Source organism: Crotalus tigris, unplaced genomic scaffold (assembly GCF_016545835.1).
Source record: "Crotalus tigris isolate CLP2741 ecotype Arizona unplaced genomic scaffold, ASM1654583v1 scf7180000018992.311333, whole genome shotgun sequence".
Classification (NCBI taxonomy): domain Eukaryota; kingdom Metazoa; phylum Chordata; class Lepidosauria; order Squamata; family Viperidae; genus Crotalus; species Crotalus tigris.
Window position 1 is genome coordinate 100,298 of NW_024097314.1, and position 144,179 is coordinate 244,476.

Sequence of the window (144,179 nt, forward strand, 5' to 3'; positions counted from 1 at the left end):
TAGTTCTAGGTTGATTCTCTCCTTGATTAGTTTCCACCCGTTGCTTCTTGTCCTGCCTTCAGGTGCTTTGGAAAATAGCTTAATTCCCTCTTCTTTATGGCAGCCCCTGAGATATTGGAACACTGCTATCATGTCCCCCCTTGTCCTTCTCTTCGTTAAACTAGACATACCCAATTCTAGCAACCATTCCTCATATGTTTTAGCCTCCAGTCCCCTAATCATCTTTGTTGCTCTTCTCTGTACTCTTTCATCGGCCAACTGCCGACATCATCAGGGCTTAAAACCAGTTGATGGGAGTCTCCTTTATAGTGCTAGTCAGTTTATGCACACGGCTCCTGGACCTCGTCATCGGTCCTACTTGATTAGGCTGCGTGTTGGTTATATTCTTGATGTTGATTGATGCTGCCACTCCGTTATTTGCTCTGCTTCCTCCACTCTCCTTCTTCTTTCGTGTGTTGTTATCTATCTCCTCACTACAGGCTCCTGAGTTTAGCATGCTCCTTCCCCCTCCTTTTTTGGCCGTTCTTTTCCTCCGTGTTTTCCCAGTTGCTCCTTCTCGCTCCATTGGGCTGTGCGCTGGGTATTCTCCTCTCATCTTTCCCCCCTGCTATCCTTCCCATATGTTCATGGCCATGTCCTGCGCAGACATCTCCTCCTATGGTCTCCACTCCCTCTTCCTCGTCTCCGATGCTCATTACATTCGCGTCGCCCTTATCATCACATTGCAGTCTCTGTTTCGATCAGTTGCCTTCGTCTAATGTGGCTCGTACGCATTCGCTCTTCATGGGGGTATTGCTGCATTGTGTGTTTGAGCCTGTACCCCTCTTTCTTGTGGCCCTATGCTTGTATATAGGGTTAGTTGGTGGGATGGCCATTCGTTCCTCCCCCCCCCCTTTTTATGTTCGTTATAAATCTATCGTTGCGATCCTCGTATTGTCTATCGTGTTCTGAATTGTCCTCTTCTTTCAATCGCAATCAAGTTTTTATTGTGGGGCTGTTAATATACTGTCCAATTAGTTCCACTCCACTGTTTTTATGTTTTATTGTTACTGCACATGCATGAGTATCTTTGATGTCATTCGTTGGGCAGCCTGGAATCGGTGGTGTGAAGGCTTTTTGCCGGTGTGTTCTGGCCTTTGTTCTTTCATTGGGGGGTGTTGTTATTCCTCTTGGGTGTCCTAAGGGATCTGGGGGACCTCCTGCTGTATTGGATTTTATTCTCCCATTTAACAGCTCTCTTGCTCTTTTGGAACGTGTGCGTACCCCCAGGAAAGGGGCTGCTGTTGGTTCTTTATTGGCAACCACTGTCTGATTGTCCATGGATTGCAATGGCATTTTCACTTCCCCTATGGTCCTGTTTCCTTGGTCTTGTGGCACATAGCTAGATTGTCTTTGTTGGGATGCATGATTTTGTTTGTCCCATGCTCTCAATGCCTGGTGTGCTGGGCAGAGCTCTATGTGCCAGTTGATCGAATTTTTGTCAGAGAGCCAAGCCTCTTTAAGCAGGTGGCCTTCTGGTGTATAAGATCAACTGCAAAGACTGTCCTAGCAACTATGTTGGGGAGACCTCCAAGAGACTGAAAACCCGGATACATGAACACAAGCTGGCCATCAACAGGTGTGAACAGCACTCACAAGTGTGGATGCATATGGCTGATCTTGGCCACCAGTTCGACTTTAATGACGTGCATACCCTATCCAGTGACACCACCAAAGGAAATAATTATACTAGTCTCCTTTTAATTCTTTGTCAGTAAATATTTCAGAAATATCCGCTTCAAAAATATCACTGAGCTTTTGATAGAGATATATTATAACACTTTAAAACTTGTGGACTTCAACACCCAGAACTCTAGTACATGTTTTAGAGTTCCTTTGCTGGAGAATAATTGCATTATAGGCTTCTATCAGCTCCCTGTCAGTAAAAATGAAACAAGACCACGATGGAATAAAAGTCTTTATGTTCATTTTGAGAATCTTATCCAGTGCAAACATGTGTCAAAGTGTCTTGGACAACACTTATTTTTCAGCCATATCTGGTTAAGCCATCTGGAAATTCAGGCTGCACATTCTACCATTAGTGGCCCCAGGGAAGTTTGCTATATGAAAAATTTACTAACATTACTATGACATTAAATGCAAACCCAGCAAATATCTTGTGACTCTAAACCTATGGGCAAAAATCAAAATTTTGAGCACAACCACATTCAGATTTTGTCCAGTGATATATCACAGTGTACTATCGGAGTGGTTACAGCTCACAGTGACTGATGATGTATCAAAAACTCATAGTCTCTTAATGGACAACTAACGAAATGATGCTGTTTTAGTTAAATATACTTCTTCCTCCAAAATAATACACAGTCTTTCCAGAAAATGAAGAATGCCTTGTGACTTCAGTGCAATGAGCAAAAGTCAACATTTTGAGAACAACTACATCCCATTCTTGTTCAGTGATATATCACGGTGTACGGTAGCAGCTGGGGCTCACAATGATGGATGCCATTTCAAAAACTTTCTCAGTTCGAAATGATGTTGTTTTTGCTAAATATTCGTTTTCCTCCAATATAGCATCCAGTCACCATGTTCAAAGAGAGAAAACACCTTTGCTATATGAAGAGGTTACACATATTATTACCTCATGAAAGGCAAAACCAGCAAATATCTTTTGACTCCAATGCAACTTGCAAATGTCAAAGTTTTGAGCAGGACTACATCCAGATTTTGTTCAATGATGTCTCACAGTGTACTACAGTGGGGTGGCTCACAGTGATGGATGCTCTATCAAAAACTTTCTGAGTCTTGCACTGGGCAATGGGACACTGTTTTTGCTGAAGATATGTCTTCCACAAATGTACTACACCAATGGTTCTTGACCTGTGGCCTGTGGATCCCTGGGGAGGGGGCACAATGTCATCACAGTGAGTCCATAAAGTCTTGAAAAAATGTTATGATTTAAATCTTGGGGGTCCAAGGCCATGGTCCATGGCCCCAACAGGTATTTTAAAGGGGTTCTGTTTTGAAGAAAAAGGTTGAGGACCTCTGTAATACAAAGTCATCACATCCAAATACAGAAGAGACCTTTGCAGTAAATGAGGAAAATAGAGTTTTTCCCATTGACAACATAAAACATCTTACAAGTTATGTTTTGTCTTGAATAATGGAAGGAAACATAGCAAACCTATTTTCCAAAACACCAGAAGGCAGGACAAGAAGCAATGAATGGAAACCTAATCAAGGAGAGGAGCAATCTAGAACTAAGGAGAAACTTCCTAATAGTGAGAATAATTAACCAGTGGAATAGCTTTTCCTTCAGAAGTTCTAAGTGCTCCAGCATTGGAGGTTTTTAAGGAAAGATTGGACAACCATTTGTCTGATCTTCTGCTTGAGCAGGAGGTTAAATTAGTAGACCTCCAACTCTATTATTCTGTATTTTTTCCCCAAGCAGACTAGAGAATTCCTTGGTAATTTTAATTTTAATTTCAGTGCATGGAATATTAAAGGAAATTCAGCAAACAGAGTGGTCACCAAGTCACCATTCCTTACAATACATCTCTTCTACAGTTCTACATATAGTTAGGACTTCTGAATCTTAATTTTATCCAACCTTCTTCACTGTGTGAAATGATAGGAGTTGGAGTTATCACCATGAATGCTGCTCCATCAAAAGCCACTCAAATGAAAACAGGGCATCTGATGTTGCTAAATATTAGGATTAAACATTAAAATGATGAATAGGGGGAAGATTATGAATTTCATCTGGAAAAGCCACTGAAGGAGCAATCAAGTTCTATAATCCATGTTTGCTCCTTGCTGGAATTATTTATGTCAAGCCATATATCACAGTGCATCCTGGAGTAGCGGCCACAGTGATATTCACTGTGCCAAAAACCTGGTTAAATAATGGCATATTATTATGTCCAGCCTTCCTGCAATTAGGAAAAGCAATACTTTTTTTATTTCAAAGATTTAAATCTGTTAAATTATAGTCCACAGTTCTAGGAAAGTTACCAGATATCATTGATAATAGTTGTTCCCAGGTTTTGTTTAAGTTTCTACTTTTTTGTTAAGGTTTTGTGATTTTATTCATGTCCCATTATTCTCATTTTAGTCTTATTGTCATATAAGAGAACTGTAGGGCAATTGTAGGAAGATAGATAGATAGATAGATAGATAGATAGATAGATAGATAGATAGATAGATAGATAGATGGATGGATGGATGGATGGATGGATGGATGGATGGATGGATGGATGGATGGATGGATAGATGGATGGATGGATGGATGGATGGATGGATGGATGGATGGATGGATGGATGGATGGATGGATGGATGGATAGATAGATAGATAGATAGATAGATAGATAGATAGATAGATAGATAGATAGATAGATAGATAGATAATCCTTGATAGACCTGCCTCAAATGCTAAATTAGGTTCTTAAGGTTTTTCATAGGGGGGGGAAACTCAGCATATTTGGCCATAAATCCACTGATGAGACATGATGGGAAGCCAGATTTTCAGTCCATTTTTATTACAGAATTCTAATAAATATTACAGGATTATTACAGAAATGTCCACTTCAGAAAAATATCAATTCAGCTTTTGATAGAAATGAATTATAGCACTTTAAGACTTGTGAACTTCGACTCCCAGAATTCCCCAGTGAGCATGCTAAATAGGAAATTCTGGGAGTTGAGGTCTACGTGTTTCAGAGCTCCCAAGTTGGAGAAAACCCTGTGTTATAGCTTTGACCTCCGTCATGGATTCCATCAACTAAGAAAGCGGTTCTAGAACCCTACATCTTTTAATGGAAAATATTTGGATAGAAATCAGGATATTATTATCAATGTATATGTGATGATGAAGCTTTTCTTGTCAGAATCTTATTCCAGTCGGCATCACAGTGGATCTTTTTTTATAGTAGCATTACACTACTACTGCAGCAACTACTAGCATTACTACTATTACCATGTCATTATCCTTATATCTCTTCTTTCTTGCAGAACTCAAGATGACATACAAAACAATTTCTTTCAGTTTTCCCATTATAACCTAATGACTTACCAAGTCACCTGGAGAATTTACCTGGCTGAGGATAGGGTCCTCCTTCCAGCCCAAACTCTTAACCATTACGCCATGTTGTCTGTTCTGATTTTACACCTCTCACACCAAACAATATATTCAAAAATGGTTCTCAACGTTGGAAAGATAAAATTACAGTGCCAGTTCAATGGATGGAAGAACTAATGTTGCTTGTGACTTATGATGGATTGTTTACTGATCTGGTTGAGGTATGGATGATCAGCATGGATGTCTATAAAACAAAACCACTTCAAAAAAAAACTTCTTTTATTCTGATTGCTTCTGTTCGATCCACATTCATTTAGCACTCGTGCCTTCTTAGTCTGCCTGTTCTTGTTCTTGTTTTATCACACACATTTCCAAAGTACCCTATTTCTATGCACTTGCTGATATAATCTCCGCTCCATATTAAAAAGCGTACTCAACTGTCATTTTTCCACTTCCATCAACACAATGTTCCTCAGCACAGACCACATGCTACCTGCTACTTTTTTTAAACCAGCATTTGCATGATGGTTATAAATATTTTGCTTTTTTTTTAATTCAAAGCTTCTCCAGATCTTTCATGGGCAAATAACATATTTGGAGGGGGGGATTGGAATGTGTGGTGAAGGTTTTTGTACATAATTGAATTGCTGTGGATTCTGGGGGCAGCACTGTTGGGCATCTTCATACAAAATCTTCCACCACACAAAAATGAAGCAAAAGAACAACAGAACAAAGAACAACAGAGTTGGAAGGAACCCTAGAGATCTTCTAGTCCAACCCCCTGCTCAAACAGGAAACCCTATACCATTTCAGGCAAATGGTTGTCCAGTTTCTTCTTAAAATCCTCCAGTGATGGAGCAGCCCCAACTTCTGGAAGCAACTCATTCCACTGGTTAATTGTTCTGTCAGGAAATTTCTCCTTAGTTCTAGGCTGGTTCTCTCCTCAGTTAGTTTCTATCCTTTGCTTCTTGTCCTGCCTTCAGGTGCTATGAAAAATAGAGTTACCCCCTCTTCTTTATGGCAGCCCCTCAAATACTGGAACACTGTTAACATTTCACCCCTTTTCATTAAAGTAGACAGGCCCAATTTCTGCATCCGTTCTTTGTATGTTTTAGCCTCCAGTCCCCTAATCGTCTTTGTTGTTCTTTCTAGAGTCTCAACATCTTTTTTATATCGTGGTGACCAAAACTGGATGGTCTTACCAAGGCATTATAAAGTGGTACTAACACTTCACATGATCTTGATTCTATCTTGATGTATCCATCTTAGCATCTTGAAGTGATGCAAAAGAGTTTGTCTAGGATTAAAATGATCCAAGAACATTTTTCAGTCTTTCTTCCTGGATTTTAAATCTGCAGTCCATTTGTTTTTACAACTGTATCACATTTTCTGATTTGATTTCAAAATGGCCTCGGTTTATTCTCTGCAGCTGCCCCCACAATCCCCATAAAAGACATAGCTATTTTAAAAAGTCGGTGCTTATGTTAATCCTTGTCCATTCTGAAGCATCTTTTTGGAACTAAATCTAAAGCAGATGTGATTTTTTTCATGAAGAAAATTCTAAAGGGAAAAGAAAAAGGAAACAGACCAAAAGAATAACAGTTCCCCAAATATCTCAACATAACCTCTGTCTATATCACCACTGTGATATGCAGCACATGTTTAAGGATTATCGCTTTTGAAATAAATAAACAGACATGATTAAATTGGCAACAGAAAGAAACCTTACCTGCATTTTCAGCATGATTTTTTTAGTCATCTTCAAGCTGCAGATCCAGGCTCAGTTGCATTTGGAAGCACAATGGATTTTTCCCCCAAAAATAAAATCAAGTTTCCTCATAAGCATACAATTTTCTCTCCCAAACCCACATGAAAATACATCTGCTTCTTTCTCTAGAGCTCCATAACTTATTAACATCGCATTTCCTATATATCCCCAGATATAAGCCAGCATCAGAACTGTTTGTTCCACACATATATATGTTTCTTAGGATTTTCCATGTCCCAAAAAAAAAAAGCCAATGTACCGGGATAAGCATGTGCAGCTCTACAGTAAATACCTCTTGGTGGAGATATCCTCTGAGTGAAACTGGAGTACACAAAATTGCCATTTTTCTGTCTCCACCTCCTTCTCCCTCCCTTCACACTCTCTCCGCAAAATTAATCTTGAACCAGAAACATCCCTGATTTCTGTTTCCTGCTGCAGTTGAAGCAGGAAGCCAGCAAAGAGGTCAGTTGAGGACACGCAGTGAATGAAATGAAGACTGGAATTATAGCGTGGAAGAAGAAGAAGAAACCGCTACATTTCTGAAGTCTCAACATGACATCAAGCTTTGCGGAAAAATAACTGAGAACCAATCCATACAATGGGCTGAACTAGTCTTAATATATTCATCCTTGTTGTACAGCTGTAGTAGCATTATTATCCTTTTTATCTCCTCTACTACCCCATCTTATTGGCATCATTATTGTCATTATTATGACTCTGTTGCTTTGCATGTACACTGAGAGCTTCTGCACCAGAGACAAATTCCTTGTGTGTCTAATCACATTTGGCCAAATTATTCTATTCTATTCTGTTCTGTTCTGTTCTGGTCTGGTCTGTTCCGTTCTGTTCCGTTCCGTTCCATTCTATTCTAAAAACATTAATCCAGAGGGAGCAAATTTGGAGCTGGTGAAAAAATTGGATTGCCATCTAACAGAATAACAGAGCTAGAAGGGACCCTGAAGGTCATCTAGTCCAACCCCTGCTCAGGCAAGAAGCCCTATCCTATTTCAGACAAATGGCTGTCCTGTCTCTCCTTAAAAAGGAGGAGGAGGAAGAGGAATAGTAGAATAACAGAGTTTTAGCTTTGTTGCACAACACCTCTGAATTGTATGTCTGGTGGAATGGGTAGCTATATAATTTGGACAACTAAATACGTATAACAGAATAACAGAGTTGAAAGGGACCTTGAAGGTCATCTAGTCCAACCTCCTGCTCAGGCAGGAAGCCCTATATCATTTCAGATAAATGGTTGTCCAATCTCTTCTTAAAAACCTCAAGAGTTGGAGCACCCACAACTTCTGGAGGGAAGTCATTCCACTGGTTAATTGTTCTCACTGTCATGAAATTTTTCCATAGTTCTAGTTTGGTTCTCTCTTTAATTAGTTTCCATCCATTGTTTTTTCCTGCCTTCTGATGTCTTGGAGAATAAGTTGATCTCTCCCTCTTTCTCGCTATTTTTCTTGATTTCCACTTTCATTTCAGCTTACATTCAGGCTCATCTATTTTTCCAATCAACATTTATCCAACTTTAATACCTTTAAAGCACTGAAGTCAAGTCATGCCAATGTCCTTGAGCCAAAGATTAGCTGCAAGTGATTCCTTGTGGAAATTCCATGATGACCTCACTCTGTTAAGCCTATTAAGTTTCTTAAAACTTTTCTTCTCTTTAATTGTCTGAGTCTAACATTCTTTGGCTGATTTTTAGATTCTCCAGTGTAGAGAAATCCAGGTTTTTATGCACAAAGAGAAGGACTGGGTTTGGAGTGTGCTTTTCCAAGACTGGACAAAGGTTTTAGAATGAGTGAAAATCATTGTGTTACTAGGGCTCCCACAGTGTTACAATTCAATACAGTAACTGCTGACTGGACTAGCCACAAGGAAAGGAGGCCTTCTGAAAAATGGCAGACCCATTTTTAAAATTATACTTGATGTGGTTGAGAAAGAAATCATCAAGGGTTCAGAGTGGAACCGTTATTTTCATTATGCACCTTGCGACTTTGGTTTGGACAATGAGGAAGTTCGGGTGTAATGGTGGAAAAAATGCTCTCACTCTTACCCTTTGCAGATTTCTTACTCAACCTCATCAAAAAAAATTTTGAAAATGGGTCTATCAATTATGGGAAGCCTCTTATACTGTAGAGTTTTCTGTAATAGATCAGCCAGATGACAAAGGCGGAGAGAAGAGAAATCAATATGAATTGCACAAAAGAGCAATTCACCTTTTTTTTGCTTCTTACAACTCCTCCATGCTTTATTTTATTTTATTTTATTTTATTTTATTTTATTTGGATGGAAGTATAGATTACTGCATATCAGTAATCAATAATAACACTTTGGTTTGTACAGCAAGGCAAAAGCTTGATTGCATGTCCAATAATGCTCCATTCATCATCATAAATCAATGGTCCTCAACCTTTTTTTCATCATGGACCCCCTTTAAATACCTTCTGTGGCCATGAACCATGACCCAAGATTTAACTCAAGATTTAAATCATAATAAACCTTCCTGGATTCCCTGTGATGTCATTGTGGGCCCCCAGGGGTCCACAGACCACAGGTTGAGGACCACTGTCCTAAATCATAAAATTGATCCATCATAAATACATCGTACCTTTTAATTATTGTGGGCCACAGAAATGGCTTAAGTCATAAGCCTATCTCAACTTTAAACCAACCTGACCTCACTTTTGTCATTTCTACCTCCTGGAATCCTTCAGTGGAGACTCACATATGCCTATGGATTTATTCCACCTGATCAATTAAACTCTGTAAAGGACTCAGTCTGAGAATCTAGTTGAAAGTAGAATAATTGTAAAATGTAAAAAAGATGCTGAGACTCTAGAAAGAGTACAGAGAAGAGCAACAAAGATAATTAGGGGACTGGAGGCTAAAACATATAAGGAACGGTTGCTGGAATTGGGTATGTCTAGTTTAATGAAGAGAAGGATGAGGGGTGACATGATAGCAGTCTTCCAGTATCTCAGGGGCTGCCACAAAGAAGAGGGAGTCAAGCTATTATCCAAGGTGCCTGAAGACAGGACAAGAAGCAACAGATGGAAACTGATCAAGGAGAGAAGCAACTTAGAACTAAGGAGAAACTTCCTGACAGTTAGAACAATTAGCCAGTGGAACCACCTGCCTCCAGAAGCAGTGAATGCTCCAACACTGGAAGTTTTTAAGAGACTGGACAGCCATTTGTCCGAAATGGTGTAGGGTTCCTGCCTGAGCAGGGGGTTGGACTCGATGACCTCCAAGGTCCCTTCCAACTTTATTATTATTATTATTATTATTATTATTATTATTCCAAATTACAATATAAACAAAATCTCCAACGCTGAGCTGTGATTTAAGAATAAATAAGTAGCCCTTGTAAAAAAAATGGACCAATAACATCTGGATGAGACAGTTTTGTGCAATAGTCAAAGCCCCAGGCTAGAAACTGGGAGACTATAAGCATTAGTCCTTCCTTAGACACAAAGCCATCTGGGTGACCTTGGGCCAGTCATACCTTCTTAGCCCTAGGAAAGAGGCAACGGCAATCCCTCCCAGAAGTCTTCCTGAAAAACTGCAGAGACTTATCCAAGCAGTTTCCAGGAATCAACAATGACATGAAGGTACACCCCAAAATATGCCTGAAGGTTTTTTGGGGGGAAAATTTGGCCATCTTTTTCTGGAACCCACCAGTGAATCTCTAGAAACCTAGACATGAAAAGATTTAGATGAAAAGAAGTAGGTTTCCTCAAATGGAATCCACCAATGATTCTTCATCACAGCATTACTTATTATTTTACTGTTATAGCAATACAATGATTCTTGCTTGCTACAACTACACAAACCATAAAGCATAGAACATAGAACAATAGAGTTGGAAGGTACTTTAGAGGTCTTCTAGTCCAACCCACCTGCTCAAGTAGGAGATCCTATACCATTTCAGATAAAGGTTGTTCAGTCTCTTTTTAAAAGCCTCCAGTGATGAAATATCCACAACCTCTGAAGGCAAGTTATTCCCTTGGTTAATTGCTCATACCATTCAAACATTTCTCCTTGATTCTGGGTTGCTTCACTCCTTGGTTAGTTTCCAACTATTGTTTCTTGTCTTGCCCTTCGGTGTTTTGGAAACCACCAAATTACTTACCAAATCACATCATTTACCAAATCCCAAACCTCAATCCCCCAGTCAGTTTCATGGATTTCCACAGAATTTGCTATCACCTTCCCCATTTTACTCCATATTCCTTCAGCTTTATAGGGAACATAATGATTGAAGCAAGGGGCTGTTTTTGTTATAGTATATTTCACTGTGCTAACTCATTTCCCTCTGATTTCTGCTCAGCCAAACACGGTGGATGCATTCTGACTATCAACAGGAAAATGCAAAGCAGGGTCAAAGTAATTCCTGTTATTTGTGAAAATTAAGATGAATACTCAGACCCTGGGCTGTCTTTTTTAATGCTATTCACTTTTTGAAAAGCAAAAATGTATAGATCAGTCATATTTATTATCAGTCATAGTTATTTCCTCCAAGCAAGACAGATAATTTCAGAGTTATATCATTTGATCCTCGCATTGATTTCAAGAAGCCTAATCTGTGCTGGGGGCTCTGTGCAATTTCTATGCCAGTTGGCATAGCGGTTACGGTGCCAGTGGAGTCCTAAAAAGTAAAGCAAATGGGGGAAATGGACAATATGTATCTGTATTTTGCTTCAACAGAACAATCCAGGAATAAACTGCACCACTCTCTATGCCAGTGGTTCTCAACCTGTGGGTCAGGACCCCATTTGGGGTCGAACAACCATTTCACGGGGGTCGCCAAACAACGCAGTCCGCCATTTTTTCCCCCTTTTCCTTAGCTGTGCTACTCCATTTTATTCTATTGGCTTTTGAAAGCCAATAGAATTGACTCTCTTGAATAGAGTCTAATTCTATTGGCTTTCAAAAGCCAATAGGAATTGTCCAGGCTGTCTCTGCCCTGCTGAGTCCGCCAAAAGTCCCATTCTGCAAACGGTGCTGCAAGTTGTCTGCAGCGAAGGCGAGCTGTCTGGAAGCTTTCCACCCCTCCCTGCTGAGCAACTACTAAAAATGTAAGTAAAAGAGGGCCAGGGGTGGGAGGTGGGAGGCCGGCGGGCGCAGGGAGGGTTGCTGGCACGCGTGGGGCCCAGCGGGTGCCTTACCTCCCTTGGGCTGGGCAGCTGGTGGCCCAGCCGGTGGTTGGCCTGCGCCGTCTCTGCCGCTTGCCAGCTATGCCTCAGCCGGCACAGGGGGCGGCACCACGCATGTGCGGCACTCCAAGGCAGGGAAAGTCCTCGACCTACGACCTGTTGGGTAGTCCTCGACTTACGACCGGTTGGGGGTCGCGGCATTTAAAAGGTTGAGAACCACTGCTCTATGCGGTTAAATCCCTCTTAGGACAAGCGTTTGCATCAAATTAATCTTCTGGTTGGCTAATTAAGCTATAGCTGCGATAAGATATGGCTCGACCTACCTGCCTGAACACTTTCTGCCATAAACCAAAGACAAGTCACTCTCTTTGGGGACAGAGCAACAAAGGTGGACAGCCACAAAGTTTGGCTTTACCCTCTAGATCACTAATGTCATGGTTCCAACAGATGAATCTCTTCAAAAGAACTTCGAGGCATTGTTTTCCTTAAAGAATCTTTTATTCGAAAAACAAAGTATCGGCACTACATAGTTGAAGCCAAAAACTGAATTCCCCTCCCCTGGGCACAAAGTAGCAAAGTGCAATTCCCTCCTCCAATTAACAGTCATAAATCACATTCCCCAATTAACTTGAAGCGCCGGCTTTCTCCCCATCTCTCCTGCTCACCAAATTTTTATCAACTATGGACCTAATAACCTTGGGTTCCCACGGCTGAGTTATTATTGTTATGACTAGCTGGACTCTCATCCACATTCCCCCTCCCAGCATCAACGAACCCTAAAAGCTATAGAGAAAAGATGGTTACATTTCCATCTGTTGTCAAAGCAAGAACATCCGATATTAGCAGCATTGACCTCTTGTCTATAAACATGTTCCAAAGGTGCTTTTTCAAAAGGCAATTGAACTTCCTTTATTTTTCCTGGAAGACATTTCACTTCTCATCCAAGAAGCTTCTTCGGTTCTGACTCTAAGGGACAAGCATGATCAGGATGATTGAGAATTTCAGTAATGATCGATCTTTTCTGATGCCAGTCTAAAACTTTGAAGGACGATCGGTAACCAAAACTTTGAAGAAAGACCTAACAATGTTACGAAGGGCATGAAAAGGGACTTAGTGACTCCTCCAGCTCAATGATGGGGGACAGTGGACAATTGTGAGAAGCATATTTTGGTCCTGCTGTTGATGTCAGTAGAAATCAATAATAAAGGTGGAGATGAAACTAAGTTTTGTTGTGTTATGCCAACCATTAGTTCATTCCTAGAAAGGAATTTTCTAATAATAATAATAATAATGCAATATAATGCAGGAATTAAGGAATTAAACTGGGATTTAAAAAGACTCACATTCAAGTCTGCAACCAGTTATGGAACTCATTTTAAAATTTTGGGCCAGCCTGTCTTTGAATTCAAGCTCTCTGGGAAAAAAAGATATAAATGCAACACATAAAATAATAATAAAAAATGGAATTCATCACTGGCATAAGGATGAAGGAAGGGTCCAAATCAACAAGATAGGGAAGAAAAGAGGGAAAAAGTATATCACCTGCTAATGGAATTTTTGTCTTTCAAGAAGTAGATATTGTTTTAATAATAATAATAATAATAATAATAATAATAATAATAATAATAATAATAAAGTTGGAAGGGACCTTGGAGGTCATCTAGTCCAACACCCTGCTCAGGCAGGAAACCTTATACAATTTCAGACAAATGGCTGTCCAGTCTCTTCTTAAAAACTTCCAGTATTGGAGCATTCACCACTTCTGGAGGCAGGTGGTTCCACCGGTTAATTATTCTGTCAGGAAGTTTCTCCTTAGTTCTAGGTTGCTTCTCTCCTTGGTTAGTTTCCATCCGTTGCTTCTTGTTTCTTCCTACAAAGCAAACTAGATTCTTAGTACAAATAATTCATGATTTTTTAAGAATCAGATCCAAACTGAGCTGCCATCTTGAAAAAAAATAGGTTGAAATGTACAAAATTACATGTTCTTTCCACCTTGATTACGAGAATATTAAAACATATATGCCCATACCCACCATCCACTTTAAGTTCTACTACGTCATTTTATCTAGATATATATTTATATGGAGGGGCTAGGTCATTCAGCAGCAATCATCTACTTTCTCACCCTACAGCCTAGAATTGTTCATTTCAAACAATGCTACTTTGCCTTGATTTTTTTTTATGCCTAGCTGTATAAACTGTAACCCATCTGATACCTTTCGGAAAAGACTCAAGGGAATGCAATGCCATCGCTTCTTCCCCACTCAACCCCCATTCTTTGAAGATATCGAAAATTAATCCTTGGATAGGAAGTCTGGTTCTATTTCTGTTTCCTCTGAACGTTGAAGCAGGAAGCTAATTGTGAAGTTTACTAAAGAGTTGAAATGAAAGAAATAACCAAGGAAGTGAATGATGGAGGATGGGCAACAGGAAAGAAGGATGACCTTTCTTTGGCTTCTTGAGAATCAGCTACATGGATACTGACCCTGGGAAAAAAACACGTAGAATAGTAGAATTGGGAGGAACCTTAAAGGTCTTCTAGTCAAACCCCCTAGCTCAAGCAGGAGACCCCATACCATTTCAGATAAATGGTTGTGCAGTCTGTTTTTGAAAGCCTCCAGTGATGGAGCACTTCTGAAGGCAAGCTGTTCCATTTGTTAATTACTCTCACCATTAGGAAATTTCTCCTTAGTTGCTTCTCTCCTTGGTTAGTTGCAGTAGTGGGATTCAGCCAGTTCGTACCACATTGGCAGAACTGGTAGCTAATTTTTTTGTTGCCCAGGCCCAGAATGGACTTCCGAAAGTGGCATCCACACAGAGAACCAGTTGTTCACATATTTGAATCCCGCCACTGGTTGGTTGCCATTCACTGTTTCTCCATCCAAAGTCTTTTGGTGCTTTCGATAATAGTTTGACCTCCCTCATCTTTGTAGGACCTCCTCAAATATCGCAACACTGCTATCATGTCTCCCCTAGTCCTTTTTTCATTAGACTAGACATATGCAATGTTCTTTGAATGTTTTAGCCTCCAGCCCCCTAATAATTCTTGCTGTTCTCTGCACTCTTTCCAGAGTCTCAACTTCTTTTTTATATTGTGATGTATCCAGTATTCCTTGGCCTTACCAAGGCATTATAAAGGGGCATTAACACTTCATGGGATCTTGATTCTATCCCTCTATTGATGCAGCCTAGTATCACATTGATTTTTTTGGCTGCTGCCACACACTGTTGGCTCATATTTAAGTGATATTCACTAGGACTCCAAGATCTTTCTCACAGTTACTGACATTAAGGCACTTTACAATGCCTTGGTAAGGCCACACTTGGAATACTGCATCCAGTTTTGGTCATCACGATGTAAAAAAGATGTTGAGACTCTAGAAAAAGTACAGAGAAGAGCAACAAAGATGATTAGGGGACTTGAGGCTAAAACATATAAGGAACGGTTGCTGGAATAGAATATGTCTAGTTTAATGAAGAGAAGGACGAGGGGGGACATGATAGCAGTATTCCAATATCTCAGGGTCTGCCACAAAGAAGAGGGAATCAAGCTAGTTTCCAAAGCACCTGAAGGCAGGACAAGAAGCATTGGATGGAAACTAATCAAGGAGAGAAGCAACCTAGAACTAAGGAGAAACTTCCTGACAGTGAGAACAATTAATCAGTGGAACAACCTGCCTCCAGAAGTGGTGAATGCTCCACCACTGGAAGTTTTTAAGAAGAGACTGGACAGCCATTTGTCTGAAATGGTATAGGGTTTCCTGCCTGAGCAGGGGGTTGGACTAGATGACCTCCAAGGTCCCTTCCAACTTTATTATTATTATTATTATTATTATTATTATTATTATTATTATTATTATTATTAACTGCACAATGGAAAATTCATCCAACCTTGTTAAAAATGAAAACTTGCTCACCAAGTAATATTTTCTTAAATATTAATTTATTGAAGAATTGAATGCCAATAGATTTTTCTGGCCATTACAATAAATTATTTATCTCGTTTTTCTCTCTTTTTGGTGCTTTAGATAATAGTTTGACCTCCCCTCATCTTTTTAGGACCCCCTCAAATATCACAACTGTTATCATGTCTCCCCTAGTCCTTCTTTTCATTAAACTAGACATACCCAATTCCATCAACCCCTGATCAGTATTTCAAGACCAATTAAAAACAGGCATCTAAAGCTATTGCTATTTCATCGTGGTGTTCAAGCCTGAACCACATCTAAATATACATAGAAAAGATGAAAAAAAAAACAGACTAAATCAGGCTATTAAATATTCTGCAAGGGATTAAATCTAGATCCTATAAAATCCTATTGTACATAGATTCTAAATTGAAACCAAATTATGTTTTTGTTGTTTTTTATTTTATTTTATTTTTGTTTTTTTGCTGTTCAGCAAATTCCACTGATAACTATGTCACACAAGGGTTGAAAGTGCAAAATAAAGATTATTGCTGATTTGGGAAAATACTTTGATGATGAAGAATTGTTTCAAGCCATTGTAGACTAGCTTTACAAAGAAAATTATTAAGAATGGGAACCTGCTATATCTGTGTAGTTTTATCAGGGCCCAGAACTTGTGTGTATTACCTGAATTATCCTCTTTGTATCATTTACATTAAGAAATTCTCAGAAACTGGAAGGAAATAGTTTTTGATCAGGCTTTTCTTGCTGTGGAACCTGGGTGGGACACGGTGACACATCCCAACTCAAAAACTCTTTTGTGGACTAGGAATTCTTCCTATTCAATCTGCTACCAGCCAAAAATGCAGAGACCCATCAACATCCATTTATTTCCTCTTTCTGCTTCTAACTTTAACTTGTTGAATGAATACGTACCCAAACTTTTACATTAAGAAGAGCGTCTTCTTCCCCCACCCCACCCCACCCCTTGTCTTTATCTCTAGTTCTCAGAGATAAAGTCTTTTTGGACAATGGATGACAAATCTATTCTTCATCATTGGATGGATTAAACCAAGTTCCCTCTCTTCTCATATTATACTTTCAGAGACGACAAACACAACATTCATCCACAAAAGTCATATCTCTCTTGGTCATCATGCAGCAAACAAGAGGAGAATTAGATTTAAGTTTCAACAGCCATTGTTATTGATCACCAGCAAAAAAAAATTGGAAGCTTACCATGTCCTGTCCCAATTTCCTCTTTTTGTTTTCATCAGCCAATATCAAAACAAAATAAATTCAGAAAATATCCACAAAACTATGATCATTAGTCCACAAGAGTCCAGCCACAGACATCTCTAAAATTTGACTTCAATATCGAATTAGGAGGCATATAATCAACATAACAGCATACTAGATAGATAAGTGAGAACCTATTCTGAAAGAAGATGGTCTTCATATCCCAAAACTGTATGTTTTCAAAGATCCAGTAAATTGTTGTTGTTGTTAATTGCGAAGTCATGTCCGACCCATCGCGACCCCATGGACAACGTTCCTCCAGGTCTTCCTGTCCTCTACCATCTTCTGGAGTCCATTTAAGTTCACACCTACTGCTTCAGTGACTCCATCCAGCCATCTCATTCTCTGTCGTCCCCTTCTTCTATTGCCCTCAATCTTTCCCAGCATTAGGCCCTTCTCCAGTGAGTCCTTCCTTCTCATTAAGTGGCCAAAGTATTTGAGTTTCAACTTCAGGATCTGGCCTTCTAAAGAGCAGTCGGGGTTGATCTCTATCCAGTAAATTAAGAGCTACTAAATAATTTCACTAGATTTAGACTCTTTTTTCATAATTCAAATGAAGTCATTCCTCTCTAGGTCCTCGTGCAGCAAACAACGAGAGGAGAATTATGTCTACGGATATTCTCAGGACATAGTTATCCCAAAGGTGCTTTTTCATGAGACAATCAGACTTTCTTGTTTTTCTTTGAAGACATTTTGCTTCTCATCCAAGAGAACTGAATAAGCTTCAGTTGCCTCATTGAAAAGGCATCTTTGGGATCCCTTAACATTACTTTTTGATAATGTTCTAAGAGAAACAATTAGTAATTGTCAACCAAGAAGCTTCTTCAGAAAAACAAGAAAGTCCAGTTGCCTCATAAAAAAGCATCTTTGGGAGATGAGAATTAGATTTAAATTTCAACAGCCATTGTTACGCTCCATTGATCAACAGCAAAAAAAAAATGGGAACCTTACCACTTCCTGTCCCAATTTCCTCTTTTTGTTTTCATCAGCCAATATCAAAACAAAATAAATTCAGAAAATATCCACAAAGTTATGATCAGGAATAGTGCTACATTTAAAAAAAAGCTTTGGGAGATTGATGAACATTTCTCAGTTGTAACAGTAAAGATTTAAAAGGAAATTTATACTTATTATCTGGACCAAGGAAACACTGTGAATATAACATACTTAGATTTCAGTGAGGCGTTTCATATAGTAGACCACAGCCTACTTCTTGGTAAGATAAAACAATGTGGGATAGACATTATGACCACCAGATGGATTTGCAGTTGGCTGACCAATCATATTCAGCATATGGTCCTCAATGGAATTATATTCACATGAGAGAAGCGTGCAGTAGAATACCTCAAGGTTCTATCTTGGGCTCTTCAACATCTTCATACATGATCTAGATCAGGGGTGTCAAACCTGCGATGTCACGTGACATTGCACAACGTATCGGGCCGGTTTTGCCATTGCCGGCAATGGGGTGGGCGTGGCTTCAGTATGATGAAACCAGCCCGTAGGCCGGCAGTTTGACCCCCCCCCCCCGGATCTAGATGAAGCTATTGAAGGTGCACTCATCAAATTTGTCGGTTGTATAAAACTGAGGGGCAATTGTTAACACTTTGGAAGATAGCCTCATGATACAGAAGGATCTTGACAGACTTCGGCATTGGATTCCATCCAACAAAATGCAATTTATTAGTGAGAAAAGTAAGATTGTATACCTAGATAAGAAAAACCAAATGCACTGTTATAGAATAGGTGGTACCTGGCTCAATAGTACTACCTCTGAGAGGGATCTACATATTGTTATGGTTCTGACCAGTGAAACCAAATAAAGCAGAACTCCAAGGCTTGAGGTTTCCTCAAAGCACATGTTTATTGGATACATAATATTGGCATGGTCAAAAGTGAAACCAACTCTAAACTTTCCCCCAGGGACTCAATGTAGCTATATGCTATTCCCCTCAACCCTACTATGCTATTGATCATGCTATCCAATGAAACCAATTGGTGGGCTCTGTGATACTTCTTCTTTCTTCCTTCCAACACCTGTGGGAATAACCTTGGTTCCCATGAGACTGCTCTGTGTTTTGTCTAGCAATACTTTCATTTTCCTTTCCGCCTTCCCCCCAAACCATGTGGCAACCTAGAACAACAAAGATGGCTTCATTTCATAAGTTGACACATATCCTAATGAACCAGCATGAATCAGCAATGTGGTCCTAGGCTACATCAACAGAAGGATTGCATCAAGACAAGAGAAGGGATAATACTACTCTATACTGCACTAGTAAGACCATACTTGGAATACTGCATCCATTCTGGTCACCATAATATAACAAAGATGCTGAGACTCTAGAAAGAGTGCAGAGAAGAATAATAAAGATGATCAGGAGCGTGCAGGCTAAATTGTATGATAAACAGCTAAAGGAACTAGGTATGTTTAGCCTAATGAAGAGAAGGCTTAGGAGTAACATGATAGCAGTCATCCAATCCTTGAATCCTCTTCCCAGGGCAACCATTTATTCTAAAAAAAAGTATTTTTAAAATTGCAGCTGCTAAAATTAACCCACATGCTAGTGTCATATGGCTTTCATGCCAACCAGCATAAAACCCATATTTCATATGTCACAAAGTGATAACCAAGAATTCTGGAGGGGGAGGGGAATGCTAACCACTTTCTTACGGCCACAGGTGGGACTATGCAAGAGCTTGAACAAGAAATAATTAAACATCTGGCCACCATATTCAAATAAGCATTTTGTTGACCTTTAAAGAAAGAAATGTTTTACACAGCTGGGCAATTTTTGTTTACCAAGGAAAAGACGTCCTGGTTATCATCACGTTAAGTCAATATTCTATTTTTAATCATTTCCTTCTCTGTGTCCTGAATCCATATTGCAGTGTGTTGAACATTTAAAATATGTTCAATATATTTTGATGAGAAACAAATGGAGGGAAACTAACCAAGGAGAGAAGCGTGAAGTATTAATACCACTTTACAATGCCTTGGTAAGGTCACACTTGGAATACTGCATCCAGTTTTGGTCACCACAATGTAAAAAAGATGCTGAGACTCTAAAAAGAGTACAAAGAAGAGCAACAAAGATGATTAGGGGACTGGAGGCTAAAACATATAAGGAATGGTTGCTGGAATTGGGTATATGCAGTTTAATGAAGAGAAGGATGAGGGGGGACATGATAGCAGTGTTCCAATATCTCAGGGGCTGCCACAAAGAAGAGGGAGTCAAGCTATTCTCCAAAGCACCTGAAGGCAGGACAAGAAGCAATGGATGGAAACTAATCAAGGAGAGAAACAACCTAGAACTAAGGAGAGACTTCCTGACAGTTAGAACAATTAACCAATGGAACAACCTGCCTCCAGAAGCGGTGAATGCTCCAATACTGAAAGTTTTTAAGAAGAAACTGGACAGCCATTTGTCCGAAATGGTATAGGGTTTCCTGCCTGAGCAGGGGGTTGGACTAGATCAGACATGTCGAACACAAGGCCCGGGGGCCGGATGCAGCCTGCGAAGTGGTTTCATGTGGCCCATAAAGCCATCCTGGAAACAGTGAGGGAATGGCCCCCTCTGCCTTGGCCCTGGCCCAGGCCAGCCAGGAGCCAATGTACAATTTTGTGGTGGCCATCTATGTTGAAACGCATTCAATCTTAGCTCCACAAGGCCGTCTGGAAACAGCGAGGAACCACCCCCTGCCGTGTTGGCCCCTGGGTGCATGCTGGGGAGGTGTCACCCTTTGTGAGGAATGAAGAAATGCATCATCACCTGGAAGTGGCCAGCAAATGGCCCTCGCCTACTTCACCTATCCGGCTTGATGGCTCTGGGGGAGGAGTTTCGGCAGACAGTGGGGCACTTTCCTCACAGTGCCAAGAGGCTGAGCTGGACGATGCGAATCCAAAAAGAAGTGCAAGACCGCCCAGCTCCCAGCCTGCCCAGTTTCAGCAGGCAGTGGAGTGCTCTCTTTACAGCGCCAAGAGCTGAGCCAGGTGGCGCAAATCTGATGAGAAGTGCAATGCTGCCTAGTCTCCAGTCTGCCCAGTTTCAGCAGGCAGCAAGGTGCAAAGCTGATGAGCTTCGCACTGCCCGGCTCAACCTCTCAGCGCTGTGAGGAGAGCGCTGCCTGCCGAAACCAGGCAGGCTGGGGGCTGGGCGGCATTGCACAGGTAATGTTGACTCTCATGCTGCTCATGGCATCCCCTCTCCCAGAGCCCACCAAACCAGATATGTGAAGTAGGTGAGGGCCGTGTGCTGGCTACTTCCAGGTGATGGTGCATTTCTTCATTCCTCACAAAGGGTGACACCTCTCCAGCTGCATTTCTTGCCTGCTTTTCTCCCTCCTTCATCTCAGATATTTTTCCACCACTCTGTACTTAGGAAGGAAGGAAGGAAAGAAGGAAAGAAGGAGAGGGAGGGTCTGAGGGAACTCTTGCCTTAGTCCTGCCCTGCTGCCCTTTCACCATCCCCTTGCCCCCTCCTCCTGGCCTATCCTGGGGGTCTCCCATCCTATTGCTAAGGAAGCTTTGGATACAAAGCCAGGTCTACTCCCATGGAGAGGGAATGGGCCTCCCTCTGACTTTACCCTTGTACCCATCATGAGCAACCTGGCTAAGGAGAGCAAGCACAGCAGCAGCAGCCTTGAGGAGGAGATAAGTGGGGCTGGGCTTGGTACCGTGGGTGCTCGAGGGCCAGACTGGGTGTTTGACCTCTGCTGCCCAGGGCTCCAGGCAGCCTGCAACACCATCCAGCCCCCCCCCCCCACATGGCCTGAGAGGAACAGTGAGGCTCCTCCAGTGGACCATGCCTTGGCACTTGCCCTGGTCCCACCCCCGTCTGCCAGAGACCCTCAGATCTGTCCCAGGAAGCAACGGGTGGAAACTAATCAAGGAGAGAAGCAACCTAGAACTAAGGAGGAACTTCCTGACAGTTAGAACAATTAACCAGTGGAACAATCTGCCTCCAGAAGCGGTGAATGCTCCAACACTGGAAGTTTTTAAGAAGAGACTGGACAGCCATTTGTCTGAAATGGTATAGGGTTTCCTGCCTGAGCAGGGGGTTGGACTAGAAGACCTCCAAGATCCCTCCCTACTACTACTACTAATTATTATTATTATTATTATTATTATTATTATTATTATTATTATTATTATTATTATTATTATTATTATTATTATTATGGATCATCGCAGTCAGCCAGATGTTCAGACTGGATTTGGCATTTTGTTTACCTATCGAGTCCTTACCCAAGACCTGGGATAGACAGATGTGGATGTTTGATGGTATTACAGATATCATCGCAGAATGGAAGCAGTTCCTAGTAAGGCTGCCTTTTGCAATTGACTTAATAGCGAATTTGTCAATGCCAATGGTGTTCAAGTGGTGCTCCAGTTGTTTTGGGATTGCACCCAAGGAGCCTATTACTATTGGTACTACCCTTGCTTGCTTTTGCCACAGTCTTTCTATTTCTATTTGTAGGTCTTTGTATTTTGTTATCTTCTCCAGTTCTTTCTCTTCTATTCTGCTATCTCCAGGCACTGCCACGTCCACTATCCAGACTTTTTTGTCTTTCTTATCGACAATTGTTAAGTCTGGGGTGTTATGTTGCAGGTGCTTGTCTGTTTGAATTCTGAAGTCCCAGAGCAGTTTAATTTTATCATTTTCTATGACTTTCTCTATTTTATGATCCCACCAGTTTTTGCTTACAGGCAAATGATATTTTTTGCAGATCTTCCAATGCACCATTGTTGCTACTTTGTCATGCCGCTGCTTGTAATCAGTCTGTGCAATCTTCTTGCAACAGCTTACCAAGTGGTCCACTGTTTCTTCAGCTTCTTTGCATAGGCGGCACTTACTGTCTGTTGCTGTCTTCTCAATTTTGACTTTGTATGCATTTGTCCTTAAGGCTTGGTCTTGTGCAGCCAGAATTAGTCCCTCGGTCTCTTTCTTCAATTTTCCTGCTCTTAGCCATTGCCAGGTTTTATTATTATCTGCTTTCCCAGCTATTTTTTCATGTATTGGCCATGTAGTGCTTTGTCTTCCCATGCCTCTATTCTGTTCTTCATTTGATCTTTCTTGTAGGCCAGTTTGGTCTCTCCAGTAGTTAGTAAACCTTCCTGATATACTAATTTCAGTGCATCTTCATCATTGTTCTTCAGATATTCTTCCAAAGCCATTTTTTCTTCTTCAACCATCTGATGTACTTGTAGCATTCCACGCCCACCTATTTGCCTTGGTAGATAAAGTCTATCAATGTCACTGCGTGGATGAAGGGCATGATTCATTGTCATTATTTTTCTGGTCTGCCTATCCATTGCTTTTAGTTCTGCTTGAGTCCAGTCCACTATTCCAGCTGTGTACCTAATGACTGGGATTGCCCAGGTGTTGATTGCCTTTATGGTATTTCCTCCATTGAGTTTGGACTTTAAGATCTTCTTCACTCTCTTGATGTATTCACCTCTAATCTTTTTCTTGACTTCAGTGTGCTTGATGTTGTCAGCTTGAAGGATACCCAAGTATTTGTAGTACTCTTCCTCATCCAGACTCTTAATGTTATTTTCGTGGGGCATCTTGATTCCTTCAGTTTTCATTATTTTTCCTTGTTTGATAGTAAGTGTGGCACATTTGTCCAAGCCAAACTCCATTACAATATCTTGGCTATATATACGGACAGTGTTGAGCAGCGATTCTATTTCAGATGATGTTTTTCCATACAGCTTCAGATCATCCATGTAGAGGAGGTGGGATAGTCTAGCAGATGTTTTTGATGTTTGATAGCCATGTCCTGAGTTATTCAGTATTGTTGACAGAGGAAACAGTGCAATAACAAATAGTAATGGTGATAATGAATCTCCTTGAAATATTCCTCTCTTGATATTAACCTCTCCCAGCTTCTCACCATTGATCTGCAACTGTGTCTTCCATTGTGCCATCGATCTTTGCACAAATTTTCTGATGTTTCTACTGACTCCTGTTATTTCTAGGCACTTTATTATCCAATCATGTGGCAGAGAGTCAAATGCCTTTTTGTAGTCAATCCATGCCACATTCAGGTTGGTCTTCCTTCTCTTGCAGTTTTCCAAGATCATTTTGTCTATTAGGAGTTGATCTTTTGTTCCTCTGCTATTGGGGCGGTTTCCTTTCTGCTCAGGTGGAAAGAGATTGTTTTCAACTAGATGCTGTTGTACTGCATCAGCTACCACACCAGTTAGTAATTTGAAAGTTGTTGGTAAGCAGGTAATTGGCCTGTAGTTACCTGGTGTTGCCCCTTTTGCTGGATTTTTCATTATTAGGTAGGTTTTCCCAGTTGTTAGCCACTTTTCAATTTCTCCTCCTTGTAGTATATTGTTGAACTGCTTGGCAATGAGTGGGTGTATAACAGTTAGATGTTTCAACCAAAACCCATGCAGTTCATCTTCACCTGGTGCTGACCAATTTTTGATTTTCTTTGCTCTTTTTTCTACCATTTTTGTTGTTATTACTAGTTCTTTCATTTCAACTTCTGTTTTATTTGCATCCACCTCTTTTAACCAAGCCGCATCCTTGTTGTATTTCTTTGGGTTATCCCATATCTGCTTCCAGAACTGCACTGTTTCTTCCTTGTCAGGTACTGACTGATTCCTTGCAGTTTCTCCATTGATGGATTGGTAGAAACGTTTCTGATTGGATTGAAATTGGAGGTTTTGCCTATAGTTTGCAATTCGAGCTTCATATCTACTGATTTTCCTGGCTATAGCTGTTATTTGTTGTTTTATTATTTCCAGTGCTTCCTTGATCTTCCTTGTTTCTAAGTGGTATTTCTTGATTAGGTATTCTTTGGTCTTCTTGTTCTTCAGCTTCTTTTCTTTCATCTGTTCTAGCTTGCTTGCATGTGATCTTAACTTGCTGATCTTATTTTCTAGTCTAACCTTCCATTTTTGTGGTGCACTGTTTGTTTGTTTTTCTTTTTTGTTGATTTTACATCCCAGGTATTCTGTTATAACTGCAGCTGTGCTGTACATTAGTTGGTTTGTTTCTTGCAGTGAATTGGTGCTTATACTTGCTATTGCAGTATTTGCATCTTTTAATGCTTGTGCTAGCTGTTTCTTTGAAACAAGCTTCAATGCAGGCAGCCTTATTCTGTTGTTTTTGTGCTGTTCTAGATGCTCAGTTATTCTTTGTTTCAATTCTTTTATTTCTTTAGTTAGAGGGTTTTGTTCTTCCTGAGGAAGAGGTGCCTGGTTTCCAAATGAGAACAGTTGTATATCTCTACTGGATTCTTTCACGGCCAACTCCCCCTGGTTTGCCTCTACATTCTGAATTACTTCTTGTAAGGCTTTGATTTCTTTGCCCTGGGTAAACCTTTGCAGTTCGTCCAATTCTGTTTCTGTGAATACTTTATTTCGTGTTATAAATCGGCGTTGATCTGCTAGTCTCTGTTCTGTTATTTCTGATTCTGGATGTTGTTCTTTCCAGAACTGGTGCATTCGTTTTAGATATCCTCTTCTTGTTGGACTTGATCTGTAGTAACAGATCATTATTTCTTTGTTTTCCATCACTGTGTATCTGCGACGGGTAAACACCTTTTCTTCCAGTAGTTCTGCAGCTGCTGGCCCTGGTTGCTCAGCCAACAGTCCTGAGTCCTGTAACCCATTTTTCACCAGATATCCAGGAACTCCAATATCTAGCGCGGACCTTGTTAACCCGGGCGACATCCGAGCCGGTATGGCATTCTGAAATTTACGTCTCACCATATTTTTTATGGGAGAGACACTCTTTGTCTGACTCCTCTGATGAGACCTGTCCAGTATGGTTGAACCTCTGGCATAGCTCTCATCTTCCTCAGAGTACACAAGCCCCACAACCACGTCAAGGTAGTGCCTCACTGGGGGTCAAGGTAGTGCCTCACTGGGGGTTATTATTATTATTATTATTATTATTATTATTATTATTATTATTATTATTATTACCTAGAACTAAGGAGTAATTTCCTGACAGTGAGTACAATTAACAAATGGAACAGCTTGCTTCCAGAAGTTGTGAGTGCTGCATCATTGGAAGCTTTCAAAAAGTGACTGGACAACCCTTTGTCTAAAAATGGTATAGGCTCTCCTGCTCAAGCAGGACTAGAAGACCTCCAAGGTCCCTTCCAACTCTTATTCTGTGTTCTAATATGCTCTCCATGTCATGGGTATTTGAATGAAGTAGTTTAGGGAATAGATTACTGTGAGCTGGGATGCTTTCGATGTGTGGGGAAAAGGCACTCTGGTTACCGTCACTTCAGGTAAGCACTGATATTCCAATTTCAACCTGACTTAACAGAAATGTAAATTAGATTATGAAACCATGGAGATCTTTTTAGTGATGGGAGAGGTAGAATAGATTTCTTGAAGGGTATGTTTGTACAAGTTGCTAATCAGACCTTCTGTGGAAATTAAGATCCATCGTAATTAACTTAAATTAAGTTCCTTCCTGATAAATGTGAATGCCAGCTAGTTTTCACTACCACCGCTCTTAAAAACTACATTAGAAGTATTAGGCTTCATGTCACTTTTATATCAGTATCGTGAAAACTTCCCATAAGGAAATATATCTATCTGCTTTCATCAAGAATAACAGAATAACAGAGATGGAAGCAGATCTGTTTTAATTTTTTTTCTTAACTGAACACAGTTTTTGAATTTAAATGTAGCTTTTGCTTTTTGTTATCCATTATAGAATAATATTAGAACGCAATTTTCCACATGGAGATCCCATTAACTTCATGAAGGAATGACACAAGTTAGTTCAGGATTTAATTCATTGAAAGAGTTCCTGGTTGGCTAGAGTAGCATAAAATCCTGCATTTAGGCATTTGCAGAAGTTTTTTTTTTATTGACCTTGAGGATAAATTGGAGAATGTACTTAATTGCACCTTCTCTTTTTTTCCATCCTGTGGTGCATGTATGTGTGTGTGTGTTTAAAAATTCTCCTCAGAACATATGTGGCGTTCATAATGTCAGATAAAACCCTTTAATTTATTCTGCTTAAAAAGTTCTCAAGAAATCTGTACCATTTGAATAGCAACTTTGGATTTGTTTGAGGGAAGATGACTATTAAAAGAGGCCACCAGTGTCCTTCAATATGGAACCTCAACAAAATCCTGGTAGCATTGGACAGTGGGTGGGACTCAATGATCTCCACGTTTCTTTCCAATTGTTTAATGATTCTATCCTCAAAGTTGACTTGGAAATCACATGGAAAATACATCTAGTCTAGTTCTTTGATAAGACTCATTGTTCTCTACTGAGAATTATGCCCCATGCTTCCGTTTGAAAATATGACTGTGTAACTGGTACCTGGACTACTGGGGAAAAGGAACAACATTGATCGTCACAACAGGTATTACCTTTTATTACAATTTTTGAATTACTACTTAAAGCGTTTGAATCCCAATTCCTACTTATTTGTCTTGAAGTCAAGATTGCTAGATTTGGAGCAGTTGGGCTTCTGTTTTTACTATTTGAAGTTTAGAATTAGGAACTAAAGAATGTGTTTGATTCATACTCTTTAACAAAAATAAATTGAATCTCTGAGAAGGGTATCTGAAGGGATGTTTCAATTACAAACTTTGATTCATGCCAGTAGCGCTATTTCAAAGTAACTGGGTTAGGGATTGTTATCTAAGTTGACCTGAATCTGAAAATTTCCTCTTAGTTATTCGAGTGGGGTTGAATGAAATCGGTTAATATATTTATACTTGATAGTTGTCTGAGAAAAGAGGGGAAAACAATTTCAGCCTGTCCTCCCCTCGGTCTAAGCCATATTACTTTAGAAGAGGTTCTTCAAAAGCCATGTAGACTTCTTCACAACATGGTCCTCACTTCCACATTGATGCAAAAATTAAAAAAAATAAAATAAACCCCACTGTGCTACTGGGGGAAAGGGTTTTTTGTCACTCTTCAAATAAAATCTAGTTATCTATATGTCCTTAATTTTACCTTTCTTGGACTTTGTAGCCTTAGAATTTTGGCCTATCCCATTCCTCAGTTCAGGAATGGCATAGCCCATTCCTTAGTTTCTAGGTGTATATTTTTATATACTCTGAAAACAGTCTGCTATTTCTGTTTTTTTAAAAAAAAAACATTTCCTGATGCTTGAATAGACTTCTTGTTGGGCCAATGAGCAAGCATTTCAGTAGAATTCTCCTAAACCAAAAGCAAAAGATTACACCTTATGTCTAAGTGGTTTTTGTAGAGAAATTAATTAAAAATTGAACAAGGTGTAGCTATCCTTACTTTGATTATTGGGGCTCAGGAACCCTGGTGACTGTCACTTCAGGTAAATATATATATATATTCCTACTTTATTTTTTTCCTAATGTTCAAAGGTTTACTTGATATTTTTAATTCTTTAAACATTGGACTAGTCATAAATATTAAGAAAATAGCTTATTGGGAGCTAACTATACAGAAATATTGGTTTAATTGCAATTTCACTGAAATGGGAAATAGAGGTAGTGGGAAATGTAGGATGAGGTGAATCTATCTATCTATCTATCTATCTATCTATCTATCTATCTATCTAACTAACTAACTAACTAACTAACTATTCACTTGTCCCAAAGTTGCTTTTTCAAGAGGCAACTGGACTTTCTTTATTTTTCTTGGATGAGAAATGTTCAAAGAAAACCAAGAAAGTCCAGTTGCATCTTGAAAAAGCAACTTTGGGACAACCATGACCTGGATGACAAAGAATCCCCATAGACATTTATCTATTCACTCCAATTGAATAAATAAGCCATTCTCTATGTATGGTCTTCTTCTCAATGGGAGGCATTTAATAGACTTTTATTCCTGTGCAATAGACAGATTAATTTATGGGATCGCTACAGTTCAACTAGATTACTGAGGCTAAAGAATTCCAGGAGCTGTAACTTCAGGTGAAGGTTTTCTATTATATGTTTCACATGGATGTCATGATTTAAAGAGGGCTTTTCTGCTGTGGATCAGCCTATCCAAATACAAAGCAAGAGAAGCAAAGATAAATATTTTTTAATTAAAAAGAAAGAGAGTAGAAGTATGAATATGAATATGAATATGAATATAAGGCAGAAAAGAGGCATAATTAAAATGGGGAATGGAAAGACAGCAGGGCAGATATAACATCAGAAGCCTTGAGAGTTTGGAGCGAGATATATTTTTTTGTCAAGCATGAATGGAATTAAAATCACTGTGACTATGCTTTTGATGTATGGGGACAAGGAACTCCTGTGACAGTAACTAACGGTAAGTTAAATTAGTTTTTTTTGTTCTTCACACTGTTTTTCTTTAAGGATTTTGTGGTATTTTTCTCAATTTTCTGTTGCTTTCAAAATAAGTGAAGATAAGTGAACTAAACCTGCTATCTATTCAAAGGCATTCAAAATGTCTTTGGATGCCCATTCGCATTGGTGCTATTGAAAAATTATCCATTTTCTATGTTAAATTAAATGTCATATTTACACATCCATCCAGAACATGCTTCTAATAAGATTTCAGATTATACAAGGCAATTTTTTTTTAAAAAAATGTATTTCTAGATTTAGATATTAAGGCATCAAATGTTTGGGTTTGTTCATTGCAATCAAAAGTATAATAAGCAGTAGTCATTGAGTATCCAGAGATTTTATACATCTCCAAAACTAAATAACAAAATCTAGAATTGTTTTGCCACAATGTATATTTGATTCGTCCTGAGGAATTTATGTGTAATTTCTGTCTTCTTAAGATATTCAAAGTGCTTTTTTTGTTTGTTTGTTTGTCGCTACCGTAAAGTTGGGCTAAGCCACTTTTTCATGATCTGGAATGGACAAAATAATTCTTCATTAGGTTTTTGTACATGGTTTGTATTTGATTGTCTTGATGTGACTACTTTTATTATTGGGGCAAAGGAACAACGGTAACAGTCACCTCAGGTATGATTTTTCATTCCTCCTATCTCTTCCATCTGTTATTAACTTGGATTCTTTTTTTCCTTTTGGCTTTAATTCTCTAAATGTTATTAAAATGTTGTTTGTGGCACAATTAGAGTTCTTGAACATAAACAATCTTATTTCCCATTCTGGAAAAAGAGAGGGTGACTTTTTCAATTCATGTCTTTGTGTGACCGTTCTCATTTTTGCTATTCCCACCAAAAAAAGTCAATGATTCTCTAGTCTGCGTTAAATATGGTATTTATGAATCCATGCAGAACATGGCTTCTAATAGGACTTCAGATTATTCAAAGGCTTTTTTAAAAAATTATACCTCTAAATTTAAACATTACGGCATCAAACAGTCGAGTTTGTCCATTGCAACCAAAAGAGTAATAAGCCCCTTAAAGGATATTTTTCTTTGGTCTGTAAAGGACAATGTGATTCCTTATTAAGTTTTTGTACATGGTTTATATTTGGTTGACTTGATGTGATGGCTTGGATTACTGGGGCAAAGGAACAAGTGTCACAGTCAGCTCAGGTATGTTTTTATCATTCTTTTTACCTCTTTCATCTGTTATTAATTTGGAATTTTTTTTCCCCTTTTGGCTTTAATTCTCTAAATGGCATTCAAAATTTTGTCTGTGGCACAAAATTCTGACATATAAACAGTCTTATTGAGGTTCTGATATATAAACAGTCTTATTGGGGAGATCATTGTGGAACCAGAGAGGGTCACCTCTTAATTAATGTCTTTACATGACTCTTTTGCAATTTCTGAAAAAAATCATTTAAAGCCATTTAAAGGGTATTTTGTCTGGCGCGTCTATAAAAAATAGGGCTAAGCCACTTTTTCATGGTCTGTAAAGGACAACATAACTCCTCATTAAGTTCTTGTACATGACTTGAACTTGGTTGACTTGATGTGACGACTTTGGGTACTGGGGTAAAGGAACAAGTGTCACAGTCAGCTCAGGTATGTTTTTATCACTCTTTCTACCTCTTTCATCTGTTATTAATTTGGAATTTTTTTCCCCTTTTGGCTTTAATTCTCTAAATGGCATTCAAAATTTTGTCTGTGGCACTGTTAGAGTTCTGACATATCAACAGTCTTATAGGGGAGATCATTGTGGGAAAGGAGAGGGTCACCTTTTAATTAATGTCTTTACATGACTCTTTTGCAATTTCTGAAAAAAAAAATCATTGAAAGCCATTTAAAGGGTATTTTGTGTGGCGCGTCTATAAAAAATAGGGCTAAGCCACTTTTTCATGGTCTGTAAAGGACAACATAATTCCTCATTAAGTTTTTGTATATGGCTTGAATTTGGTTGACTTGATGTGACTACTTCGAGTACTGGGGTAAAGGAACAAGTGTCACAGTCAGCCCAGGTATGTTTTTATCATTCTTTCTACCTCTTGTGTTATTCATTTGGATTTTTTTTTCTTTTTCCTACAATTTTCAAAATAACTTTAAACATTTTCTCTATGCCACTGTCAATGTTCTGAGATATAAGCAACGCTATTGGAAATCACATTCTGGAAACAGATGGTGATCTCTTAATTAATAACTTTGTGTGACCATGCATTTTTTTGTTATTCCTAAAAAAATATAATGGCTTCGCTGGCCTCAGTTAAATTTCTTCTTTATAAATCCATTCAGAACATGCTTCGAATAGGACTTTAAAAATGAATTGTTCTTCTGAATTTAGACATTAAGGGATCAAAAAATGGAGTTTATCTGTTGTAATCTAAAGTATAATAAGCAATAGCAATATCCAACAATTTTATAAATCTCCAGATCTAACAGTCTAGAATATTTCTGGCACAATCTGTATTTTTGTCTCAAAGTATCAGGAACTTCAGGGATTTTTCCTTCCGTAATCTAATTAGTCCTGAGCAATTTATATATAGATTTTATCTTTTTAAGTCATTCAAAGGATCTTTTTTTGGAACTTCTTTAAATTATGTTTAAGTCATTTTTGCAAGGTCTAGAAAGGATAAAATAATTCCTCATTAAGTTTTTGCACATGGTTTGTACTTGGTTGACTTGATGTGACTACTTTGATATCTGGGGTAAAGGAACAACTGTCGTAGTCTCCACAGGTAAGTTTTATAATTCTTTCTACCTCTAATATCGGTTACTAATTTTGATTTTTTTTCCTTTTTGTGCTTTGATTTTCTAAGTGATGTTAAAATTTTGTCTGTGGCACTATTAAAGTTCTGGGGCACAAGCAATCCCAGAAGGTGACTCAGAAGATAGGGTGACTTCTTAATTTCAGGAAAATCAAACGTTAATTAAAGTAACCAAACTGTCCATTGTTACAGAAATCTGTATTTCATCCAAATGGATAGAAAGTTGGTCAAGAAGTTGCAAAGATGCAATATGAGTTCCCGCTAGGAAAAAAAAAATCTGAATTGTTATGCTTCTTAATCATTTTTAGGCTGAAGTTTTAAATAGGTTTGAAAAGAAACCGCAGAATAAATGTTTTTTAGAGAATTGTTTGATACTTGATGACTTCAAAGTAATTGCCATCAGAGCCTATTTACTACCAACTAATTGTGCACAAAAGTTAATCCTTTGGGTTCTTTTTCTATTTGTTTTTTTTTTTCCTTTCCTTCAGCTTGATTGTTTTTTCCTTTTTCTTTCTTTCTTGTTCTCTTTGCTGTGTATCAATTTGTATGTTCTCTTTTATATGTATATATATATGAAAGAGAACATACAAATATATATATATTCGTCAATTATCCTGACAGAATTAAAAATATTTTTATATTTATATTTTAATATATTTATATTTTAATATATATATGAATTCATTAATTATATATATATTAGATATATTAAAATATAAATTATATATATATATATTAAATATATTAAAATTCTGTCAGGATAATTGACAAATTAAAGTTAAGATATGGCTCCCAATAGTCAAACTTCTTGTATGATTACCTCATGACTATTGTTCAGTGTGACAACTGGTTTGACTATTGGGGAAAAGGCACCTCGGTCACCGTCTCCACAGGTAAAAACTTTCTTCTTTTCTAAGATATTTTCTGAGTTTTTCTTTGTGATTTTAATGCAATTTTCTTGGATTCACTAGAATCCATTCCAGGCAGAACTGAATCTGTACAGCAAAGATCAAAATGACCCTTTTTCTCCTTTTGTTTTTCTACTCTGTTCTCTCTCTTTTTTCTTCTAAAATGCCATTTTGTCGTTTCCTGTCTATTTGGAAGAATTTAGGGAGATTGTTGCAAAATTGGGCTCTTAATGTTCTTTGCAAGAAAACATAAGTTTCCATCATCTGGAAATAGAGAAGAAGGATATGATCCTATTGAAATTTGATTAGGTTTGTTCTAAAAGATGAGAGGAAACAATGCAATTTTATATGCCATGAAAAGGGACTTACTTAAAATTATTCCAGTCCAGTTCTCAGTGACTGAAGAGCTAAGAATATATTTCACAAAGAATTATGTAAGTGTGAGTTTCAGTACTGGGGACTTGGAAACTTAGTCATCGTTACCACAGGTAAACCTAATTTTTTTTCTGAATCCTATGTGTGTCTTATATGTATGAAGAGTTTTACTATTTTGGAAGGATTTTGCCTCTGTTGAAAATACCAGTTCTTCCATTCTCTCAACGTTTTTAATTTCTGAAATATTTTAACCAAAGGATGAAAAATGTCATATATCCAGGGGCAGAAATGAAATAGTTTGTTCCTTCCTCTTTTATTTTACTGTTTGCCTCAATTATTTCAACGCAGAAATAATCACACCTTAGATATATGATTTACAAAGTGTAAATCTATCCCTGTGTCTCTCTGTTGCCTGTTTTTCTATTGGTAGCCATTTCTATTCCTTTTATCCTCCATTCTTTTAATTCTTCAATTCTTTAATTATTATTATTACTAGTTGCTATGGAAGAGGGGAATAAAGTCTTATTGTCCTTTAAAGACTTAATAATTCTGAAATGGCCTTTTGTAAGAATCTGGGTCAGGCAACATATTCAGATGGTTAAAGGTTTCTGCTGTGAATTAGACAATTTTTAATATATCAAAGGATTCTCTCTCTTTCAGTGAACTTTGATTATTTTTTTATTATATACATGTATTATTTTATCTCCTGATCTTTATAGAATTTAATTGAGTGTCTTATTTATTATGGGACTGATTTCTGATTTCTGAATAAAGTTTAGGGGAAATCCAGCACAGATTTTCATTTTAGTTAAGTGGAAGAAAAATTGTGAAATAATTGCCTTTAAACAGACTGAAGTTAGAAAGTAGAATAAAATGCTGGTTAGATAAAATTTTAAAAATAGAAAATAAGTATGTTTTTTTTTTTTTTAAAAAAAAAAAAGAATTAATGTGTTTATTTGCAGTTGGGATGCTGGGGGGGGGGGAGGGTTGAAATTAAAATAGCCAGGCAGAAAACAAAATATTCTGGGATGTTCAGCGAGCAGGTGGTGATAGATTCGTTTCTCAGTTTTAGTATATTTTAAGACTCAAGTTTCATCTGAAAGGGTTTGGGGCTTCTAAAATGGTTCTGCATGGCTGAAAATAGCCTTAAGTGTTTCGAAAACAACATCTGTTTTTTTCAGGTCTTCTTCTTCCTCCCTTTTCCCAAAATAAATGTTATTTATCATGTTTTAATTTTAAAAAGGAAAAAAAAGCTAGTCTTTCCTTAGGCATTTGTTTTTGCTGGCACCCTACAGTTTCTGAGCGTTTTTCTTCTAGAAACCACACACTAAAATGGTAAGGAAAAACAGAAATATTTATATTGCCTCGGCGTCAATTTATATTGCCAATAATCATACATTTTCTACTTGTTCCTATGACAAGCTCTTTTAATTAATTATTATGCCTTAATATTAATATTTTCTTGATTTCTATAGCAATATATTTTAATTATGTTTCTGTTTCGTACAAGTGGAATATTTCTTAATAATTTTGCGCTAAGCTATATAGAGCATGTTTTAGTGATTTTATTGGTTGGTGGTTTTATTTTTATTTTTTTAATGAATTACCCATGAGGGAAATGACTGATTTTCTTGGGGTAAGTTTTAGAAAAGAATGAATTTGTGGCTTGAATATGGGTTGTTGTTATTTTTTTGTTTGTTTTGTTTTGTTTTAAGGACAGGTGTTTCTTCCAAGTAACTAGGAAAGTTGTTTTTGAATTTTCTTAACTCGAAAAAACACTTTATTTTTTGTTTTTTAAATTGGGATTGTTCTGTTCTTATCCTCTGTGGCAGAGTTTCAATTTATTTCATCTTAGTGGAGTATAATAATTACTGTTGTTTGTAATTTCCCGCTTTCTTGTTCTGAGTAATTGATTTTAAGAAAGGATTGGTCATTTTGGAATTTTGTTTGAGAAAAGGTATTATTTTACTTAGTTCAGCTGACAAGCTACGGGGAGCTTAGTACATGGCAAATGAATAGTCCTATTTAGTTAAGATGTATTGCTTATAAGGTAGGAGTTGTGATTTATTGAAATGCTTCTAAGGGTGATAGTTATTTGGAAGATTGGTTGGTTGACTGTTGGATTGATTGATAGACAGAGATTGCTTTCACTGCAAAATTAGCAGCCCTGTTCAATATCTTAACTCCCAGTGTTCTGTGATGCTCTGAATATCCCAGAATTTTCTCATCCAATGTCTTTCCCCTTTGAATAAAACTTTTGGAGTTTTGGGATAGTGAGCTAGACCCTTCTAATATCTCTAAAGCTTATCCAGAAAGAAGCGCTACCAGTTCTGTCCTTCCCGTCTTAGTCTTCCCAACCCCTGTAGCTTTAGCTATATCTGAGGCAATAATAGCTCGGGCAGGCAGAATCTCTCTCAGCATCCCTGAAACATGTTTTCACCTTTTGAAAAGACGTTTAGCTTCCTACTTAGCTATGCCTTTGAGCGTAACTAGAAAAACCCTTGATTTCAGCAAGGGAGAAGCTTCACATTTTCTAGGGTAGCTGTAGCTATCATCAGCTAGGAAACAGCCGGAGAATCTTGTACTCAAGCTGTAGCTTTGGAAAGGTAGAAGAAGCTCCCTTTTTTTGGCTTAGCTTCTTGGAACCCATCTCCTTCGCTTCTCGGATGGTCAGCTAGAGCTGAGATGAAAGGAGTCTCCAAAGCTAGGGGCTCGCGTAGAGAAAACGAAAGATTCAGCTAGGGATATTTGGAGAGCTTTCTCTAAAACTAGCTGCGTAGGTAGAGACCGATCAGTGGTGACTATCATCAAGTGCTCAGTGACGGAAGCCCAAGCTTTTCAAGGGAAGAAGCTCCTAGCGTTTGCCCAGCTTATAAAATAGTGGCCAAGGATGCTAGCTTTCCTAGCTATAATAATTTTTACAGCAAGAGCTAGGGCAGGGGTCATCAGCCACAATGCCTTTCTACAACCCCACCCCTTACTCTTGGCTGAAAAACAGCAATGAAAACCAGTTAAAAGTATCAGCAACCCTCTAGCTTCCCTAAATCCCATCGTATGGCTAGGGGCTAATTCACCTTTTAGGTGCAAAAGGCAGGGAGATATGTACAACCAAGCCTAGCGCTTACCTAGGGAACCAGATGAATGCTTTTCTTTCTTAGCTCTGAGCTTAGGAATCCTCAGAAACCAACCCCTGAGCTATGAGTGTATGGTTACTAAGCTTTCAAAAACTACAGAGACGGCATCTTTTTAAAGCTAAGGGCTTGGCCAGGTCAAAGCTGCTTTGTTCCTTTATTAAGATTTGGCTTGAGCAACCACAGGCAATTTCTCTGTAGTTTCTCTGAAAGCTCGCGTTGGGTTTGGGGGCATGCAGTTGAAATTTACTGCCGGGGTTAGCTGGGATAGGGCTGCTAGGAAAGCCCTAAATCTTTTGTACCGATTACAGGAGGCAAAAGCAAGCTGAGTTTCTCCAAAGATTACTCTATAGCTGGGAGAATCCTTGAGAGGAATTTGGGGAAACTGCTAGCTTTCTGTGAAACCCACCACTCAATGGGGAGACCTGTCAATCTTTCAACGGTGGAGGTAGCAAGGATGGTAGAAATTGCTAGCTCCAAAAGAAATCTGCAAGCGTTTCCAGTTGAGCGGTGGGTTTAATCATGATGGGGAATGCTCTAGCCGCTCTGTAGAATTTCTAAAGTTCACCAGTCAGCTTGGAAAGCTGCCAGCTTTCTAAAGCTGCAATTTCTGGAGAAATTGAACTGGGATTGCTAGCGAGCTTGCAGTTTTCTCCCCAAATGTTTCTTGGTAAGCATAGCATGATGGGGGAAAGCTTCTAGCATCTCACTAGCTCATTAGAACCCCGTGCTGGTTGAGCTGATGCATGGTTATTTTTTTTGATCCCACTGTAGGGTAGCTGCAGTTGAGCTGAAGCTTTCCAAAGACCCCAGTGCTTGGCTAGAGAAAAGTTCTTTTGTTCTCTGATATTTTGTTCTCTGGGTGGTCAGGTTTCTGACAGGAGCTTTTGCTAAAATGTTGAAGCATTTCAGTCCTGGAATTGTTTGGAGTTATTAAAAGTTAAAGCTTGGACAGGGAAGCCAACCAAAGTATTCCTTATGGTCTCTGAAGCCAGAGCTCAGCTGGTATCTTGGCACTCAGCTGGTTCTCGAATGATTTAGAGCTCTGCAAATTATAGGAATTATTCCAAGCAAATCCCTTAGCTAAAAAGTAGACGATTTTCTCAAATTTCTAATAAGAGGAGAGAGAGGGGGGAAGCAGAAGCTGATTTACCAAAGTTTAACGGTCAAGTAAAAGCCTAGAAGCACAAGATCAGTTTGACTTGTTTATTGTTAACTTGGGTTAGGGTGCTTTTTTTTTTTTTTGCAAGCTTAGCCTATTGTACAGATTCAGTCTGGTTGTTTTATGATTCAGTGTGCTGTGCAAAACCACAAATCCACAACCTGCCTGTTTTGTGATAGCGGCCAGAGGGTCAGCTGAGGGACACCATGCCAACTTGTGGCATATAGAAAGCTGAGAGAGATGCCGTTTCTCTGAACGACATGGCCAGGCTAGTCGGAAAGTCCTTGCTTTCAGAAGTTGGAAAGCTTTCAAAAAAGCTCTGAAGCTTTTTTTTCCCTAGCCTAAAACTTGTAGCTGTTCCAGGAGATAACTCTATGGCTTTGGGGGGAAAAGAGAGCTAACTACTCCCAAAATCTACCTGAAGCCATAGACTTTGCAAGGGTCATGTGAGCTTCTTAGCCTAGACATCCCAGCATTGGGGGAGGGGGGGTTAACAGTGAGCATTTTTTAAATCTCCCCTTCCTTTATTGAGAAGTAATGTCCCACTTGAATCTGTGCAACCCTTCGTGTTAACTTTGAGGTGCATTTGAGATTTTCTCATGCTCCTCCCAGACTCTGGTTGGAGAAACGGTTTGTGAGGGCTGGGTAAGATGCAGTAAGCTTCCCAGCTTTCTAAAAATCAGAACCCAGATAGGAGAACGAGAAAGTGGCTAGCTGTGGTTAGATTCAGCAACAGACTAGAGTTTGCATTAGTTTTGTGGGGGGACTATTGGGGGACTAGCTGCCTTTCCCCAGCCAGATAAATGATTTGACTTGTTCAATTACACATGGGCTTTAGAAGAGGCCAGGAGAAAGCAGCTAGGTTCTCCCCACGTGGTCTCCTGGAACAATGTTACTCAACCTCATCAAGTTTCCTCATGTCAGCTAAGGAATACTGGAAATTGAAGTCCACACATCTTAAAGCTGATGAGGTTCAGAAACATTGTTCTAGGACAGTGGTTCTCAAGCTTTTTAATGCCGCGACCCCCAACCGGTCGTAGGTCGAGGACTACTCAACCGGTTGTAAGTCGAGCACTACTCAACTGGTGCAGCACCATTTGCAGAATGGGACTTTTGGCAGGCTCAGCAGGGCAGAGACAGCCTGGACAATTCTTATTGGCTTTTGAAAGCCAATAGAATTAGACTCTATTCAAGAGAGTCTATTCTATTGGCTTTCAAAAGCCAATAGAATAAAAGGGAGTAGCACAGCTAAGGAAAAGGGGGAAAAAATGGCGGACTGCATTGTTTGGGGACCCCTGTGAAATGGTCGTTTGACCCCAAATGGGGTCCCGACCCACAGGTTGAGAACCACTGTTCTAGGAAGTCACTACTTGTCAGCTTGATCTTTGGAGGATTCCGCTGGCTAGAATATTATGGATTCTCCAGTGTCTAGCATTCAGTTGGTAAATTGTGTAGTTTTCTTCTGAACTACAGCTCCAGAGATGCAGACAGAGAGCAGTTGGGCTTTCCTTCTCAAATGCGACAGAGTTAGGAGGCAAGAAGTAGTAGCAGTAGATCAGCTGCAGAAAGGGCAGAATAACAAAAGTTGGAAGGGACCTTGGAGGTCTTCTAGTCCAATCCCAATAAGCCGAGCTCTCAATAAATTAGAAAACCAGCTGCTGGGCTCCATGTCAGTTTACGGGTGCCCTGAACAACTGTCTCAACCAGCTTCCTTCTAATGCTATAAAAAAAAGCTGAAAGAAGATTCTGGCATTTCTCAACAACCTTCCTAAAGTTGAATTGGCCCTGTTTTTCTCCACAGTCAAAGGAGAAGCAGAACTGGGTTCCTCTGACTGTGCTTTGATTCTGTAAAAACACAGAAGCAATGCGCAGAAGCTTTTAGTAGATACCAGACAGCTGAATTGTTTTACTATCTCAAAAAGAGCTTTGCTAAAGGCTAATGAGCTTTCTCCTCCATTCTTGCACATTATTTCCAGAAAATAATGTGCTTGTATCAATAGAGCAAGGGGGAGAAAGGGACCCAGATCTTACACCATAAGAATCCAAAGCATTTCTCCAGAAGTGCTTCAGATCCGCAACGTAATTCGGAAGGTCTGTGGTGGATTCTGTAAGCAGGCCTGGTTATTATGACAGAATACAATGGGTAAATATCTGAGACAGTTTGGTGTCTTGGTGAAGATGCTGGTCTAGAAACCAGGAGATTGTGAGTTTTAGGCCATTCTTGGTGATAAAAAGCTGACAGGGTAGACTTTGGGCAGTCATTCACAGGGTTGCTGTTAGGGCAAAATAGGAGGCAGGAGAATAAGGTTTGTTTGCTGTGTGTGTGTGTGTGTGTGTGTGTGTGTGTGTGTGTGTGTGTGTGTGTTTTCTAAGCAAGAAATCACTTTAAGATTGGAACTTAAAAGTGCAGCCTTTAAGAACCAATAGAGAGATATCCCTTTAGACAGGAGAATTTGAAACTTTTCTGAAGTTCTATAAGGGTCTATTGGAATATCCTTGAGAGACAGAAGGAAAAAGGGGAGAGGGAGGAGAAATGAGGAAAGCATTCAAATATGTGAATAACCAGTTCTCTGTGTGGATGCCACTTCCGGAAGTCCATTCTGGGCCTGGGCAACAAAAAATTAGCTACCAGTTCTGCCGAAGTGGTGCAAACTGCCTGAATCCCACCACTGCTTACAATAAATATAGTGTTAGAACTCATGACACCGGCTTCTCATCTGGGCTTCTTCAAACAGTTTACACCCAAAATGGAGGGGTGTGTGTGTGTGTGTGTGTGTGTGTGTGTGTGTGTGTGTTAAACAAGAAAACAGAGTTGACTGTTTTAGTAGCCACTCAAAAAGGGAACATGCAACTGAAAAAAAAATGGAGTCAAGTAGAATGTCCAGTTTGAGCAAACTGTTGGATTTCATTTACATGGCTGGCCAAGATAGGCTTGGCAACTAGGTCTCAGAGAAAAGTTTTAGATCTGCTTCATCTTTCTGAGAAGAAATGCTTGATTGCTTTTAAATCTCGGCACGTGGCCTGAGGAGAGAAATGTGGCTTCTAGTATTCTTCCCCAGACCCAGAAACATTTTGTCAGTTCATCTGTCACCTCTGGGTAAATGATATTTTACAAAACTATCTTAAGGATTCCTTCTTTCTGGCCCTATGGGTAGACATGCTGGGGAGGTTTTGACCATTGTTATTTTCATGAATCTGAAAATGTGTTGCCTTTGAAAGAAATTTGCTAAGATTAAGGCCTGCTGGAATTCTTCCAGTTTGCGACAATAAGAATTCAAAATGTTTCCTCCATGAAGGAGATGGGCAGTTTCTAAATATGAGATATAAATATATAAACCTTCACAGGGTTGATCTCAGTGATTCTTATAACAATCCTGGAAAGGAGTCCCATTGATTGAAATCTCCTATGACAGAGCCTGACAAACCACGAATCTCAGCCCATGGGCAGCTAACGGCCAAATGTTTGCACCTCAATTCATACTTTCTAACCTTCCTATTTTAGCTCACACACAGGAAGATTATATGAAGGAGGAATCCATATGAACTGTTAGAACTGGTCAGGAACCAAGTGAGGCAAACTGGTAGCCTACAACTTGATGCATTCCTATAAGGTATCAATGAACCATGACACACACTCCACAAAAGTCTGGTTAACTCAGGGAAAGTCTACACAAATATTTGTTCACCTTCTCTTCCTTTCTCAGCCAAGCAAGACTCACCTCCTTTCATGCACCTCAATCCCAGCTGAACATGTAACATCTTCAAAATCCGCCATCCTTCTCTTTTTCTTCTCCCTCAGAATCCCCAAGGGCCCCTTCTCTTTTTCCACTCATCCCATCTGGGGACAGCACAGGGGATACAGAGATCGCCGTTGGATGCCTCGCCAAGAATTTTCTGCCAGATGCAGTTACTTTCTCCTGGGATAATCCAGACAACAGCAGTATCAGCGACCAGAAGTTTATGAAATTTCCTTCTATCATGTCCGGTGGGACATACACAGCAGCTTCCCAGGCTAAAGTCTCCCGGAGCACCTGGGAGGCTCTAGAACCGTTCTACTGCAAAGCCAAGCACGCCCAAGGAGACAAAGTGGTTTCAGTGGCTAAACCATGTAAGTGAAATTCATTTATTCCATCAGCCAATGTCACCCATGCGCACCTAGGTTACTTTCATAAGGGAGTCGGTCAAAGGGCATTAGAAGCTACATGCAACATGTGTTTGTAGAAAAGTTAGCCTGCCTCCTAAATCACTACACCTAATTTCCTTTGCTTAACCCACCAGATAATTAACAGCGACCCGACATTTTGAATTCTTCTGAATATCAGGCGCACTGAGATACTTTCACTTCCCTTGAAAACCAACCTTCCGACTATGGATGAGGTTGAACATGGCTTCTTCCTGGCCATGGGAAAGGAGTTCTCTGCATATGCTCACCAGTGCCCTGTTTTATGCTCTGGGGATGAGCCTGAGGTGTGGGGCTAAACCCCGCTCATCTTTGTTTCCAGGAGATCCCTGTTTCCCAGACATTTAGGTAGATACAGATGTGTTTCCCAGTTACGGGCTATAACCAAATGCCAGCAGACCACTTAGTTTATCTAAGGGTTTTCTAGATAGAACTGAACACACAAGTCTCTCGACATTACTGCACCTTCTGAATCTTCATTTCCATTATGCTTTTAAGGTGTTGAATTTCCTTGTCTTAATCATCTTTTTTTTTTCTTGCAACTTTCCAGATGTTCCAGTGCAATTAGTCCCTGAGGTGCTCATTCGGGCACCAGTGCTGAGTGCATTTTCAAGTAGCTACCTAAATTCCACTGTCACCTGTGAAGTTAGTAACCTCTGCTCTGGAAACGTTGTCATCAGTTGGCTTAAGGAGCAAAAAGAAATCACCAGTGGCATCACTACCAGCAAACCTGTCCCAAATGGTCGTGGTGGATACACCATTTGGAGCAAACTTGTTGTCACCAAGGAAGACTGGATTTCTGAAAAGAAGTTTGCTTGTGCAGTAAAAAGCAAGGAATTCACTCATTCAGAGACGTTCAGCTTGCCATCTTTCTGCAAAAGTAAGTGGAATTTTCTTCAAGAATCAGAGTAATGTGGCCAGTTGTGGGATAACTCTTTGCTCAAATGCTCCTCTAGGTTGAACACTGAGTGATTTAATTTACTTAATTTAATACACACATCCACATCCACTTTCTGTACATATTTTTGTTCACCAGGGACCCACGCCTCCAATTAGTTCAGTAACCGATCTGGGATTAAACTACTCACCTGTAAAAGAGAATATTTGTACTCGGGGTTGACGTGAGGGATCCTTGGTGCTCTTTGAGCTTGCTTGTTTTCTTGCAGATGTTTCGTTACCCAAACTAGGTAACATCTTCCGTGCTAGAAGGGAGTAGGGTTTGCACTGATGATGTTACTTCCTTCTCCTCTGAGCAAGCTCAGAGAGCACCAAGAAAACCCCACATTCACTTGTATTTTGATATCAATGCAGAGAATTCTTATTTCTCTGAAGAGCTATGCTTAGACTTTGAACAGAGAAAACACATTCTCCTAATTCATAAACACCCAGGAAAAACAGAACAAAATATGGTATGTACCTACCTAACATCAACATTCCTATTTCGTCACTGAGATTTAGAGTTTATTTAAAAAAACAAGACAAAAGCAAAAACATATTTCATGATTCCATACAAATCTACCATGACAGATTCTGAAAATCCAATCAGAGCTCTCAGAGATAAATGTTCCAAAGGGAACATTTGTATATTTCTCAAAGATGCATAGAAACAGTTTCCTGGTGCATTTTTTTCCCCACCTGAATGTAGGTCATGAATGGACCACACACTGCATTACATTAAACAATGTAATGTTTAAGCTCTGTTTAAGAGCTTTTAATAATCACAAGAAAGCAGACATACATAAGCAGCTGCATCATACATTTGTTATTAAATATCTGAAAGGTAGAAATGTTTGTACAATTTATTGAATGATTGAACACTGTTTTTGTTTTGCCTTTAGAACCCATAGATGGAGGGTGTTCATCTGTTAGCGTGGAAACCATCCCCCCAACTTTCGCCGATATGTTCCTGACCAACTCAGCCAACCTGACTTGCAAAATCTCCAACATACCTACTGAAGCAGACTATTCAAAGCTGAATGTCACCTGGACACGAGAATCTGACCACAAGCAACTCCACACTGTGATGACCAACTTCCTAGAACAGGAAAATGATTTTTACTACGTCAATGCTGTGGCCACAGTGTGTGCAACAGAATGGAAGGAGGATGAAACCTTTCACTGCAAAGTGACATTTGAAGATGTCCTTGTCAAGCCAATAGAAAAACCCCTGAGGAAGGAGAATGGTAAGTTTCTAGTTGATCCATGAAAAGCATTTGGGGGGGGATCACTTGTTCCAGAAGGTTTCCAGATAAAAGAGATTAATACCTCATGTATTAAAGGCATTCACTCCGGAGTAGGATCAGAATCGCTCAGGACACCCCAAATTGTCCTTCTACAGTTGCCTTGATTGACATCCCCATGAACCCTATTCTTGATCTGATATTTGTGGCTCCTTTGTTCCTTAACTCCCATCGAGTACAAATAGTGAGAATCCAGCTTCCACATCCATAGTGGTCTACCAACATTTTTTTTTCAACTCCCCTCTTCTTTTATGAAGAGAAAGCGCCTTCTCACTTTCCCCTAGGAAAAGTTTGCATACAACTTGAGATCCCTAAGATAGACAGACAGCATAAATGTAATTCTCAGGCTGCGTTGATCTTGATAGGCCCCATTATACAGATAGGCAGCATGAGCAAATGGATTCCCTGGCATCTAATTCTGGCCTAATGATTCCATATGATCATTTTTTCTTTCTCTTGCCTACCTTAAGTAGAAAACGTGCACCTTCCGCCTCAAAGCTAATGAACTAATCTTTGTTCAGTGACAAAGAGACATGTCTTCAACATTTAAGTGCGGTCTCACCAAGAGGTAGCTACAGTTAAACATGATAAAGAATGTGTACTAAATATTCTCCTCACCTTTTTCTTTTCTCTTTTCTCTTTTCCCATTGTTCAGATGGCAAACTGAAAGCTCCCTCTGTCTACATCCTTTCACCTTCAGTAGAACAGGTGAATTTGCGGGAGAAAGCTACCCTCTCATGCCTCATTCAAGGTTTCAATCCCAACAGCATCTTTGTGCGATGGCTCCATAATGAGGAGCCAATCAGTGAATCAGAATACTTCACCAGCCAACCCATAGTAGAGTCCAATGTACTGTCCAAACAGTATTTTGCCTATAGCATATTGACCGTCAGCGAACAGGAATGGAGTGCAGGAGATTCTTATACTTGCATGGTGGGACATGAAGCCTTGGCCTACAACACAGTTCAGAAGACTGTAAACAAGAACACGGGTAAACCATCCATAGTCAACCTCTCCGTAGTCCTCTCTGACGCCTCCACCGCTTGCTACTAATTGTCAACCTAATTTCTTTTGAGAAACCTTCATTTGCTCTGTTTCCCCACCACCACCACCAACAACCTCTGTTTCTTCTTCTGCCTCATTATGGAAAATTTTCAGTGATGAAGGCAGATCTCTAAGGAAGGATGTGTCAGTGTTAAAACAGTAGCTGGCCACATCTTTCTGAAGGAATTAAATATTTTGCAATAAAGTGTTTTTCTCAAAACAAAGACAAAAAACAAATCTGGCTTTTTGTGAGAAATAGTGATGGTGCACGAGCTAATACCAGAAAATCTGAGTTATCCCATAGGTTCCTTAATCATTTCACATGTATTTCTCCTGACAATAACTCCTGTACTTCATCTTCTATGGCATAATGGTTCTTGTTCTGAGTGGTGCTATCGGTACATCAAGCTGGAGAAGAGCTGTTTTAGAAAGCTGGTGGATAGCTTCTCTTTTCCGTACTGTCATAGATTATCTCCAAAATCAATGCCCAATTTGAGATTATTCGTGTTTTCAGATTATGCCATTCTGTACAGGTACATCTTCAAACTATTCATTTCTCTTTAATTTCTTTCCTAAACAAAGAGATGTCTCATCCATTGGATGTTCATCTGGAATTATTTGGGGGAACATTACATCCTTTGTACAAGGCAAAGAAGTTCTTAAAAAAGTGTTTCATGAAAGTCTAAAACACACTAAAATAGCACCCCAGTAGATCTTTAAACAGAGCATAGGAACTTGATAGCCGAGGTGGCGCAGCAGTTAGAGTGCAGTACTGCAGGCCACTTTAGCTGACTGTGTTCAGCAGGTCAGCGGTTCAAATCTCACCGGCTCAAGGTTGACTCAGCCTTCCATCCTTCTGGGGTAGGTAAAATGAGGATCCAGATTGTTGGGGGCAATGTAAATATATATACACATTGCTTACTGGTGTACACCGCTTAGAGAGTGCTTGCACTTAAAGCGGTATATAAGTCTCATAAATAAATAAATAGGAACACAACTAAATAAATATTGGAAACTATATCATGCATATCAGCTAACACAGCTCTAGTTTCAAACAATCCCTATATTATTTTTTAGTTCTAAGTCAGGGGTGTTAAACTGCGGGCCCACAGGCCACACGCGTCATCTGGAAGCCATGCCCACCCCATTGCCGGCAATGGCAAAACCAGCCTGATACATTGCGCAACGTCATGTGACGTTGCATGTTTGACATGTCTGTTCTAAGTGAAGTAAAAACTGTAGACACCAACACAACAAACCATAACAGCTTGGCTAAACAACATAAAAAATGTGCTTCTATGGAGACTCATCATACACGCGATTGTCAAATAGCAAATGCACAAAATAAGAGTAATGCTGTTGTTTTGAATGTCGGGGAATTTGAAGTTCGCCGCCAAATAATCTAGTCCATCTCAACAATTCTCAGCACACAGATGTTCTATAAAAAAAGAGATAACTTTTTTTAAAAAAAGAAAAAACAAAGAAAAAGCCACTGTGAATGTTTATAATCATGAAAGTATTAGAAGATCAAATACATAGAACTTCAGGACCATAAATGTTTATCCCATGCATTAAAACAAGATCAAAAATTGAAGATTCAAAATTCATGCAATTTAATTAAATTATCTACTGACACACAACTAATTAACAAATCATAAACATCTATGAACACCCCTTCATTGTGTTAACCAAACTGAACATCGTACTGTACACAAACTGTACACCGCTTAGAGAGTGCTTGCACTTAAAGCGGTATATAAGTCTCATAAATAAATAAACAAATAAACATTCCGGCATCCTTAAGAAAAATATCACTGATTACTTTGTTCGGATAACAGAGGAGAAGAAATGTACCCAACTGACTTGTTCTTTTAAAAAAGAAAAAAACATTAAATAGTTTATACATTAAACAGACCTACAATAAGCGGCTTAAATTTTCCATACACCCTGACAATTACCCACTTGATCTTTTATAAAAAAAAAAACCAAAAAAAAACCCCATAATACCGACATTCTTAATAAAAATTATAATTTCCCTTTTGGCTTTTTGAGCAAATGAACTTTGTTAGAGCAGAGACCTTTGTGGTGGGCAACTATGATCTTTACTCTTCCAAGCAGTTAAATTCTTCAAAATGTTTGATGGCTCCAATCAAACAGTTGCTCCTAGCCTAAACCTCAGATTGATATTCTTCTGACATTTTGTTCTTATGCTTGACTCAAAAATATTCCAGACAAATTCTCCTCCGTGAGTTTTAAGAGTCATAAAATGGCCGCCATGCCAGAAAAAGCCAAAGAACTCTTGCTTCTCCTCAAAGAAGAACCAGAAGAAAGAGAAGGAGTTCTTGCCCAGGGCCAAAATGCTCATTGGAGACATGGTCATCCATGCCCTGAATTCTCTTTCTTCTCTCCCAACATATGAGAAAGACATAACCGAGAAAAGCCCTCAGCTGTTTCCTTTGTATTCCATGAGGATGTACTCAAGGGAAGGTCCATAAATCTTAAGTGCTGCCATCGCCTTTTCCATCTGTCCTATTCACCGTGGCTTCTCAGTAAAGTTAAGCTATGGATCATCAACCACAACACTTGGAAAGTCAAAATTCACCTTCGCCCTCATCTTATGGCCAAATACTGGGCATCTTAAACTCAAAGTTCACATTAGGAAGACCCACCAATCTGAACTCCCAATTGCTTTGTATAGATGATAGTCCCCTTAGTGTGCTTGTGGATCTGACTTAGTTACCTAGTTGGCCCATTTGTAGCTCATTTTACAGAATAACAGAGTTGGAAAGGACCTTGGAGATCTTCTAAGTCCAGCTCCCAGGACACTCTATGACATTTCAGACAAATGTTGTCCAATCTTTTCTTTAAAACCTCCCATGTTGGACCACCCACAATTTCTGGAGGCAAGACGTTCCAATAATTAATTGTTTTAACCAAGACTGTTTTCAGATAGCATACAAATAGTCTGTCAACATCCAGCTGGAGAATCTAAATAAAACTCCAGGTTCATTCCATTTCCAAAAATCTTACTGTTTATTGAATACACGGCATGATAATGCTGAAGCAAAACTAACTCAGAGGTTCCCAGACACCAGTTCATAGAATTTAACAATAATTTCTCCAGACAAATCCCCACCCTCTCATGTAGTCCATGTAAACAATTTCACTTTGTTATGGGAACCATCTGCTTCAAATCCACACCTGTTATGGTGTCCTTGGAAAGGTTTCAGGCTTTCATAGTCTTCAAAAGAATCATAGAGGTTTCATTTCTCTCTCTAACCCATTCTAAAGCAATACCTCCTCCCCTTACTCTAATGGCAAGTGGAAACGAAGAGGCACGTAACTACCAAAGTTTCATTCTTGACATAGTCTCTCTTTGTATTCAAGGAAACTTCAACTACCTCAGTTAATATAGAATAGAATAACAGAAGGGATCTTGCAGATCTTTTAGCCCAACCCCCTGCTCAGGCAGGAAACCATATACCATTTCAGACAAATGGTTGTCCAATCACTTCTCAAAAACTTCCAGTGTTGGAGCATTCACAACTTCTGGAGGCAAGTTGTTCCAGGTTGCTTCTCTCCTTGATTAGTTTCCATCCATTGCTTCTTGTCCTGCCTTCAGGTGTTTTGGAGAATAGCTTGACTCCCTCTTCTTTGTGGCAATGCCTGAGATATTGGAACACTGCAATTATGTCATCCCAGTCCTTCTTTTCGTTAAACTAGACATACCCAATTCCAGCAACCATTCCTTATATGTTTTAGCCTCCAGTCCCCTAATCATCTTTGTTGCTCTTCTCTGTACTTTTTCTAGAGTCTCAACATCTTTTTTACATCATGGTGACCAAAACTAGATGCCATATTCCAAGTGTGGCCTTACCCAGGCGTTGTAAAATGGTATCAACACTTCACATGATCTTGATTCTTGTTGTTGTTGTTAATTGTGAAGTCATGTCTGACCCATCGCGACCCCAAGGACAACATTCCTCCAGATCTTCCTGTCCTCTACTATCTTCTGGAGTCCATTTAATTTCACACCTACTGCTTCAGTGACTCCATCCAGCCATCTCATTCTCTGTCGTCCCTTACTTCTATTGCCCTCAATCTTTCCCAGCATTAGGCCCTTCTCCAGTGAGTCCTTCCTTCTCATTAGGTGGCCAAAGTATTTGAGTTTCAACTTCAGGATCTGGCCTCCTAAAGAACAGTCAGGGTTGATCTCTTCTAGGACTGACCAGTTTGAATGCCTTGCAGTCCAAGGGACTCGCAGGAGTCTTCTCCAGCACCATAGTTCGAAGGCCTCAATTCTTTGGCGCTCAGCCTTTCTTATGGTCCAACTTTCACAGCCATACATTGCAACTGGGAAAACCATGGCATGGACTATACGCACTTTTGTTGGCAGGGTGATGTCTCTGCTTTTTAGTATGCTGTCTAGATTTGCCATAGCTTTCCTCCCCAGCCGCAAGCGTCTTTTAATTTCTTGGCTGCAGTCCCTATCTGAGGTGATCTTGGAGCCCAGAAAAATAAAATCTGTCACTACCTCCATTTCTTCCCCATCTATTTGCCAGGAATTGAGAGGGCCGGATGCCATGATTTTGGTTTTCTTAATGTTGATCTTGATTCTATCCCTCTGTTAATTGTGAATATTGTGAAAAAGGAATTCATAATGTCCCAGTTTGCTCATACATTGGCATTCACCCATGCAGGTGAATGAAATAAAACATGGCAATCTGATGGAAAGGGTAGAGGGCTGACTTTAAATATTGTAAACCAAAAATTAAATGCTAACAAGCCTTCCGACAAACTTACTAGTGACTTTGATCAAACCACTTTCATTTTGTTTATGGTTAGACTTCATATACTGACTGCAGGTTCTTTATTATACTCAGATTCATTCAAAATTAATGGGGCATATTAAAAAAAAAAGCTCCCTTCCCAGGACATCCAATGAATGAGACATCCCTTTGCCCCAAATCAGTGTTTTCCACAACTGATATATTCTCAATCCTTCCAGAAATTGTAGCTGACCATCATTCACAATCTATGATTGCAAGTTGAAAGGAACTTATTGTATATTCCAGAAAGAGAAAACGGTTGTCATGTCCTGGAAGATATCAAGGAGTGCACCTCTATCACATAGCTTCAGAAAGCAAGCTTTACTACACTGAATTCATCAAAAAATCGTGAATTCATCCATAAGTGTTCAGTTCTTCAAGTTAATTACACATGGTGATATGTCAACATGTCATCACCTTGCCAACCAAAGGTGAAGAATTTCGATCAGCTTAAACATCCTATCCCAACCTGCTCTTCCATGTAAACCTTCTTCCCACAAATCTGCAGGATCTTTTGATTTGTGCAGGAGTGGTGGGCTGAGTAATTCTTCAGCCAAGCAATAGTAATCACTCGTTTGAAAGCAGTCTTTCAACGTCTGTAATGAGTCACCCCAAATATCTTTTTTCAGAAGGCAACTGGACTCTCTTTGTTTTCTCCTTGAAGACCTTTCACTTCCCATCCAAGAGGTTTCTTCAGTTCTGACTGAATGAGAAGTGAAATGTCTTCAAGGAGAAAACAAAGGAAGTCCAGTTGCCATTGGAGAAGCAACCATGACCTGGGTGACTGAGAATCTCCATGGACATCTGTAGACGGTAGACCGCCCCCTTCCCTTTTTATTCCTTCTTTGGGATAGTCTTAAGAAATGCCATCTCCCACCACTCCAAGGCTTTACTAAAACAGCTCACCTCTTAATTCCCTCTTAGCTCCCCTCAGCTTTTCTCCGCTATTACTTCGGCATCTTCAAACATTGTTTGTCTTTTCCCATACCTTGCGCTATAACATTTTCATGGCTCTTGCATGCTATCTTTATCGTATGCCCCATTTAGCTTCAATGCACCCTCACTTCTTTCTGAACTCTAGAAGCTGACCTTCATCTATTGTCCAAAGGTTACATAGAGGGAATTGTGGACACGGAGGATGAAGAAGAATTCCAAAACCTCTCATCAATCCTTTCCACCTTCATCATTCTTTTCCTAGTGAGCCTCTTCTACAGTGCCACTGTGACAGTCATCAAGGTAAGACAAGTGAGATAGAAACAGTAGAGTATATGCACATGAAATGTCCTTGATCATGCTTTCTACATAGGGAATGGGTAGACCAGTGGTTCTCAACCTGTGGGTCGGGACCCCATTTGGGGTCGAGCGACCATTTCACAGGGGTCGCTAAACAATGCAGTCTGCCATTTTTTTCCGCCTTTTCCTTAGCTGTGCTACTCCCTTTTATTCTGTTGGCTTTTGAAAGCCAATAGAATAGACTCTCTTGAATAGAGTCTAATTCTATTGGCTTTCAAAAGCCAATAGGAAATGTCCAGGCTGTCTCTGCCCTGCTGAGCCCGCCAAAAGTCCCATTCTGCAAACGGTGCTGCACCAGTTGAGTAGTCCTCGACTTACGACCAGTGGGGGGTCGCGGCATTAAAAAGGTTGAGAACCACTGGGGTAGACTTTAACCTCCAGTTGTGTAGTCACCAATGTCCACTTTTGGAGTGGATATCTATCATTTATTAATAATAATATGCAGCAATATGATATGATATTTGGAAACATTTTCGTATGCATTTTCCCTTGCCTGCGTAATTTTGGCCATTTGCCCTTTCACGAGAAAGCAGTTTTGAAGGAAATAGTTTCCACTGCTACTCAAAATATGTCTGCTTATACTTTTCCACTGCGTGATTTTTTTTATGCTTATCAATCTGCACTGCAGAAAAGACAAAAGTAAATACATATTGTCAATTTAATGAATGTATGTATATTAAAATTATGGAATAACCAATAACATATATACATACATTCATACACATATTTATGTTTCAAAATATATTTAGACTGAATCTTCACCAGTAATTTTCTCTCATCTTCTAAAGTCATTGGGCTAAAATAATAGTAATGAGAACAGGTTTGATGGTGTTTGAATAACAGTTGAGTGAGGCTAGAAAAACTATATGTTCTGATGGAATCCCACTATAATTGAATATGAGGACTCTCCATATATATATTTCATTATCTCCCCTTCATATTTAGAGTAGAGTAGAGTAGAGTAGAGTAGAGTAGAGTAGAGTAGAGTAGAGTAGAATAGAATAGAATAGAATAGAATAGAATAGAATAGAATAGAATAGAATAGAATAGAATAGAATAGAATAGAATAGGAATAGGAATAGGAATAGGAATAAGAACTAGAATGGAATATAGAATAGAATAGAATAGAATAGAATAGAATAGAATAGAATAGAATAGAATAGAATAGAATAGAATACTTTATTGGCCCAGTGTGATTGGACGCACAAGGAATTTGTCTCCAGTATATAAACTCTCAGTGTACATGCAAACAACAAAGTGATGTAATCGTAAGATATCAATAGGAGATGATAATAAGAAAGATGAGAAGAAGAATAGCGATACAGCCCTACTACATGGGTAAATATCCTTAGGCATAAGACAAATTTGTGGGAAATAGGTGTTAGTAATGGCACAGGGGGAAAAACTGTCTTTGTTTCCAATTGTTTTGGCATGCAATGCCCTTTAGTGGCATCCCAAGGAGAGGAGATGAAACAGTTTATATCCAGGATGTGAGGATGTGAAATTATCTGTAGATAATTTCTCAGCCCTCTTTCTGATCCTCTGATTATACAGATCCTCAATGGAATGCAGGCTGATTGCAATTGGTTTTCTGCCATCCGAACTATCGGTTGAACTCTATACCTGTCTTGTTTGGTTGCTGTGCCAAACCAGACAGTTATAGAAGTACAAATGACAGCCTCAATAATTCTTCTGTGTCAACTGTATTAAAAATTGTGACTCACTTCCTGGAAAAAAATAAAGTTTCAACAGTAACATTCTTTTATCTTCTTTCTGATTCCAGGTGAAATAAAAACAGAGGCTGATCTTCTACATCTGCTTTTGTGAAAGGAGAAAGATTTGAGTAGATTGGAGGGGGCTGGCATTTTTATCTTGCTTTGTATCATAGTATGAGCTGAAGCAGCCCAGTTGTTTACAGTTCAGTTCCATGGTGAAATTTTGCTTTACTTTGTTGTGTCATTTTCTGTGTGACGCATATCTTTGTGGATACTTCTCTGTGTCTCAATTGTAGTCATTGTTTAATCATTGTTATGATTTTTTTTTTGTCAGAATGATCTGCCTGATCTGATATCCTAAAGGGGATTTATAGCACTTTCATACAAAACAGACAGGAGATCACTGCACAATCTGTATTTTTATATTGAGATTGTCATACAATGCTGTAATAAATATCTATTTTTGATGAATGAAGTGCCTCCCTTGTGAATTTTTACTGGTACTGAAGATGTCCACTGTTCTTATCATTCAACCAAAACTCCCCATTTGGTTCTCAGACAAACTTGGTTAAGCCTAGCAACTGGGTTTCTGAATCTTAAAGTAATTCACACTGCAAGACAGCGAACACTGGAGGAACATAACTTCTCAAATTCTCTCCAATATCTTTGCAAACATTGGCCATATCTTTGAGAATGTATATGCATTGAGAAACATGGGATAGGATACCTAGTCTATTATGGTTAATTGAACTGGGAGGAGAAGGGAAGGGAATTAAAATGAAATAGTGAGTAATACTTTCTCTGTATTGCTCAATTTTTTCATCCGTAGGGATGTAAAAGTGGTTTATGGATCAGGGCCATTTTAAAGCACAGTCTTCTCTTTGACAGCATCTCTCTTTCACACCTACACACAAACTCCAAAGATGATCCTTTCTGTCCTATTTGCAGGGTGTTGTCCTGCTTAGGAACAGACAGACAGAATTCCAGATCTTTCACATAATCTCTAGTCAACCTTTCACACTGGAGTGGAAAGAAATGCAGAGATGGCTAGATTCTATAATGGCAAGGCTGTTCCCTCCAGCTGGTGTCGCAAGGTTATTTGTCTTGCATATTCAGGACATAATCAGGAGCGAAATTCCCCAGACACCCTAAAGACTGTTTGGAGTGGAAGGCCATAAAGGTTAAGCAAACTCAGTTTCTCTTCCATGCCTCAAAGTATGTCAGGTATCAAAGCTGCATTGAATAGGTCAAGGAGATGGGACAAAGAATAATGGAGTTGGAAGGGACCTTGGAGATCTTCAAATCCAACCCCCTGCTCAAGCAGGAGACCATATACTATTTCAGACAAATATACTATTTCAGACTCTTTTTGAAAGTCTCCAGTGCTGGAGCACCCACAACTTCTAAAAGCAAGCTATTCCATTAATGCAGTGGTTCTCAACCTATGGGTCGGGACCTCATTTGGGGTCGAACAACCATTTCACGGGGGTCGCCAAACAACGCAGTCCGCCATTTTTTCCCCCTTTTCCTTAGCTGTGCTACTCCCTTTTATTCTGTTGGCTTTTGAAAGCCAATGGAATAGACTCTTTTGAATAGAGTCTAATTCTATTGGCTTTCAAAAGCCAATAGGAATTGTCCAGGCTGTCTCTGCCCTGCTGAGCCCGCCAAAAGTCCCATTCTGCAAACGGTGCTGCACCAGTTGAGTAGTCCTCGACTTATGACAGGTTGGGGGTCGCGGCATTAAAAAGGTTGAGAATCACTGCATTAATGGATTCCTCTCACCGTTAGGAATTTTTTCCTTAGTTCTGATTGCTTCTCTTCTTGGTTAGTTTCCATTCATTGTTTCTTGATATACACACTCTTCCTGTATACATACTTTCTTGGTGTACACACTGTTCTGCACAGAGCAAACTGATACACACTCTTTTGCACAGGCCAAGAATTCTCTGAACTCTCACTTATTTCAGTCACAGTCAATTGATCACCAGAAGAAGTAACTGTGAACAAACCTTTGTCATCCAAAAACCAATGTAAGATAATACATGAAGATACATTTATGCAAAACCATGTTTAAGTTGTCCCAAACATGTCCCAAGTTGTTTAAACATGTCCCAAACATGCTTTTTAAAAGGACTTTGTTTGTTTGTTTTTTCTTTGAAAATGTTTATCCTCTCATCCAAGAAGCTTCTTCAGTTCTGGATGAATGGTGGCGAATGGAAAGATTTATATTCCTTAGCACTGATCTGTCATTATGATCATTCTGATCTGCTGAGTCGAGGTGGCGCAGCAGTTAGGGTGCAGTACTGCAGGCCACTTTAGCTGACTGTGTTCAGCAGGTCAGCGGTTCAAATCTCACCGGCTCAAGGTTGACTCAGCCTTCCATCCTTCCAGGGTAGGTAAAATGAGGACCCAGATTGTTGTTGTTGTTAATTGCGAAGTCATGTCCGACCCATCGCGACCCCATGGACAACGTTCCTCCAGGTCTTCCAGATTGTTGAGGGCAATGTAAATATATATATACATTGCTTACTGGTGTACACCGCTTAGGGAGTGCTTGCACTTAAAGCGGTATATAAGTCTCATAAATAAATAAGTAAATAAATAAATTAGCACTCTGTAGGTCTGTTGTTAGCTCAACAAATATTTCAGAGTGCTAATAACCAGAAGACTGCTAAGAAACATAAATCTTTCTATTCCCCACCATTCAGCCAGAACTGAAGAAGCTTCTTGTTTGAGAAGTGAAATGTTTTCAAAGAAAAAAAAAGAACAAGAAAGTCCAGTTGCCTTTGGAAAAGCACTTTTGGGACAATCGTGACCTGGATGATTGAAAATCTTCATAGACACGTTTAAGATGTCTCTTGAATTCTGAAAAAAAAAATTATTTCTCTGAATTGTAGGGGACCATTCTTCTGTTCCTTTGGCCATGTCTGAAGTCTTATTTAAAATTCAGTACATATACTCATATCCTTTTCTTTAACTTGGATTCTGGTCCCTGTGGGTCATTACCTAGTTCCTCTGGGCAATTTTCTGTCATGAAGCATGTGCTGCTGGAGGTTCCAGCCAACAAAGTACTGAAGAGAATGTTATGGATGTTGTACTCAGAGACTAAAATTTCTGGTTTATCCTTTTTAAAAAAGACTCCGGTGAATTGACTGTGGGAGAAAGGAAATTTATATGTACCTCAATCCTTGACTACATCTAGACCAGTGGTTCTCAACCTGTGGGTTGAGACCCCATTTGGGGTCGAACGACCATTTCACGGGGGTCGCCAAACAATGCAGTCCGCCATTTCCCCCCCCCCCCTTTTCCTTAGCTGTGCCACTCCCTTTTATTCTATTGGCTTTTGAAAGCCAACAGAATAGACTCTCTTGAATAGAGTCTAATTCTATTGGCTTTCAAAAGCCAATAGGAATTGTCCAGGCTGTCTCTGCCCTGCTGAGCCCACCCAAAGTCCCATTCTGCAAACGGTGCTGCACCAGTTGAGTAGTCCTCGACTTACAACCGGTTGAGTAGTCCTCGACTTACGACCAGTTGGGGGTCGTGGCATTAAAAAGGTTGAGAACCACGGATCTAGACTGTAGTTTTTCTGTAGGTTGAGATCTTCAAGCAATAGTTCCCACAAGACTTCTAAAACATTAACTCCCCACCCCCCCCCCAGTTATTTATCAGAAGCTTAGCAAACTTCTCAACCTCAAGAATGTAAACTTCCCTAGAAACAACATCCAAGCCTTATAGAGTCACAGGCAAAAAAAGAAATTCATTGGGGCTTACTCTCAACTGATTTGTCCAATGGATGCAGTTTGATCCATCTATATATGTCTGACAGCTCTATATCACATACAATCCTTTATTTATTATTTATAGTTCATGTTTTTAAACTGCCCATCTCCTTCAAAGAGGGATTCTTCAGCAACCAAGTACAGGATGGCTTTGCCAGAAAAATGAACGGACATGTAATTTCTTAATGTGGAGTCCTTGGTGCTCCTGAACTGGTTTCTTGGCTTGAAGTTGTTTCATTACCCAATGAGGTAATGTCACCATAACTAGTGAGTGTGGGGTTTGTTTCCTGTTTATAAATATATGGTAGCTTGCTCTGCCAATGTTTTTTCCTTGGTAATTTCCTGATTAGGGTGTGGTTCTCTGCTTGATTGTTTGTCTAGTGTTAATCCCTGCTTATCTGGGTCGTAGTTGCTTGAGAGGATATGTTCTGGTCTTTTTGTTTCCTTCTTAGCTTTTTTTTTTATTGTCTCTTTTGAATGGTGTGCAAATGTAGCTTATCTCTCTTTGTCTGTTGATGGCTGGTTTGTCTGAATGTCAAGCTTCCCTGGAAGATATCATGGAATGCATCGGTGACCTTGAGGAAAAAAAGTAATAGTAATAGTAGTAAAGTTGGAAGGGACCTTGGAGGTTATCTAGTCCAACCCCCTGCTCAGGCAGGAAACCCTACACCAGTTCGGACAAATGGCTGTCCAGTCTCTTCTTAAAAACTTCCAGTGTTGGAGCATTTACCGCTTCTGGAGGCAGGCTGTTCCACTGATTAATTGTTCTCACTGTCACGAAGTTTCTCCTTAGTTCAAGGTTGCTTCTCTACTTGGTTAGTTTCCATCCGTTGCTTCTTGTCCTGCCTTCAGGCGCTTTGGAAAATAGCTTAATTCCCTCATCTTTATGGCAGCCCCTGAGATATTGGAATACTGCTCTCATATCCCCCCTTGTCCTTCTCTTCGTTAAACTAGACATTTAAACTAAACTAAACTAAAGTAGAAGAGATGATGCAGACAAGAAGGAGAGAATCCCACAGTTGCTTATCAGAGAAAGAAACTAAGGAAAGATCCACCCTAATGGAGCAAGCAGTTAAAAGTAGAGAGCAGGAAGGTTTTACCTTTAGATTTGCAAGATTATTTTAATGTAGGCTTGCAGTAAAGTAGATTTAGTGCATCTAGTCATGTTTCCTTTCTAGTTTACCTGGGAAAACCAATATCTGGAAGTTTTCTCTGGCCATTAAGAAACTGCAGGGTGCTGCCCTCTTGTCTGATTTTTTTTTTCTTTTTTGCGCCAGAGACAAATTCCTTGTGTGTCTAATCACACTTGGCCAAATAAAGCATTCGATTTAATTCAATTAATTTCTCTTTCTCAAGATCACCCATGCACTCTGTTACAAAAGATTAGCAAAGCCCATCCGTGAACACCAGTTAGCAGTCAGGGGGCACAATAAAAATTCCCTAATCTCACAACACAGGGACAGACTCAACCATAGTTTCAGCTTGGAAACTGTGAGCATCCTAGACCAAGCAAAATCTCAAAACACTAGAACGGGGGTCTTCAAACTTGGCCCTTTTATGACTTGTGGACTCCAACTCCCAGAATGTCTCAGTCAGGCATGCTGGCTGAGGAATTCTGGGAGTTGAAGTCCACAAGTCATAAAAGGGCCAAATTTGAAGACCCCTGCACTAGCTAATTCCTAGGAGTTTGGCTGATGATTGGTGCTGATAGTTGATGGGACCTTCCTGCAATTACCAAGATAGTTTCTTTGTAATTTTTTTGTATATTTGGTCCTTCACATCTTACATTAATTTAGTTAATTGAGAATATCACTCCCAGACATGAAAGACCAGATCCACACATAAAGGTCTAATTAAATCAATTTAATTTAATTTAACCAATCATGTCTATGCACAGGAATCTTCTCAATTAATGATTAGCACCTGTTTGGAGTTAGATAAGGGTAAACAAAATTCTCTGTGCGTGTTTGTGTGTGTGTGTGTGAGAGAGAGAGAGAGTGTACTTAGTTCATTTATGGCTATGTAGGGTTCTAGGCTAATCCCTCTTTTAACTCCACCCCCAATTTCTGCCAGTCCTTCTTCTACAGGTATCTTCATCATAATAAAATCCAAGTGGGTGTAATTCTATTTACTGACATTCAGCCAAAAATACAATATTTCAGGAAAAAAACAGTTTTATAAAACCTCTTAAAGACTTTAAGCCAAGTGTGTTCAATCCACAGCCCGTAGGTAACATGTGGCCCCGGACAGCTGCTAATGTGCTGCTATAAGATCATAATAAAAAAATATAAAAATAAAGGAAGTTGTTATTTATATGCATTAAAAAATCTCCCTTTTTATGACCATGTAACCCCTTAATTCAGGGTAGAGTTGAGGTGACTGGAGAGAGTTGAGCATTTACTAGCTGGATGCCCTTCCTGATGTCTATGTGGAGTTCACAGCACATATTATTTTTCTTTATGCCCTAGGAGAGAAATATCTGCTACCTAGGATTGAACTGTCAACATTCTGAGTGGGAGGCAAGCATCTTCACCACTAGGCCACCATACCACTCATTATTTATATACACTAACTATATTATTATATTTTATATACCATCCAAGACAATTCCTCTTCACTTGATGTGGCCTAGGCAAGCCAAAAGGTTGAACACCCCTGCTTTAAGCTATAGCACGTTTGACTGATTGATGATGATTGATTGATTGACTGATTGACTTTTCTCTTTCTTCAATAATCAAGGCTTAATATTTTAAAACATAAAAATTTCACACTATATGTATAACATAAACCAAGGCTTTTCAACCAGTGGTACAGGTACCACCACTGGTACATTAGCACCTGGCAGGTGGTACACGACCATCCTAGAAAAGTGGTAGCGGGGGAGGGGAATAAGCTGAACCAGTGGCAGCACCGCACAAGCCTGAGAGAGAGATGGCTGGAGTTGCAGGGCTGTCAGGGCTCAGCAGAAGCGCCAGCATCAGCGCCAGGCTCCAGCTGGAGCTCAGCACTGATCCTGGTGTTTCTGCTGAGCCCTGAAGAAGCACCAATCAGCTGGAAAGCAGCACTGATCCTGGTGCTTCTGCTGAGCCCAGAACAAGTGCCGATCAGCTGGAATGTTGCAGCATCTTGGCAACTGATTCATATTTATGACCGTCACAGTGTCCCAGGGTTATGTAATGTGAGCAAAACCTGCTGCAACCACCCAGCAGACGGGGGGGACACCCCCACCCCACCTCCACTGCCAATCCTCAAGAGAAATGCTCACAATGAAAACCTCGGATAGGAGGAAGAGCGCGGCCGGGTGGGCAGGCAGGCGTCTTGCTCAGCTGTGCCTTGGGGGGCACTTTTTTCAGTGCCATTGTAACTTCAAACAGTCACTAAGCAAACTGTTGTTAGTCGAGGACTACCTGTACTTTATCACTTTTTTCTTTTTTTTCTTTGTTTTTGGGGGGTCATCAAGTTTTTGACACCTTGCTAGGCGACTGGTGGTACTCGGATGTTGCCATATCCTAAAAGTGGTACAATGGGTGAAAAGGTTGAAAAGCCGTGTCATAAACACTATAACCAAAACTGGAATTAAAATTGAATTTAATTAAATTGATTAAACTCGGTAGAAGTTATTCATTTCATAAATGAAGGCAAACATATGGGACCCGGGACAATGTTGCAGGATCCAGTTTGGATCAGTCACCGGCACTAGAGGTTTTTTCTTTCAAGCTTTCAGATTCATGCCAGAACCCATCCTCAAGAAACTTCTGTCTAAGTGAGTGCGTGCTTTGCGCTATTCTGTGTGTGGTATTTATATGGTACCAGTTGTATGTGGCTTTTTAGTTGTTGTTGTTGTTTTTGTAAAAAAAAAATTATTTTCAATTTTACATGAAATCATAAAAAATACTTCAGATAGAGAGTAAAATAAATTTATACACACAACTTTCGGTATTGCTCACCCATTTCCCCCCAAACCACATCCACCCTCTAACCTTTCTTGTCTCACTTCCCTCTTTCCCTCTTCTTCTTCACTCTCCCCCGCTCCTCCTTCTCCTCAACCTTCCTACTTATTTCTCCCCTTCCTATCTTCTCATTCCGGATGCAGTCCAGGAGAAATGCCCGAGCAACTCCTCTTTCCAAAATAAAACATAATATTATATACAATGAAACTATTTCTACTTATCTGAGCTATTTAACCTTCAACCCATCCTCCCCCCACTCCCCTCCCCCACCCCGACTTGCCAGAGCCAAGTACAGGGTTATACAAACACATTAAACATAATCTATTTAAGTTTACTAATTATACAATAACCAAAATCATATTAACCCTTAACTCACTTCAAACTTTAACATCATAATTTTATAAACAAATCCATTACTCATAAAATAAATGAAACTTTGTAGTTCCATATTTCTTCTGAAGTGGCTTTTTAGTTGTTGATTGGGGTGTTGATGGCTGGCTAGTAAGTCATTGGGTGTTGTTTCCTTGTGCTACCAAGTCCTCACCTCCTAAGTACTTGATAGGCTGGTGGTAAATCAGCACTTCTGTTGACTGATTTATTTAAGGAAACAACAACCAATGACTTACTAGCCAGCCATCAACACCCCAATCAACAACTCATGCTGGAACCCATCTTCAGGGAACTTCTCTCTAGCAGAGTGTGTGCTTTAGGCTAGTCTGTGTGTGATATTTATATGGTGCCTGTTAGTGTGTGGCTTCACTAACACACTAGTGTGTGCTTTGCACTATTCTGTGTGTGGTATTTATATGGTGCCAGTTGTATGTGGCTTTTTAGTTGTTGATTGGGGTGTTGATGGCTGGCTAGTAAGTCATTGGATGTTGTTTCCTTGTGCTGCCAGGCCCTCATCCCCTAAGTACTTGATAGGCTGGTGGTAAATCAGCACTTCTGTTGACTGATTTACTTAAGGAAACAATAGCCAACGATTTAATAGCCAGCCATCAGCACCCCAATGAACAACTAAAAAGCCACACACTAACAGGCACCATATAAATATCACACACAGACTAGCCTAAAGCACACACTCTGCTAGAAAGAAGTTCCCCGAAGATGGGTTCCAGCATGAGTTGTTGATTGGGGTGTTGATGGCTGGCTAGTAAGTCATTGGATGTTGTTTCCTTAAATAAATCAGTCAACAGAAGTGCTGATTTACCACCAGTCTATCAAGTACTTAGGAGGTGAGGGCTTGGCGGCACAAGAAAACAAGATCCAATGACTTACTAGCCAGCCATCAACACCCCAATCAACAACTCATGCTGGAACCCATCTTCGGGGAACTTCTCTCTAGCAGAGTGTGTGCTTTAGGCTAGTCTGTGTGTGATATTTATATGGTGCCTGTTAGTGTGTGGCTTTTTAGTTGTTCATTGGGGTGCTGATGGCTGGCTATTAAATCGTTGGCTGTTGTTTCCTTAAATAAATCAGTCAACAGAAGTGCTGATTTACCACCAGCCTATCAAGTACTTAGGGGATGAGGGCCCGGCAGCACAAGGAAACAACATCCAGTGACTTACTAGCCAGCCATCAACACCCCAATCAACAACTAAAAAGCCACACACAACTGGCACCATATAAATACCACACACAGAATAGCGCAAAGCATACACTCTGCTAGAGAGAAGTTTATTTATTTATTTATTTATTTATTTATTTATTTTATTTTATTTATATGCCGCCCAATCCCAAAGGACTCAGGGTGGCGTACAAAATTAAAACAATCATCGAGAATAAGACAATAAAATAATTCAATCATACCGCAAGTCCGATCATGTCCCGCCCCCCCCCCGGGGACATCAGCCCCAGGCCTGCCGGAACAGGAGAGTTTTAACGGCTTTCTTAAAGGCCGGCAGGGTGGGAGTTGTTCGAACCTCGGGGGGAAGTTGATTCCACCAGGTCGGAGCCACCACAGAAAAGGCCCTTCCCCAAGGGCCCGCCAGCCGACATTGTCTGGCCGACGGGACCTGAAGGAGGCCCAATCTGTGGGACCTCACCGGTCTATGGGAACTGTGCGGCAGTATGCAGTCCTATAAGTAACCTGACCCTATGCCAAGAAGTTTCTTGAGGATGAGTGCCAGCACGAATCTGAAAGCTCAGAAGACTAAACCCCTCATCCCCGTGACTGATCCAGATTGGATCCTGCTATTAATTATATTAAATTTAACTTAGCATAACTGAATTCATTTTAAGATTGGTTTCCAACCTGTAATCGTTGCTGTCACTTCTCATCACTTTCCTCTTCTTTTTTTTTCTCTCTCATATAGTACAACAACAAAATCCTACCATCTTTCCACTTTGGCCCTGCTGTAGCTCCAGCAAGGAAGATTCTAGTGTGGTAACCTTTGCTTGCCTGCTCATTGAACATGGTTCAAAGTCTTTGGAAATCACGTGGGAACCTAAGCCTCCAGAACAGAAAAAATTCTCATCGCAGCTAATGACTGGAGAGGTCCTGTACACAACAAGTCAACTCACCATCTCTTCCTCCAGTTCCTCAGAATTCAATTACAAATGCTTTGTAAAAGACAAGATTGAACTTCCCCCAGCTATCTTCACAAACAAATGTAAGTTTCTTCAAGAGGGTAAACAGTGTGAGGTTAGGGCCACCATAGGCCTGATGAGTAAATATGGAGCTGGGACTCTGCCAGATGTGTAGGTCCAGCTTGGAGGAATAGTGTTCTGCATAGAAACAGAGAAGGTGACCATAGAAGGACGCATCTATGCTGTTTTCTTAGCAATGGGACAGAAGTAGCTTTCCTGTTTCCTTCTTATGGGGTTTTTTTTTACTTGCCAGTTCAGCCTACAGTACTGGGATTCCCTAAACTAGTGATGGCGAACCTTTTAGAGACTGAGTGCCCAAAAACTGGCCCCGCCCCACTCCACCCTCCCCGCCCCACCCCTGCTCTGCCCCCCATCCCCCACCCTGCCTGCCCACAGGACCACTCATCGCCTCCAGGGCCCGCCGCAGATCACCCAGTCAGCCCAGCAGCGCTATGGCAGTCACACCCTCTGCCTGCGCCCTGCAGCATTAACTGCATGATGGGGTGTGAGGGCAGAGTCTTGTCTACGCTGCCTGGCTGCCATGTCCTTGGCTGTGCTGCTCCGTGTGGGCCACGCTTGAGGGCGACTCCTTCAGGGGGCCTTCTGGAGAGGAGGAGGTCACGGGGGGAGGCAAGACTGGGGCAACGGCATGTGTGCCCACAGAGAGGGCTCTGAGTGCCACCTCTGGCACCCGTGCCATAGGTTCGCCACCACTGCCCTAAACTCTCCAATTCAAATACTATCCAGACCTGATGTTGCTTAACCTTCTGAGTCCAAATGAAATTAGGTGGGCACCACACTTGTTGAGGGCATGCTATAATCACCTTCAGGTTCTCCTGATGTCAGGAGACAGGGTTGCCCATCAGGACAATCTGGAGATGATCCAACATCTAGATTCCGAAGATAACATCCTGTGCAGACTCTTGAACAGGTTATCAACTTGCTTCTAAAGTCCGTTAAGCTTAGCATCTTTGACCTTCAAAAACAGAACTTGTTTGGGACTAGGATAGAACAAAATAACAGGGTTGGAAGAGACCTTGGAGGTCTTCCCCTGATCAAGCAGGAATCCCTCTACCACAGTGTTTCTCAACCTTGACAATTTTAAGGCATGTGGATTCAACTCCCAGAATTCCACAGCCAGCAATGCTGGCTGTGGAATTCTGGGAGTTGAAGTCCACATGCCTTAAAATTGTCAAGGTTGAGAAACACTGCTCTACCATTTCAGACAAGTGGTTGTCCAGTCTCTTCTTAAACACTTCCAGTGATGGAGCATCCACAAATATCATAGGAAGCTTATCCTACCCCTTCCAAAGTACATCTAACCTCAAAAAGAAAATCATTGGAATCTAAGTTTGGCTTGTTTCCTATAAATGTTTAAGTTGAGGAGAAACAGGGGATGTTCTCCTTGTTTGCTAGTGGGCAGAATGCCAGGAACATAGGTTAATAGAGAGGAGAGAGGAGAGTGGAGTAGAGTAGAGTAGAGTAGATTAGAATAGAGTAGAGTAGAGTGGAGTGGAGTGGAGTGGAGTACAGTGGAGTGGAGTGGAGTGGAGTAGAGTGGAGTGGAGTGGAGTGGAGTGGAGTGGAGTGGAGTGGAGTGGAGTGGAGTGGAGTGGAGTAGAGTAGAGTAGAGTACAGTGGAGTGGAGTAGAGTAGAGTAGAGTAGAGTAGAGTAGAGTGGAGTGGAGTGGAGTGGAGTGGAGTGGAGTGGAGTGGAGTGGAGTGGAGTGGAGTAGAGTGGAGTAGAGTACAGTGGAGTGGAGTGGAGTGGAGTGGAGTGGAGTGGAGTGGAGTAGAGTAGAGTAGAGTGGAGTGGAGTGGAGTAGAGTAGAGTAGAGTAGAGTACAGTGGAGTGGAGTGGAGTGGAGTAGAGTAGAATGGAGTGGAGTGGAGTGGAGTGGAGTGGAGTGGATGGAGTGGAGTGGAGTAGAGTAGAGTAGAGTAGAGTAGAGTAGAGTAGAGTAGAGTAGAGTAATTAGCCAAGTGTGATGGGACACACAAGGAATTTGTCTCCGGTAAAGAAAATAGTCTTCTCTAACTACAAGCATTTCTTAAGAATGGCTCTTCCAACAAACAATAACATTTTTCTACTTTCTATTCTCAGATTGCATCTGGCAACCTCAGAAGCCAGTTGATGTTCAGATCTTAACCCCCGGCTGTGGCAAACAGAGCTCAGTGGTCAGTGTGGAGCTGGTATGCTTCATGAGAAGCCTTAGTAGTGGGAAAGCAGAGGTGGAATGGCTGAAGAATGGAGTGAAGATGCAAGAGAAACAAGAGGTGGCCTTGAGAGCCGTTGAAGGAAAGGGTAGTGGTTACTCCAGTTTCGCCCACCTGAACATCAGCAAAGAGAGCTGGGACAAAGGGGACCTCTACACCTGCAAAGTGACTCGCCCGCCAGGCAGTCAAAATATCACAATGCACAATGCCAGCAAATGTCAAGGTGAGGATTGCCACCCTAAAGTGGCAAGAGTTTATGGGATACAGGATGATGGATGGGTAAGAAGCAATCTAGCCAGATCATCAATTAATGGAGTGGTTCCCAAGCTTTCCAGCTTTGTGAACCAGTGGAGGTGGCATGGGGGAAGAGGAGACAGTTCTGCATGAGCAGGGGGTGCATGAGCCGTGGTGGCACAGTGGTTAGAATACAGTACTGCGGGCTACTTCTGTTGAGAGACAGCTGCTAACAGTTTGGCAGTTCGATTCCCACCGGCTCAAGGTTGACTCAGCCTTCCATCCTTCTGAGCGCGATAAAATGAGGACCCAGATTGTTGGGGGCAATATGCTGACTCTGTAAACCACTTAGAGAGGGCTGTAAAGCATTGTGAAGTGGTATGTAAGTCTACCATTGCTATTGCTACGTGCAAATGGAGCTTTGTGTGTGAGCACACACACCCGCCACTTGCACAAGTGGAGCTGCACATGTGAGCACACTCACCCGCTGCTTCTGTGGACTGGTTCCAAATGGGCCACAGCCTGGTTCCAGGCCTTGGCCTGGGGGTTGGGGACCCCTGACCTAATGCATGCTTCTGAAGATATGCTAGAAGTGTGAGAAGTCCATCTGGAAGACACTGTATTGATTGTAGTCTAGTACTGCAGCCTGGAATTATCATTCCTTATCCATATAAATTAAGGGCATTATATGCAGAATTGTGGCCATTAATAGAAGACTTTGCAGACAGTTTAAAATAATAATAATAATAATAATAATAATAATAATAATAATAATAATAATAATAATAGTAATAATAATAATAATAATAATAATAATAAACGAGAAAGAACTGGAGAAGATAACAAAATACAAAGACCTACAAATAGAAATAGAAAGACTGTGGCAAAAGCAAGCAAGGGTAGTACCAATAGTCATAGGCTCCTTGAATGCAATCCCAAAACAACTGGAGCACCACCTGAACACCATTGGCATTGACAAATTCGCTATTAGTCAATTGCAAAAGGCAGCCTTATTAGGAACTGCTTCCATCCTGCGACGATATCTGTAATACCATCAAACATCCACATCTGCCTATCCCAGGTCCTGGGTAAGGACTCCATAGGTAGACAAAATGCCAAATCCAGTCTGAACATCTGGCTGACTGTGCGATGATCCATAATAAATAATAATAATAATAATAATAATAATAATAATAATAATAATAATAATAATAATAATAATAATGGAAGGGAGCTTGGAGATCATCTAGTCAAAGAATAACTGAGCATCTAGAACAGCACAAAAACAACAGAATAAGGCTGCCTGCATTGAAGCTTGTTTCAAAGAAACAGCTATCACAAGCATTAAAAGATGCAAATACTGCAATAGCAAGTATAAGCACCAATTCACTGCAAGAAACAAACCAACTAATGTACAGCACAGCTGCAGTTATAACTGAATACCTGGGATGCAAAATCAACAAAGAAGAAAAACACACAAACAATGCACCACAAAAATGGAAGGTTAGACTAGAAAATAAGATCAGCAAGTTAAGATCACATGCAAGCAAGCTAGAACAGATGAAAGAAAAGAAACTGAAGAACAAGAAGACCAAAGAATACCTAATCAAGAAATACCACTTAGAAACAAGGAAGATCAAGGAAGCACTTGAAATAATAAAGCAACAACTAACAGCTATAGCCAGGAAAATCAGTAGATATGAAGCTCGAATTGCAAACTATAGGCAGAACCTCCAATTTCAATCCAATCAGAAACGTTTCTACCAATCCATCAATGGAGAAACTGCAAGGAATCAGTCAGTACCTGACAAGGAAGAAACAGTGCAGTTCTGGAAGCAGATATGGGATAACCCAAAGAAATACAACAAGGATGCGGCTTGGTTAAAAGAGGTGGATGCAAATAAAACAGAAGTTGAAATGAAAGAACTAGTAATAACAACAAAAATGGTAGAAAAAAGAGCAAAGAAAATCAAAAATTGGTCAGCACCAGGTGAAGATGAACTGCATGGGTTTTGGTTGAAACATCTAACTGTTATACACCCACTCATTGCCAAGCAGTTCAACAATATACTACAAGGAGGAGAAATTGAAAAGTGGCTAACAACTGGGAAAACCTACCTAATAATGAAAAATCCAGCAAAAGGGGCAACACCAGGTAACTACAGGCCAATTACCTGCTTACCAACAACTTTCAAATTACTAACTGGTGTAGTAGCTGATGCAGTGCAACAGCATCTAGTTGAAAACAATCTCTTTCCACCTGAGCAGAAAGGAAACCGCCCCAATAGCAGAGGAACAAAAGATCAACTCCTAATAGACAAAATGATCTTGGAAAACTGCAAGAGAAGGAAGACCAACCTGAATGTGGCATGGATTGACTACAAAAAGGCATTTGACTCTCTGCCACATGATTGGATAATAAAGTGCCTAGAAATAACAGGAGTCAGTAGAAACATCAGAAAATTTGTGCAAAGATCGATGGCACAATGGAAGACACAGTTGCAGATCAATGGTGAGAAGCTGGGAGAGGTTAATATCAAGAGAGGAATATTTCAAGGAGATTCATTATCACCATTACTATTTGTTATTGCACTGTTTCCTCTGTCAACAATACTGAATAACTCAGGACATGGCTATCAAACATCAAAAACATCTGCTAGACTATCCCACCTCCTCTACATGGATGATCTGAAGCTGTATGGAAAAACATCATCTGAAATAGAATCGCTGCTCAACACTGTCCGTATATATAGCCAAGATATTGTAATGGAGTTTGGCTTGGACAAATGTGCCACACTTACTATCAAACAAGGAAAAATAGTGAAAACTGAAGGAATCAAGATGCCCCACGAAAATAACATTAAGAGTCTGGATGAGGAAGAGTACTACAAATACTTGGGTATCCTTCAAGCTGACAACATCAAGCACACTGAAGTCAAGAAAAAGATTAGAGGTGAATACATCAAGAGAGTGAAGAAGATCTTAAAGTCCAAACTCAATGGAGGAAATACCATAAAGGCAATCAACACCTGGGCAATCCCAGTCATTAGGTACACAGCTGGAATAGTGGACTGGACTCAAGCAGAACTAAAAGCAATGGATAGGCAGACCAGAAAAATAATGACAATGAATCATGCCCTTCATCCACGCAGTGACATTGATAGACTTTATCTACCAAGGCAAATAGGTGGGCGTGGAATGCTACAAGTACATCAGATGGTTGAAGAAGAAAAAATGGCTTTGGAAGAATATCTGAAGAACAATGATGAAGATGCACTGAAATTAGTATATCAGGAAGGTTTACTAACTACTGGAGAGACCAAACTGGCCTACAAGAAAGACCAAATGAAGAACAGAATAGAGGCATGGGAAGACAAAGCACTACATGGCCAATACATGAAAAAAATAGCTGGGAAAGCAGATAATAATAAAACCTGGCAATGGCTAAGAGCAGGAAAATTGAAGAAAGAGACCGAGGGACTAATTCTGGCTGCACAAGACCAAGCCTTAAGGACAAATGCATACAAAGTCAAAATTGAGAAGACAGCAACAGACAGTAAGTGCCGCCTATGCAAAGAAGCTGAAGAAACAGTGGACCACTTGGTAAGCTGTTGCAAGAAGATTGCACAGACTGATTACAAGCAGCGGCATGACAAAGTAGCAACAATGGTGCATTGGAAGATCTGCAAAAAATATCATTTGCCTGTAAGCAAAAACTGGTGGGATCATAAAATAGAGAAAGTCATAGAAAATGATAAAATTAAACTGCTCTGGGACTTCAGAATTCAAACAGACAAGCACCTGCAACATAACACCCCAGACTTAACAATTGTCGATAAGAAAGACAAAAAAGTCTGGATAGTGGACGTGGCAGTGCCTGGAGATAGCAGAATAGAAGAGAAAGAACTGGAGAAGATAACAAAATACAAAGACCTACAAATAGAAATAGAAAGACTGTGGCAAAAGCAAGCAAGGGTAGTACCAATAGTCATAGGCTCCTTGGGTGCAATCCCAAAACAACTGGAGCACCACTTGAACACCATTGGCATTGACAAATTTGCTATTAGTCAATTGCAAAAGGCGGCCTTACTAGGAACTGCTTCCATCCTGCGACGATATCTGTAATACCATCAAACATCCACATCTGCCTATCCCAGGTCCTGGGTAAGGACTCGATAGGTAGACAAAATGCCAAATCCAGTCTGAACATCTGGCTGACTGTGCGATGATCCATAATACCTCATCATGTTACAGCTGAATTCTTGCAGTATGTTCTACCTAGGGCTGCATTTGAAAACTATCCAAAAGCATCAGCTGGTCCAACATGCAATGGCTGAAACAGTTATGAAAGTACCTTGGTTCACCCCAATAAAACTACTACTCCAGAAGTTGCATGAATCCACATTTAATTTCTGGAAAAATTAAATTAAATTAAATTAAATTAAATTATTAAAGCCTCATATGATTTAGGGCTTGGATATCCCTAAAACAACCTTTTTCAAAATGAATCTGCACATCCATTGGAACCTAATAGAGAAGGCCAGCTGAGGATCCTAGACACAGAATAACAGAGTTGAAAGGGACGTTGTAGGTCATCTAGTCCAACCCCCTGCTCGAGCAGGACATCCTATACCATTTCTGACTTAAGATTTAAGGGCAAGCCATCTCCATGGAACCCATGCTCAAACTGAAGACACAGCCTACTTACAGATTTCAAGGCCACCACCTCCCTATCATAGTTTTGTAGATCTATGAAAATGCATCTCTTTAAAGAACTCCGTGGAGACCTATGAAGGTTCTGCTAACAAGATCTTCGCAATGTAATCTAGCTGGGGTCTAGCTTAATGATGTGATATTAGGGGGGGTGGGCTCCTTGGTGCTCTCTGAGTTTGGTTGTTTTCTTGCAGACATTATCTAAACTAGGTAACACCATCAGTACTAGTCATCTGCTAACAGTGATTAACATCAGACCAACAATCAAGTAAATAATAGCCCAATCAAGGAAGTGCCCAAAAAAGTCAATAGTAAACAACCCAACCCCAAAAAAAAACCCATCAAGACCATTCTGGCAAACACTGAATATAAACTGAGGGCAAATCCCACTCCTTACTACCGGTAGCACTGATCAGGTTACCTAGTTGAGTAATGAAACATCTGCAAGAAAATAACCAAGCTCAGAGAGCACCAAGGACCCCTCATTTCAACCCTGAGCTACAAATATTCTCCTTTATTGATGTAGCAGGCTTCAATTTTATTTTGTTCCTTGAAATCCAGGCAGAGAATATAGGCCAAAGTAGAAATAATCTACATGCCAACTTTTAAGAAGGTTCTTAACTGCTCGTTCTTCCTTTAGCTACTGGGCCAGCCTGCTAGATGGGTCAAGGATAGTGACATGAGGTCTGCAAGGGTAGATTCTGTCCAGGGTAGTACAATTCATGATTTTATTGTTGTACTTTCTTATGGTTTTTAATATTTGTTGGGTTATTTAGTGAGTGGTTGGTCAAACAACTAGGTAGATATAGATGTAAATATTTCTAAAATTTGGATTGCTAGCAAAGAATTAAGGGAGAACTGGAATAGCTATTTCAAACTCTTTAGTTCTTTTCAACCAGACATACCCTTCTGAGATTCGAACCTGGGCTGTCTGCATGTCAGGCAGCTGTATTAAACCTCTAAGCCAACCTCTCACTTTGTGAGAAAGAGCCTGTGGCCTAGAGGTTTAATACAGCTGCCTAACATGCAGACAGCCCAGGTTCAAATCTCAGAAGGGTATGTCTGGTTGAAAAGAACAAAAGAGTTTGAAATAGCTATTCCAGTTCTCCCTTAACTCTTTGCTAGCAATCCAAATTTTAGAAATGTATATGATGTCACAGTTGTGACTGCTGCCTGTGGATGGCTCTAGTTTGAGCTGATACAAGGCAAAAGATTTCTGTCTCCCATATTTGGGTCAACAGGGTGTAACATACAGCATTCTAGATGTAAATATATAAACATCAACCCTGATATTAGAGCTTTTCATGGGCAGCTTTTCAACAAGCATCTTACTCGGTTTTCTTGAATTTTTTTTTAATCTTTAATGAAGCTACTAAGGCTTGCAACTTCTTAGCAATTATGTCACTGTTAATGAATTATTAAAGATTTCTCCTCATGCAAAAAGCTCTATCTTCAAACAGTATTATAATCCTTGTGTCATCTCTCTCTCCTGGCCTTCTCCACAGTGTGCTACGGTTGCATGATTCAGCCCACCATGTTTATTACCAAGCCATCTTATAGAAGCCTACTTGATAGGTCAGCCGTCCTAGTCTGCACCGTGATTTCTCCTAACCTTGAAAGTGCTCAGATCACCTGGCTTGTGGATGACAAGCCCAGCAATGAGGGTGTGACTGAGATGGTGACAACGGACGCTAATGGAAGTCAGAAGTTGAGAAGTAACCATTCGGTGTCTTTGGAACAATGGACGAAGGGCACCATCTTCGCCTGCAAAGTAATCGGAGGCTGCTTTGAAGAGCGCACAGAAGCCATCACCATCAAGAAGGCTACTCGTGAGTAGATCGCCAAGCCCCTTAGGGCACTGCTCCATCAAGGAAGCAAGAACCACGTATCTTCAAAATAAAAAGTTTTAATACACAAAACAAGAATAAAAAATCTTGGCGGTTATGATAGGAATTTGTCTTCACAAATTCACCTTTTCCTTCCTTGCCATTCTGTCTCCTTCCACATTTTTGAAGGCCAGAAGGGAGGGTGAGAGGGTGATGTGTGCAGCCTACTAACAATATGAGTGACTTCATTAAAGTAGAGTTTCTCCAAAGATTCTGAATTTGCTTTTCTTAGGTTTTTTTGCATCTTAGGCTAACGTGTATGTGATAAAGCTACCAGCGCATTCTTCTCATATCTATAGAGATCTAGAATTTCTTCAAGTTCTTTTTCAACTTGCTCAAAATCTTTTACATGGCCCATCTTCACAAATTCACCTATTCCTTCCTTGCTGTTTTGTCTCCTTCCACGTTTTTGAAGGTCACAAAACCATGGCTGGGAGGGTAATGTGTATGTCACAGGTTCCGACTAATGAAGCACTTCAAAGAACTTTCAGGCATGTTTCCTAAAGTCTTTATTGCAGAGCTACAGTTTTGCCGGTCACCATGATGGACGGGTTGATGCCAGAATCTGATTTCCTTTCGCTGGCATCAAGCTTTTCTTGCTAAACCCCTCCCTTCTCATGCAGTCACAGGTCACATTATCCAATTAGTGTGAAGGTCAAAAGTTTACTTCCTCTTTCTTTCCCGGGCTTTCCCCCCCCCACTCTAAGCTAAGTATTAACCCAATAAATACCAGACAGTTTTGCATATTGTCAAAGCAAGAATATACAGTATTTGCAGCATTGACAGTGTACAGCCTACTCACAATATTTTAAATGTATCTACAGATGGAAAATTTTATCTAAGAGAATAACAGAATAACAGAGTTGGAAGAGACCTTGGAGGTCTTCTAGTCCATCCCACTGCTCAAGCAGGAAACCCTATACCATTTCAGACAAATGGCTGTCCAATCTCATCTTTAAAATCTCCACCCACAACTTCTGAAGGCCAGCCATCCCACCGATTAAATTTTCTAACTGTCAGAAATTTCTTCTTAGTTCTAGGTTGGTTCTCTCTTTGGTTAGTTTCTATCCATTGTTCCTTGTCCCATAACTCCTCCTTCAGACTCAGCCTGATCATCTGCTACAGTAGAACAGAGCAGAACAGAACAGAACACAATAGAATATTCTTGGAAGGGACCTTGGAGGTCTTCTAAACCAGTGGTTCTCAACCTTTTTAATGCTGCGACCCCCAACCGGTCGTAAGTCGAGAACTACTCAACTGGTCGTAAGTCGAGGACTACTCAACTGGTGCAGCACCGTTTGCAGAATGGGACTTTTGACGGGCTCAGCAGGGGAGAGACAGCCTGGACAATTCCTATTGGCTTTTGAAAGCCAATAGAATTAGACTCTATTCAAGAGAGTCTATTCTATTGGCTTTCAAAAGCCAATAGAATAAAAGGGAGTAGCACAGCTAAGGAAAAGGTAGGGGGAAAATGGCGAACTGCGTTGTTTGGCGACCCCCGTGAAATGGTCGTTCGACCCCAAATGGGGTCCCAACCCACAGGTTGAGAACCACTGTTCTAAACCAACTCCCTGCTCAGGAAGGAAACCCTACACCATTTCAGATAAATGGTTGTCCAATCTCTTCTTAAAAACTTCCATTGTTGGAGCACCCACAACTTCTGGAGGAGAGCCGTCCCACTGATTAAATTTTCTAACTGTCAGAAATTTCTTCTTAGTTCTAGGTTGGGTCTCTCTTTGATTAGTTTCTATCCCTTGCTTCTTGTCTTGCCTTCAAGTGCTTTGCAGAGTAGGTTGACCTCCCCCTTCTTTGTGGAAGCCTCAAATATTGAAACACTGCTATCAGGTCACCCCTACATCTACCCAAACAGACGTTTTCTGATGCAACTATCTCAAAAGAACAATTAGAGCTAAAGAATTGACTGAGGGAGACTTCTTCAGATCCAATCTTCTACCAAATAGAGAAGTTTCACACATGAGATATGCAGAAACACATCTTGAGAGGCACTGTGAAAGGTTTAGACAATGATTGGGAAAAGTCAAGGTCACCCCCAGCCTTAAAGCTCATATGGTAACTCTGGACCAGCCTACCTCGATGTGTTGTTTGTTTCTTTAGCGCAGTAGTGGTGGCACAATGGTTAGAATGCAATATTGCAGGCTAACTCTGCTAACTGCCAGCAGTTCGATTCACACCAGCTCGAGGTTGACTCAGCCGTCCATCCTTCCGAGGTTGGTAAAATGAGGACCCAGATTGTTGGGGGTAAGATGCTGACTCTGTAAACTGCTTAGAGAGAGCTGTAAAGCATTATGAAGCAGTATATAAATATTAATGCTATTGCTATATGGGTAGCTATATGCTACCCATCTCACCAAGAGATGACTACGTAGCTTACAACCAATAAAAGCAATACAATAACATATTAAATAAATATTAGCACTAACATTGACTTAAAAAATAACAAAGGGAGCAAAATGCACACAATGAGGAGGTGGGATCTTCTCTCAGTCCATTAACCACTTTCAATCTGATATGTCCCCTTGGAGCCTCATGAAGAGCCAGTTTTTCAGGCCCTTTCAGAAGTTGAAGAGCATGGGGGCAGATCTCACCTTTGGGGGTACAGTGTTCCAGGGATGGAACCACAACAGAAAAGGCTCCCTTCCTGGACCCCTCAGCCAGAATTCCTTGACTGACGGGATCCATAGACTGTTATTTTTATAGATATAAGAATTCCCATGTAAGTGACGATGTTTCCCCACAAATAAGACCAGGTCTTATATTCATTTTTGCTCCAAAAGATGCATTAGGGCTTATTTTCCAGTTAGGGCTTATATTTGGGAAAATACGGTACTAAATGCATCTGTCTGGCTGAGAATCTTAACTGGGGCTTATTTTTGGGGTGGGGCCTATATTAAGAGTGTCCTGAAAAATCATGCTAGGTCTTATTTTCCTGTCCGGCCTTATTTTGGGGGAAACACAGTACCTAGGGTTCCTGAAGGAAAGATGGGATACGTGTTTGGGGAAAACACGGTACCTAGGGTTCCTGAAGGAAAGATGGGATACAAGATAGAAATACATTTTAAAAAAAAACAACTACATCCTTCTAAAATAATTTCTATTCTTCCCCTAGCTTAGAGCAGGATGTAACATCTTCCCTGTTCTTAAATTTCCCTTAAAAAAAATGAAATAAATATCCTGCCTTGTTGCTTTACCAGGAGAAAAAGGCAGACTCTTTTATATAATTAAAAGGCAAAAAAAAAAAGTTTGTGCAATCACAGTGGTGCCTCAAGCATTATTGTCTATAATATTTGGCTGTCTGTGATAGGATACAGCCAGATTGGAATGGCAGTTCAGTACTAGAAGATCATCATATTTCCCATGCACAGGGGTGTCCACTGAACCTTGGTCAGCAGGACCCAGGAGTTGTGATGTCACCACCCAAGCCCCACCCCCTTTATGTGCATGCTTGGACATCGCAACACATGTGCAAAAGTGGCAGAGTTCAAATGATGACCTTGCACACGGGTGTCCACTGAACCTTGGTCAGCAGGACCCAGGAGTTGTGATGTCATCACCCAAGCCCCACCACCTTTATGTGCATGCTTGGACATTGCAACACATGTGCAAAAGTGGCAGAGTTCAAATGATGGCCTTGCACACGACATGTTTTTTGCTTGTCTCTCTGTATGCACTTGACTGTGAAATTACTGATTGGTTAGATTTGGGGAAAGAGAAGAATGGGACAGAAACCAGGACTTAAATTAGCAATGATAACCAGTTAAAAAGACTGGACTTAGACAGGGGACACTCTAGTTGTTAATCAAGAAAGCCAGTTGTGTGCCTGTGGGCCAGTCACTCACTCTTTGTGGTAGGAAAAAGATTTTGGAAAATCACTTCCATGATGTTAATGGTAAAGCTGCATGCCACCCAACTTTCAATAATTTGGGGCAGCTCCCAACAATCATTCAAAGAAACTGCTCTAAAGCCAGTAAAAGATTAAGATAAAAAATGAAAAGTACAATCAATCAAAGGATATCAATCTTCCCTGCCAAAGGCCTGAGAGACGACCCAGGTCTTCACATCTCTTCTAAACAGTAGTACAGTGGGACGGAAACTAATCGAGCAGAAAACCAACCTACAACTAAGAATAAATTTCCTGACAGTTAGCACAATTAATCAGTGGAATGACTTGCCTTCAGAAGTTGTATGTGCTCCATCCCTGGAGGTTTTTAAGAAGAGATTGGACAAATGTTTGTCTGAAATAGTATAGGGCACAGGTCGGCAACCTGCGGCTCCGGAGCTGAATGCGAATCTTTGAGCCTTCCCCTGTGGCTCTCAGCCTCCTCTGCCATTTGCAGAGGGGGGGGACAGGGAGAGGCACTTGCACTTTCCTGCTTCTCTCTCTGTCTCTTTGTGTTTGTGTGTCTCTGTGTGTGTGTGTGTGTGTGTGTGGTGTGTGTATAAAAGAGAGTGGACTCACGGTGTTCTCCGAGGAGCTGAAAAGCTTATTGGGCACGGCTCCTCCCTTTGCTGCATCTCTGCATGAAACAGGAAGCAGGAAGGGCAGGAGAGAGCTAGGTAGCCCAGCTATGCTGACTCAGGAATTCTGGGAGTTGAAGTCCATGAGTCATAAAAGAGCCAAGGTTGCCTATCCCTGAGCTTGTTGGAGAACAGCTTGAAACCAGCTTGCCAGGTGAGCAGAAGATCGGAGAGAGGGAGGGAGGGGGGAGAGAAAGAGAGAGAGAGAGAGGAAAGAGAGAGAGAGAGAGAAAGAAAAAGAGTGGGGGAACTGGCAGATCAAGGGCAGAAAGAGAGAGAGGGAGACAGAGACAGAGAGACCCTTTTGACATCTAAAATAAAGATAACACTGCATATATCCCTTTTTACCTTTATATATATATAAATAAAAGGTAAAAAAGGATATATGCAGTGTTATCTTCATTTTAGATATCAAAAGGGTTTTGCGGCTCCCAGTGTTTTGTTTTCGGTGGGTCCAAGTGGCTCTTTGAGTGTTTTGGGTTGCCTACCCCTGGTATAGGGCAAGGGTAGGCAACCTTGGCTCTTTTATGATTCGTGGACTTCAACTCCCAGAATTCCTGAGTCAGCATGGCTCAACCTCTCCCTTTCCTTCAGCATGGCTGGCTCAGGAATTCTGGGAGTTGAAGTGCACGAGTCATAAAAGAGCTAAGGTTGCCTACCCCTGGTATAGGGTTTCCTGTCTGAGCAGGAGGTTGGACTGGAAGACCTCCAAGGTCCCTTCCAACTTTGTTATTCTGTTATGCAACCAGATTTGGTGACAGGTGGTGCTGTAGAGGACTCATTCTTCCAGGGCCCTGTGAGATGTTTAATCAAAGGAACTCAAAATATGCCAACCTTATATGTTTGAATTAGCCAGGTGGATGCTAAGGGAGAAAGGTGGTCCCTCAAGTAATCCATGAGAGTTTTATAGATAATCACCAGCACATTGAATTTGCAACTGGAAGCAATTTGTCAATCCTTGCTGCTCAGAAAGCTGAGATTACATGGGCATGCTGAGCCACGCCCATTATTGTTTGAGCCACTGCATTCTAGACCACTTGAAGCTTCCCAGTGGTCTTCAAGGATTGCCCCAGTTGCAGTAGTCAAGCCAGAAGGTGATTAGGGTATGAAAGGGACTCCTCAATCTGGGGGGGGGTTAAAGCATGGACCTCTTCCTCTTGTCACCAGGAGTCCAGACTAACTCAAAAGGTCACCTCAATGCCGAATTACACCAAAACAGACAAATTAGTGCAGGGGTTCTCAACCTTGGCAACTTGAAGACTTATGGATTTCAATTCCCAGAATTCCTCAGCCAGGAATTCTGGGAGTTGAAGTCCACAAGTCTTCAAGTTGCCAAGGTTGAAAACCCCTGAATTAGAGGAACACTACGATTATGAGTATCGTATATGCTGGCGTATTAGGCGACCCGGCGTATAAGATGACCCCCGTCTTTATCGCCGAGCCGCGTTCCTAGAACGTCGTCTTATACGCCGGAAACTACCAGTATAAGACGACTTGGCGTATAAGACGACCCCCGCCTTTGGCGCCGAGTTTAGCGCTTCCGGAAGTCGTCTTATACGCCAGCATATACGGTATTGTCAAAAATATATGCACCATACTGTTTTCTGTTTTTAAAAAGCCTGCACATTTTTCTTTTCTTTTTCAATTTAGAAATGCAAGCGCCCTCCGTCATCATTTCCCGTGCCCCGCTAGAGATTTCCCTCAAGAGCACCACTGCCCTCATTCTCATCTGTGACGTGAGTGGATTTTCCCCAGAGGAGATTAGCATCTCGTGGGAAAGAAATAACGTATCCCTGGATGAAAAACTGTACGATAATGGGATCGCCACGGAGACAGCAAACGGGTACTCCATTTATAGCATCTTAAAAATCAGCAGAGATGAACCCGGAGGAAAAGGAGGGAGCTACAGCTGTATAGTCCACCATCCTGCTTCTCAAACTCCGTACACGGCCTATGAAAAAGTACCCATTGGTAAGTGGACCTTCTAAGGATGTCGCTGGAGGCATCACTATGAGTTACATGGCGAGCGTGGATCTTCTGCAAGAGATTCTTCGCTGTAAAGGGTTAAAAAGCTCATAGATCACAAACATCCTTTAGTTGAGCACAGCTCAGAGGCAAGTCCATTAACGGAAAGAAGGACCCCGTTACTGAAAAATATTATTATTTACGGTGCTACATGGTTATTATTCTGAGGAGCCCAGGTGAAAATGTATATTATGGAGCAGCAGAAAATGCATATTGGTCCTGATAGCAGTGGTTCTCAACCTTTTTAATGCCGCGACCCCCAACTGGTCATAAGTCGAGGACTACTCAACTGGTGCAGCACCGTTTGCAGAATGGGACTTTTGGCGGGCTCAGCAGGGCAGAGACAGCCTGGACAATTCCTATTGGCTTTTGAAAGCCAATAGAATTAGACTCTATTCAATAGAATAAAAGGGAGTAGCACAGCTAAGGAAAAGGGGGGGAAAATGGCGGACTGCGTTGTTTGGCGACCCCGTGAAATGGTCGTTCGACCCCAAATGGGGTCCCGACCCACAGGTTGAGAACCACTGTCCTGATAGAGTCCTTTCCCCTCAAAATTATCCAAATCTTCATCAAAATTTTGTACCAAATTGCAAGAGCATCTTACGAGATCTTGCAAGAATTTAGTCCTTCCTTTTCCAGCAAAGCCATTACATCCAGTTGTGTAATGCTATCCAGAGTCCAGAAACAGCTGCTGAACTTGCTGTTGCACATTTTTCTCTACTGTGATTAGTGGAACACCAACTTTGAATGTAATCTGCCTCTCTGAGTGCAGCTATATAACAGAATAATAGAGTTGGAAGGGACCTTGGAGGTCTTCTAGTCCAACCTCCTGCTCACGTAGGAAGCACTATAACATTTCAGACAAATGCTTGTCCAACCTCTTCTTTAAAACCTCCAGTGTTGGAGCACCCACAACCTCTGGAGGCAAGTCTTTCTACTGAGTAATTGTTCTCACTGTCAGGAAATTTCTCCTTAGTTCCAGGTTGCTTCTCTCCTTGATTAATTTCCATCTGTTACTTCTTGTCCTGCCTTGAGGTGTTTTGGAAAAGAGGTTGACCCCTCTTCTTTATATCAACCCCTTAGATATTGGAAGACTGCTATCATATCAGCCTTAGTCCTTCTTTTCATTAAACAAATGTACCCAATTCCTGCAACCATTGGCACCAAGGTTAAGAGCAATAATCATCTGGAGTTAAGCAAATATGTATAAATATATCAATCAATTCTAATATTTTTAAGCATACCCAGGGTACTTCCACAAGGGTAAGACATGGAAATCAGAGTTGGTTCAGTAAAATGCTTGGTAAAATAAATTTCATCGTATCTAAAACTTTAACCCTCAATTCCATCAGCAGTGCAAATAGTATTAAGAAGGGACATGGGCTAGTTCATGCTTGTGTATTCATTGTGCAAATGATCCTAATAATGTGAAACAGCCATCTGAATCCAACACCACTGATGGAACATTCACACAACCATGCCTCATTTCTGTCCGTTCTGAAGAAACGGTTCATATTTTTGGCCTGAAGAATTATCGGAGGAAGGGGTGGGGGGAAAATAACCAAAAGAGGGGAGGGGTTTTTTGTTTGGTCGGTTGGTTGGTTTTTGTTTCACTTTTCTTCTATTGGAAAATGTTGACATTTTGGGGGACTCACCTGAGATAATAAAGTAAAAGGACGCTTTCTTCAAGTCAACACTTAGCTTCTGCTGATTTCAAGAACCAAGTCCATGATGTCTTCTTGGCAGCAGTCCAGAAGTGGTTGGGTGCCACTTCTTCCTGGGAAGTTTTCAGCTCCCCAATTTTGCTCTCAGTTCTGGAATTCTCCAACTTTGGAAACGTGATACTCTCTGAGCTTGATGGCTTTTTTGCAGATGTTTCATTACCATCATCAGCATCACCAGCACTGATGATGTTACCTAATTTGGTAATTAAATGTCTGAAAGAAAACAACCAAGCTCAGAGAGCACCAAGGACCTCACAATCATCCTCCTCCTCCTCATCATCATCATCATCATCATCCTTCTCCTTCTCCTCCACTCCACAAACCCTTACCTTCCACCACTGATGTTCTCTGGTTGGATCATGAAACATCTGCAAGGAAACAACTCACAGGAGAGAGCATCAATGACCCCACAGTCCTCCTCCTCCTCCTCCTCCACTACCACCACCACCACCACCACCACCGCCACCACCCACTTCACTTTCCCCCATTCCATAAACCCCTCTCCCTTTACCACCAATGAGATAAAATGTCTGCAAGAAAACCACCAGCTCAGAGAGCATCAAGGACTCTGCAATTCAAACTTGAGCCACAAATATCCTCTTCCATTAGGAATTCTTCACATGTGTCCCCTTCCAAATATTAACCAGGCCTGATCCTGCTTAGCTTCCTATCCCAAGCAAAACATTAGGTGGTACTATTTTATTTTGTTAATGTCTCAAATGCTTTGGAAAATGCTGTATTCACTCCCTTGTTACCATATAAACATCTAGTGCAGGGGTGTCAAATTGCCGGCCCATGGGCTGGATGCGAAACCGTGTCCACCCCATTGCCGGCAATGGAAAAAAAGTCACGATATGTCGCGACATGTCATGTGACATTGCGAGTTTGACACCCCAGATCTAGTGCATCAGATTACCATGTCTATACATTAACATGTTTATACATATAGCACTTAAGCCTAACATATATTTAAGGAGAAGAACAACCACTTCCATAGTTGATTAATATCTGTTTGGATCAGCGGTTCTCAACCTATGGGTCGCGACCCCATTTGGGGTCGATCGACCATTTCACGGGGGTCGCCAAGCAAGGCTGTCTGCCATTTTTTTTACCCTTTTCCAGTGGTCGGCCTGCTCCATCTCTGTCCCTTGCCAGCTACACCTCGGCCTGCACAGGGGGCGGCACCATGCATGCGTGGCGCTCCCGGGCAGGGAAAGTCCTCGACTTACGACCGGTTGGATAGTCCTTGACTTACGACCGGTCTAGTCCTCGACTTATGACCAGTTTAGTCCTCGACTTAAGACCGGTTGGGGGTCGCGGCATCAAAAAGGTTGAGAACCACTGGTTTGGATGCTTCTGGTGAACTCTGTCCTAGACTAAGATATTTGAAGTTATATCATACATTTACCGTTCTTTCTTTTTTACCCACTGAGGTGATTAGACTTTTCTCTCCTCTGGTTATGCAAACAAGTATCCTGCTATGACTTTAAGAGACATATACTGTGGGTGTTTACATTAGGCAATCTAATATGTGCGTAAAAACTGGGCAAGCAAGCCCTGGCTAAGCTAAAAACATCATCTAGAAAGTAAAAGAAAGAAATCAGATAAATAATTGTAGATTTTAAATATGGGTTCAGGAGGAAATCATTGCATGCATTTCAACTTTGCATGATTTTTGTCCCTGGAAAAAAGGATTGTTTTTTTATTTTTAATTATATGATTTCAATGTTTCCAGTAGTTTTTACATTTCAGGCACACAAGTCTAATTTCATTGGCAAACTTTAAAAAAAATTAGTTCTAGTTGAGGTACTGCTGGTTGCTTCTTCTAGCACTTGGTGCCCAATTATTCTAGACATGCTCAGACACAATCTCCATCAGCATCACATTCCCATCGTACAGCAAAGAGCCTACATCGGGAAGATTCATACAGCCCTCATTTGCTTCTTGAAGAATATCTCCAATTCTTTTATTTACACTCCAGGGAGATCCATTTGCTTATTACAGGTAACTTATTTTTTGATGTCACCCTAATGCACCTTACGATATGTCCCTTCCTCTACTTTGATTATGGCTCCTGATGATCACAGTCTCTTTACAGATTTCCTGGAGCCTCAAGCACCTACGGTGGAACTCCTGCAGTCTGTAGATCAGGTGAAGGACACCGTGATGTTGAAATGCATCGCATCTAATTACAGACCCCCAAGTGTCACCATCAAGTGGATGGGTGGGCCACAAAATAAGAAGGAAGACACTGTGGTCAGGAAGATGGCAGATGGAACCTACTGGGCCAGCAGCCAACTTACCATCCCCATCTCCCAATGGCAAAAAATGGACAACAATAGTTGTGAGGTGGTACACCAACCAACGAATACAAAACAGGTCCAGAAGATCTCCAGAAAAGGTGAGATGGAGCAGCAAAGCTAGAATGTCTGAGGTCCATCTTTTAATTGGATGTTTCATGCTCCAATCTTTTCCTTCTCACTTACTGGATGTAAACTGGGGCTTTCTTCTGAATACTGTGTGCCTGGATTGCACTCCTCCTCGTCATCATTATCCCCTTCCTCCTATTCTTCCTCTTCCTTCTCATCTTTCTCTTCCTCTTTCTCTTCCTCTTCTTCCTCCTCCTCCTCTTCCTCTTCTTTCTCCTCCTCCTCTTCCTCCTCCTCTTCTTCTTCTTCCTCATTCTCATCTTCCTATTTCTCTTCTTCTTCTTTCTCCTCCTCCTCCTCCTCCTCTTTGACTGCTTTGGGTATTAAGGGAGATACAAAGTTTTGGTTCCTGCTCTTCTGATGGCCTTAACCATTGTTAGTTGAGATTCTGGGTCACCCTGAAATAGCCTGGCTAAGGGAGCTCTGGTGAAGTTGTGACAGGCCCAACAAGCCGACAATGGATAATTTATTTATTGCTATACAAATTATAATAAGATTATTATGATTGTACTGCACTCTTAAAAAAAATAGAGAAGTTAGTAGGACAGGACAATTAATTCTGAAAGAACCACAATACTACTGTATATGGACCATGAAGGGCTAAGGGGGAAATTTATAGCAATAGCACTTAGACCTATATATCACTTCATAGTGCTTTACAGCCCTCTGTAAGTGGTTTACAGAGTCAGACTATGGCCCCCAACAATCTGGGTCCACATTTTACCGATGTTGGAAGGCTGAGTCAACCTTGAGCCAATCAGAATCGAACTGCAGGCAGCTGACAGTCAGCAGAAGTAGCCTGAAGTACTGCATTATAATCACTGCGCCGCCACGGCTCATTTAAAGCCACCAATGCTCTTTCTAAATTCTCTGCCACTTTTCTGGCCAAACAGATTCAGTAGAAGACTTTTCCAAGGGATGGAGAAATTCTCCAGCAGGTTTTTCATGAACAAGGCTCCTCTTATTAATGATAACTGTGCCCCCTGGAAAAATATCCAAAGACAGCTCTTCCATGCAAGCACAGAAATCCAAGGAAGATTATTTGTACAAGGAAAGTTGCAACATTCAGACACAGTTCTCAGCCCATTCTGCAATTAAATACATGTAAGACCACCATATCACACCCAGGAGATTCTCCAAAATTCTTGTTTCTCTCAAGCAAATACTCTTTCATCTAATGAAATGAGACTTGGCCAAGGCAAAAGACAGGAGAATCCATCTTCCTGTATGGTTAAGAAGCAAAGAGTTAGGCTTATAATGTTGGAGATGATGGATAAAAAGTGGGTTACAAACAATAGCAAAACACCGAGATACAAGGGAAGGCTAAATAAGAGTTCTACAACTTCATTACTCCATTAACATTTTAAGAGAGAGAACTGGTTCATTCTCTCCTTGACTCTATTTTTGTAGACCTCATATTCTTCATTTTCCTACAAAATAAACCTGAATAAAATTGACGCTTCTCTTTCTGTTTCTTTAGGCTGGGTTAGGCCCATGTCTCTCATGGTGACTCTGAATGTCCATCCACTCTGTCCAAGTTTAGGAGCCATCAGTAGTGTGACCTTAGTCTGTTCCATCTATAGCAACTCCTTAGAGAACATCCAAGTCACCTGGGAACCAGATGGGAAATTTCAAACGTTACCAAAGGATCGGTCAAATAGTGTCCAATTCTACACTAGCAGCAACTTCACAGTATCCCTACAAGAATGGAACAAGCTCAAAGAATATACCTGCAAAGTAACTCAAGCTGGAAGAAACCACACAGAGACAAGAAGTATCAGCAAATGCAAAGGTGATTCTCTCTTACTCACTCTTTTTTTTTCTCTTTCTCTTTCTTTCTCTCTTTTTTCTTTTTTCTTTCTCTCTCTCTTTCTCTCTTTTTCTTTCTCTCTCTTTCTTTCTTTTTCTTTCTCTCTCTCTTTCTCTTTCTTTTTCTTTTTTCGTTCTTCTCTCTCTCCCTCTGTCTCTTTCTTTTCTTCTCTTTTTCTCTTTCTCTTTCTCTCTCTCTATTTCTCTCTCTTTTTTTCTTTCTCTCTCTTCTTTTTCTCTCCCTCTCTTTTTCTTTTCTTTTTCTGTCCCTCTCCTTTTTGACTTATTCTGTCTGTCCATTCATTCTCTGTCTCTTAACATATTTCTGTCTGGAACATAACTTCATGTTCTCTTATTTTGTTTTCCTTCTTCCTTTGAGTCTTGGTAGCACCTTTAAAAAAAGATGATCATAACGCCAGAAAATTACATTGAATTGATCCCAGAATGTAATAATGACTCAATTGGAAAGAAAAGTGTTTGACTATAGCTAGTCCTTGATTTACAGCCAATCGCTTAGCAACTCTTCAGAGCTACAATGGTCCTCCCCCAAAAGCTACTTAACAACCCATTTTCAGAATTTTGACAGCCACAGAACATTTTGGGCACTTGGCAACTGACTCACCTTTACTGCCATTTTCCTGGGGGGGCACATGACCCCAGTCAATAGATAGGAGAATCCATCTTCCCGTATAGTTAAGAAGCAAAGAGTTAGGCTTATAACATTGGCGATAATGGATAAACAGTGAGTAAAAACAACAGCAAAACACTGAGATACCTGGGGTTATGTGACTGCAATTTGGGACTTTTTTTGCCAGTTTCTGGCACTGACTTCCAGTTTTCTATTTAAAAAACTCCCACTGGGGAAAATATACTTGTTTAATGACTATGACACTTACTCAACAAGCTTTGCAGAAAACAGCCAGAAAATCAAGTTGGCCACACAATGCTTTGCCTTTTGACTGCAAAGATTTATGACCACAGTTCTGGGTTCAATTAAATTATAAGTCAAGGACTTCCTGTATAGAGTGAAATGTTCCAATTTGTTGCTGATTGGGCTGATTCTTCTTGCTTTCCTCAACGCTTGTTCAATACTTCCTACAGGGAGTCCTCATGACCACAGCTGAGCCCAAAACTTCTGATGCTAAGCAACATAGATGTTAAGTGAGTTTTGCCCTGTTTTATGACCTTTCTTGCCACAGTTGTTAAGCGAATCATTGCCGTTGTTAAGTTAGCAACAGCGTTGTTAAGTGAATCTGGCTTCCCCATTGACTTTGCTTCTTAGAAGTTCCCCAAAGGGGATCACGTGACCCTAGGAGGCTGCAACTGTCATAAATATGAAGCAGTTGCCAAGTGTCCAAATTTTCATCGTTTGATGATAGGGATGCTGCAATGGTCACAACTATGAAAAATGGCCGTACGTCACTTTTTTGAGTGCTGTTGTAACTTCAAATGGTCACTAAATGAACAGCTGTAAGTCAAGGACTGCCTGTATAGTGTTTTGCTCCTCCATATGATCTTTTTTTACTATTTTATTCTGCCCATCGTAAAATGTTTGTCATTTGCCCTCTTGTAGCTTGTAAGAACAGTATACCACCTCCCACAATTTTTCTACTCAAACCCCCCCTGGAGAGGCTTTTCACCCAAAAGAGAGCTTCCTTGACTTGCCTTGTGGTGGGCTATGAACTGGAGAACGTGATGCTCACCTGGATGATGAACGGACTTAACCTCACCACAAATGCCACCACAGAAAAAATCAAGAGACACCCAAATCGGACCCAAAGTTTCCAAAGCCAGCTTAAACTCACCAGTCAGATCTGGGATTCTGGAAAGAAAATTGAATGCAGCATTTCTCATCGCTGCTCACTTTTCCCTGAGGTGAAGCGGAGCATCCAAAAAAACACAGGTGAGAGAAGATTCAACAAGGAAGGCCTCAAAGAGATCAGGGGGAAATATTTGGCTTGCCCGAATGTCTACAGAGATTCTCAATCATCCAGGTTGCCTCAAATGTGCCTTTTTTCCCCCGAAAGGCAACTGTACTTTCTTTGTTTTGCAATGGAATGGAATGGAATAGAGAAGAGAAGAGAAGAGAAGAGAAGAGAAGAGAAGAGAAGAGAAGAGAAGAGAAGAGAAGAGAAGAGAAGAGAATTAGAGTAGATGGAGTGGAGTGGAGTGGAGTAGAGTGGAGTGGAGTGGAAGGGAAGGGAAGAGAAGAGGAGAGGAGAGGAGAGGAGAGGAGAGGAGAGGAGAGGAGAGGAGAGGAGAGGAGAGGAGAGGAGAGGAGAGGAGAGGAGAGGAGAAGAGAATTAGAGTAGCTAGAGTAGAGTAGAGTAGAGTAGAGTGGAGTGGAGTGAAGTGGAAGGGAAGGGAAGAGAAGAGAAGAGAAGAGAAGAGAAGAGAAGAGAAGAGAAGAGAAGAGAAGAGAAGAGAAGAGAAGAGAAGAGAAGAGAAGAGAAGAGAAGAGAATTAGAGTAGATAGAGTGGAGTGGAGTGGAGTGGAAGGGAAGAGAAGAGAAGAGAAGAGAAGAGAAGAGAAGAGAAGAGAAGAGAAGAGAATTAGAGTACATAGCGTAGAGTAGAGTGGAGTGGAGTGGAGTGGAAGAGAAGAGAAGAGAAGAGAAGAGAAGAGAAGAGAAGAGAAGAGAAGAGAATTAGAGTAGATAGAGTGGAGTGGAGTGGAGTGGAGTGGAGTGGAGTGGAGTGGAGTGGAGTGGAGTGGAGTGGAAGAGAAGAGAAGAGAAGAGAAGAGAAGAGAAGAGAAGAGAAGAGAAGAGAAGAGAAGAGAAGAGAAGAGAAGAGAAGAGAATTAGAGTAGATAGAGTAGAGTGGAGTGGAGTGGAGTGGAGTGGAGTGGAGTAGAAGAGAAGAGAAGAGAAGAGAAGAGAAGAGAAGAGAAGAGAAGAGAAGAGAAGAGAAGAGAAGAGAAGAGAATTAGAGTACATAGAGTAGAGTGGAGTGGAGTGGAATGGAGTGGAATAGAATAGAATAGAATAGAATAGAATAGAATAGAATAGAATAGAATAGAATAGAATAGAATAGAATAGAATAGAATAGAATAGAATAGAATAGAATAGTTGGAAGGGACCTTGGAGGTCTTCTAGTCCAACCTGCTGCTCAGCTAGGAAACCCTATACCATTTCACACAAATAGTTGTCCAATCTCTTCTTTAAAACTTCCAGTGTTGGAGTTTTTCCTCGAAGACATTTAGCTTCTCATCCAAGAAGCTTCTTCAGTTTTGAGGATGGAAGGATTCCTTGCAAATGGGAAAATATTCTTATTCCCATTTGCACTATTCAGGGCACAGATAAACCTCCAAGTGGCCTCAACGACTCTCAGAAAGAGTGCTAATGACCAGATGACTGCAAGGAATATTCTCCACATTCCGTCAGAACTGAAGAAGCTTCTTGGATGAAAAGTGAGACATCTTCAAGGAAAAACAAAGCAAGTACAGCTGCCTTTTGAAAAAAGCACCATTGGGATTTGCTTTGCCCCTGAAAATTGTGGAGAAATGGAGAATAATTCTCTGGACCAATTATCAGAGAATGATTTCCACATCTTTGGTTTCATATGCTTCAGAAAATGGGTGGCCCCCAATTAAAAACATTCAAAAGTTCAAAATCATGAAGATTAAATATCATGAATGCACCATCCTTACGGTATCATCAATGAGATTTATTTATTCCAACCTTTCTTTTTCTTTCACTTTAAAAAAAAAATACCCTTATCCATATTTCCATCTCTATCTTCATTTTGCATAGATTTCAGCCACATTAAAGTACCATCTCTCTCCTTGGTTCTTCCACCACTATCACAATTGACACAACCTACCTCCCAAGCTGTTGCCTGGTTGACTTGTGTGATCAGCGGATTCTTCCCATCTGAGATACTCGTCAAATGGAAGAAGAACAACAGCAGTATAGATGCCTCTGAGTATATCATAGGCCCATCCATGCTTGAAACTGGAAAGTCCACTTTTTCTACTCAAAGTGTCCTGAAAGTCCCAGCATCTGAATGGGAAAACAGAGCTGTGTATACATGCCTAGTGGGACATGAATCCCTAACTATCATGAAGAGCATCAGTAAATATTTGTATGGTAAGTCTTGGTGCTGGAAAATTCTTGGTCAGCCAGGAATGGAACCAAAGTTTTTAATTCTGCTCAGTGAAAATTACTATGTCAATCACATACGGTAGTGAAGAAACTTGCAGAATCAAGTTTCTCAGCTGCACTTCTTAACCACAGATAAAATGTGTGAAAACTCAATATTTACAACTCATAAGGAGCTACTGAATGTCCTCTATTGAAAAGTCTCACATTTCAAAGTAACACTGTTGGTCAGATAGCTCCATCAGTGGTGTTTGGGCAGAGATGGCTGTTCACATATTGCAATCTTCTCTTGATGACCATCCACAAATGGGTTTCCAATTGGAAAGAAGTCTCCATAATTTGAAATCACTAAAGGTCATGGCCCCTCCTATCAAATAAAAGCTGGGTATCAAACGTTGCTGATCTATCTAGATTATCGCTATTTAACCATATGTATTAAACTCACCCGGTCCTGATTATATTGCACAACCCCAAAATCAACCGTTTCTTTTCAGATTTCCTGAAACCCACTTCTCCACGAGTGATGGCATTCCACACTGTTGAGGACAAGGGCTATCCAAAACTTGTTTGCTTTGCTACCGGCTTCTACCCCAAAACCATAGATATTCAGTGGAGCATCAAAGGAGAGAAACTCAATTCCATCCCAAACTGTTCGTCTCTAGTGCCTCTCCCTGATGGGACATTCCAGAAGGACTGTAGTTTGACCATCAGTGGAGAAGATTGGCACAATCCACAAACATATACATGCACTGTGAATCACCATGCAACCAACTTTTTGTTTAAGAAAGACGTGCATTCTTCTGGTAAGTTGTACTTTGCCCAATTTAAATTATAAACAAAAGAAACAGTGGGCCTGATAAGTTTGCAAAGTACCTTTATGATGAGCGGACAGCCACATTTCTTGAGCCTCGGTATGCTCCACTTCATATTTCAAATCAGTGGCCTTGACTTTTAGTCGGCCAACTCCTGCCTGCTTTGTTATTAATATGGTTCCCAACAGAAGTGTTATGCTTTTAGTAATTTGCACAGCCAAAATATATTAAAGATACTATAGAACAACTCACCACAGTCAACTGAGGGACCTTTCAATGCTGTATTAATCATTTCATTTTATTATTGGTGACCACGTTTTCATTGAAATTATTGTAACTCCTGTAGTTTTGAACTGACTGTCTTTATTTTATTATTATTGGTCACGGTTCCATTGAAATTGATTTAACTTTTGTAGTTGTTGAATTGCCCTGCGGCTAGTTGGCCATGGCAGGTAGGCTGTGCCAAGTTGGCCATGATGAGTTGGCTGTGCCAAATTGTCCCATTCCATAAGTGTACCATGGTGCTGATGGCTGCGGCTATTGAGTTGATATTGACTGACATCAAAGAGAGAGAAAAGCAGCTGATTGGTTGAGAGAGATGAATAGCTTTTAGAATATCATGTCTGTTCTGCATTTGAAGCTCGTAGTAAATAATTACTTCTATTAGATGGAGGGTTAATCTACTAGCTTTGAGGAAGAAAGGGTTGAATGTGGGTCAAACCACATTGATTCCATACATCCTTCATCTTGCCTATCTCCAAGTAGAAGGATCTGCATTTTTGGGGGGAACAGAACGAAGTTGTTTGTTCCTCCTTCTTTTTCAGCCATAACGTCCAAATGTTAGATTAATTTTATTTAGATTTCCCAGGCTAATCACAAGAAGGAGCAGCTGTATTTGAAACAGTCGTTCCAATATATCCCCTTTAGGCAAGGAGGTGAGACAGGAACAGGAAAGTACCCATCAAATTAATTCATGCCGCATTGCTTTTGAAGGAATGGTGACATCTCCAAGCAACATGGAAGTGATCAAGATGCAATTGCCTTCCTTTGAAGAGCTCTTCACAAATAGAAGTGCAGTTCTAACCTGCATGGTGCCCCTCATGAATGCCACTGCCAATGCAACCTTCAGCTGGACCATGGATGGCAAACCGGCCAACAATAATTCAGTGACAAATGAAGTCTTCCAAGAAAGCAACCACACTTCTTTGATGTATGGCCAATTGCAGGTGAATCTGAGTGAGTGGACTAGCACCGCCCAATTCACTTGTAGCATCCAGAACGGCCAAGGAGAAACAGAGACGAAGCATTTTGACCGAAGGAATGGTAAGGACTCATATAAAGAGCTGGCAAAGCAAATGAGAGAGTATAGAGAGATTGGGAAGTAGTTCAATTCAACCTTACTCTGAATTGATCCTAGCAGTGGTCAAAACCAGATAACACTTAGCAGAGTCTGGTTTCTGAAGAGTAGAATCATGGCAACATCTTAATGGTATGTTCACAACAGAGCCAGTTTGGCCAAATGCTTAAGGTGCTGGTTTAAACACCAGGAGAGTGTGAGTTGTAGTCCTGTCTTAAACATGAACGCCAGCTGAATGACTTCGGACCAATCACCAGGAGGCTGTGAGTTCTAGTTCCATTTTAGGCATGAAAAACAGCCTGGTGACTTTGGGCCAATCACCAGGAGACCCGTGAGTTCTAGTCCCACCTTAGGCATGAAAACCAGCCTAGTGACTTTGGGCCAATCACCAGGAGACTGTGAGTTCTAGTCCCAGCTTAGGCATGAAAACCGGCCTAGTGATTTTGCCGCCAATCACCAGGAGACTGTGAGTTCTAGTCCCACCTTAGGCATGGAAACCAGCCTGGTGACTTTGAGCCAATCACTTAGGCATGAAAGTTGGCTGGGTGACGTAGGGCCAGTCCCTCTCTCTTAGCCCAACCCACTTCCCAGGACTGTTATTGTAGGGAAAAGAGGAGAAAGAAGGAATATATGTATGTTCGCCACCTTAAATTACTTATAAAGTAATAAAGGCAGGATAAAAAAAAATCTCATAAATAAATAAATAATATTGATGGCCTTTAACTTAGGAATTCCACCAGAATTCCAGAAGTCATAGCTTGACAAGGATGGCAGGAACATTGAAGATTTCTAACCCATCATCCTTATCTGAAAAGTGAGTGGCATGGTGGCCTAGTGGTGAAGACACTTGCTTCCTGCTTGGAAAGTTGAAAGTTCAATCCTAGGTAGCGGCAGATATTTTTCTCCCAGGGCCCAAAGGGAAAAAAAAAAATTGCTGTGAACTCCTTGTAGGAGTCAGGAAGGGTAGCCGGGCAGTAAACGCTCAGCTCCATCCAGTCACCCTGATTCTACCCTGAAGGGGAGTTTAAAACTTACATGAAAAAAAAATTAAATATTAGTTCTGAGGAAAGGGAGTTCTGAGAGGGAAAAAAACCCTTCTCGATACACCTCAGGGTACAAAGATGATAGAGTCCAGTACATTTTGTTTCCCAAACATGTTGTCTTGTCTTTGCTAATCCAGGGACTGTGAGACCTCCCAAAGTGAATCTCCAGCGTCAGTCATCCAGTGAAGACCTCAATGTAACCCTACTGTGCATAGCGAAAGATTTCTATCCAGATGAAATATTTCTGAAGTGGGAAGAAGAAAACCAAGAGTTGTCCTTTAAAGGCCACGATGCCCACGGCATGAAATGTGATCACGAGAAACAAACATGTTCCTTGCTAAGCATGCTCGAAATCCCCACCAGCAAATGGATGATGGGAGCCTCCTACAGATGCCTTGTAGCTCACATCTCTTCTGAAAACATAATCGCTAGAACAACTAATTTCTTAACTGGTAAAAACAACAACAACGCCAACAGCCACACCAATTGTGGTGCTCTTGTTATAAGGCACTTTTTATGTATCTTTCCATTTTACATTAAAATAATGTCTACCAGTTGGATGTTTCTTTCTTTCTTCTTTGATTGGCACCTTGGTTTACACCAACAAGAGCCATAATTTAGGTTAATGCAATGCCCCGAAGATGCTATATGGGCCGTGGAGTTTTATAGATTCCCACATATATTCATTTGACATGCATTCGGTGTTTTTTTCCCCACCCCACCCCCCCAAAAAATTGTTTGTAGTCTTTTTCCTTACGTTTGAACATGACTTTTGACGCTAATTATTTCTCCTTGCTGCTTTTAAAACTGGCTCAGTATTGAATTATATGATTTGGGGAATGAGGATTCTATAGTTCATTCTCTAGGCATGACACAGATTGCATTGACTTGCTTTAAATCTGTTTTGATTATTTTATACTTCTGGGTCTCGTATTTATAACTCCCCCTGAACATTTGGTTCTTGGTCATATGAAATCTCATAATTACAGGTTTTCCTTCACTTTTGACCGGTCATTTAAAACTATTTGAAGTTATGATGGACCCCATAAAACAGCGGTTCTCAACCTATGGGTCACGACCCCATTTGGGGTCGAACGACCATTTTACGGGGGTCGCCAAACAACGCGATCCGCCATTTTCCCCCCTCAGGGGGCGGCGCCACGCATGCGCGCCGCATCCATGTGACCGGGGGTCGCTGTATAAAAAGGTTGAGAACCGCTGCCATAAAAAATACTTATGACTCAATTCTGAAATTTCAATGGCTGCCCTCATGTGATCGCTTTCTGGGTGCTCCGCAACCAGCCCACATTTACAGATGTTTGCAGCATCCTGAAGTCACGTGGTCACCATTTATGGCATTTTTTGCCAGAAATCACCATTTACCTCTGGTTTCTGGGGAAAAAAACAAGCCCATAGTGAACAATGGATTCCCTTAACAACTGTCGCATTTTTTTAATGACCACGGTGTTCGCTTAACAATGGCCAAACAAAAAAAAATAGTTTGAAAATCAGCTTGGACACGTAGTTACCCATTTTACAACCAGCATAATGTACCACAGTAATTGCCAGGCTCAGTTATGGATGTAAGTCGAAGACTACCCGTACACATATTAAATCAATGATGAAATAGAAATTCATAATGCCTTCTCCCTCTGTCTAGTCCATCCAATGCTTTCTGTTGGCTTTTGTTGGCTTTTCAGAAACGTCTTTCTAATTTGATTGTTTTTTTTCCACTCCATTCTTCAGATTCCTGGGATTGTAGCCTCATGGGAGCTGCCTTCTGTGACATCCGCAACGAAAGCGAAGCTGAATACAGTGAGCTGGAAGAAGCCAATGGTGTCTGGAATAAAGTTTTCACCTTCATTGTTCTCTTCATTGTGGCCATATTTTATGGCGGCCTAGTCACTTTCATCAAGGTAAAAGAGGAAATCAATTCAAACCATAGAAATAGATTATGCCAAATGCACAAGTACAGCATAGGTGGCACCATGCTCAATAGTAGTAACTGTGAGAGGGACCTCAGAGTCCTAGTAGACAATCACTTAAATATGAGCCAGCAGTGTGCTGCAGCTGCCAAAAAGGCCAACACAGTGCTAGGCTGCATTAACAGAGGGATAGAATCAAGATCACGTGAAGTATTAATACCATTCTTTAATGCCTTGGTAAGGCCACACTTGGAATACTGCATCCAGTTTTGGTCACCACGATGTAAAAAAGATGTTGAGACTCTAGAAAGAGTACAGAGAAGAGCAACAAAGATGATTAGGGGACTGAGGCTAAAACATATAAGGAACGGTTGCTAGAATTGGGTATGTCTAGTTTAACGAAGAGAAGGACAAAGGGGGACATGATAGCAGTATTCCAATATCTCAGGGGCTGCCATAAAGAAGAGGGAATTAAGCTATTTTCCAAAGCACCTGAAGGCAGGACAAGAAGCAACGGGTGGAAACTAATCAAGGAGAGAAGCAACATAGAACTAAGGAGAAACTTCCTGACAGTGAGAACAATTAATCAGTGGAACAGCTTGCCTCCAGAAGCAGTAAATGCTCCAACACTGGAAGTTTTTAAGAAGAGACTGGACAGCCACTTGTCCGAAATGGTGTAGGGTTTCCTGCCCGAGCAGGGGGTTGGACTAGATAACCTCCAAGGTCCCTTCCAACTTTACTATTATTACTTATTACTTATTATCGCCATCTCTTTCTTCCTCAGTTGCCCCTGTGGTAAATGAGTAATCTACCCATCACGGCACAGAAACATGGATTTGCATATTAACCACAGTAGGAATAGTATTTGCCCAATATTGGAAAAATGAAAACTTACCAACAGAAGAACTAATTAAGAAAATTTTAGATTGTGCAGAAATGGACAGATTGACATTCAAGATAAAAGAGAAAGAAAACTCAGTGTACTTTAGAACATGGGACAATTTTTATCAATGGCTAGAAAAGTGAGATAGAAAGAAATGTAATATGTACTATGTAACATTGAATATATACCAGTAAGAAGACTATTGAGTGATTAACTAACATATTGATTATGATAATATAGAAATTAATTATTACTTATTATTTTTTAAATATGTGAACCCAGACAACATGCTGTTTGCTAAATATTAAGAATGTTATTTTATAAAAACTCTAACCATAACCCTGTAAAAGGGCTGGAGGCTAGAACTTAGGCAGGAATTGAGTATATCTAGTCTAGTGAAAAGAAGGACTAGGGATGAGATGATAGCAGCGTACTAATATTTGAGGGGCTGCCACAAAGAAGAGAGGGTTCACCTATTTTCCAACGCACCAGAAGGCAATGGATGGAAACTAACCAAGAAGAGAAACAACCTAGAACTAAGGAGAAATTTCCTGACAGTGAGAACAATCAAGCAGTGGAAACATTTGCCTTCAGAAGTTGTGGGTGCTCCATCAGTGGAGTCTTTGAAGAAGAGACTGGACAACCATTGGTCTGAAATAATATAGAGTCTCCTGCTTGGGCAGGGGTGTGGACTAGAAGACCTCTAAGATCCCTTCCAACTCTGATGATGTTCTATATTCTGTTCTAACCATCCCAGGTTGAGAAACCTGGGTCCTCTTAAATGTTCCTCAGCTTCAATTTCTAGCAGCCTCTATCAGCCGAGCTAAGGGTGAAGGATATTGAGAGTTATAGTTCAACAATAACTGGAGGGTTCACTCACCCTTGCACCGAGTGGGCCAACTCAGTAGCTAAGTCCAAAAATCCCTCAGCCTTTTGGACTACAATGTGGATATTCAGAATTTTGAGAAAGCATTGCAGATACCCCAACATAGCACAAAACAGGGGCCTTCAAACTTGGCCCTTTGATGACTTGTGGACTTCCACTCCCAGAATTCCTCAGCCAGGCATGCTGGCTGAGGAATTCTGGGAGTGGAAGTCCACAAGTCATCAAAGGGCCAAGTTTGAAGGCCCCTGGCACAAAGTATGCTTCTGTATACTTACTGGTTTGCCTATTAACTAATTAATCTCTGTTATCAAGAGTTACAGGTAGTCTTTGACTTATGAACACAGTTGGGATCCAGAATTTCCTCTGCTAAGTAAAGCAGGTGTTAAGAGAGTCTCAACAGATTTTATGATCTTTTCAGCCCCAGTTATTAAGCAAAACACTGTAGTTATTAAGAGAATCATGCAGTTGTTAAGCAAATTCAGCTTCTCCCATTGACTCCCATTGCTGGAATTGGGTATGTCTAGTTTAATGAAAAGAAGGACCAGGGGTGACATGATAGCAGACTTCCAATATCTCAGGGGCTGCCACAAAGAAGAGGGAGTCAAGCTATTCTCCAAAGCACCTGAAGGCAGGACAAGAAGCAACGGATGGAAACTAATCAAGGAGAGAAATAACCTAGAACAGGCATGTCAAACTGCCAGCCCACAGGCCAGGTGTGTCATGCCGAAACCACACCCACCCCATTGCCGGCAATGGGGAAAAAGTCGTGATATATCGCGCAACATCATGTGATGTCATGAGTTTGACATGCCTGACCTATAACTAAAGAGAAATTTCCTGACAGAACAATTAACCAGTGGAACTACAAGTGAATGCTCCAACACTGGAAGTTTTTAAGAAGAGACTGGACAATCTAACGTATAGGGTTTCCTGCCTAAGCAGGGGGTTGGACTAGAAGACCTCCAAGATCCCTTCCAACTCTGTTATTCTAACTTTGCTTGTTGGAAGCCAGCTGAGAAAGTCACAAATGGTGATCACATGACCCCAGGATGCTGCAGCCATCATGCTGGTTGCCAAGTGCACAAATTTTGATCACATGACCATGAGCATGCTGTAATGGTTGTAAATGCAAAAACCAGCTGTCAGTTTTTTTTCAGGGCTGTTGTAACTTTGAATGGTCATTAAACAAATAGTTGTAAGTCGAGAACTACCTGTATAACACTTGTTCTAAGATAATGCAGCTAGTTAAGACATTAATCAATGGTAATAAGCTAGATATCCTAGAGACCCACACTAGGTCAATTATTTAATATTGAGTACCTGGTTTAATCTTTTTTTCTCTCTCTCTCTTCCTTCTTCCTCTTTTTCTTTCTCTTTTCACAGGTGAAATAGCCATTTGCTATCAATGAAGCATACATGAAATGAGATCCCACCTTTTCCCCTCCATCATCCATTTCTTTCCCCCATCCTTCATGCACCACTGTTCTGAGCTACATGTTTCATGGAAAGTCACAGCAAAGCATTAAACGTCACAAAAATATCCATTTCCATGTGACAGTCTCTGCTTCATCAGCCTTAACAATAAAAGGAAGAAACAAGTTTGTTTTCTACTTTAAAAAAAAGTTTCTGTGAAAGAAAGGACGTTTAATATCTTCACCCCAAAGTTCACCAATGCTAAGAAATGCACTATGGATACACAAATACCTAATTGTTGTCCTGTCCCCTTAAAGTATGTCTAAAAGGGAAAATGTCAACGAGCTAAAAAAACTTACTGTGCACTTTTCAAACCAATCCACCTATTTTCCAAAGCACCTGAAGGCCAGACAAGGAATGATGGATGGAAACTGAACAAGGAGAGATTCAACCTGGAAATAAGGAGAGATTTTGTGACAGTGAGAACAATCAACCACTGGAACAGCTGGCCACCAGAAGTTGTGGGAGCTTCATCACCGGAAGCTTTCTTTTTTTTAAAATATTTTTTTATTTTTCCAAACTCTCCCCCATACATATACCGTGATATTTATCAGATGTTAACATACATTCTTTTTACATTCATATATAAGATACTTTTAATAAAATGAAATAAATACATACACATGACTTTTGGTGTTGCTCGCCCATTTCCCCTTTCACTGTATCCACATTCCTTCTTCTCTACCTTCTTTCTCCCTTTCTTCTCTTCCCTACTTCCCTCTTCTTCCTCTCCTCTTCTCTTTCCTTCACCACTCTCCTACCCTTTCTCCCCACTTCTCCTCTTCTACTCCAACCTTCCTACTATCACTGGAAGCTTTCAAGAAGAGACTGGACTGCCATCTATCAGAAATGGTGTTGGGTCTCCTGCATGAATAGGGGGCTGGACTAGATGACCTACAAGGTCCCTTCCAACTCTGTTATTCTATTTCTATTATATTTCTATTTCTAATTCTATTCTATTCTATTCTATTCTATTCTATTCTTAATTTACTGCCATGACATATTGCAATACTTGATGGCTTCTCTGATGTGCTAAAATCACTTTTCAAGAGTGACCCTGTTTTTATTTTTTTAAGAAAATGAGGCAAATGAAAACCTGTTTCCCCTACCTCCAATACTTAACTCACCAGCTTTTGTTCAATTTTGTTCTTCTGCTCTCTAATGCTAAACAGCTGGTTCACTTGATCAGCCTTGTAGTGCTAAACAGCTGGTCACCAGTTTCTCTGAAGTCAATTTCATTAACTACTTCATTTACTTTGAATTAGACATTTAGGCCCAGAAAGTTTCTTAGTTTGCTGTTTTCACTATCTAGTGAGCCAAGAATCAATGGTTGTTTTGCTGAAAGCAGAGGTATCTATAAATGTGCATTGTATGTTCATGGATTAAGGTTATGTATGGATTTTATCAAGATGTAGCACATATAAGCATTAACCTTTTTTATTTTATGAAACTGAATAACACTGCCCTGGCAATTGCATTTATTTTATACTATTAGCTTTAAAGTTTTCCCTCTTATGCTATATAAACTGCATTAAAACGGGTTTTCATTGCATTTCATTATATTGTGCTATGTTTTATGCTGTATACTGCACTATTCTTACGATCATTGCTTATTTTTTCTGGATTTTTTTTAACTTCTATAGTTGCACTGATTCTGATAATATTATTTTTCTGTGTTCCCCATGGTATAATTTTCTTGTTAATCAGAAGTATTCTATAAAACTTTTGCTGCTACATAAAGTTTCTTTTTCTACATATATGTTATTCTCTATCTTTTTTTAAAAGGGGGGGATTGGAGGGACTGCAGTAAGCATTGATTTTACATCCAGAGGGAATTGATTCAAGTCATCAAAATCAAATTGATGGCATTTATTAATAAGAGCCCGTTGGGTGTAGCGATTAAGGCATCAGAGAAGGACCCAGACTGGGAGTTCTAGTGCCACTTCAGGCACAAAACTGGATGACCCTGACCCAGTTACTTTCCCTCATCCTTAGGAAAGTGGCAATGACAAACCATTACTGAAAAACGTTGCCAATAAAATTGCAGGGACTTGTCCAAACAGTTTCCAAGAATCAGATGTGATTAAACAAAAGGGAGGGGAAAAAAGCTTTATGCATAAAAAGTCACAAGTTCACAGCCTAAGTACCAATGGTGGAAATGTTTACAAGAAAAAAGGAAAAACAAGCTTTACAAACAGGATGGAAATCAGTAGCAAATGTTCCCAGGTATAGATGTTTTCATGTTTGACTCTAGAGTGTTCAGATATTAGAGATGTTGTAAATTTCAACATAGTTCTGTCCTAAATAGCACTTAGACTTGTATATCTCTTCATTGTGCTTTACAGCCCTCTCTAAGTAGTTGACAGAGAATCAGAATCAGGATAGACCTGGAAGAAACCTTCTTAAAAACATCCAATGATGAAGCACCCACAACTTCCCAGTGGCAAGCTGTTCCACTGGTTAATTGTCCTCACTGTTAGGAAGTTTCTCCTTCATTTCAGGTTGCTTCTCCCCTTGATTAGTTTCCATCCATTGTTTCTTGTCCTGCCCTCATATGGCTGCCAACAATCTAGGTCCTCCTTTTACCAACCTCAGAATAGTTTATTCAATTGTGTGTCATTGATTCGGCATATCTTTAATAGGTTTTATTGTGACCAAAAAAACCCACAAGATTAAGGGAAACCCATATCCCATCTTTCCTGAGAAATTAAGAGATTTCTGAACAAGTATGGCTAAAATTGCACTCTAACATTGCAATCCTGAGAGCAAAGCAAATAAAATTACTACAGTCATAAATCCAGTGCAATCAATAACATGTAAGCCAATCAAACATTTAATAGTGTTCACATATAAGCTACGTTATCTCTGCAGACAGTCATTCTGTCCTGTAACAGTAACCTTCTCATTGCATGGACATTATAAGACTTATCAGGAAGTCTTAAACTGTAGTCTAAGCTGGGGAACTAAGACATTGCAGAAGGCAGCAATGGCCAATCATTCCTAAGAAACCGTATAGATCAGGCATGTCAAACTCGTGATGTCACGTGACATCGCATGACGTATCGTGACTGGGGTGGGCATGATTTTGTTGTGATGCATCTGGCCCATGGGCCGGCAGTTTGACATGCCTAGTATAGATAGTATTCACTGAAAGAGGATCTTGACTTGAAGATGTGTTCACCTTTATCACGGGTTCAAGTTGGGCAAAGTCAAAGTTGCAAATCTGGATCCTTATGTATAGTCTCCGATCCACTTTATTTTTCAAACTACAATATGCGCCATAAATTGAGAACAATTCTGTTGCTGAAAGATCATCACTCTTGGGTATCTGAGGTTGAGCAGAACACTTGTTTATTATCTCCATTGTCTGTATTTCCTGTCTGCTTGCTTTGGAGATCCACCGTGGATTACAAAGATGAGATCTTTGTGTTTATCAAGTGCCTAATCTGTAGCAAGTGAGGATTATGGATGGACATAATCTGGGCTCCATTTCCTTCTAGGAGAGAGGGAAGGGAAGGATTGGATTTTATCAGGGAATGGATGTGGAGAGAAGTGAAGAGAAAGCTCTGCAGTCTATACATCAGACTATGATGCAGTTAAAGAAGCTTCTTGGATGAGAAGCAAATTGTTTTCAAAGGAAAAAAATAAGAAAGTCCGGTTGCCTTTTGAAAAAGCATATTTGGGACAACCATGACCTCGATTATTGAGAATCTTCATGGTCATATGATGCAGTAGGCACTCTGAGGCCCAGATTGCTAAGAAATTTAATTCACTTTCTCCAGAAGTTGTGGGCACTTGAACACTGGAGTTTTTTAAGAAGATATTGGACAACCATTTGTTCAGAATGAAATAGGGTCTCCTCGCTGAACAGGGGGTTGGACTAGAAGACCTTCAAGGTCCCTTCCAACTCTGTTACTCTGTATTTGTCTCCATTATTATTTTACAATCTCAATAACAGAGAGAAAAAGGGAGGAAGTCACTATCATAATAGGGACCTATCATTGTGGACCTGGTATGTTTGACCTAGAGCAGTGGTTCTCAACCTGTGGGTCGGGACCCCATTTGGGGTCGAACGACCATTTCACGGGGGTCGCCAAACAACGCAGTCCGCCATTTTTCCCCTCCCTTTTCCTTAGCTGTGCTACTCCCTTTTATTCTATTGGCTTTTGAAAGCCAATAGAATAGACTCTCTTGAATAGAGTCTAATTCTATTGGCTTTCAAAAGCCAATAGGAATTGTCCAGGCTGTCTCTGCCCTGCTGAGCCCACCAAAAGTCCCATTCTGCAAATGGTGCTGCACCAGTTGAGTAGTCCTCGACTTACGACCGGTTGAGTAGTCCTCGACTTATGACCGGTTGGGGGTCGCGGCATTAAAAAGGTTGAGAACCACTGCCCTAGAGGTTCTTCTATGGGAAATCCTGTTGATCCCTACAAGGCGCTACATAAAAACCTTTCACCCTTTTGAGTCAGGCAGGGAATATCCTACATCAATGTTTCTCAGTGTTGGTGGTTTTAAGATATGTGGACTTCAACTCCCTCCATGAGATTAAAAAAAAAAAGTTAATGCATTATAGTTTGGTTTTCCCCACCAAACTCGGTGTTTTCACCTCTAGCTGAGTCAAAACACAAACGGAAGTTAAGTTTCTATTCAAAGCTCATCATGAGTCTAACACTGTAAAGCTTTGGCTCAAATTGGAAGCTTCAGCTGCAGCTCTTGGTGTAAACAGGATGCATCTGTTCTCAGGGTGACTTACCGAAAAAGAGTTAGGAGACCATCAACCGATGGCGTCGGCCATTTTGTCATGAACGGCAAACTTCAGGAAGAAATGGAAGCAATCAGAGTTTTCACTGCGGCCACAATAAATTATGTCCTGAAAAATAGCATGCCATAGATTAAATGTGCCAGAAGTTGTTAGCTTTGAGGTTCTCAACAGTTAGATGTTTCTTCTGCTTTCTGAAAAAAGTAACAATAATTCATTTGTCTTCAACAGAATGTCCCACATGGATTCTTTTCTTTTCTTTTCTTTTTTGAATTTTTTTTATTGATTTTCTAATTTTAGGGTCCCACATGGCTTATTTTCTTGCCTCAATTTTTTTTTTTTTTTTGCAGGGGTGGGTGCTGATATAGGACCTACACAACCATGAATTTAACAGCAGCATGAGTCAGGAAAATTTAGCAGGGGGTACTTTTTTCTTGACATTTTGGCCCATGAGAGAGAAAACACTTTATCCACTATTTTTTTTTTAATCCTGCAACTTGAGGGGTATTAGAGGTATTAACCCTACAGGGCCAGGCTTGTTCATTTCTTATGTTTGGAAACGCTATGTGCACATGTTTGTTATGTGAGATTCCATAACAATATAGACATTTAGGTTTTGAACCTCTGCTTGTTTCTACTGATCCTTCTCTCTTTCCCATTCAATGCAAAAGGGTAACTATTAATCCTTTATTTTAAAACAGGACCTCAAAACCTAGAAAAAAGTTCAAGTTTGACTCGAACGCTAGGCCCTAACTAATAAAATGCAAGGAAGCTAAGGTTTTATGCCTTAGCAAGACAAAAACAAATGTACAGGTATAGAATAGGCAATGCCTGACTAAGTAGTAACTGTCAGAAGGATCTAGGGGTCCTAATAAACAACCACTTGAATATGTGCAACTGCCAAAAAAGCTAAGGTTGCATTAACAGAGGGGTAGAATAAAGATCATGTGAAGTGTTGGTACCACTTTATAATGCCTTGGTAAAACCACACTTGGGATACTGTATCCAGTTCTGGTCATCATGATACAAAAAAGATGTTGAGGCTCTAGAAAGGGTGTAGAGAAGAGCAACAAAGATGACAAGGAGTCTGGGGACTAAAACATACAATGAATTTCTTTAGGAACTGGGTATGTTTAGCCCATTGAAGAGAAGGACCGGGAGTAGCACAGTCTTCCAATATTTGAAGGGCTGTTACAAAGAAGAAGGAGTCAACCTATATTCCAAAGCACCCGAAGGCAGGAGAAGTAACAGATAGAAACTTATCAAAGACAGATCCAACTTAGAACTAAGGAGATATTTCTACTAAGGAGATATTTTCTTGACAGTAAATACAATTGATCAGTGGAATGCCTGGCCTCCAGAAGTTGTAGGTGCTCCATCACTGGAGATTTTTAAGAAGAGATGGGACAGCCATTTGTCTGGAATAGTGTAGGGTCTCCTGCTTGCATAGGAGGTTGGACTAGAAGACCCCCAAGGTCCCTTCCAATTTTGGTGTTCTGTATTCTATTCTCTGTAGTCCAGATCAGAAGGTCCAACACTAAGTACAAATACTATTGTAAAGTTATAGGGGCAGAATCTTGCAAGTCTGGTCTTCCTTACTTTTACTCTACCAAAACTAGGGGGGGGGTTCCTTCTGAGACATTTTCTGATGATGTTACCTAGTTAGGGTCATGAAACTTCTTCAAGAAAGCAAGCACACTCAGAGAGCACCAAGGACCCCTCATTTCAACCCTGAGCTATAAATATTCTCCTTCATTGAGACATTTTTATACCCCTCCCCTTCTTTCAGACTCAGCATATATCAGTCTGGTCTTCCTTCTATTTCCCAAGATATTCCTACATAGCATTACATGTCAGCAGCTGGATAATAAATGGGATTGTTGATGTTTTGCAAATCAGCAGTTTGTGATCTGGGTGTTATGCTGAAATGATAGACTTATGGTTTATTGTCTGTAATCCAATGACAGGACACGGACTCCTTTTACCCTGAATCACTTTTCAATTACAAGGTTTACATGTTTCTGTTGAATAATGACGTCAGCATATATTAATGTGTTAAGTCATACCACTCACATGAGGCATTCAGAGAAAAGATTAAACGAGCAAAGTGACATCACATCTGTCTTAACACATTATAAACAATGCCATGATGTACATCACAATGTGAGGAGAATTAACCAGTGGAACAGCTTGCCTCCAGAAATTGTGGGCATTCCATCACTGGAGATTTTCAAGAAGAGGCTAGACAGTCACTTGTCTGAGATTGTATAGGTTCTCCTGCTTGAGCAGGGGGCTGGACTAGAAGACCTCCAAGGTACCTATCAACTTCTACTCTACTCTACTCTACTCTACTCTACTCTACTCTACTCTACTCTACTCTACTCTACTCTACTCTATTTGCTATTGGATGTCCATGACACTATATCAGTGTTTCTCAACCTTGACAATTTTAAGGCATGTGGACTTCAGCTCCCAGAATTCCACAGCCAGCATTGCTGGCTGTGGAATTCTGGGAGTTGAAGTCCACATGCCTTAAAATTGTCAAGGTTGAGAAACACTGCACTATATGAAGATATTGAATCTGAGGAGGTAAATGGCTTACATGAATAACAGAATAACAAAATTGGAAGAGATTGTGGAGGTCTTCTAGTCCAACCCCCTGTTCAGTCAGGAAACCCTATACCATTTCAGGCAAGTGGTTGTCCAATCTCTTAAAAACTTAAAAACTTCCATTGTGGGAACATTCCACTGATTAATTGTTCTCACTGTCAATTTCTCCTTAGTTCTAGGTTTGTTCTCTTCATTGATTAGTTTCCATTCTTTACTTCTTTTCCTGCCTTCAAGTGCTTTGGAGAATAGGTTGATCTCCTCTTCTTTGTGGCAGCCCCTCAAATATTGGAATATAGCTATCATGTCATCCCTCATCCTTCTTTTCATTAAACTAGACTGACACACCCAATTCCAGCAACCATTCTTCATATGTTTTAGCCTCCAGCCCCCTAATCATCTTTGTTGCTCTTCTCTTCACTCTTTTTTACATCATGGCAACCAAAAACGGATGCAGTATTCCAAGTGTGGCCTTAATGAAGAAATTGTCGAACTCACCAAACCAAAAAAGACACACTGTGATTCTTCAAAACAGATTTCTTTATTGTTCATCACCTATAGACAGAACCTTGCCTAACTAAGGCATTCCACCACTACCATAATGCATGTACTCTGGGAACTGTTAAGGAGGTGCCCTCTTCACCACCTTTTTCTCACACAAATTATCCGAACCGAGTTGTCTCTTGCTTCTCTGGAATCCACCCACTCCCTCCTGGGAATCCAGACTACATTCCATTACAGCAATTGCCACTCTTCTCACAAAGCTTGCCCCGTCTGATATTTCATGATGGGTTGGATTTCAGTTCCTGGATTCCAGTACATACTATCTGAACTACTATTCAGTTACACTTATATTCCTTATTTAACTAAAGGAATTTTCAGTCATTGCTACAAAACTCTGGAAGGCTGATCGGACGAGATGACAAAAAGAACACCTGGCAAAAGGATGCTCAAAGAATTTTGAAATCAAGAGCTAAATTGTAACTGAGAGAAGCATCCAAACCATGCTTACATAGTTGGTGTGTCTAAGGAAGAGGGAAAGAAGAAACAAGAAGTCGAGCTAAACAATCCAAGAACATTTTCAATTTAATTCCAAAATGGTGTTTCAGAGCACCAGAAAATCTGGGACTCTTAAATATAGTCACATCTTCTTTCAAAATTACATGGCAGCTCCAGAAGGCAACAACTCAATTCCAGGAAAACATAGTTGATTTTAAAAATATGGATGGAGGTTGCATACATGTTCCTACAACAGTTGTTATAATTGTGGGGCACCTTTTGCAATCAAATCGCAAGTCTAGCACAGTCGGTTCTTGATGTTGAAAATAATGTATCTAGCCATAACCTCATGATCTTCTCAAAATGACTGTCTTTCACCAGATAGCATGTCACCTCATGGTGAAATGGGTGGCAAACAAATTTAATAAAATAAATAAATGAATACATAAATACATGTAACAGGTACAACTAGTGTGAGCATGTCATTGCAACTGGAACAGAAGAACAAAGACATAATACAAAAGAATGCTAAGATCATTAGTGTCCATCCATCCTACTCTTCCATAATTTTCATAACTGTTTAATTTCTGGCCTGTACTTCTAAGTAGACTCTGTGTCTGTTCAGACCTTTGAGAACATCTTGAGGATGCTTTAGTTAGTTAGTTAGTTAGTTAGTTAGTTAGTTAGTTAGTTAGTTAGTTAGTTATGGAACTAAACTTCTGCTGGCCTGGAGAAGTTAAGCTCCAAAAGCTATGCTTGATGTAGCTTGCTACCACATTTAGAGTTCATGAGTCTACACTATGTGCATTCAAAACAGGAAGTATGGCTGAAGAGAGCCAAGCTTCAGCTTTACTTCCTCATTTTTTCTTGCTTTAAGCAATTGTCTTCCAACTTGACATCTCTTTTCATCAGCCAATTTTAATATCAGAAGAAGCACAGACAAGGCATGGGTATGTTCACAATAAACAAACAGGTCTAACAGGGATCCTCACAAAAACACATAGTATAAATAAGCATTCATTTCTTTTATCAAAACATAAACAATCACAAGCTTGATCCAGTTAAAAAGAGGAAGAACTAATGACACAAAACATGTTTGTTTGTGTGTGTGTGTGTGTGTGTGTGTGTGTGTGTGTGTGTTGGTGCATGTGTTGTGAGTAGTAAAATGCTATTCCTCTTTTGATTAAGCAATATTACACATTGTCCCAAAAGACATAGGGGAAAATAGGAAAACCTGTTTCTGCTTGTGTGAATGTCATAGCCACACACTTTTTGCAGCACAATCCCCAGCCACTAAAACCATTGTCTACCCATCAAAACACTGAATGCAGTTTCAGTTGATGGAAGTTTTCTGTCCCAGGTTGGATAGTTATATAAATCAATTCCTTTATCTGTTTTCTAGAATGGGATATCAGATGTTTCACTAGGTGAGTAGACCATCTGGTGACAATCTGCACAAACTCTTTGTTGACATGGGAAACTCAGTTAACATGTTCCCAGAGATCAGAAAGTCCCAACAGGAGTCAGAACACAGGTATTTAAGGCGAAGTGTGATTTCCAATTCCAGATCTCTATATAAATTGAGTTTTAAGTAGGACTTGTGATGTCCTTGTTATGATCAGAGGAGCAGAAAAAGGTTCAGTGTTAGGTCCTTAGAACGAAGATGAAGAATAGGACATATCTCTTGTATAACAACTCTCTTTATTGTACTTCCTTCAAAACTCCAACAACTACAGAGGTACGCAGGCCTCCTTTTATATGCCCAGATCCCCGGACAACATAGTTACTTTTCGCGCCTTGCGCACGGGCGCAAAGCCAGCGCCACTCAGTCTGGTCCTGGGCAGCTTTTGCAAAGCATTGGACCCTTGCAATGTCCCGAGCCTGCATTTGCAGGCTCAGGACACAACAGTCAGCCTTTGTAATTTGGGAAAGTTCTAACTTCCAAGTCCCAACTGAAATACAATTTTGCCCAATAAATAGTCAACTAGTCATTTACGTTGGTCTATAGATGGCAAAATTTTTCTCATTGTTATTTCTTTCCCTCACTTAATAGATTTTCTTTCTGTCGCTTAATAGATATCAATCTCCTTGATATCATAAATTGAGATTTGTCCTTTAAGCAGATTTTTTTTATAGCATCTGAGATTCCATCTGAGATTTCAAGTGCGGGCTTGGTAAGACTACACTTCGACTATTGCATCCAGTTTTGGTTGACTTGATGCAAAAAAATATTGAGACTCCAGAAAGACTCCATTGTTCGTATGTTTTAGCCTCCAGCCCCCTGATCATCTTTGTTGCTGTTCTCTGCTCTCTTTCTAGAGTGTCAACATCTTTTTTAATATTGTGGCAAGCAGAAATGGATGCCGTATTCCAAGTGTAATCTTACTAAGGCTTTTTAAAGCAGTACTAATACTTCATGTGATCTTGATTATATTCCTCTTTTTTGATTGCTGCCACACATTGTTAGCTATTTGTTGTGTCAAGTTCTGCCAACATTTGCGCTGTAATTTGCTGTTGGGAAAATGTCAGCAAACCACTACAAAGGATTTGGAGATTAATTTTCCAAGGTGTTGTAAGAGTTTTAATATTTTAAAGGCGAAAAAAGGAGGAGGAACTAAAGATTAGGCCCAGCTCTACTACAGGCCTGAGTTAACTTGTTTGGACAGGGCATGGAAGTTATCACTCAATTTCCATGGTTTTGTACCCAAACAGGAAGAGTGCTTCATTTTTTTTAATACTCTGAAATACCAGAGGGCAAGACAAGAAACAATGGATGAAAATCAATCAAGGAGAGAAACAACCTAGAACTAAGGAAAAATTTCTTACAGTGAGAACAATCTACCAGTGGAATGGCTTGCCTTCAGAAGTCGTGGATGCCCCATCACAGGAGACTTTTGAGAAAAGACTGGACAGCCATTTGTCTGAAATGGTATAAGGTCTTCTGCTCAAGCAGGGGGTTGGACTAAATGACCTCCAAGTTCCCCTTCAAACTCTGTTATTCTATTCCTATTCTGTTCTATTCCTATTCTATTCTATTCCTATTCCTATTCTATTCCCATTCCTTATTCTATTTTATTTTATTCTATATTCTATTCTATTCTATGTTCTATGTTCTATGTTCTATGTTCTATGTTATGTTATGTTATGTTATGTTATGTTATGTTATGTTATGTTATGTTATGCTATATTCATCCTCTTGGACAACATTGCAGAATTGACTAGTAATGATTTTGTTAGAGCAACAAATATTTACAGGTGCTTAATTAATTAAGTTTAATTAAGATCTGATACCCCTGTTTTTCTCAGTAAAAGAGTGTTTGGACCTCTAAAAGACATAAAAGAGGAAGAAGGGAAGTTCTCCATGGTTGAAAGCATTTCACATGGCAATTTTGGGAACTCAGATCACAACAATGAGGGGTTTTTCACACCTTCAATTCACACTTTTACGCCAGCCCTAAGAATGTTACTAATTGCTAATTTTTGTTTGTTTGTAAATGACACTTCCTAAAAACATGAGCAAAACCCTGAAGGCCCTGTTAATCAAGGACATCATTCTCAAGGAGAAACAGAATCCAGTCTAACAACAGAAGCCGATGGTGTCCCCAGCATTTGATTTGGTGAGTAAAAAGAGCTACTGTTATTTGACTTTCCATCTCCTGAGAAGATAGAAATAAATGAGAATACTAGGCGAATGGGAATCAGATGCCGCCTCTGGGAGAAGAGGGCAAGGTAAGATGTCTTGGAAAAAGAATTTGTAACTGTCATTTTATTAGATTTCTTGTCACTGTGTTTAGTTTTCCTAGCTGTTGAGGAATGGTAAGGCTTGTTGTGCTCTTTGTGTGATCAAATATCCACCAAAGGGACTGAAGTTCTTGGTAGCAACTTTGTACTGTAGGACTGTGTCATTGATTCTACCTCAGGCCCTGAACATCAGTAATGGAGCAATTCTGTCCATAGCTAAGAGTGGGCTCCTCACATCCTTGTAGGTGATCGCATTTTAGTAAGGAGTTAGCAGGAAGGAAGTGTTATACACACAACTATCTTGCTGAGCTGGGAAACTGCCTGCCACTCAGTTAGAGAAAAGTTCAAAAATGAATGATGGAGAGAGTTCTAGCATATTCTTTCACAAAAAAGCTAGAAAGTCCTGCATGTTCCATCTGGCCTACCTGCCACCTTTGTCCTTCATCTTCTTGTTTAGTCTAATGCTAAGAAAACCTAGATGGGCTTAAGGGAACTGGGCATTCATCTGGAAGACTTCTCATTTCTAACAAAGGAAATAGCAGTGGGGCTACTGGGACCATTCCTGGTTCCAAGCTTGATGCTTAAAATTATTTCTGACCACTCAGATCAGCAACGGACAAACTGAGCATTTAGCAGTGTATCTATAGTCTATAGAATAGTCTAGCTATCCTGATACTTAATTGTAAGCTTCTGGTTTTCAAGATTACAATAGCTAATGATAATCAAAGTAGCTCCTTAAATGTCCACCTACAACCTCATGCATTCTAGAGCTTCAATCAGTTATTATTCCTGATTCCTGAATGATAGCCATAAGATAAGCTACCTGTTGATATGAAAAATGGGGTCCCCCAGCTATCAGCTCAAAGCCAAGAAAGAACAAGTTAGGTTCAGGAACATCTGGATTAGTTTTTAATTAAGAGCTTGATAGTATTTTTAAAAGCAGCTTAGCCTTTAGGTCTACTGGAAATTTCTTGAGCATCTACCTGAGTGATGCTGTTCAAATAAGCTAGTGGGAACCAAGGACCCTAAGAACTGAGTACCAGGGATAACAAAAGCTAGTAGAAAGTAGCAATGCTTATCCCTAGCCTCCAACACAGCTGGGATTCATATAAGCTAGTAGGGAGCATAGGAGTTGCCACTAGCTTTAGGATTAACTGAAAGGTTTTCCATCTTGTAGCTTAACTCCTAAGCATGGAGGAAACAGCTTAACAGGGCATCTACTGCTATTACATAGCTCAGTGCATGGATTCATCTAAATTCTCAGGTGAAATTTCCTAGTCCAGCTGGCTATTACATTTCAAGGAAGCAAGAAGAGAGCTACAAGGCTTAGGCTAAACTTCATGCTTAAGGAAAGTAATGCAGTAACAGTTCTAAGTCTGATTCTCAGCTAGGATATTTTCAGAAGCTGAATGCTATGATTCAGTTAAATTAGTGAATAGCCAGTTAACAAAAGCTAGTGGAAAGCAGCAATGCTTACCCCAAGCCTTAAGCCCAGCTGGGGTCTAACTTAGGATTCATATAAACTAGTAGGGATCACAGGAGCTTGCCACAAAGTTTAGGGTCCATCTCATAGCTTAGCTCCTAAGCTTGGAGGAAACAGCTTAATAGGGCGTCTACTGTTATCACATAGCACAAAGCATGGGTTCATCTAAGCTAGCTGGATCAGGCTGTCATATTTAAGCCTGATTCTCAGTTGAAACTTCCTAGTGAAGCTGGCTATTACATTTCAAGGAAGCAAAAAGGGAGCTACAAAGCTTAGACTAAACTTCATGCTTAACTAGGATCTATTTTTTTTTTTTACTTCCTACCTCAGTGTTATGATTCAGCTAGGACTGAAGGTCAACTATTTATTTGTTTAGCTCGGTGTTTCTCCTACTTGGTAACTTTGAGATGTGTGACCTTCAGCTCCCATTTTAGGAGTTCAAGAAATCCACACATCTTAAAAGCTTGCAAGGTTTAGAAACCCTGGTGTAGTTTGAGCTGCAATCTTGGGGCTTGTGTATCTAGTGAGGATTAAGGAAGGTACCTAGTCTCCTCCAAGCCTGTAGCTCAACTGAGATGTTTGCTGTGCTTTAGACAAGATATTGAAGAGCTAAGGGAACTAGCAATTAATCTCGTGTTCAACATGGAGCTTCTTTATATCCATGGACTCTGTGAGCTTAGGTCAGCTAATGGGCTGAATTACTCCAAGATGGATGTGGAGCTTTTACATTTTTCAATGCCCAGCTAAATGCTAGGATTTAGGAAAGCTAGTGGGGGAGGAAGGTGGTTATTCCAAACCATGCTAAAGTGGAAGGCTTCTAGCTGGGTTTTAGTGTTTAGCTAAGCCAGTAGTAAGAAGGAGATTTGCTAACAATCAGTTGCTGGATCTCCAGCTGAGTCCTAGAGAACAAATAAGCTGTCAATGAACAGGGAAGCTGCTTGCTCCAAGCTGATGCTTGGCCAAGACATCCTCAACCATCCAACTGAATGTTACAGTTCAGGGCAGTTGATCCAGAAAAAGTAGTCTTATTCCAAGCTTCATGGCCAACTAGGAGGGGGTTTTTTTAACCTCCTAGCTAACTATGATTCATTAAGCTGGGGAAAAAGGACTTTCTTGCCCCAAGCTTCCAAATCTCCTGCTTAGCTAAAAGCTTTGTGATGACTATGTTTTGAGCAGTTGGGCTCATAACAAGCTTTTGGAGAGCAACGGGGATGCCAGAGTGTCTGCTCCAACCTTGATGCTGATCTTTCACATTTTTAATCATCAGCTAGCTCTAGAATGCAGGGAGACTAGTTTGAAGCTAGTGGGGTTATTCCACACTTCATGCTACAAGAATCTTCCCAGCCTAGCTGAGTGTGTCGAGTTTTGCCAAGCTAATCAGGAAAAAGGGAGCTAATGGGGTGTCTGCTCCAGGCCTTACACATAACAATGAGCTCTCATTCTCCAAGAGATGAGAAGAGTTCCTAAAAGGGTGAGGAACAAGATAAAAAACATGGTGTCCTTCTTATAGAGAGTGTGAGGGTTCCAGTAAGCTAGCAGAGAAGGAAAGTAATGCAGTAACAGTTCTAAGTCTGATTCTCAGCTAGGATATCATCAGAAGCTGAATGCTACGATTCAGTTAAATTAGTGAACAGCCAGTTAACAAAAGCTAGTGGAAAACAGCAATGCTTACCCCAAGCCTTAAGCCCAGCTGGGGTCTAACTGTAGGATTCATATAAGCTAGTAGGGATCACAGGAGCTTGCCACAAAGTTTAGGGTCCATCTCATAGCTTAGCTCCTAAGCTTGGAGGAAACAGCTTAATAGGGCATCTACTGTTATCACATAGCTCAAAGCATGGATTCATCTAAGCTAGCTGGGTCAGGCTGTCATATTTAAGCCTGATTCTCAGTTGAAACTTCCTAGTGAAGCTGGCTATTACATTTCAAGGAAGCAAAAAGGGAGCTACAAAGCTTAGGCTAAACTTCATGCTTAACTAGGATCTTTTTTTTTTACTTCCTACCTCAGTGTTATGATTCAGCTAGGACTGAAGGTCCACTATTTATTTGTTTAGCTCGGTGTTTCTCCTACTTGGTAACTTTGAGATGTGTGAACTTCAACTCCCATTTCAGGAGTTCAAGAAATCCACACATCTTAAAAGCTTGCAAGGTTTAGAAACCCTGGTGTAGTTTGAGCTGCAATCTTGGGGCTTGTGTATCTAGTGAGGATTAAAGAAGCTACCTAGTCTTTTCCAACCTGGAGACTTAGGGCAGACATTCTTACTCTCCAGCTGTTTGCTGGGCTTGAGGAAAGCTATTGAAGAGCAAGGGAACTAGCAATTAATCTCATGTTCAACACAGGGCTTTTTTATATCCATGGACTCTATGAGCTTAGGTCAGCTAATGAGCTGAATTACTCCAAACTGGATGCTGAGCTTTTTCCAATGCCGAGCTAACTGCTAGGATTTTTAACTCCCAGCTAAATGCTAAGATTCAGATAAGCTAGTGAACAGCCAGGAAGCTCCACCAAGTCTCATATGTAGTGTGGAGCTCCTTGATCTCCTTGTTGAAGTCTAGATTTCAAATAAAGTAGTGAAGAACAAGGAGGTTACTTGCCACAACGCATGTGCTCAACTGAGATATCTTCAATCATCCAGCTGAATTCTAGGAATCAGTCAAGCTAGTGGGGAATAAGGGATGATGATGATTGTCTATGGAGATTCTCAATCATCCAAGTCATGGTTGTCCCAAATATGCTTTTCAAGAGGCAACTGGCCTTTGTTTTTCCTTGAAGACATTTTGCTTCTCATCCAAGAAGCTTCTTCATCTTTGACTGGATGGTGGGGAATGGAAGGATCTAGTCAGAGCTGAAGAAGCTTCTTGGATGAAAAGCGAAACATCTTCAAAGAAAAACAAGAAAGCCCAGTTGCCTCCTGAAAAAGCACCTTTAGGACAGATGACGATGATGTTATTCATCCAGTCTTGGTAATTCTATGGGCCAGGTCTCTCCACATCTTCCAACCTTGCGCTACTTCTTTGAGTTGTTCTACGCTCTAGCTGGTGTCAGGTTGGATGGTGTCCAGCTTTCGTGTTCTTTGGAGCTTATCCCAAATGTCAGGTTCAACCAAGAGATAAGCTAGTTCAGGGGCTTAATTAGACATCTCCAGTGAGAATGTCTTGCTCACTCAGCTGAGAGCTTGGGTTCACATAAGCTAGCATTGATCAAGAGGTTATTGGAAGGTCTGCAAAAGGGTGACGTACAGCCGAGACACCAGCTGAATGCTTTGATTTAATTGTTAATTGGTAACAAGAGAACATCCTACAGATCTCACACACATTAGGATGCTTTCTAATTCCCTACCTTAGTTCTAGGATTTAAAACAGAGAGGTGGGGGGAGCCAGTAGGCTACCTCCTCCAAGCCAGAGTTGGTTCTAGGCATTTATGTGAATGATATGCTTCAGACAACCTAAGGCAGAGCTAAAGTCTCATGCTCAGCACTAAGCTTTATGATCTCCTAGCTAAGGGCAAGGTAGAGGAGAATGAGAAGGCTGTTGGATGCTCTACTGCAGGGGTCTTCAAACTTGACCCTTTGATGACTTGTGGACTTCAACTCCCAGAATTCCTCAGCCAGAGTGCCTGGCTGAGGAATTCTGGGAGTTGAAGTCCACAAGTCATCAAAGGGCCAGGTCTGAAGACCCCTGCTCTGCTGAGACATCTATTTGTCTAAAATGGTACAGCATTTCCTGCCTGAGCAAGGGGTTTGACTAGAAGACCTCCAAGGCCCCTTTCAATTCTGTTATTCTGTTCTCTTTCCTCCAGATGTCTGCTTGTATGGTAGGATTCAGTGAAGCTGGTGAGAAGCAAGAGAATGGAGGGTTATTCCAAGTTTTATACAGAACTGGAGATAGTATACGTCCTGCCTCTCTGAGGCATAAAATTAGCCATCTGCTTATTTCTGTAGGTCAGAGTGCTGATAAAGGCATAGGGAAAAAGCAACTTTGTTTTGATCAATTCACACTGCTAAAACTCCTGTTTCTCTTGTGAGAGCTTTGATGTTTTGTGTTTAACAGGGAGCTGAATCCTTAGGGTGAATTTTTGCCTTAGCACATTTGCCGTTTCAACTTCGAGAAGGTGAAAAATATTAAAATGGTGCAATTAGTGCACTCCAGTTATCTGCTAGAAAGGGAATCATAAGTAGCCATTTAGCGGTGGAATTTGGTTTCATGAACTTCCAGAAGCTCCTAACATATAAAGAAACTTCTGCATCTAGGATGCAGAATGGAAGGAACTAAAAATAATTCTATAACTTGCTTTGTTAGACTGTGTCTCCCCCTGTTTGAGTGACGCTCTAGTTTTCTTTTTCCACTATAACTTGCTTTATTCAGTAAACAGACAGACAAGCAGATATTCAGCCGGCAGAGGCTGGAGAACATGAAGTGAGAGAATGATGCATGTAAAATGGCGACAGACTCTTCAGATGCCCTCATTTTTACATGCAGCTGTATCTCATGATCTCAAATCCACTTAAAGTGAGATATAACAATTTTTTTTTAGATTTCATGGGCTAAGGAGGGTCCTTTTTGAGGTCTGTCATTCCTTCTGTGAGCTAAGCTGTCTCTTAACTCATCTGTGCTTCTTCCTGAGATGTTTGCCATGCCTCCTTTTCTTCTGTGAGCTAAGCTGCCTCTTATCCCCGTCTCCCAAGGTCTTTCTCACCTACCATTACATTTGGTTATTCTCAGTTTGTGTTCATACTGATTTTTGCTTGGACTAAGACTCGGTTTTGCTATGTCAATGAGAACTGGTCCCCAAACATACTTCATTCTCACATTCTTCATGACAGCAAGTCTAAATTTCTCCCACTTTATTTCCCCATGGGCATGAAAATATGACCCCTTCTTCTCATAGTGTCATGTCCATGGGCAATGCAAAATAAATAGTTTTCCCTCTGGTTAGTTGTAAGTCCTCGGAAAGTGGAAAGCTTGACCATGGAGATCAGCAAGCCAGGTATCCCAGATTAGCTGGAATATTTATGATTTGGGATAGGGTCAATCTGCTCAAAAACCTCAAGGAATCTTGGGTTTCTTAACCTTCTTAACTCCAAGAAGGGAGAACAATGAAAGCCAGAGCCTGGAATAAACCAACATGAGACAGTGGACAGTGTCAGTGAACTCTATATGGGGATGTCTTCTATAATATGACTCTTATTCCTTTCTTGCTGGGCAGCAGATTTGGTCTAAAAATTTGGCCATCTTGTTCTTGATTAGAATTATCAAACCGATAAGAGTTATCAATCAAAAATGGATAGCTATCTATATGAATTTGTATGTCCATGCTGTTATCACAACAAAGGTATTGCACCAATTCACAGTGGCCATTTTGGACTTGAGAATACTACAGGCAGGCGGGGGGGGGAAGCACCATATATTTGTTTGTGTCTATTTTTTTTTCCATGTACACAAGGTATCCAAAAGTGCATCGTACTTTGATGGTGTTTGGGTGATTCAGGGATCTTGCTTATTTTAAAATGAAACAATATTGTATTTTCAGAAACCATCTTAGGACTTCAAACACACTTTTTTAAGGGGAAAAAACCTGTGTTTTCAAAAATAGCTTAAGTGCTTCAGTTCTTATTCCAGCTGCCTCAGCCCCCAATTACATTGATTTTTTTAAAAAAATTATTTTCTTTGTGTATAGGAAAGAATCAAACAATGTCAGCTCTGAATTAGTGCCTATTAGCTTCAGTCTAGTTAAAGTCTTTTAGTTTAGTCCTAAATCCTTTAAAAAGTCTTGACTCATCTAGTTTAGAAACAATTTGCAGTTCTTTTCCAGGAATCAAATAATTAGGAAATAAAATGAAAGACCAAAGACTTTTTGAGATAGTGATAAATATGTGGTTAAGGGTTGTATGTAAGCCCCTCAAATATTGGAAGATGGTTACCGTCTCCCCCCTAATCATTTGTAGTGTGTTTGAATCCAGAAGGGACATAGCATATCTCCAATGATTTATTAAAGATGTCAGTGAAGATGGAGGCCAGTTGATGAGCACAGACAGCAAGAGGGAGTTACCCTGTTTAGGCCTGGGTATTTTTCCAGACCTTGCGCATCTTTTTCTGTGATCACCAGAGGTGGGCAAGAGGGATGGAGTCAGGTGTGGTAGACTTGGCTGTTGTTGGTGTATCTAAGATGGAGAGGGTAGCAATAGTTGACATTGGTCTCCTCTCAAACCTACAGGAGAACACATTCAGGTCATCTGCTAGTTGCCAATTCTCTTTAGCAAGGGAGTGAGGTCTACTATAACCAGTGATATTTTGGGGGGTTTTCCACACATTTGCTGATTTATTTATTGAGAGCTGATTCCCACAGCTTTTTAAAGTAATTTCTTTTTTTTGCTCTGATCTCTCTTCTTAATACATTCCTGGCCTGGTTGTAGAGCATTCTAACTCCTTTTCCCATAGGCTTCCTCTTTGGCACGGCATAGATGTTTGAGCTTAGCGGTGAACCAAGGTTTATTATTACTGTAGATGTGTGTAAGGTTTTGGTCGGCACACATAAGTCCTCACAAAAACTAATGTATGATGTCACGGTGTCAGTGAGTTCATCCATGTCCACTGAGGCAGCTTCAAAAACCATCCAGTCTGTGCAGTAGAGGCAAGCCTGTAGCTTTAACTTTGCCTCTTCAGTCCAAGATTTCACTGTTTTGTTGGTTTTATGATTTTATGTCTTTATCTATAAACCAGTATTGAGTGAATCCTACAGTGATCAGAGTGTCCCACAGCCACACTTGGTAGAGAGTGATAGACATCTTTTAATTTAGAGTTATCTAAAATATTCTTGCATCGTGTGAAGCCGTTGACATGCTGAATGTATCTTGGTAGTTCCTGGCTTAGATTAGCACTGTTAAAATATCCTAGTACAATGAGTGGGGAGTCTGGATATCTCTGTTCGGTCCATAGAATTTGGTCAGTTAGGGTTGTAATGCCTTGTTTATGCAAACTTGGGGTGGTATGTAGACCCCAACTAGGATAAATGAAGAAGATATTTGGGGAGCATAATAGTCTATAACAGTGATGGCGAACCTTTTAGAGACCGAGTGCCCAAAAACAGGCCCCACCCCTACCCCGCCCCTGCCCCACCCCCACCCCATCCCCCATCCCACCTGCCCACAGGGCCACTCACCGCCTCCAGGGCCCACCGCAGATCGCCCAGGCAGCCCAGCAACGCCATGGTGGCCACACCCTCTGCCCATGCCCTGCAGCATCAACTGTACAGGATGGGGCATGAGGGCAGAGTCTTGTCTACACTGCCTGGCTGCCATGTCCTTGGCTGTGCTGCTCCGTGTGGGCCACGCTCAGGGGTGACTCTCCTCCAGGGGGGCTTCTGGTGAGGAGGAGGTCATGCGGGCAGGCGAGGCTTGGGCAATGGCACATGTGCCTACAGAGAGGGCTCCGAGTGCCACCTCTGGCACTCATGCCATAGGTTCACCACCACTGGTCTATATCCCAAAATTTCTTTAGTGTAGTGGCATTTTTACACCATAGGTTGTTAATATAAAAAACAGATACCTCCTCCCTTCTTTTTACCGGATGTTTTTGCAATTCTATCTACCCTTTGAATCTGAAATCCTGGGATTTGCAAGCAGCTATCATTAATCGAATCATGCAGGCATATTTCAATAAAGCAGACGGTTGCTGCGTTGGAAAAGTCTGAATTGTTCCTATTTAAAAGGAGCAGTTCATCTATCTTATTTACGAGTGAGAACAGATTAGTTAAATATCGTGAAGGGAGGTGAGATTTTCTTACCCCATGCTTCTTGGGCAGGAGTCTTTCAACTTGGCCCTTGGATGACGTGTGGACTTCAACTCCCAGAATTCCTCGGCCAGGTGTGCCTGGCTGAGGAATTCTGGGAGTTGAAGTCCACAAGCAGGGGTCTTCAAACTTGGCCCTTGGATGACGTGTGGACTTCAACTCCCAGAATTCCTCAGCCAGTATGCCTGGCTGAGGAATTCTGGGAGTTGAAGTCCACAAGCAGGGGTCTTCAAACTTGGCCCTTGGATGACGTGTGGACTTCAACTCCCAGAATTCCTCAGCCAGTATGCCTGGCTGAGGAATTCTGGGACTTGAAGTCCACAAGCAGGGGTCTTCAAACTTGGCCCTTGGATGACGTGTGGACTTCAACTCCCAGAATTCCTCAGCCAGGTGTGCCTGGCTGAGGAATTCTGGGAGTTGAAGTCCACAAGTCATCCAAGGGCCAAGTTTGAAGACCCTGTTCTTGGGTCTGTAAAATGCCTCCCCCTCCTTCTCCTTCTCTGATTTCTCTTTTTCTTCTTTCTAACTATCATGCTAAAAGAGATAACTGCTATTCCCTCAGTAAGAATTTCCTCCTCATTTGAAAAGAAGGGACGAATAGTCCCAGAAAGTTGCTTGTTATTTAAAGTCCACAGTCTGATATTCAAAATCTCATCTCTTGAGTATGAAATTGACAGTCACAGGAAATAATAGAAAACATCAGAACTTCTCGAGTATAAATGAAACCTTCAGCTACACAAATGTAATTAACTTTGAGAAAATTATAACTGACAAAAGATACTTTGAATATTGACGGGAAATTAAACTTAAGTAAGAGCTCGAAAAACAGGACATTGATTTAATAAGGAGACTTTGTTTGTAAATACAATTTAGGTATAAAGTGGTTAGAAAAGAGGTTATAAACTGATATTATTGTTATTTGTATAACACTAGAGAAATATGAAGAGCATGTGTATATCTACTTTTGTATGTATTAATAGTAGTAAGAATTGTATTTGTCTAATGTTGAGAAAGTGAAAACATCAGGGGAAGAAGAGGGGATACCAAAAAACCATGTCTAGTTTAACGAAGAGAAGGACAAGGGGGGACATGATAGCAGTGTTCCAATATCTCAGGGGCTGCCATAAAGAAGAGGGAATCAAGCTATTTTCCAAAGCACCTGAAGGCAGGACAAGAAGCAACGGGTGGAAACTAATCAAGGAGAGAAGCAACCTGGAACTACGGAGAAACTTCCTGACAGTGAGAACAATTAAGCAGTGGAACAACCTGCCTCCAGAAGCAGTAAATGCTCCAACACTGGAAGTTTTTAAGAAGAGACTGGACAGCCATTTGTCTGAAATGGTGTAGGGTTTCCTGCCTGAGCAGGGGATTGGACTAGATGACCTCCAAGGTCCCTTCCAACTTTACTATTATTATTATTATTATTATTATTATTATTATTATTATTATTATTATTATTATTATTATTATTATTACCATTGGATTGTGTAACATTGAATAGATTTATACCGAGGTTAAGATGCAACATTGAGTAACAAATGTACCCGGACATCACATCTGTTTACTAAGCATTTATGATTTGTAATAATAGAGAATCAATATAACACCTATTAAAAGGAAAACTACTCAAGAGCATTTCACCAAGGCTGCCATCGCTGGCGCCATCTTTAATGGAATATCACTCACCATCTTCACTTGTTATCTTTATCTTCCCTGCAGCTGTCAAGACAGCCCCAACTGTATTCCCGCTGTCTCCTTGTAACCAAGATATTACCACCGCTTCCCTAGTTTCCATCGGTTGTCTCATCAAAGGCTACTTTCCTCAACCAGCCACAGTGCAGTGGAATTCAGGCGCCATCACCAGTGGAATACACAACTTCCCTCCGGTTTCACTGGCATCCGACCACTATACTTACACCAGCCTGCTCACCATCCCTGTCAGCCAGTGGCAATCCCAGGAATTCCAGTGCAATGTTGAGCATGCAGCCACTGACACCAGAATTAACAAAAGAATTGAACGTAAGTCCTGTAAAGTTATCCTTTTCTTTTCTCAAGGGCAGTTGATTTGTCAAAGGCAAAAAAGGTCAAATGTGAAGGTAAATCACTGGGAGATAATGGCAATTGTCAAGGTCCAAGCAATCCTTGGTTTACAACTCTTTGGTGACCGTTCAAACCTATAACAGCACTGAAGAAGGAGACTTTATGACTGTTTTTCACACTGCAACATCCTTGTGATCACGTGACCAAAATTTGGATGCTTGGCAACCAGCTCATATTTATGATGATCACAGTGTCTCAGGGTCATGTCACACATTTTGTGACCTTCTGACAAGCAAAGTCCATGGGAAAGCCAGATTCACTTAACAACTAATTTAACAAACTGCAGTAAACAACTGTGGCAAAAAAAGTCATAAAATGGGGCAAAACTCATTTAACAAATGTCTTGCTTAGCAATATAAATTATGGGGTCCATTGTTGTCACAAGTTGGGGATTACCTGTAGTTCTTGATTTATCCCCACATGGAGGTAAAGGACCACATGGAGTTACGACTGTCTCCTCAAAAGGTACCTATGAACCAATGTGAGGAGGAAAGACAGAAGCAACCATCACCTGTTGGAAGGAATTAAGGCAAAGGTTAATAGGGGTAGACCAGGAAAACAAGATTTGAGGAGCCCCAAAAACAAGATTTGAGGAGCCCCAAGGCATCTGAACTTGCTTGTTTTTATTTGAAGACATTTCACTTCTCATCTAAGATGCTTCTTCATCTGTGACTGGATGGTGGGGAATGGCAGTCAGAGCTTCAGTCAGAGCTGAAGAAGCTTCTTGAATGAGAAGCGAAACCTCTTCAAAGAAAAACAAGAAAGTCCAGTTGCCTCATGAAAAAAAAAAAAAAGCATCTTTGGGACAACCCTGACCTGGATGACTGAGAATCTCCATAGATTAAGGTTTGAGGAGGGATTCAGAAGCCAAAGAGATGTTTGTGTGAAAAGTCAAGGATTTTCCAAGCCATGGAATCTTTCAATCAGAAAACCCTCAGAACAATCAGAAAGAAAGAAAAAAAGCTGAGAAGACAATCATTGGAGGATAGGGGTTGTATTAGGACACTACCCAAGGGTGTAGTGACCCTCCTTCTTGCTTCTCTACTCTGTTATACTTAATAACTGTTAAATGTGTCATCTAATTCTTCCTGTTTAGGCTCTGTAATCCGTAGTCCTGTGGGCCCCGAGGTCAAGGTGTTCCAGTCTTCATGTGATTCCAGAGATGGTGAAGGGCCTATACAGTTGTGGTGCCTGATTTCAGATTTCTACCCTAAACAAGTGGAAATTGATTGGAAGGTGGGCAGCCACTCTGGACTGATGCATCCATATAATTATCACCCTTGGCAGAATTCTGGCACGTATACTTTCAGTACTGCCAGCGTGGTCAATATCACTCGAGCTGATTGGCTGGAAGGAAATAATTATTACTGCGAGGCAACCCATGCGGCGTCACAAACCAAGGTGAAAGGCAAAGCCAGGAAATGTGAAGGTAATCGTGATATTGCGCAAATTCTGGTTTGTATAAATGAGCAAGGAATGAAAAGAGAAAACCAAAGGAGGAAGCTAGCGCATCTTTTCACGAGATCTTTTGTCCTATGTATCAATCCATACTATTTAAAACAGTGTTTCTCAACCTTGACAATTTTAAGGCATGTGGACTTCAACTCCCAGAATTCCACAGCCAGCATTGCTGGCTGTGGAATTCTGGGAGTTGAAGTCCACATGCCTTAAAATTGTCAAGGTTGAGAAACACTGATTTAAAATAAATCTTCATTAATTTAGGATTTCCTCACCTGCTCATACAACCCTGTTTAGAGAGAGGAAACATTTTTCTGGCTTAATTGGAGCCGGTAATGACAAGTGGTTAGAAAGCAGTACTGTAGGCTAACTCATTGCTCAGTGCAAGGAGTTTGATCCTGACTGGCTCAGGTTTAACTCAGCCTTCTATTCTGCAAAGGTCAATAAAATGAGGACCCAGATTATTGGGGGCAATAGGCTGACTCTGTAAACCACTTAGAGAGGACTATAAAGCGGAATGGAATGGAATAGAATAGAATAGAATAGAATAGAATAGAATAGAATAGAATAGAATAGAATAGAATAGAATAGAATAGGAATAAGAATGGAATGGAATAGAATAGAATAGAATAGAATAGAATAGAATAGAATAGAATAGAATAGAATAGAATAGAATAGAATAGAATAAGAATAGAATGGAATGGAATAGAATTAGAATAGAATAGAATAGAATAGAATAGAATAGAATAGAATAGAATAGAATAGAATAGAATAGAATAGAATAGAATAGGAATAGAATAGAATAGAATAGAATAGAATAGAATAGAATAGAATAAGAATAAGAATAAGAATAAGAATAAGAATAAGAATAAGAATAAGAATAAGGAATAGAATAGAATAAGAATAGAATAAGGAATAGAATAGAATAAGAATAGAATGGAATGGAATAAGAATGGAATAGAATAGAATAGAATAGAATAGAATAGAATAGAATAGAATAGAATAGAATAGAATAGAATAGAATAGAATAGAATGGAATGGAATAAGAATGGAATAGAATAGAATAGAATAGAATAGAATAGAATAGAATAGAATAGAATAGAATAGAATAGAATAGAATAGAATAGAATAGAATAGAATAGAATAGACTTCGGAGGTCTTCCAGTCCAACCCCCTGCTCAGGCAGGAAGTCATATATCATTTAATAATGATGATGATGATAAAATTGGAAGGGACCTTGGAGGTCATCTGGTCCAACCCCCTGCTCAGGCAGGAAAACCTATACCATTTCGGACAAATGGCTGTCCAGTTTCTTCTTAAAAACTTCCAGTGTTGGAGCATTCACATCTTCTGGAGGCAGGTTACTCCACGGATCAGTTGTTCTAACTGTGGAACAACATGCGTCCAGAAATGAAAAGCCATTTCATTATATACTACGAAATGGTATATAAGTTTAAGTGTTGTTGCTATTTCCATTAACTATGAAATAAAGAGGCAGCGTCAAAGGACTTATATTTACTAAACTTAAAAGCAGCTCCAGTACAGATCAGATCAAGAGCCTGTTGGGATGGGGAAGAAATGAGAGTCGAAGAGGGAACTGACATTAATTTTTTAACTTTAGATGGGAGCAGTTGTCCCTCCGGTGATATTAAGGTGGATATTCTGCCCCCAAGACCAAAAGCCTTGTACATTGATAGAAATGGCAAGATCAGCTGTGTGGTGAGCAATCTGCAAAATGAACAGGGGGTGAAATTCACCTGGTCTCGGGAGAAGAGTGGACACCTGACTCCTGACTTAATGGAAACGATAGAAGAATCAGGGGCTTACACTGTTGTCAGTCGCCTCAACGTCTTCCCTCAAGACTGGGAATCAGGAGAGACTTTCACCTGTCTGGTGGAACATCCAACCTTTGTTTCTCCCATCACAAAGAAAATTTCCAAGACCAGAGGTAAGAAGGAAGTTACACTGTTCTCCCTCATGGGGACTAACAGACTTATTTTCATTTGTGGCCGGGAATGTCTGTAGAGACAAGCTCTGTAATGGATGATGTGTACTGCAAGTTTGGAGACATGAAAAAGGGGTGGCATCAACAATCCAAATATTTGGTGGATAATCACACCAGGTTAACCAAATTCACTCTTGGCTTGGCACAATGTGGGCCTTTAGTCACAGAATGGCCAGTAAACCATGGTTTAGGGATATCAATGAACGATGGGTTTGCTCAATGAGCAATGGCTAAAGGAATCACAGTTTAGCAAGAGGGGTAAACTATTCATTGCTGCCACTAATTTGTCTTATATTTCATTGTTGTGTTTCTTTCCTCAAACTTCACAAAGGCAAACATAGTGCACCCAAGGTCTATGTCTTCCCACCTCATCAAGATGAGCTCAACTCAGGCAGAACAGTGTCGGTTAACTGCGCGATAAATGAATTTTTCCCAGCTGCAGCTGATGTCCAGTGGCTGCAGAATCACAATCCCGTGTCAGAGGACAACTATGTGACTACTCCACCTATGAAGAATAAGCATGATGATTCCTACTTTCTCTTCAGCAAACTTGCTATCTCCAGGCCTGAATGGGAAACCGGTTTATTCACTTGTATGGTGATCCATGAAGACCTCCCCATGAAGTTCACCCAGAGGAACATCTCAAAAACCCAGGGTAAAAAATGAATCAGCTGCTCCATTTCAGTCCATCCTAGATTTCCCTTTAGCACTGTCAGACCAAACTGTTAATGATTTGTCTGCTCACGCGTTTCACATCTGGATGAATAAAAGCAATCCATCTAAGAAACACCTCAGGTTCTCTTGTTTTCTCCTTAGGCATGAGATGTAGAAGGGGAAGGGGGATAATCTGTCTGAAAAAGCAGAATCAAGGCTTAAGGCTGGTTTATTGTACTGATTGATTAGTTCTGCTTTCTACAGCCGCCCATCTCAGCAAATGAATCTGGGCGGGTCACAGTTCTGATAATCCAACATAACGGAGTCCATCGTGAATCCCACAGAGGGCCAATGGATTTAGCTGGGTTACGCACAGGCACCCCGAATTAGCCCCACTGCAGTGCTGTGCTGTAAGAAAAGAATGCAATAGATGCATCTAATCCAATCTGCTGAGCTTCAGGGTTCACTGAAAATTTGAACCCATCAAGTTCAAGGACAATGATCCTGTCTGTTCCATATCAAATTTCTTATATTGTTAAGTGCCCTTCTCTGTAGGTTGTCCACTTAGCCCAAGAGCAAAGAGTCAAAGTATCTGAAATACATATAATTGTAATTATTTATTGAAAAATGCCCCGTCAACTTAGATCCATCTACGTCCCTTGGCCAACTGCCTCTGAGCCACAGTTTCTCCATGGACCAATCATTTGGAGCAAAGTGGCACTGTTCTCTGCAGGTCTATAATCAATAATAATTTCAATATCAAGGACTCATATCTAATACAAAAATAGCCAGAGAATTCTCAAGGGTGAATCTCAATCAGCCATTGTAATATAAGGACGTTATTATCAAAACTAAAAAAAAAAAAAAGCATCAAACTCGTGATCCACTAAGGGAGAATTCTAAAGGATCCACTATGCCAGGGAATGCTCTGAGTTTGCCAAATAATTGATACAAATGGCAAATATAAAATCAAGGAAGAGAGGAAAGAAATCTTTAATTCAAATTACTGAACACAGTAGGTTGAGTAATAGGGGAAATTATAGGATGATTATAGGAAATTATAGAATGAGCATTCAGTTCTCAAGATATCCTCATTCAGAAATGCAAAACTACCTGGTAGAAAAACAATTCTTTTCCAAAAACACATCCAAAACCTACTGATTACCAGAACAAATTAAAAAGAAAAAAAAAGAAAAGCAATCACTTTTGTCCTTAAAAAGCACTATTAAAATCCACTGATTAGTTATTCAAAATTCCGCAGACCTATATTACTACTATATTAACCTATAGTGTACTATGTTAACACAGAAAAAGATGTTTTCTCAAAATCTGTATTAACACAAAAAGGAGACATTGCCTCAAAACCTTTGACATTTCAGATGTCATCTGAAGACGGAATGACAAACTTCAAAGGACCTTGAAGGTCTTCTAGCGCAACCCCTGCTGAAGCAGGACACCCTATACCATTTCAGACAAATGGTTGTCCAATCTCTTCTTGAAAAGCTCCAGTGTTGGAGCACCCACAACTTCTGCAGTTCTCAATGTCAGGAAATTTCTCCTTAGTTCTAGGCTGCTTCTCTCCTTGATTAGTTTCCATCCGTTGCTTCTTGTCCTGCTTTGGAGAATAGATGGACCCCCTCTTCTTTGTGGAAGCCCCTCAAACATTGAAACACTGCTATCATATCACCCCTAGTCCTTCTTTTCAATAGACTAGACATACCCAGTTCCTGCAACCATTCTTCATGTTTTAGTCTCCAGTCCCCTAATCAGTGCAGAGATGAGAAAGAGAGATTACGCAGCACCCAAGAACAATTCAACTGTAGAAATTAAATAGTAAGATCTCTCCACTTGGACATCCATTGGCAAATTGAAATATTAACAATCACATTTCATCGTATTGATCAACACCGGAACACATCTAATATTTTTCCGATTTTCTTTTTTTTAGAATTTTTGCACACTCTGATTCATTAAAATTTCAGACAAGGAGTTCAATGAAATATAAACATGTTAACTGTTGATGTACAACAACAGACACTGAAAAAAATACAACACTATATATCACCAAAAAAAGGAACAAGTGCCAAGAAATCTGTCAATCTTCATCTGATAACATGTGATCATGGAAGTTGACAACTGATGCTAAGCTAAGAATTGGAGAAGCCCCACTTCAGTGAAGCAAATCCAGCTGTGTAAAACTTTTTTAAAAATATGATAAATTATAATTTGCTAAAAACAATAGGGAAAATAGGAGAAATAAACAATGCCCTGCCATACAAGCAACAGAAAACACATATAAATATACAAAAACGGGTTTTTTTCCCTCCTCCAGAAAGAGCAAAATAAATAAAGGAAAGCTAAATAAATGAATAATTCTAAAATACCATGATAATATAACTCAATTATAAAATTACAATACAAAATAAAGTAATAATTCATTAACAGTAAATTAGTACATAATAAATAAAAATATAAAAAAGAAGAAAACTCGATGCAAAGTAAGGCCAGTTGTGAATTCCCGTTGTTGTGTGTAGAATAATAATATAATCTCTATAAAATTATTAATATTTTTTAAATTAAGACATAATAGACGTAATATGCTCAATCTGACAGAAAAAGTAGGGGCGTTATTTAAAACACAAATAAAATAGGATTAAAAGAGAGATTTTGGGTTATGTGTCATATTTTCCATTATGACTTATCTCTGGAGTTATGGACGCAAGTGCCAAGAAATCTGTCAATCTTCATCTGATGAAGAATGCAGGCATAACATTTTGATCATGGAAGTTGACAACCGATTCTAAGCTAAGAATTGGAGAAGCCCCGCTTCAGTGAAGCAAGTCCAACTATATAAAAATTAAAGGAGATATCAGAAATGATGTTTCGCTGAAAACAATGGAGAGAAAGAAGAGAGAAACAGACAACACACCATTCTACGCAAGCAGCCAAACCATATATAAAGATACAAAAACAGGGGGGGGAGGGTTCCTCCTTCAAAAAGAGCAAAGTAAATAAATAAGAGGCGGACAAATCACTAGTTTTAAAATTTAATTATAATATAACTCAATTATAAAATTATCATGGTGGCGCAGCAGTTAGAGTGCAGTACTGCAGGCCACTTTAGCTGACTGTGTTCAGCAGGTCAGCGGTTCAAATCTCACCGGCTCAAGGTTGACTCAGCCTTCCATCCTTCCGGGGTAGGTAAAATGACCCAGATTGTTGGGGGCAATGTAAATATATATATACATTGCTTACTGGTGTTCCACCGCTTAGAGAGTGCTTGCACTTAAAGCGGTATATAAGTCTCATAAATAAATAAATCATGATAAAATAAAAATTATAATGTATTAACAGTAAATAAATTGCATCAATTAGAATAACAAAATAGAATTCAAAGCGAACAAAGGCCAAGAGCATCTAAAAAAACCAGCAGATGTGATTTCTCATTATTGTGTATATAATATACACCCTATTTCTCTATATAACCATTAAAATATTTTTAAATGAAAACGTAACAGACGTAATACGCTCAGCTTGAGTGAAATAGTATGGGCTTGGAGTTATTTAGACACCTAAATAAAACAGGACTAAAATAGAGGCCTTAGCCTATGAGTCATTTGTCCTATAGTGACTTACCCTCTGGAATTAGCTGTTGTTCTCAAGATGTTGTACAGGTACTCTTCGATTTACAACCGTTCATTTAGCAACCGTTCAAAGTTACCACAGCGCTGAAAAAAAGTGGCTTATGAACAGTCCTCGCACTTTGACTGGCTCAGCATCTTCACCGTCACGTGATCAAAATTTGGGCTCTTAGCAACCGTCATGTATTTATGATGGTGGCAGCATCATGGGATCACCCTTTGCAATTTCCGCAGGTGGCTTCTGACCAGCAAAGTCAGTGGGGGAGGCTGGATTTGTTTAACAGCAGTGGACTCACTTATTGGCGTTGATTCGCTCAACAGCCATGGCAAGTAAGGTCATAAAATCACTCATGGCTCTGTTAACAACAGAAATTGCTTAGCAACAGAAGTGCTGGTCTTACTTGTGATTATATATTGAAGATTGCCTGTAAATCATCACTAAGAAAAGTAGCTATGAACAAAACCGAGGACTTATAAGACCCCTACAGATCTTGTCATCAATTCTGACATTGCAAGAACAAAATCTAGTCTAAATCATAACCGAGGTAGACTTGACATTTATTTATTTATTTATGAGACTTTATATACCGCTTTAAGTGCAAGCGCTCTCTAAGCGGTGTACACCAGTAAGCAATGTATATATATATATACATTGCCCCCAACAATCTGGGTCCTCATTTTACCTACCCCGGAAGGATGGAAGGCTGAGTCAACCTTGAGCCGGTGAGATTTGAACCGCTGACCTGCTGAACACAGTCAGCTAAAGTGGCCTGCAGTACTGCACTCTAACCGCTGCACCACCTCGGCTCTTCTGACTTTGTTAAGTCCATTTATATCCATATTTTTTTTTGTAATCCATACTAAAATCAAATAATAAAAAGGAATAGCCCTGGTAAGCAAGCATTTGTTCGAGTGGCTGGTATACACAAGCCAATATCTTTAATGCACACACATGAACTAGAACCTGACAGAATCATTGGGAGCAAATATAACCCATTGGGTCAAAGAGATTTTCTTTTAATAGAAATCCATAATTCTGCAGAAAGAGCAGGATTTTCAATTTTTATTTGGGTGAGTTTGTATGGCCTAATTCCACCGCTATGCAAAATGGCTTCCTAATCAGAAGTACACATTGGGGACGAGAGAGAGATGGATCAATGGAGACTTTAGGCTGGCGAATAATATGGAGCATGACAACTTTCTGTTTTTCATTTCACAGGGGTACTTGTGATTGTGGAGAACGATTACAGCTTTGAGAAAGAGGAAGAGCTGGAACATTTGTGGACCATCCTTTTCATTTTCTTCATTCTCTTCCTCCTCAGTGTGTGTTATAGTGCCACAATAACACTGTTCAAAGTAAGTGGGGAGGGAGAGAACTTTTTCAATGAATAGCACAAAGAAAGGGGTTAACGTAGACCTTTCAGAAATAGACCAAGGCTAAAAGGGAAGATCAGGATGAAATATTGTTTCTTGCCAATATTTGAGGTGGGCACACGGCTATGAAGTTCATGCTCTTTTTATGGCCTTCTCAATGTCCTTGAAGAGGCCACACCATCTCAGCAGACGTCTAGACTGGAAACATCATTAGTAGAGGCCTTATGTTCTCATAAATGCTGAAACACCTATGTTTATTACAACACAGTGAGGGTGGAGTAAGATCCTACGCAAGAACTATCTCTGCTTATAAAAATGGCATCCTGTCAACTATTCCATTAAAACAGAAGACAGCAATGTTTTTCAGAAAGAGGCCTGCCCTTTTCCTTCAAATAATATGATAGGTCCGTGTTTCAATAGGTTTGTAAAACTGTGGGGTCCTTGGTCTCTGGGTTTGGTTGTTTTCTTGCAGACGTTTCATTACCCAACCAGGTAACATTATCAGTGCTACAAGGCAGTGGGATTTGCTGTCTTTTTATATATTAGTGGCTTGTCCTACCAATATTGGTGGAAGTATTGCTGGTGGTTCCTTAATTCAGCTGTTTTTATGGCTAGCTTTTGGTCTGAAGTGGTAGCTCTTTGATTGGGGCATTGTTTCCTTCTAGACTATTGGACTAGTATTGACCTTCGTGTAAATCTCTGTTTATTTGGGTGTTGATTGCTGGTGATGAGGTATTTGAGGGTTTTTTGTTTCCTTTTTGGCTTTCTGATTGTCTCTTTTGAGTAATATGTAGATGTTGTATACCTCTATGTGCCTGTTGATGGCTGATTTCTCTGAGACCCAGACTTCTAAAAATTCTCTAGTGTTTTTGGATTTAGCTTGGTCTAGGATGCTATCCTAGCATTGATGATGTTAACTAGTTTAGGGATATAAATGTCTGCAAGAATACATTCAGTGTTAGAGAGCACCAAGATCCCTACATTTCAACTCTGAGCTACAAATATTTCATTATATTGTTAAGTGTGTGAGTTTGGTTAAAAAAAAAGAAAAGGGCAGAGCTAGGATGAAAATTAAGCTTGATTTAATTTAAATGCATTATAATTAATAAGATTTTTCCCCATGTGCCTAAGAATGTTCTCTTTTATCTTGGACACATCAGAGAACTTTAGAAGTGTTTTGAACTCAGAACCCAAAATTAGGCACAATGCATACAGCTTAAGGTCCAGTTGAATTCTTTCTCTTTTCTTGCATATTCTGTTAAAAAATAAAAACAATGAGATGAAGAGAAGGAAACAGTTGGCCAAGTCAAGTAGAAAAAAATGAAAAACGTTGGAGAAGAGAGGCTAAGAAAAAAATAGAATAATTTAACCTTTTCTCATATTCATTGCAAGAAAGGGGGAAAGAAAGAAGTATTAGTAACAAACACAAACAATTCTTCATGAAAGAACCTGTCGACTATTCTTCTCTACCAACTCTGAACCCATAATTTTCCATTCTCACTGCTTCCCAATAGGTAAAATGGCTTTTCTCTACAATCACACAACTGAGGAAGAAACCAACATGCCCTAATTACAGGAACATAATCCAGTAGAAGACCAATGGGAAGATTTGCTTGGGTCTACAACTCCATCTTCAACATAAAGACCTGGAGCGTCTCTCTCTGTCCTGGACTATCCAAGATCAATTTGTGGATCCATGGAGATGGAGAATGTTGCTAGAACCTGGAAGAAAAATATATTCTTGTAGACCATGTGTCATAAAAACAATTCCACTGAAGTAAACTTGTGGACATGTATTAAATTGTTTCCTAAAGAGCAGACAGGTCTCAGATCCAGATAGGCATGATAGAAAATGGAGGCCTACCAAAAGCCAACCTAGGGTCTAGTGTCTGAAGAGTTCATTCAGATGTCTCTGTTTTCCACCCTGCCATTTCAGACGTTCTGTTCCACATTTGTCCTCCTCTAAGCATTATTCCCGCGAACCAGTTTGCTTTAGTGATTTGCTTGTTTGCTTGCTTCCATTCAAGTCAGAAGCACCAAGGCAGTTGCAGGTTGAAAGGATTAGCCAGTGACATCATCCTTGCCCTATTGATGTTCAGTTGGGCTCCTTTCAAATGCTTGGCAGGAGCTGGAATGAAGGACGAGCGCTCAACCCTGCCCCACGGCAGGTCTCAGGTCTCAAACGCAGGCTTGCTAACCTCCTACCCAATCTTCCAGCCATTTGAGCCACCATGTCCTGGTATAGTGGTTAAAGCATCAGACTGGAAGTCAGGAGACCATTAGTTCAAGTCCTGCTTCAGGAAAGAAGCTGGCTGGATGAGTTTTGGGCCAGCCACTTTCTTCCCATCCTAGGAAGCAGGCAATGGAAACCAGTTCTGAAAATGTTGCCAAGAAAAGCAGGGATTTGTCACTGTAGTTGCCAGGACTCAAGACTTATTTGAACTCGCACACACAACACAGAATATCATCCCTATTGCTCAAAGATATCTGAACTATCAACCCCTGTTGAATGCACCAGACTCACCAGTTCTATGAACCTATTTCAGAGAACCCACCATATAAACCAGTGGTTCTCAACTTTTTAATGCCGCGACCCTCCCATCCGGTCGTAAGTTGAGGACTACTCAACTGGTGCAGCACTGTTTGCAGAAGGGGACTTTTGGCGGGCTCAGCAGGGCAGAGACAGCCTGGACAATTCCTATTGGCTTTTGAAAGCCAATAGAATTAGACTCTATTCAAGAGAGTCTATTCTATTGGCTTTCAAAAGCCAATAGAATCAAAGGGAGTAGCACAGCTAAGGAAAAGGGGGAAAAAATGGTGGACTGTATTGTTTGGCGACCCCCGTGAAATGGTCATTCGACCCCAAATGGAGTCCCGACCCACAGGTTGAGAACCACTGATATAAACACAGAAATGTATAAACCTCTTGTCTCCTTGCCTGGCTTTAAATACGCAACATGTTTTGCCAGCCGTACCCCTCTCATCTCCTCCTCATCCGTCCTCACATTTTTTAGACAAGAATGATACTGAGAAAATCATGCCATTGTAATATAAATGGCTTGCTTTATTTTTGTTATTCTGATAGAAAATAAATGCACAAATAAAAACAGATGTTCACTTATATGGTGTTTGTTTGGTTTTTTTAAATCAGCCCTCCAAAACTGTTGTGGGAAAACCATTGCAGCACACTAATGTTAATGCCCTTTGGCTTTTGGGGACAGTTATTCGATATAAATATCTCACTGCTTTAAAAGGAGGCGGAAACTGTTCAAGTCTTTATGATGAACATCAGGGTCAAAGAACTAGAATCAGAAGGGTGCTAAAAGAAAGAGAAAAGGGGGGGGGAGAGAGAGATGAGCAATTATGTCTAAGGAAATTGACTTTCGTCAGCTGCTTATTTCACCCAGAAGTTCAACAAACACATACACGCAGGTCTTCTAATCCAACCCCCTGCTCATGCAGGAAACCCTATACCATTTCAGACAAATGGTTGTCCAATCTTTTCTTAGAAACCTCCAGTGTTGGAGCATTCACAACTTCTGGAGGCTAGCTGTTCCACCAGGTTGTGTCTCTCCTTGATTAGTTTCCATCCATTGCTTCTTGTGCATTAGGTAATCTTGCTGCTGTCATGGCATCAAAGTTCCAATTTTTTTTCCCCAAGTCTTTTTCCATTAAACCCAAAATAAAAGTTCCTGGTTTTATCTTTATATTCACTTTGAGAATCTTCCGTAATAAGATGTGAATCCTATAGTAACACTTCTTTGCTTTATCACATGTCCACCATAAAAGTGATAAAACAGTGATGGCAAACCTTTTAGAGACCGAGTGCCCCAAAACTGGCCCCGCCCCTGCTCCACCCACTGCCCTGCCCCTGCCCCGCTCCCACCCCATCCCCCACCCACCTGCCCACAGGGCCACTCACCACCTCCAGGGCCTGCCGCAGATCGCCCAGGCAACCCAGCAGCACTATGGTGGCCATGCCCTCTGCCCATGCCCCGCAGCATCAACTGTGTGGGATGAGACGAGGGCAGAGTCTTGTCTACGCTGCCTGGCTGCCATGTCCTTGGCTGCACTGCTCCATGTGGGCCTGTTCGGGGGTGACTCTCCTCCAGGGGGGCTGCTGGTGAAGAGGGGGTCGTGGGGGGAGGTGAGGCTGGGGCAACAGCACATGTGCCCACAGAGAGGACTCCGAGTGCCACCTCTGGCACGCGTGCTATAGGTTCACCACCACTGTGATAAAACATTCCTTCTTTACATTTGCATTTCCAAACATTCATTTGGAATACCTTTATACATTCTTAACAACTAATCTGGTGTTAAATACCGATGATATATTATCTGATAAAAAAAATTCTTTTAAATTATGTTGTTGTTGTTAATTGCGAAGTCATGTCCGACCCATCGCAACCCCATGGACAACGTTCCTCCAGATCTTCCTGTCCTCTACCATCTTCTGGAGTCCATTTAAATTCACACCTACTGCTTCAGTGACTCCATCCAGCCATCTCATTCTCTGTCGTCCCCTTCTTCTATTGCCCTCCATCTTTCCCAGCATCAGGCTCTTTTCCAGTGAGTCCTTCCTTCTCATTAGGTGGCCAAAGTACTTGAGTTTCAACTTCAGGATCTGGCCTTCCAAAGAGCAGTCGGGGTTGATCTCTTCTAGGACTGACCGGTTTGAACGCCTTGCAGTCCAAGGGACTCGCAGGAGTCTTCTCCAGCACCATAGTTCAAAGGCCTCAATTCTTTTGCGCTCTTTTAAATTATAATGTAGTGTAAACTTTAGACCTTTCGTCCATATATTGATGGAGTTAGCAGAGATGGCCAAATTGACTGCTTTGATTAAAGAAAAAAAAATGTAATTTTTTGGGAAACCACTTCTGGTTTTTCTGCTTGAGGTGGGGGGGGAAGAACTGTCAATTGGGGCCAAATAATAAGACATACCCTGGACCATTCACAAGTAAACAAGCAACATTTTAACTGGATAAGCTCAAAAGCTAATCTAGAGAGAAAGGAAAAATTACATTAAGGGCCTAAGGGTAAGAGAAGGAGGGATGTAAGGACTGGCATCAATTTTGTATCCATAGATGCCAGCAGTCACTTCGCCACTGGGGTTACTGCCTACCTTCTGCCCCCACAGCCGAAAGACTTGTACATGAACAGGAATGCCAGGCTCGTTTGTGTGGTTGTCAGTCTGCAACAGGAAGAGGGGTTGAAAATAAGCTGGTCACGTAAGAAGCGAATTGCCACGCATCCGGAATTAGTGGTGGTGACTGAAGAAAACAATGGAACCTTCACAGCTGTCAGCCACCTCCCTGTCTCCACTGAAGATTGGGAATCGGGAGAGGCTTTCACCTGTTCAGCAGAATATCCAGGTCTGCCTCGTCCCATCATGAAGAAAATTTCCAAGAGCAGAGGTAAGGAAGAAGCAGAGTGGCTCTCTGCCCTGCGAACCAATGAATTTAATTTCTCAATTATTATTTTTTGGGGGCACAAATGAGAACATTTGCAATCCATGGTGTGTACCACCAGGCTGGAGAAGTAAAACAGAATGTTCAGTTGTCATCCATTGTCTCCAATCATGGACCTTTCTTTGTTTCCTCTTTGCATCTCAGGGCCTCTGGAGCCCAATTCATAGTAAGATGCTTTACCTTGCTTCTACAACAATTTTGCAGAGACTTAATTGGAACTCCTAGGAGCCTATGGTGGTGTCATTGAGTGAGTGCACAATGGGTTTATTTATACTGCGGACCCATTCCAAGCAGGGAGCTAGGACCAAGTGAAATATGGATTCCCTATGATCCCATCCTCTATTACAGTGTTTCCCAAACTTGACAATTTTAAGGGATGTGGACTTCAACTCCCAGAATTCCACAGCCAGCATTGCTGGCTGTGGAATTCTGGGAGTTGAAGTCCACATCCCTTAAAATTGTCAAGTTTGGGAAACACTGCTCTATTATTATGAAAGTGTAGACCTCATTTTCTTGTTGCACTGAAGGAGCATATAGAAGCCTCTGGGAAACCCTTATAGAGCTTTAGATAGACTGAATAATCTTCCAAGCTAATGGACTGCTGATATAATGGGCACATCACTGTGCTACAGAGATATACGTAATGCGGAATGATGTTGCCAGGTGGGTTTTGAACGCAAGGCCTTCCGAGGACTTGAGTGTCTTGTCTTCCTAATATCTTAATTCCGCATATTGCCTGAGATTCCTCTTTAACATTAAGCTTTATTTTGGCCTAGAATGCTATCTGAACCAGAGTCAATTCTGTGTAATTGCAATTGTGGCTAACCTGTTAATCTCTCAAGTGAACCAGTCCTCAGTGGTTGGCTATCTAGAATAAATCATGACTTAATACATGGCAACCCTGTCACGGCTTCCATTACTTTATCCTAAACGAAATAATATGTGACTTTCTTTGTCTTTTTCTTTCCATGTTCACAAAGAAAAAAGCAAGGCACCATCCATCCACATCTACCCTCCCATCCCTGGCAATTCACTTTCTCTCACCTGCTTTGTTGGAGGCTTTAACCCACTGAGAATGATGTCCGGTGGCTAAAGAATGGCAATGCCATTTCAGAAGATGACTACGTCAACACCCCAGCCGTGAAGGAAAAGAGGGACGATTCCTACATCCTCTATAGCAAATTGACAATCTCTGAATCAGATTGGCATGCCGGCGAGTCATTCAGCTGTATAGTTGTCCATGAGACCCTTGAACAGAAGTTCACCCAGATGAGCATAGCAAAAACATCAGATAAACATTGAAGACTCCCCTCAACATGCATTGTCCTCCTAGATTTGACTCTCACAGTGTTGGATCCAAATCCTTATAAATAGTTTACATGCGAATATGTTTTGCTGATGGCTAAATAAAGGCAAACCAACTCAGAGGTCTCTGAGGTTTTTCAACCTTTTTTTCAACCAAATTGGGGACTGAGCAAAGTTGAGAGATGAATTCTGGAATTCTGGAACTTTCTCTGGATATTAGAATCAAGGCTTAAGGTTAATCCTGGGAGAAAAAGGGGTTCCACTCCTCCCTTATCAGTGTCAAAATCCTAGGGCCAAAATCCTAGGTATATATATATATATATAACATATAGATAGATAGATAGATAGATAGATAGATAGATAGATAGATAGATAGATAGATAGATAGATTCTGATGTTTTCGCAGGTGTTTGTATGTAGGTCTTTGGTTATTCGGGTTTTCTCCCGCGTAAAATTGGAAGTGTCTTGGCGACGTTTCGACGAAGTCCCATTCGTCATCTTCAGGCTGGTGTTTTCAGCTTCATGCTTCCAATTTTACGCGGGAGAAAACCCGAATAACCAAAGACCTGTGTGTGTGTGTGTGTGTGTGTGTGTGTGTGTGTGTGTGTGTGTGCAATCATCCTCCGCACAGGAAGGAAGGAATCCATCCAGACCAACTATCTGAAGTTCATACTCCTCTGGAAATTTGAACCCATCAAACTCCTCCGCACTGCTCACTTGTTTCAATTCGTACGTGCAATAAGACCACTTTCCCTTATATGTTGGTTGTGGTCTTCTGACACAGGAATGCAATTCACTCAATTATGATTATTTATAATTTTCCCTTTAGAGTTCTCTTTCACCTTTCTTTGTCCCTCCATCCCAAATTTTTCAGCCAACCAGGGTTGAATGGGAGGTTCTTGGGGGTAATAAATAATCATTTTAATGTCCTTACAATTGATTTTGATCATGTTTATATACAGTGATCTCTACCATGGCTAGCTAAACACTTGGCAATTTATAATCCAGCACTAAATACATATATACACATTATAAATTAAAAGAAAAGCGAACACCAGGATAAAATAACCAGACTGTTTAATGCAAACAAGCCTGTAGATAAAAAGTCACTAAGCTTTCGTCAACCAAACTGCCGACATTGTCAGAGTTGGAATAAAAGGAGATCTGGGAGCCGATTTATGTAACTGCCTGCCTCTGCGCCCGGCTTCTCGAGCGCGTCATGGGCCCATTAACTGTGCTTGACTGTAATGCGTAATATATAAATAACACAAAAAACAACAAAACAATAAAATTTTACCAGTGTTGATCAACCTTGGCAACTTGACAATGACTGGACTTCAACTGAAAGACACCGTTTTAGACAATACACAAACATTTTGCCAAATAAGATCCTTATTTTAAAAATACTCTAAAAATAGTAAATCTGCTGGAGGAAAAAAAAATGAGTATCCTCTTCTAACTATGTGATCAAGACTGAAAAAAAGAAAAGGGGAAAAAAAGAAAAACTAATCTTGATACATGAGAGGGGGGGAAATCCATAATGCCAAACTGACCCCCAATGTTACACGAGCTTTATTTACATAAAAAGCAGAAAATGTTCTAGCAACTCTTACAATAAAAAGAACATTAATACATTTAATAAATAAAAATAAAAATTTCAAATGCTGATTCCAAAACCAAGAGAAAAGAATGTTGATTTCCAAGCACATTATAGCAAACTCCCATAATTTTTTTAAAATAAATCTTAAGACTTCTCAATTTCTTATCATATCACAACATCTACATTTGTCAAGCACCACAAAGTAATTACATTCCTCAATTTTTCTAAGAATGTGATCTCTGGTAGCTGAGGGGCAGTACAAAAGAAACTTGGAAATAAGGAAGAATGCCAAACAGATACAAATACAAAATATTTTTGGAATTTTGGCACTTGGATTTTGTGTTTGGTGAAGATGCGTCTTGTATAGCTGGTCCTTTGCTTATAATCATAACTTAGCCCACAATTATGGCTGTAAATTGTGGCAGTCGTTATGTGGATCAGGCTGAGCCTGAGGGAAGGGTCAAATGTGTCATAAGTCACAAATCCTTGTGAGCCCGCAAGGGAACTAAATCCAGTCCACCTTGAATGCCTTTTATTGCCACGCATTTCCCTTGACCATTAGTAGATCAGATTTTTGTAGGGACCTTAAGGTTGCTCATTTGAACTGCCTGATTCTGCTGATATCCCCAGCACTTGACAGCAAACATGACAGTAATTAAGCAAATCCATTTTTCCCAATGGGCATTTTTTTTTGCTGGAAATCAGAAATAAAGGCCGGTTTCTAGAAAAAATGCTGAAAATCGCAGACATGTAACTGTGGGGTGATGAAACAGCTATAAATATGGGCTGGTTGCCATGCATCCAAACTGCGATTATCTGACCATGGAAGAGTGCCAGCCATCAGAACATCAAACTGAGTTCTAAGTACCGTTTTGACCATCCATCGTATTGTTGGAACAGTCACTAAATGATCTGCCATCAGCCAGCACTATCTCTAGGCAACTGATACATTTTCCAGGCCTGCTTTGAGACCACACTATTAGAGTCTATAAATTGGGAGAGAAGTATTCATAAAAATAAGAATATACTCATGTGTGATTCTTCCTGACCTGATGTGAAGGGAAGAATCTAAATAAATTGAATAACCATTCAAGTGAAGGCTTGAAGAAATGTTTCAATTTAAATCTTGAGTAAAATGAGTTAAATCTTGAGTTAAATCTTGGGTGTGTGGTGATGATCTGTGGAGTCAGTGATGAAGAAAAGTTTGAGAACCACTGACTTAAATTATAATTTGGGGCATAATTATGCTTATAAGTCAAGGACTACCTGTAAGGATATTTCAACAAATTGCTATTACTAAAGTGAGACAATATTTACTGGGTTGACATGAGGTTTAGAAGTGATCGGAGGAGAATAGGATTTAAATTAGCCAAGACTAAATAAAACCTCACTGATTGATGTCAGTCAGCTCTAAGACTACCTACTAATTAGGTCCAAGCTAATAACAAGCACCAATTGGAGCAGATGGAATCCATTGGGAAGACTGCTTTTTAAGACTGCATTACCATGGAATTCTATCTTTGTGTTTATAACCAGATTTATGGATGCAAAGTTTCCAGACTTATGATGAAATTGTCAGAAGCACTAATTGATGGAGAAGTAGATGCTGTATATTTTATGTTGACGGAAAAATCCCAGGACTGACCTCTCTTTCTCATTTCACAGAGACAACCGTGTCAATCGAGAACAATTACAGTACAAAGGAGGAGGAACAGATGAAGTATTTATGGTCGATCATTCACTGGAGAAGGGCCTAATGCTGGGAAAGATTGAGGGCAATAGAAGAAGGGGACGACAGAGAATGAGATGGCTGGATGGAGTCACTGAAGCAGTAGGTGTGAACTTAAATGGACTCCAGAGGATGGTAGAGGACAGGAAGACTTGGAGGAACATTGCCCCATGGGGTCGCGATGGGTCAGACACGACTTCACAATTAACAACAACAACAGTGCTGGTGTTCTATGTTTTCTTCCTGCTCAATGTGTGTTACAGTGCCACGATAGCATTCTTCAAAGTAAGTAAAGAAAGATGTTGTAAAACACATAGTTTTGCATCCTGGCTCCAGAATGGAAAGATGCTGACCTAAATAATTGGGGTGTACAAGGGTAAGAAAAGAAGAAATTGTGGATAGACCGAGTGGTCCTTATGGTTTGTGAGGGCTCCAATAGCCAGTAGGTAGATAAAATGGGAGTACTTGGAAGATGTGGACAAAAACGTTTGTGTGAAGTCACCTCAGCTTTAGTCAATGTATGGCTACTTGGGTGACCTGATGAGTAGACGCCTTGATCTCAGGTTGGCATAGGGCAGTGTTTCCCAAACTGGACAATTTTAAGGCATGAGGACTTCAACTCCCAGAATTCCACAGCCAGCAACGCTGGCTGTGGAATTCTGGGAGTTGAAGTCCACATGCCTTAAAATTGTCGAGTTTGGGAAACACTGGCATAGGGAAACATCAAGTCCATGACTATGGAGATTCTCAGGCATCCAAGTCATGGTTGTCCCAAAGATGCTTTTTCGAAAGGCAACTGGACTTTATTTTTCATTGAAGACATTTCACTTCTCCTCCAACCAGCTTGTTCAGTTCCGACCGAATGGTGGAGGATGGAAGGATTTATATTCCTTGCAGTCATCTGGTCATTAGCACTCTTTCTGAGAGTCATTGACGCCACTGGGAGTTAAGTTAGTGATGGAGCTAAGTTAGTGATGGAGGAGTGGCAATGGTCTTCTGAGATATTGTGGGTCAATGATGAGGCTATAGAGATGATGGATCATCGATGCCTATAGAGATAGGTGTCATTTAGCCACCACAAAGCTGTCACTAAGGGAAACTCCAGCCATGCTCTTCATCTTAATTCAGCTATCATTTGCTTAATAGACCTGCAAAGATCATAAATATAAGCAATGGTTGTAAAGATAGATATGTAACAAAGAGGAAAAGAATACATAATCATAAAACTTCATGGAGATGTCTATCAACTCTTTTTCTATGTCTTCATTTGACTTATATTTACTAAGATAATCTTATTATTTTATTATTCCCACATCTTCTAAACAGGTCAGATGGATTGCATCTGCTCTGAGGAAACTGAAGAAGAAGCCAATAAGCCACCACTACAAGAATATAATCCAGCAAAGAGCATAGAACCATTTTCTGGAGGATCCATTCCATTTCTTTCAATCCCACCCTTCTCCTTGACCCACCAGTTCTATTCTGTTTGAGTTGGAGATGATATTCTGGTGGAGGAGAGGCCATCTTGCTGCAATCCATGTCCCAAGCTTATTTCTATTTAATGTCAGCTGAAAGAGTCATCTTGCAAAAGGAAAACATGAACAAGAACAACTAGGTTTGGAGATAAAAGTATTAGCAAAGTCCCTGAGGAAAACAGATAATCTTCTAATGAGCTTCTCCAGGTGTTTTTGTTTCCAACTCCCCAGCCCACTGTGGCGATTCAAGTCTTTCTTTTATCCCCGAGATCATTTAATTGTATGCCTATCACCTTTAAATATGTCCTTAGGATCTGTGGGTAAAGTGCAACGGAACAACTGATGTCATGCACATTATAATGAAGTAATGATCTAATGATGCAATTGGTGATACACAAAGGCCCAAATGCATTGGGTTCTGGAAAATTAGAGTGCAAGGTCCTTTCCCATGTGGTTCTCCTTCTCTACACTCTGCTCACCATACAAGCATCCAATCTCTTGCACCCCTTGGATTGCTCCACTCCTGGCTGAGACAGGAGCATCAACCTCCTTCTCCATGCAGTCCCAACATAGGTGCCCAGCAATCTGCAAAAGAGACCTGGGGCAGGGCATTAAGAGTACATGAGCATGGTGGCTTCAGAGACTAAAAACAGGAGGAGATAAACATATGGTAGCTAGGCTGAGAGGTATTGAACCAGTGGCTCATTCAGCTCATTTGCCAATTGTATCCAAGCTCCTGTCTTCCTTCCCAATGCCCTTTTCAGTTCAAGGTAGGTCTACATACAACTTTGGTGCCTCCACTCCATTGCCCAATATCTTCAGCTAAGCATGGCAATGTGGGCTGTGGATCTCCAGCAGTTGCAATCCTGAGGTTCTTAAGGACATTGGGCTGGGAAAGATTGGGAAAGTCATCATCATCATCAACAACATTAGCATCATCATCTATAGATGTTAAGCTTAGTAGACATCAGTTAAGATGGCAACCCAGAAGCAGCCACCATTTTGGAACACTCATGCGGTACACCAAAATGGCAACTGCTTCCACAAGGTCACTGCATACCCCATGGGAAGATTTACCCCATGCTCCATTTCGATTCATTTTAACATGATCTGCACAGCCCTAGAGATAGCTTCTGTAACACCGTATAAGCCATGTTAAGGAATTGCCACGATTGATGGCCACTTCTGGCAGGCAGCAACATGGCCCAGGAAAACATGGCTTACCCACTTCTTCAAAATGTACATGAGGAATGGGGCCTGGTGGGGTGGGAATCAGGTCTATGGTAATCTGGTGGGAGGGCGAAAAGGCCTGTGGGAGCCCAACCATCACTTAACAACCATCACCACTTGTGACCATAATTGGCAGGCTCCATTATGGTCATATCTGAAAGACTACCTATAATTTATGTCTATCGAGATTCTCAGTCATCCAGGTCAAAGTTGTCCCAGAGATGCTTTTTCACGAGGCAACTGGACTTGTTTTTCTTTTAAAGACATTTCACTTCTCATCCAAGAAGCTTCTTCAGCTGAGAAAGAGATGCGAACTGATTATTGGAAGAGTTTGCACCCACTGTACAAACTAAGGAGAGCCATTTGATCCTAGAGTTCCTAAAATGATCCAGGATGATGCCATCTTTGTGAGATCATATGGATTTTAATAATGAGAACTAGAACTCAAAGCTATTTAATACAATTGAATAACTTGTGCTCACTGTTCAGATGAACCCAAATATGTAGATGGATTAAAAAATGGGGATGATTAATTAACTGGTTAATTAACTGATTAATAAAAAGATATAAAAATGTGATGTGAGTGTTGCAAACAGGTAACATGCATAGGTACATGTCAGGGAATTGCACAGCACATGTCCAAATGAAGTCAGAGACACTGACACAAACTTGTAGTTTTATATAAATAAATAGATTTTACAGCTATATTTACAGCAAAAAAGATAGTCAGGGAAACAGGAGCATCATGAAGTAAATCAGAGAAGCATATAGCGCACACAGAAGAAAAAAGGCGGGAAAAAAGGGAAACTCCCTCTCCACACCTATAGCAACCAATCATAGCAAGGAGGAGCCAGCATTCTCCAATCAATCAACTACAACTGTGTATTCTGGCTTATTGTACAACCCCACTTTTCCCGCTACTAAATTTAAATATCTTAACAGTACATCACCTACAATCTGTTAGATTTGAGCTTTTTAATAACCTATGTAATTGATAAATAAACCACTGGTAAATGAAATAATTACACACATATCACTACTGCCCTTAAGATTTATGCACATTTTAAGAAGACAGATTCTACTTGTTTTATGCCCCAGAATGCCTTCTCTTCTTATTCAGATAAAAACATAAATGTATTAGAATAGAATAGAATAGAATAGAATAGAATAGAATAGAATAGAATAGAATAGAATAGAATAGAATAGAATAGAATAGAATAATAAGACAAGGAATAGAATAGAATAGAATAGAATAGAATAG

General features: G+C 40.4%; 1 protein-coding gene and 3 gene segments (V, D, J or C); all 4 read left to right on the forward strand.

The window, feature by feature from the left end:
• Nucleotides 1-27,336: 27,336 nt before the first annotated feature.
• LOC120314722 lies at nucleotides 27,337-97,949 on the forward strand. 4 transcript variants are annotated; one of them, XM_039358104.1, is made up of 14 exons: nucleotides 27,337-27,570; nucleotides 63,176-63,472; nucleotides 65,554-65,889; nucleotides 72,119-72,442; nucleotides 78,686-79,006; nucleotides 82,883-83,185; nucleotides 84,694-85,005; nucleotides 86,596-86,925; nucleotides 88,778-89,113; nucleotides 89,620-89,928; nucleotides 90,931-91,260; nucleotides 92,475-92,789; nucleotides 94,084-94,253; nucleotides 97,415-97,949. In XM_039358104.1, exons 2-14 carry the CDS (start codon nucleotides 63,346-63,348, stop codon nucleotides 97,421-97,423), a joined length of 3,522 nt encoding a protein of 1,173 aa, XP_039214038.1. In that variant the 5' UTR covers nucleotides 27,337-27,570; nucleotides 63,176-63,345; the 3' UTR covers nucleotides 97,424-97,949. The 4 variants fall into 4 exon arrangements, with proteins under 4 accessions (XP_039214038.1, XP_039214039.1, XP_039214040.1 ...); XM_039358105.1 differs by lacking the exon at nucleotides 27,337-27,570 and adding an exon at nucleotides 28,393-28,509; XM_039358106.1 differs by lacking the exon at nucleotides 27,337-27,570 and adding an exon at nucleotides 33,154-33,650.
• On the forward strand, nucleotides 33,063-53,603 carry LOC120314718. The segment is given in 7 exon segments: nucleotides 33,063-33,147; nucleotides 41,630-41,938; nucleotides 42,561-42,890; nucleotides 43,849-44,193; nucleotides 44,906-45,241; nucleotides 51,232-51,359; nucleotides 53,200-53,603. Coding segments are annotated over 7 exon segments (1,527 nt in total).
• Nucleotides 97,950-121,399: 23,450 nt separating the features above from the next.
• LOC120314719 lies at nucleotides 121,400-125,108 on the forward strand. The segment is given in 4 exon segments: nucleotides 121,400-121,405; nucleotides 122,267-122,408; nucleotides 124,059-124,385; nucleotides 124,879-125,108. Coding segments are annotated over 4 exon segments (705 nt in total).
• An 8,366-nt stretch (nucleotides 125,109-133,474) lies between these two features.
• On the forward strand, nucleotides 133,475-136,881 carry LOC120314720. The segment is given in 3 exon segments: nucleotides 133,475-133,520; nucleotides 135,139-135,525; nucleotides 136,694-136,881. Coding segments are annotated over 3 exon segments (621 nt in total).
• The last annotated feature ends 7,298 nt before the right edge of the window (nucleotides 136,882-144,179 follow it).

Coding starts and splice junctions, on each gene's coding strand:
- LOC120314722 (XM_039358104.1), top strand. CDS start 63,346: ATGACTGGAGAGGTCCTGTACACAACAAGTCAACTCACCATCTCTTCC. Junction 83,186..84,693: donor CCAGAAGATCTCCAGAAAAG/GTGAGATGGAGC, acceptor CTGTTTCTTTAG/GCTGGGTTAGGCCCATGTCT. Junction 86,926..88,777: donor GAGCATCCAAAAAAACACAG/GTGAGAGAAGAT, acceptor CATTTTGCATAG/ATTTCAGCCACATTAAAGTA.